The sequence below is a fragment of the Pistacia vera genome, unplaced genomic scaffold (assembly GCF_008641045.1).
Source record: "Pistacia vera cultivar Batoury unplaced genomic scaffold, PisVer_v2 Contig59, whole genome shotgun sequence".
Classification (NCBI taxonomy): Eukaryota; Viridiplantae; Streptophyta; class Magnoliopsida; order Sapindales; family Anacardiaceae; genus Pistacia; species Pistacia vera.
Genome location: NW_022196434.1, coordinates 323,946 through 468,124, shown reverse-complemented (window position 1 = coordinate 468,124; position 144,179 = coordinate 323,946). Strand labels below are relative to the sequence as shown.

The 144,179-nt window shown below is 35.9% G+C and overlaps 10 protein-coding genes, 4 non-coding genes and 11 pseudogenes across 18 annotated transcripts; 17 read left to right on the top strand and 8 right to left on the bottom strand.

The window, feature by feature from the left end:
• Positions 1-506: 506 nt before the first annotated feature.
• On the bottom strand, positions 507-5,608 carry LOC116109818 (serine/threonine-protein phosphatase 5-like). The gene is made up of 8 exons (XM_031396052.1): positions 5,376-5,608; positions 4,233-4,326; positions 4,100-4,150; positions 3,816-3,989; positions 3,336-3,515; positions 2,892-3,011; positions 1,762-1,895; positions 507-865 (listed from the first exon to the last, which is right to left on the bottom strand). Exons 1-8 carry the CDS (start codon positions 5,504-5,506, stop codon positions 790-792), a joined length of 960 nt encoding a protein of 319 aa, XP_031251912.1. The 5' UTR covers positions 5,507-5,608; the 3' UTR covers positions 507-789.
• Positions 5,609-12,036: 6,428 nt separating this feature from the next.
• On the bottom strand, positions 12,037-16,690 carry LOC116109856 (annotated as a pseudogene).
• Positions 16,691-20,499: 3,809 nt separating this feature from the next.
• On the top strand, positions 20,500-22,533 carry LOC116109744 (DNA-directed RNA polymerase III subunit RPC9-like). Its single transcript, XM_031395977.1, has 6 exons — positions 20,500-20,893; positions 21,107-21,195; positions 21,400-21,517; positions 21,620-21,772; positions 22,249-22,357; positions 22,391-22,533. The coding sequence occupies exons 2-6, from the start codon at positions 21,188-21,190 to the stop codon at positions 22,531-22,533; spliced, it is 531 nt and encodes a 176-aa protein (XP_031251837.1). The 5' UTR covers positions 20,500-20,893; positions 21,107-21,187.
• A 6,808-nt stretch (positions 22,534-29,341) lies between these two features.
• On the bottom strand, positions 29,342-29,757 carry LOC116109743 (EPIDERMAL PATTERNING FACTOR-like protein 4). The gene is made up of 2 exons (XM_031395976.1): positions 29,670-29,757; positions 29,342-29,574 (listed from the first exon to the last, which is right to left on the bottom strand). Exons 1-2 carry the CDS (start codon positions 29,755-29,757, stop codon positions 29,342-29,344), a joined length of 321 nt encoding a protein of 106 aa, XP_031251836.1.
• A 6,435-nt stretch (positions 29,758-36,192) lies between these two features.
• Positions 36,193-37,540, top strand: LOC116109742 (annotated as a pseudogene).
• Positions 37,541-42,251: 4,711 nt separating this feature from the next.
• LOC116109857 lies at positions 42,252-44,069 on the top strand (annotated as a pseudogene).
• A 5,358-nt stretch (positions 44,070-49,427) lies between these two features.
• Positions 49,428-51,048, bottom strand: LOC116109741 (EPIDERMAL PATTERNING FACTOR-like protein 4). The gene is made up of 2 exons (XM_031395974.1): positions 51,034-51,048; positions 49,428-50,156 (listed from the first exon to the last, which is right to left on the bottom strand). The coding sequence occupies exons 1-2, from the start codon at positions 51,046-51,048 to the stop codon at positions 49,893-49,895; spliced, it is 279 nt and encodes a 92-aa protein (XP_031251834.1). The 3' UTR covers positions 49,428-49,892.
• Positions 51,049-56,486: 5,438 nt separating this feature from the next.
• Positions 56,487-60,900, top strand: LOC116109811 (protein TIFY 4B). 3 transcript variants are annotated; one of them, XM_031396046.1, is made up of 9 exons: positions 56,492-56,819; positions 56,958-57,103; positions 57,187-57,317; positions 57,575-57,665; positions 57,751-57,913; positions 58,499-58,558; positions 59,676-59,739; positions 59,849-60,063; positions 60,401-60,900. In XM_031396046.1, exons 1-9 carry the CDS (start codon positions 56,702-56,704, stop codon positions 60,406-60,408), a joined length of 996 nt encoding a protein of 331 aa, XP_031251906.1. In that variant the 5' UTR covers positions 56,492-56,701; the 3' UTR covers positions 60,409-60,900. The 3 variants fall into 3 exon arrangements, with proteins under 3 accessions (XP_031251905.1, XP_031251904.1, XP_031251906.1); XM_031396045.1 differs by lacking the exon at positions 60,401-60,900 and having other exon boundaries at positions 56,487-56,819; positions 59,682-59,739; positions 59,849-60,394; XM_031396044.1 differs by lacking the exon at positions 60,401-60,900 and having other exon boundaries at positions 56,489-56,819; positions 59,849-60,394.
• Positions 60,901-63,396: 2,496 nt separating this feature from the next.
• On the top strand, positions 63,397-65,936 carry LOC116109821 (1,2-dihydroxy-3-keto-5-methylthiopentene dioxygenase 1-like). The gene is made up of 5 exons (XM_031396056.1): positions 63,397-63,543; positions 63,633-63,720; positions 63,804-63,898; positions 65,252-65,491; positions 65,577-65,936. The coding sequence occupies exons 1-5, from the start codon at positions 63,532-63,534 to the stop codon at positions 65,703-65,705; spliced, it is 564 nt and encodes a 187-aa protein (XP_031251916.1). The 5' UTR covers positions 63,397-63,531; the 3' UTR covers positions 65,706-65,936.
• Positions 64,299-64,369, top strand: TRNAG-GCC. The gene has a single exon. It is a non-coding gene; the product is annotated as a tRNA-Gly (tRNA).
• On the top strand, positions 64,378-64,457 carry LOC116109865 (annotated as a pseudogene).
• A 10,637-nt stretch (positions 65,937-76,573) lies between the features above and the next one.
• Positions 76,574-76,644, top strand: TRNAG-GCC. Its single transcript has one exon. It is a non-coding gene; the product is annotated as a tRNA-Gly (tRNA).
• Positions 76,645-76,657: 13 nt separating this feature from the next.
• On the top strand, positions 76,658-76,739 carry LOC116109867 (annotated as a pseudogene).
• Positions 76,740-79,924: 3,185 nt separating this feature from the next.
• LOC116109740 lies at positions 79,925-81,073 on the bottom strand (annotated as a pseudogene).
• Positions 81,074-93,352: 12,279 nt separating this feature from the next.
• LOC116109799 (1,2-dihydroxy-3-keto-5-methylthiopentene dioxygenase 2) lies at positions 93,353-112,574 on the top strand. Of its 2 annotated transcripts, none has more exons than XM_031396026.1 (7): positions 93,353-93,477; positions 110,449-110,560; positions 110,636-110,730; positions 111,021-111,135; positions 111,214-111,338; positions 112,062-112,132; positions 112,269-112,574. In XM_031396026.1, the coding sequence occupies exons 1-7, from the start codon at positions 93,460-93,462 to the stop codon at positions 112,333-112,335; spliced, it is 603 nt and encodes a 200-aa protein (XP_031251886.1). In that variant the 5' UTR covers positions 93,353-93,459; the 3' UTR covers positions 112,336-112,574. The 2 variants fall into 2 exon arrangements, with proteins under 2 accessions (XP_031251886.1, XP_031251885.1); XM_031396025.1 differs by lacking the exon at positions 93,353-93,477 and adding an exon at positions 108,727-108,808.
• LOC116109800 (1,2-dihydroxy-3-keto-5-methylthiopentene dioxygenase 1) lies at positions 95,597-97,494 on the top strand. The gene is made up of 5 exons (XM_031396027.1): positions 95,597-95,651; positions 95,740-95,827; positions 95,905-95,999; positions 96,810-97,049; positions 97,135-97,494. Exons 1-5 carry the CDS (start codon positions 95,640-95,642, stop codon positions 97,261-97,263), a joined length of 564 nt encoding a protein of 187 aa, XP_031251887.1. The 5' UTR covers positions 95,597-95,639; the 3' UTR covers positions 97,264-97,494.
• TRNAG-GCC lies at positions 96,397-96,467 on the top strand. The gene has a single exon. It is a non-coding gene; the product is annotated as a tRNA-Gly (tRNA).
• LOC116109868 lies at positions 96,476-96,555 on the top strand (annotated as a pseudogene).
• Positions 98,612-98,682, top strand: TRNAG-GCC. The gene has a single exon. It is a non-coding gene; the product is annotated as a tRNA-Gly (tRNA).
• Positions 98,691-98,771, top strand: LOC116109869 (annotated as a pseudogene).
• Positions 100,543-101,903, bottom strand: LOC116109823 (annotated as a pseudogene).
• A 3,193-nt stretch (positions 112,575-115,767) lies between the features above and the next one.
• Positions 115,768-117,854, top strand: LOC116109816 (heat stress transcription factor A-6b). Of its 2 annotated transcripts, XR_004124802.1 has the most exons (3): positions 115,768-116,296; positions 116,709-117,550; positions 117,637-117,854. XR_004124802.1 is itself a non-coding variant. In XM_031396050.1 (2 exons), exons 1-2 carry the CDS (start codon positions 116,060-116,062, stop codon positions 117,477-117,479), a joined length of 1,008 nt encoding a protein of 335 aa, XP_031251910.1. In that variant the 5' UTR covers positions 115,768-116,059; the 3' UTR covers positions 117,480-117,854. The 2 variants fall into 2 exon arrangements, 1 of the variants encoding a protein (XP_031251910.1); XM_031396050.1 differs by having other exon boundaries at positions 116,709-117,854.
• A 5,030-nt stretch (positions 117,855-122,884) lies between these two features.
• On the top strand, positions 122,885-129,437 carry LOC116109795 (dymeclin). The gene is made up of 17 exons (XM_031396021.1): positions 122,885-123,314; positions 124,522-124,761; positions 124,924-124,987; positions 125,070-125,199; positions 125,276-125,420; positions 125,595-125,843; positions 125,991-126,075; positions 126,461-126,563; positions 127,092-127,217; positions 127,294-127,407; positions 127,838-127,956; positions 128,110-128,182; positions 128,304-128,396; positions 128,530-128,619; positions 128,801-128,920; positions 129,025-129,116; positions 129,350-129,437. Exons 1-17 carry the CDS (start codon positions 123,125-123,127, stop codon positions 129,417-129,419), a joined length of 2,103 nt encoding a protein of 700 aa, XP_031251881.1. The 5' UTR covers positions 122,885-123,124; the 3' UTR covers positions 129,420-129,437.
• A 2,774-nt stretch (positions 129,438-132,211) lies between these two features.
• Positions 132,212-136,468, bottom strand: LOC116109739 (annotated as a pseudogene).
• Positions 136,469-137,474: 1,006 nt separating this feature from the next.
• Positions 137,475-142,310, bottom strand: LOC116109793 (annotated as a pseudogene).
• Positions 142,311-144,179: the final 1,869 nt, after the last annotated feature.

Sequence of the window (144,179 nt, the reverse complement as noted above, 5' to 3'; positions counted from 1 at the left end):
TCTGCCGTCTGCAGTGAAGAGGAGGTGCAGGCTATGGCTGAAGGGTCCCCCTCGTTGCCACACTTAGAAGTTACATCTCCAACCGTAAGAATTTACCCTGGCTTGGCTCATCCCCACATCGTCCCTAGAGCCCTTCAATTTGAATCAGTTTGCTACTGATTTCATATTACAAGTTTTATGACTTATCTACTAATGACAAAAACCCATAAGTTTGATTCCCAAGATCAGAGCAATAATACAATACTCATACAAGAATGGAAATCATGGAATCCGGTCATCGATCATATATTGCAAAAAACAGATAACACAAATGGAGGTCCAAAACAAAATGCCCAATCTTGAGCATTCTCTGCATAAAATTTCAAAACAGTATTGTCGAGTATTAATGTATATGCCAACAAGTAACCAAGCACTGCACACAAATATGAGCAATACAGACCAAGAGTTACAAACACTTTCATCAATTTAAAAAGGGACCAAGCTCCCTTGCTACAAAAAATAAAAATAAAAATACAGGAATCAACTTTACAGTAAAGTATGTTGGCAAAAAGCAATTACTCAACAAGCCCAGCAAAATCTCCAGAGTTCAGAAGTGAGTGCAGGAATGGTATGCTAAGAGACCACTTTTCATCAAAATTAACACATCCACTTGAGGCCTTGCATACCAACACAAGTCAAAAGCAGGCACCCCGATGTTTACCACCATGTTTCACGATATATGCTACTCTCCTAGTTAAGTCTGTGCCAACCTTTTTCCTTTGTTAAGTACCAAACTAATACAAATGGCTATTACGAACCGGAAAGCTTCTCTTTGAATATACGTGGAAGCACTTCATGGGCACTGATGTCCAAAACCTCCGGGTCCCTGAAAAAGGATCCGCCAATTTAGGTTTCATTAATTTCAATTGAAAATAATTTACCACAAAAAAGAGCTATAATTGCTATGATGAGACCACTATTCTAATAACACGGTTTTGTTTGATATAATATTCAAGTACTATGAAGGTGAATAGAACAAGCAGAAGCTGAAATACTAGGATTTTTAACATATATATACAAGGAGCCAATCTCCAACACTACTGAAATTGAAATCTAATCGTAGTAGGATTTTATTTCGGTTTCATTCAGTAGAAAATAAATTGCCACAAAAAAGGAGCTATAATTGTTATCATAAGACAACTATTCAAATAACACGGTTTTGTTTGGTATACTATTTAAGTACTATAAAGGTGAATGGAATCAGCAGAAGTTGACATACTAGGATTTTTTAACATATATACATAAGGAGTCAATCTCCATCACTACTGAAAATGAAATCTAATAGTAGCTTTCTACCACTATAATGTAAATTTTCCCTTCTATCAATGAGCCAAAGGGGTCATCACTTAGTTTGGGACCAACAGGAAAAAGGAACCTTCACAAGATGGGTCAAACTTTAAAATTTCAAGAAGATATAATAAAAGCAATAAACACTCAACAGGCCAGCCAATCCATCCAGTCTAATCCAATCACGTGGAAATTACAGAAGTGAAAGAAGTTTCTCAATTGTCTCCTGTAATAAAATATTATCAATGTAAGCAAAGTCATAATATATGATTGCATAAGGCAGGTTGGCAGGTAATGTACTACTTTTGAGATATTCACCTTCAGATTAACTGCAGCTAGCCAGAATACTTGAATTTAAAGTTAAATTTATTTAAAAAAAAAAAAAGAACTCATAGCGAAAAGGATTATGTGCATATGAAGGAGCAAGAAACAGACCTGCACAATACTTGCCCCTTTTCATTGGAACTAGGTATAAACCATAGTTTTCGCACGAGGGGTGACTCAAATTGAACAAAGAAACCATCATGTTGCCCATGTTTCCACTTTCTTGATCCTTGACCTTTCCAAACCTGCAAAGAAATTACATCAATGACGATACCTTGTCCTAGAATGACCTTCTATTTCTCAACTGGAAAGTGTATATAATCACATATTAAAAAATACAAGTTGGTTTTGGAGAATTCGAACACCAGCTAGAACAATTCAAAGTTGAAGTATCCAACCAGCAGACTTGGTTCCATTTAAAATTAACCAACTAATTAGATATATACATACCTGCGGTCATCTAGATATAATTCTTTAACAAAGTTTATATAAGCAAATTTAAGTTTTTCCTATGCTTTAGAAAATATTTGAGTATTTATACAAATTGGTAGTGGATTGCACCACACAATTTAAGGCTTGCATTCCAACCCTGATTATAAACGGATTAGTTCAAGCAAAATTAACAGACTGTTGGCACATGAGTGAGGATGGTAATCAGGGTAGTAGCTCCCACATTAATTGGCAGGAACTATAACAAACACTGCATATAAACAACTGAAATCAACACTTTGGCACACTAAGGAAGCATTTATATGCCTACAAATTAAAGCTCATGTTTCCTGAGACACATTCACATTGACAAGTATCCACATCTTGATTATCAATAGGTTGCATTGTCAGTGTGATGTATAAAGAATGTAAATCCTCTTCTGGTCAAGAAGACTCTTAGCACATCAAAAACTAATAAGATAAGATATGTCACCTGAGGGTAAGATATATTTTTTCCTTTTCAATAAGCAATTCTGAAATGTTTTTATTTTTTTTTCAATCATGCTATTACCTAAATGATATGTCGTTCGGTATTTGAGAACATCTATAATATCATTTAGCATGGCAACTAACGTGAATATGCAACATAAAGAAACTAACAAAGCTGATTAATCACAATTCCATAATAAAGCAAAATAAATTCTAACCGTAGAATGCTCAAACTTTCAAACAAGTAAATATAAAATAAATCCTCTTCTGGTCAAGAAGACTCTTAGCAGATCAAAAACTAATAAGAAGATAAGATATGTAACCTGAGGGTAAGATATAATGCTTTTTGGTGCCACTAGGCAAGCTGCGCTAGAGAAAGAATCCTCAGCATACTGCCTTAGAAATGAAAAACAACTGCTGTGTGTATGCGGTGACTCAAACGCCTGGTACAGCAGAAAAGGAATCAAGAAAAGTAGAAAATTATATATATATATATATATATATATTTGTTTCCAATCAATATTTCAAAAGAAAATACTAAATTGTACAAACTGAAATTGATGGACCAAAGAGTGCCATGTATACGTTTAAATTATATGCTCAATAACAAGCTAATAGTTCAGAAAAATTAATTAATGCATTTAAACACAACTACAATCAGAAAGAGCGAGAGAGGTTATGAAGCCACATAAAGTAATAAGGTCATATAAAAAATCAGAAAGGAGAAAGCTATCAGGAGAAACAAACGCACGCAGATAAGTTGGTACCTTATCAATATTGACAGCTGGAGCATACTTCTCAGTGTCTGTCTTTTCTTTATCAAGAAGGAAATAGACTCTAGCATCCACTTTAGACGTTTCATGCCAAGACTTCACAGCTGTCTCCATTGTCTCAACAAGAAAAGAAAAGGCGTCCTTCCAACATTCTTCAGATCCATACTTCTCAGACTGCAAAGAGGAAGACCAACTTAATCCTCCTTACTGGGAAATGCTCAAAACAATTCTCTGAGGGTAAACTGCATTATACAGTTCAGAGAATCAGCAGACTTTCTGCTTGTGAGAAGGAAATATGGCAAAATAGACGTCCAGAAATTAGTCTGATGAATTACTCTCAGGAAATATGTCTTACACAGACAGAGGAGGCTATATATATATAGATATGTGCATGAATGTGTGTGTGCAGACTAAGATGGGATGTAAATAAAATATATCACAACTATGACTCTTGGCTGTAGAAGCAACACCCACCATTTCTGATTTCAAGGCATCCAAATGCTTCGCCATATCAACATTTGATCTCATATTCTCAACTTCTTGGGCTCGTTGTTTGTCTTTTGCCAACTGGGAAATCCTCTTGATCTTTCTTAATACTTCTGCACTCTGTCGATTGTATTGCAAAGCTGTCTGGAAGGCACTTAAAGCCTACAACATGTGAAAAGAAAAGACATTAGCAACAGGAAACAAAAACTAGTGTCTTGAGCAGAAGGCTGTCAAATAAATCAAAGGAGGAAGGAGCAAATTTTAAAACATACATCATCGTATCGTTCCATGGCCTCCAATATGCATCCTTTTCTGAAATAACCCTGAAGGTGCATCAAAATAATACTTGTTATGAAAGAGCTTAGAAGAACCAAGTACAATGAATACAAATCAAGAAACAAACACCTTTTCCCACTGGGGGTTCAATGTGATAGTCATCTCTGCATCAGCAAGTGCTTTGCTAAGCTTAACCAGTTGTAGAAATGCTGCAGCACGGTTGCTGACCAACAATAAAACATCATAATGGAGGAGATGCATTAATTCAACAATAAGACATCCTGCACTATGTGGCTGAAGTGAAACTACTGAAGAACTTAATAAATGAAAAGCATATAACAGTTGATTCTAAGTTGACAAACCAAAGCAGTGCAAGCATCAAGTATAAATTTAAATAACACATGTAACAACCCATGAAGGGGGAATTGCTCAAATTAACATTGTACTAAGATATTTAGATATAATTGTTAACTCAAACTCAACCATATAATTAAATGAATCATGCCAAAAATCTAGATATGAACAAAATATATCTATTAAACAATTAAAAAACGAAGACTTGAATAGTTTGTTAAACAATTAAGTCATTTTTAGTCAACATATAATTGATCCAATTTTAACGCACACAAATAGTTAAGTCATTCCACCACTAATTTTCTGGCGGATTTGATTCATGTCTCAATTTATAAAAAAATTCTCTAAAACAAAAAAAGTGCACTTCGTATATAAAATATATACTATTTTCCTTTTCAATAAGCAATTCTGAAATTATAATTTTTTCATCATGCTATTACCTAAATGATATGTCGTTCGGTATTTGAGAACATCTATAATATCATTTAGCATGGCAACTAAGGTCAATATGCAACATGAAGAAACTAACGAAGCTGATTAATCACAATTCCATAATAAAGCAAAATAAATTCTAACCTTAGAACGCTCAAACTTTCAAATAAGTAAATATAGGCAGCTCATATTCGCATCGATGCTACCAGGAAAAATCATGTTGCAGTGTTTGATTCAATAATTACAAGGCAAAGCCACACACACTGTGGTACTCATAAATACGGATTATTTTGTCCTTCAAGACAGTTTAATTTTGCGTGTTTTAATGAAATGTCAAATTCTATTAGGGTTTAGGAATAAAATGTTGGCCTTACATACATATTTTATACAGTCTATTTCACATTCATTTCTGAAAAACCATAGAAAAGAGCTTGAAGGAGAAATGCAAGAGGGAACTGCAAAAAACAAAAAAAAAAAAAAAAAAACCTGTAAAGAGTGGGATTAGAAGGGTCTTGTTTGATGGCCTGAGTGTAAAGAGCAGCTGCTTTGAGGTAGTTGCCTGCTTTGAAGAACTCGTTACCTTTATCTTTCAATGACATCTCCTCTGCTTCAGCCATAGTGTACCTGTTTCGTTGCTAGGGTTTATGGGAGATCTTTGAACTTTGGACCGTTCGCAGGGACGGAGGCTGCCTTTGATCTACTTCCAAGTTTTGAGAGTGATAAAGTGATGAATTTTTTTTAAATAATTTCCAAACTTTACTTAAATATTTAATTAGTTTAATTAATATTAAAGTAAAATAATAATCAACAAGGGGCTGTTTGTATCGGCGTGTACAAGATAATACGGTAATCTTCGTTTATTTTGCAAGATTTCAGTGTTTGATTTACAAGTAATAAAATATTAAGACAATTTTTTAGTGTAAATAATGTTTGTTATTGGTAATATAGGGAGTAATCTTATTATCTTGTTAGGGGATGTTATTAAAACATTACTGAGGTGATCTGATTTTTCTACTTACTTTGCCCTTAATTAAAAACCATTTCTGGCACAACTGCCCTCAAATGTCTACCGAATAGCAATACCCAGCCACCGTACATTTGAGAAATTAGCTAAAACACCCTAGCTACAAAAAAGTTTAAAAGTTAACAAAATACCCCCAACCACCCAAGATCACTGTCGACCGTGACTCACCACTGCCGGTCGCGACTATAATGATGCACGACCGGGGGGATTTGGTTGGTCGTGCGCTGGTAAGGCCTTTTCCAGCCATGGATCTCCTTTTCTCGACCATGGATTTGTAATCCATGGCCATTTCCGGCTTTGCCGGCGTTAGGTCGCTCATATACGACTAGTCGTACATCATTCCATTGACTGCTAGCGGTGGTGCCTGGCTGCGGGCAGTGGCTTGGAGTGGGTACGGGCGATTTTGCTCCAAATTAAAGTTTTATATGGCTGTGATGTTTTAGCAAAATTTCAAATGTAGGGAGTTAAAAAAAAGATTCAAAAAAATAATAAAAAAATATTATTTTATTAATATTTAAAAAGGAAGGCAATTTAGTAATCTATATAACATACTCACACATTTATCCTCCCAACCAAACATATTATTCATCAATTTATTCGAACCAACCAAACAAAATTCCTAAATATTCTCTGTAATATTTAAGATGGTCTTTCTTTCTGTTAATATAATATATCCCTATAATAAAACATTATATGATCCAAACGCCTCCTAAAAGTTAAAATTATAAGTGAACCAGTGAAGTACTAACATGCTAAGGATGGGCATGAGAGAGTTCTAGCAAACAGAATACAAATAAGTGTGACAGTAAAATATAATTCTCTAAACCCCAAGCTGTCGGGTTGGCAAAAAGCAATTACTCAACAAGCCCAGCAAAATCTCCAGAGTCAGAAGTGAGTGCAGGAATGGTATGCTAAGAGACCACTTTTCATCAAAATTAACAATCCACTTGAGGCCTTGCATACCAACACAAGTCAAAAGCAGGCACTCCGATGTTACCACCATGTTTCACGATATATGTACTCTCCGTAGTTAACTGTGCCAACTTTTCCTTTGTTAAGTACAAACTAATACAAATGGCTATTACGAACCGGAAAGCTTCTCTTTGAATACGTTGGAAGCACTTCTGGGCACTGATGTCCAAAACCTCCGGGTCCCTGAAAAAGGATCGCCAATTTAGGTTTCATTAATTTCAATTGAAATAATTTACACAAAAAAGAGGTATAATCTATGATGAGACCACTATTCTAATAACACGGTTTTGTTTGATATAATATTCAATACTAAGAAGGTGAATGAACGAAGCAATGACTGAATATAGGATTTTTAACATATATATACAAGGAGCCAATCTCCAACACTACTAAATTGAAATCTAATCGTAGTAGGATTTATTTAGGTTTTATTCAGTGAAAATAATTGCCACAAAAAAGGAGCTATAATTGTTATCATAAGAAACCATCAAATAACAAGGTTTGTTGGTTTATCTATTTAAGTACTATAAAGGTGAATGGAACAGCAGAAGTTGACATACTAGGATTTTTTAACATATATACATAAGGAGTCAATCTCTCACTACTGAAAATGAAATCTAATGTAGCTTTCTACCACTATAATGTAATTTTCCCTTATACATGAGCAAAGGGGTATCACTTAGTTTGGGACCAACAGGAAAAAGGAACCTTCACAAGATGGGTCAAACTTTAAAATTTCAAGAATATAATAAAAGCAATAAAACATCAAAAGGCCAGCCAATCATCCAGTCAATCCAATCACGTGGAAATTACAGGAGTGAAAGAAGTTTTCAATTGTCTCCGTAATAAAATATTATCAATGTAAGCAAAGTCATAATATATGATTGCATAAGGCAGGTTGGCAGGTAATGTTACTTTTGATATTCACCTTCAGATTAACTGCAGCTAGCCAGAAACTTGAATTTAAAGTTAAATTTATTTAAAAAAAAAAAAAAAACTCATAGCGAAAGGATTATGTGCATATGAAGGAGCAAGAAAGCACTGCACAATACTTGCTTTTCATTGGAACTAGGTATAAACCATAGTTTTCGCACGAGGGGTGACTCAAATTGAACAAGAAACCATCATGTTGCCCATGTTTCCACTTCTTGATCCTTGACCTTTCCAAACCTGCAAAGAAATTACATCAATGACGATACCTTGTCCTAGAATGACTTCTATTTCTCAACTGGAAAGTGTATATAATCACATATTAAAAAATACAAGGTGTTTTGGAGAATTCGAACACCAGCTAGAACAATCAAAGTTGAAGTATCCAACCAGCAGACGTGTTCCATTTAAAATTAACCAACTAATTAGATATTACATACCTGCGGTCATCTAGATATAATTCTTTACAAAGTTTATATAACAAATTTAAGTTTTTCCTATGCTTTAGAAAATTTCGAGTATTTAACAAATTGGTAGTGATTGCACCACACAATTTAAGGCTGCATTCAACCCTGATTATAAACGGATTAGTTCAAGCAAAATTAACAGACTGTTGGGCATGAGTGAGGATGGTAATCAGGGTAGTAGCTCCCACATTAATTGGCCGGAACTATAACAAACACGCAATAAAAACTGAAATCAACACTTTGGCACAATAAGGAAGCATTTATATGCCTACAAAATAAAGCTCCTGTTTCCTGAGACACATTACATTGACAAGTATCACATCTTGATTATCAATAGGTTGCATTGTCAGTGTGATGTATAAAGAATGTAAATCCTCTTTGGTCAAGAAGACCTTAGCACACAAAAACTAATAAGATAAGATATGCACCTGAGGGTAAGATATATTTTTTCCTTTTCAATAAGCAATTCTGAAATGTTTTTATTTTTTTTTTCAATCATGCTATTACCTAAATGATATGTCGTTCGGTATTGAGAACATCTTATATATCATAGCATGGCAACTAACGTGAATATGCAACATAAAGGAACTAACAAGCTGATTAATCACAATTCCATAATAAAGCAAAATAAATTCTAACCGTATGAATGCTAAACTTTCAAAATAGAAATATAAAATAAATCCCTTCTGGTCAAGAAGACTTTAGCAATCAAAAACTAATAAGAAGATAAGATATGTAACTGAGGGTAAGATATATGCTTTTTGGTGCCACAGGCCAGCTGCGCTAGAGAAAAATCCTCAGCATACTGCCTTAGAAATGAAAAACAACTGCGTGTGTATGGGTGACTCAAACGCCTGGACAGCAGAAAAGGAATCGAATCAATATATATATATATATATATATATTTGTTTCAATCAATATTTCAAAAGAAAATACTAAATTGTACAAACTGAAATTGATGGACCAAAGAGTGCCATGTATATGTTTTAATTATATGCTCAAACAAGCTAATAGTTCAGAAAAATTAATTAATGCATTTAAACACAACAACAATCAGAAAGAGCAGAGAGAGGTTATGAAGCCACTAAAGTAATAAGGTCATATAAAAAATCAGAAAGGAGGCTATCAGAGAGAAACAAACGCACGCAGATAAGTTGGTACTTATCAATATTGACACTGGAGCATACTTCTCAGTGTCTGTCTTTTCTTTATCAAGAAGGAAATAGAACTCTAGCATCACTTTAGAGTTTCATGCCAAGACTTCACAGCTGTCTCCATTGTCTCAACAAGAAAAGAAAAGGCTCCTTCCAACATTCTTCAGATCCATACTTCTCAGACTGCAAAGAGGAAGAACATTAAACCTCCTACTGGGAAATGCTCAAAACAATTCTCTGAGGGTAAACTGCATTATACAGTTCAGAGAATCAGCAGACTTTCGCTTGTGAGAAGGAAATATGGCAAAATAGACGTCCAGAAATTAGTCTGATGAAACTCTCAGGAAATATGTCTTACACAGACAGAGGAGGCTATATATATATATATGATATGTGCATGAATGTGTGTGTGCAGACTAAAGATGGATGTAAATAAATATATCACAACTATGACTCTTGGCTGTAGAAGCAACACCCACCATTTCTGATTCAAGGCATCCAAATGCTTCGCCATATCAACATTTGATTCATATTCTCAACTTTTGGGCGTTGTTTGTCTTTTGCCAACTGGGAAATCCTCTTGATCTTTCTTAATACTTTGCACTCTGTGGATTGTATTGCAAAGCTGTCTGGAAGGCACTTAAAGCCTAAAACATGTGAAAAGAAAAGAATTAGCAACAGAAACAAAAACTAGTGTCTTGAGCAGAAGGCTGTCAAATAAATCAAAGGAGGCAGGAGCAAATTTTAAAACATACATCATCGATCGTTCCATGGCCTCCAATATGCATCCTTTTCTGAAATAACCCTGAAGGTGCATCAAAATAATACTTGTTATGAAGAGCTTAGAAGAACCAAGTACAATGAATACAAATCAAGAAACAAACACCTTTTCCCACTGGGGGTACAATTGATCAAGTCTCTCATTGATGGTCATACCCTGGCCATCTTGAATCTCACCCAGCATCTCCTCTAACCGCGTCAATCGTTCCCTCACAGCATCCATGTCAACCTTTTTTGGCATGAAACAACAGTAAGTAAATACAAGAACGAACCTGGTTAAAACCGAGCTCTGATACCACTGTCACAGGGCCTATTTTTGCCTCTAGGCACTGCGCGGCACAAGCACACCGAGCACTTGTAAGCCTACCTCAAGTTGTGTGTTTCCCCTGTTACAAATCACAAACACAAGACAACAGAGGCTAAAGAGAGTCAATGCACAATATATATGGGAAATTCCCAACCTTATATTATATTTCCGAATACAAGGACAACTCAAGCACACACACAACATTTCCCACTGTTTACAATCTGATCCTCACTCACAGATTCGCACTCAAGTTACAACAAGGCTTACAAACACATATAACCCTTGCCCTTTCACTCTCTATCACGAATGTGCAATCTGCCAGCCTTATATACAAATGGCACAGCAGTTACATAACAGTTTTACAATCTTATCAGCAGTTACATGACAGTTGGTTTACATACAAATGAACCTGGACACATATAACTGCCCCACAGCCTTGGTCCAGCAACCATGCAGCCTTGTCTGATTGTTTCCATCATCTAATGCACACTCCCATGCACCTCACGCACGTAACTTTCTGTCTCATGCATGAACTCAGCCACTCGTTGGTTGTCTTACATGCTTGCACACGTCCCAGCTCGTGTGCCACTGTCTAGCCTGCCCATGAGCACACACGCCCATGTTAAAACATGCCCACACGCCTATGTTACAACTTGCAAGTGCCCACACTCGCAAGCCATCTCATTAGTAAAGTGTTTGGCGTCCCAACACTCAAACACCCTACGCCTGATCTCAGCCATCCTTGTTCAGCACACACCCGTGTGTTGTCTTGGCAAGGCTGTGGCTAAGGATGAAAGCCACACGCCTGTCTTTGCCCTTTGTAAGGGTCTTACAGCTTGGCTCATCCCCACATCGTCCCTAGAGCCCATCAATTTGAATCAGTTTGCCACTCGTTTCATATTACAAGTTTTATGACTTATCTACTAATGACAAAAACCCATAAGTTTGATTCCCAAGATCAGAGCAATAATACAATACTCATACAAGAATGGAAATCATGGAATCCGGTCATCGATCATATATTGCCAAAAACAGATAACACAAATGGACGTCCAAAACAAACTGCCCAATCTTGAGCATTCTCTGCATAAAATTTCAAAACAGTATTGTCAAGTATTAATTTATATGCCAACAAGTAACCAAGCACTGCACACAAATATGAGCAATACAGACCAAGAGTTACAAACACTTTCATCAATTTAAAAAGGGGCCAACCTCCCTTGCTACAAAAATAAAAATACAGGAATCAACTTTACAGTAAAGTATGTTGCAAAAAGCAATTACTCAACAAGCCCAGCAAAATCTCCAGAGTTCAGAAGTGAGTGCAGGAATGGTATGCTAAGAGACCACTTTTCATCAAAATTAACACATCCACTTGAGGCCTTGCATACCAACACAAGTCAAAAGCAGGCACTCCGATGTTTACCACCATGTTTCACGATATATGCTACTCTCCTAGTTAAGTCTGTGCCAACCTTTTTCCTGTTAAGTACCAAACTAATACAAATGGCTATTACGAACCGGAAAGCTTCTCTTTGAATATACGTGGAAGCACTTCATGGGCACTGATGTCCAAACCTCCGGGTCCCTGAAAAAGGATCCGCCAATTAGGTTTCATTAATTTCAATTGAAAATAATTTACCACAAAAAAGAGCTATAATTGCTATGATGAGACCACTATTCTAATAACACGGTTTTGTTTGATATAATATTCAATTCTAAAGGTAATGGAACAAGCAGAAGCTGAAATACTAGGATTTTAACATATATACAAGGAGCCAATCTCCACACTACTGAAATTGAAATCTAATCGTAGTAGGATTTTATTTAGGTTTCATTCAGTAGAAAATAATTGCCACAAAAAGGAGCTATATGTTATCATAAGACAACTATTCAAATACACGTTTTTGTTTGGTATACTATTTAAGTACTATAAGGTGAATGGAATCAGCAGAAGTTGACATACTAGATTTTTTAACATATATACATAAGGAGTCAATCTCTCACTACTGAAATGAAATCTAATTGTAGCTTTCTACCACTATAATGTAAATTTTCCCTTCTATCAATGAGCCAAAGGGGTCATCCTTAGTTTGGGACCAACAGGAAAAAGGAACCTTCACAAGATGGGTCAAACTTTAAAATTTCAAGAAGATATAATAAAGCAATAAACACTCAACAGGCCAGCCAATCCATCCAGTCCAATCCAATCACGTGGAAATTACAGAAGTGAAAGAAGTTTCTCAATTGTCTCCCGTACTAAAATATCATCAATGTAAGCAAAGTCATAATATATTGCATAAGGCAGGTTGGCAGGTAATGTACTACTTTGAGATATTCACCTTCAGATTAACTGCAGCTAGCCAGAAAACTTAATTTAAAGTTAAATTTATTTAAAAAAAAAAAAAAAACTCATAGCGAAAGGATTATGTGCATATGAAGGAGCAAGAGACAGACCTGCCATACTTGCCCCTTTCATTGGAACTAGGTATATAACCATAGTTTTCGCACGAGGGGTGACTCAAATTGAACAAAGAAACCATCATGTTGCCCATGTTTCCACTTTCTTGATCCTTGACCTTTCCAAACCTGCAAAGAAATTCTCAATGACGATACCTTGTCCTAGAATGACCTTCTATTTCTCAACTGGAAAGTGTATATAATCACATATTAAAAAATACAAGTTGGTTTTGGAGAATTCGAACACCAGCTAGAACAATTCAAAGTTGAAGTATCCAACCAGCAACTTGGGTCCATTTAATTAACCACTAATTAGATATATACATACCTGCGGTCATCTAGATATAATTCTTTAACAAAGTTTATAAGCAATTTAAGTTTTTCCTATGCTTAGAAAATATTCGAGTATTTACACAATGGTAGTGGATTGCACCAACAATTTAAGGCTTGCATTCCAACCCTGATTATAAACGGATTAGTTCAAGCAAATTAACAGACTGTTGGCACATGATGAGGATGGTAATCAGGGTAGTAGCTCCCACATTAATGGGCAGGAACTATAACAAACACTGCATATAAACAACTGAAATCAACACTTTGGCACACTAGGAAGCATTTATATGCCTACAAATTAAAGCTCATGTTTCCTGAGACACATCCACATTGACAAGTATTCACATCTTGATTATCAATAGGTTGCATTGTCAGTGTGATGTATAAAGAATGTAAATCCTCTTCTGGTCAAGAAGACTCTAGCACATCAAAAACTAATAAGATAAGATATGTCACCTGAGGGTAAGATATATTTTTTCCTTTTCAATAAGCAATCTGAAATGTTTTTATTTTTTTTTCAATCATGCTATTACCTAAATGATATGTCGTTCGGTATTTGAGAACATCTATAATATCATTTAGCATGGCAACTAACGTGAATATGCAACATAAAGAACTAACGAAGCTGATTAATCACAATTCCATATAAAGCAAAATAAATTCTAACCGTAGAATGCTCAAGCTTTCAAATAAGTAAATATAAAATAAATCCTCTTCTGGTCAAGAAGACTCTTAGCACATCAAAAACTAATAAGAATAAGATATGTCACCTGAGGGTAAGATATATGCTTTTTGGTGCCACTAGGCAAGCTGCGCTAGAGAAAGAATCCTCAGCATACTGCCTTAGAAATGAAAAACAACTGCTGTTGTATGGGTGACCAAACGCCTGGAACAGCAGAAAAGGAATCATCAATTATATATATATATTATATTTGTTTCCAATCAATATTTCAAAAGAAAATACTAAATTGTACAAACTGAAATTATGGACCAAAGAGTGGCCATGTATACGTTAAATTATATGCTCAATAACAAGCTAATAGTTCAGAAAAATAATTAATGCATTTAAACACAACTACAATCAGAAAGAGCGAGAGAGGTTATGAAGCCACATAAAGTATAAGGTCATAAAAAATCAGAAAGGAGAAAGCTATCAGGAGAAACAAACGCACGCAGATAAGTGGTACCTTATCAATATTGACAGCTGGAGCATACTTCTCAGTGTCGCTTTTCTTTATCAAGAGGAAATAGACTCTAGCATCCACTTTAGACGTTTCATGCCAAGACTTCACAGCTTCTCCATTGTCTCAACAAGAAAAGAAAAGGCGTCCTTCAACATTCTCAGATCCATACTTCTCAGACTGCAAAGAGGAAGACCAACTTAATCCTCCTACTGGGAATGCTCAAAACACATTCTCTGAGGTAAACTGCATTATACAGTTCAGAGAATCAGCAGACTTTCTGCTTGTGAGAAGGAAATATGGCAAAATAGACGTCCAGAAATTAGTCTGATGATTACTCTCAGGAAATATGTCTTACACAGACAGAGGAGGCTATATATATATAGATATGTGCATGAATGTGTGTGTGCAGACTAAGATGGGATGTAAATAAAATATATCACAACTATGACTCTTGCTGTAGACCAACACCCACCATTTCTGACTTCAAGGCATCCAAATGCTTCGCCATATCAACATTTATCTCATATTCTCAACTTCTTGGGCTCGTTGTTTGTCTTTTGCCAACTGGGAAATCCTCTGATCTTTCTTAATACTTCTGCACTCTGTCGATTGTATTGCAAAGCTGTCTGGAAGGCACTTAGGCCTACAACATGTGAAAAGAAAAGACATTAGCAACAGTAAACAAAAACTAGTGTCTTGAGCAAGGCTGTCAAATAAATCAAAGGAGGAAGGAGCAAATTTTAAAACATACATCATCGTATCGTTCCATGGCCTCCAATATGCATCCTTTTCTGAAATAACCCTGAAGGTGCATCAAAATAATACTTGTTATGAAAGAGCTTAGAAGAACCAAGTACAATGAATACAAATCAAGAAACAAACACCTTTTCCCACTGGGGTTCAATGTGATAGTCACTCTGCATCAGCAAGTGCTTTGCTAAGCTTACCAGTTGTAGAAATGCTGCAGCACGGTTGCTGACCAACCTAACATCATAATGGAGGAGATGCATTAATTCAACAATAAGACATCCTGCACTATGTGGCTGAAGTGAAACTAATGAAGAACTTAATAAATGAAAAGCATAAACAGTTGATTCTAATTGACAAACCAAAGCAGTGCAAGCATCAAGTATAAATTTAAATAACACATGTAACAACCCATGAAGGGGGAATTGCTCAAATTAACATTGTACTAAGATATTTAGATATAATTGTTAACTCAAACTCAACCATATATTGATGAATCATGCCAAAAATCTAGATATGAACATATCTATTAAACAATTAAAAAATGAAGACTGAATAGTTTGTTAAACAATTAAGTCTTTTTAGTCAAAACATAATTGATCCATTTTACCCACACAAACAGTTAAGTCATTCCACCACTAATTTTCTGGCAGATTTGATTCATTTCTCAATTTATAAAAAAATTCTCTAAACAAAAAAGTGCACTTCGTATATAAAATATATGTATTTTTTCCTTTTCAATAAGCAATTCTGAAATTATAATTTTTTCATCATGCTATTACCTAAATGTTATGTCGTTCGGTATTTGAGAACATCTATAATATCATTTAGCATGGCAACTAAGGTCAATATGCAACATGAAGAAACTAACGAAGCTGATTAATCACAATTCCATAATAAAGCAAAATAAATTCTAACCTTAGAACGCTCAAACTTTCAAATAAGTAAATATAGGCAGCTCATATTCGCATCGATGCTGCCAGGAAAAATCATGTTGCAGTGTTTGATTCAATTATTACAAGGCAAAGCCACACACACTGTGGTACTCATAAATAAGGATTATTTTGTCCTTGAAGACAGTTTAATTTTGCGTGTTTTAATGAAATGTCAAATTCTATTAGGGTTTAGGAATAAAATGTTGGCCTTACATACATATTTTATACAGTCTATTTCACATTCATTTCTGAAAAACCATAGAAAAGAGCTTGAAGGAGAAATGCAAGAGGGAACTGCAAAAAACGAAAAAAAAAAAAAAAAACCTGTAAAGAGTGGGATTAGAAGGGTCTTGTTTGATGGCCTGAGTGTAAAGAGCAGCTGCTTTGAGGTAGTTGCCTGCTTTGAAGAACTCGTTACCTTTATCTTTCAATGACATCTCCTCTGCTTCAGCCATAGTGTACCTGTTTCGTTGCTAGGGTTTATGGGAGATCTTTGAACTTTGGACCATTCACAGGGACGGAGGCTGCCTTTGATCTACTTCCAAGTTTTGAGAGTGATATAGTGATGAATTTTTTTTAAATAATTTCCAAACTTTATTTAAATATTTAATTAGTTTAATTAATATTAAAGTAAAATAATAATCAACGAGGGGCTGTTTGTATCGCGGTATATAAGATAGAAAAATGTTATCCTAACAAAGATAATACAAGGAGGGTTACAAAGTGACATTAATAAGAAGGAAAAAACGAAAAAAGAGAAAAAGAGAAAGAGAGAGAAATCATAAAAATGAAGGGTGATAATTGTCTTTGTATGCCCTCTTTGTTTTTGTCTTTGTAAGACTAGTATTGCTCTACAAGATAATAGGGTAATCTTCATTTATTTTGCAAGATTTCGGTGTTTGATTTGTAGTTAATAAAATATTATGGTAATCTTTTAGTGCAAATAGTGTTTGTTATTGGTAATATAGGGAGTAATCTTATTACCTTATTAAGGGGTGTTATTAAAACATTACTGAGGTAATCTGATTTTTCCACCTATTTTGCCCTTAATTAAAAATCATTTCTGGCACAACTGTCCTCAAATGTCTACCGAATAGCAATACTCAGCCACCGTACATTTGAGAAATTAGCTAAAACACCCTAGCTATAAAAAAGTTTAAAAGTTAACAAAATACCCCCAGCCACCGAAGATCACTGCCAGCCGTGACTCACCACTGCCAGTCGCGGCTATAATGATGCACGATCTGGGGGATTTGGTTGGTCGTGCATCGGTAAGGCCTTTTCCAGCCATGGATCTCCTTTTTTCGACCATGGATTTGTGATCCATGGCCATTTCCGGCTTTGTCGGCGCAAGGTCGCTCATATACGACTAGTCGTACGTCATTCCATTGACTGCTGGCGATGGTGCCTGGCTATGGGGAGTGGGTTGGAGTGGGTAGAGGCGATTTTGCTCCAAATTAAAGTTTTATATGACTGAGATGTTTTAGCAAAATTTCAAATGTAGGGGGTTAAAAAAAATGATTCAAAAAATAATAATAATAAATACTATTATATTAATATTTAAAAAGGAGGGCAATTTAGTAATCTATATAACATACTCACCCATTTATCCTCCTAACCAAACATATTATTCATCAATTTATTCGAACCAACCAAACAAAATTCCTAAATATTCCCTGTAATATTTAAGGTGGTCTTTCTTTCTGTTAAAATATAATATACCTCTATAATAAAACATTATATGAACCAAACGCCTCCTAAAAGTTAAAATTATAAGTGAACCAGTGAAGTACTAACATGGTAAGGATGGGCATGAGAGAGTTCTAGCAAACAGAATACAAATAAGTGTGACAGTAAAATATAATTCTCTAAACCCCAAGCTGTCGGCCTAACAGTTAAGGAGGTTTGCTTCATTTCTTGAGTTCAAACATTGTGGTCATCTACCACAATAACATTGTTATTTGGTCATTTAGGCTTGCAGGGTGTTCAGTAGACCCCCAAGATTAGTTGAAGTACGCACAAGCTAGTCCAACCATCCTAGTTACCAAAAAAATATATATATATAATTCTCTATTTTTCTAAAACTCTTTTAATATGTTGACAACGTCAAATATACAGGTAAAACCTCTATACAGTCATACTGTTGGGATTAAATAAATTTATTATTGTGGAGAGATTATAACTTAATAGATATGTAGTTATAATAATTATTGTTTTGATTTCTTATTTTATAATTTATGTTTTAGTAGTATTATGATTTCTTATTTATTTTTTCATGATGTAGGAATATTACTTGATTTCTTATTGATTTCTTATTTTATAATTCATGTTTTAATAGTATTAGGATTTCAATCAATTGTTTTAGTAGCATTAGGATTTTATTTTTTATTTTTTTGTTCCTACCACGAGCTAGCACTTCAAAAATCCAACCATGTGATGTAGGCATCATTAGAAATTTCAAAGGTAATTATTGTCAGCACTTTAATTGCCTATTCTTGAAACGGATAGAAGATCGTGTTTTGGAACCATAAAAGATAAATGGCCTTGATAAAATTGTAAATACAGTTGTTGCATGGTCAATTGATGCATAGCCAATGACAATTGCCAATTGTTTTAAGCACTGCAAAATTAGGACTCCTGATGTTGATGAATTGCAAGTTACAAATGAAGTGGATTATGAGAATCAATGAGTCATTGCAGATTTGAGTGATAAAATTCGACAACTTCATTACACTAATCAAATGGATATTAATGTCTTCCTCAGTTATCCAAAATGAGCAACAAGTTGTGTATACTTTAACTGAAGAATAAATTATTACTGAAATTTTATAAGAAGAGGGAGGAGATAATCCGAAGGATGATAGTACGAAAATACTAAAAGTTGCATGCCAAGAAGCTCTAGACATGCTTGAGAAGCTATAAATATTTTGGCTTCAACAAAAAGGTGTCCATGTTGGCGACGTATTACTTATTCGCAAGATAAAAGATATAATAACAATTCTGAAGCATAAATAATTGTCTTAAACAACTTTAGATAAATATTTTATTTTATCTTAAATCTTTAATGTAAAATAACATATATTTTTTGCTATAAACATATAATTATTACTATGTAGAGGCAAGAACCTTAAGACGGGACCTAGAGAAATTATAACTTATTAAAATGTGAAATTATTCTTATTTATAATTGGCCCAAGTTGGGATCGGAATTTTTTATGACTATATGGGGATTATTCCTATATAGAGTATCATTATAGGAAAGTTTACTCTCTCTCTCTCTCTCTCTCTCTCTCTCAGACACCATCCTCCAAGACGTAGAAACAACACAAACGCAGCGCTTCATCGTTCTCTCCTCTCACCCTCCGTCATTCTCCCCCGTCTCTCCGCCCACCCACTCCCCCTCACCACCACACGACTCCTCCTCTCTCTTCTATCTATATTATATAATATATATATAATATATATTATATATATATATATATATATTATATATATTGTTATTACAAAAATCTGCAATAATTAGAAATACCCACTCGACCACGGTGAGATTGGATAAATGTGCGTGTGTTTAATTAAAACCACAAGTAAATAATAATAAACCAAATAATAACCACGTAATAAAATTTTTAAAGTAGTTTGGCAGGTTAAGACTAAGCTTACATCTACTGTTATATTATTGTTTTGAGTTGTGAATGAGGTGATTACAAGAGAAATATTACAGAGGAGATAATGCTTCAGCAAGTTGATAATACTTCATTAAGCATACTTTCTTTCATTCTTTGTATCAAGGGGCTGCCCTTTTTTGTCTCTATGGGGATCCTGCAATTGGAGGTGGCATCCCCCTTTTATAAAAGCATTTTGACAATGATTGAGAGTCGGTAGATTACAGGGTGAATTACACGCTTAATCCCTCGTAATTCAAATATGAGTAAGTTTTCTCTAATCCTTAAGTCATAACAACCATACTTAGAGACTAATAAACTCATTGGTTAAGCTATCCACTGATTGGGTGACACATGGGTGAATCTTGATCACTTGATTTTGGCATGGTCTCTGAACAACCGATGCAAATCGAAATCATATATATATATATACACTGGGGTGTCTAGACTAGTTTGCATGTATCTTAATTAATTTTTGAGACCAATTTGAACACCCTTCAAGCTCAATGTAAGCACAAATGTTGTAGATGACCCCAAGATAGCTTAAACCTAGGAATTTAATAAAGAGAATAAATCTTCTTAATCTCGAGGCCAAACCCTTGGGTGTATAAGATTATATTCACTAGCTCATTTAACATTAATAGTCAATAGAATTTCTAGTTACCTCCTCACATCCATGATTTACAAGGCCTTTCAATTACCATTCAAAAAATTTCATGGACGTATTCCAATTTTAGTACAAATTCTTGTTGATTCCCCTAATTACAAACATCACCAATCTTATCTGACTACGATGCCTCTATTTAATTATTTATTTCCCTATTCGCCGAAGCCCCAAAGCCACTTCACTGCCGATCTTCCGAATCTCCAGTAATCCCTTCAACACTTGAATCATTTGAAATTCGCGGGAAATTCACAAATACTTGGGTCTCCTAAGAATAATACCATCTGCTGCTGGCGGTGATCCGGACTCACCCGCGTTCGTTTTGAAGAACCACAACATATCTACTCGGATTTGCTTCAACCTTATTTTGGGAGTTTTTCTCTGTGTATGTGATTTTTTTTTTTTTTGGTTGCATATCTCTCTTTACCTGCAGTGTTTTTAATATATTTGTTAGTATTAGCAGTTCTTTCATGATAATGTCTACGACTCTATTCACATATAAGCATTGATATGATCCAGAACTTTTCATTTAGTTAAATGCAATGCACATGCTCGATGAAATTCTACACTGAAACTTTGTTTTCCATGTTAACGACAGAGCAAGTCATTTGACAACCGTTTGTATAGACTGAAGGAGCATAGTAATTGGGGTTAATTTAACGCTGTCTTTTTCAAGAGAATGAAGATGTAAGCACTTGTAATCTTATCCGGTCGTTCTTTAGTTACTGTTGCCTTTAGTTTTAGCTAGTGAGCTCCATTGTGTAAATGAATGGAGTCTCTATAATTACATTTTGTTTCTTCCTTTTATTTATTTTGGCTCAGATCAATAAATTTGTTCCTAATATATATATATATATATCATCTAGTTAAACTGTTTTGAGCGTTTTGCAGATTGGAAGGCAATGCCGGTGCACTTACAAATTTTGAAGTGCTTGATTTTCTACGATCCAGGGGTGCTTCGAAGGATCCGACACGAGTTCTTGTTCCAGTGGCACAATCTGAGTTCAAGGTGGTTGATTTTTCTTACTGATTATACTGGTTCTCATTTTTTTAATCAATATTATTTATCATTAGCATGCATTAATGGCTTATTTTCTTGCTTTTGCTATAGGTTTATGATTATTTGGTGGAGAGTGGTGCTTGCAATCAAACAAGAGAGAGTGTCAATGAATTTTTTGAGAAGTGTAAAAAATTCAAACTTGCAAAAGCTGAGATGCTGAATATTATCAACATTCGGCCTTCCTCTTTAGTTGAAATAGACTCGGTAATATTTATTTTCTTTCTGTATTAACTCCTATTCTGTTGGTAAACTAATAAAGTTCGCATTTCAGCATAATTTGTCTTACTGCTTCCTCTTATTGATAACGACACACTGTAGCTTTTGGATATAGAGTATATCTATCTCTCAGCGTTTTTCTTTTTAATTTATTATCTTCATGCTAGAGAGCAAGGATTTGTGTGCATCATTGACAACAGAAGGATGTTTCATGTTTCATGTAGTTTTTGATCATTTCTGTAGAAATTAGAATTTTTAAACTTTATAATTGTTGTCATATCAGTCTAGGCAAAGGTTTTGTATTTTGATGTTTGTTTGTAATGACCAAGGATGCCTTTAGGAAGACCCTTTTTGTTACTATTCTGAGACAGCTTATATCTTCTTTCACATTCATAGCCTTGTGTTTTGTCAAACAAATGCATTTTATGCTATAAATTATTTTAATTTTGTTTCACATTTTGCAGGTTATAGAGCAATCCGACACTCGTTTTGATGAAGAGCAACTAGAAGAGTTAGTAGACCTGGCTGTAACATTGCTCCCACCTCATCCAAACCAAACAATCATTGAAGAAGGGACTAATGAGAACGAACAAGGAACTGCAGAAGGGACTAATGAGAATGAAGGACCTGCAGAAGGGGCTAATGAAAATGAACAAGGAACTGCAGAAGGGGATCAGGTTGGTGAGGATCAAAAAGGGACATCAGACGGTGAAGAAATAGGAGATGTTGAAAAAATGGATGACAGTTGATGCCATATCTCCCTGATCGTTTAACAAGAAACTAATCACAGTCAACATTGTTGTGAATATCATGAGAACAGAGTTATGCTGGTAAACTAGCATTACCAACTTGGTAAATTTGGAAACTTGAGATTTCTCTAGCTGTTAGGTCTTATTTGAATATACTTTTAGTTTGTTGTTATTTCATGATATTCGGTTTAAATTGAAGTGATCAAATAGGAAGCGACTTTCTCTTTGGATTTTCAATCGGATTAATTCAAATAGCTAGGAATAATCACTTTCCAGATGTATTATTAAAACAAAACTATACAAAATTATTCCTTCGATTCCTGATATTCACAAAAAATTTATCTAAATCCTGTAGATTACAATTGGATGGCTTTAAATTATCACATTGATAAACTTGTTTGAAGAGATTCAAATTTTGCCAACCATGGGCTAAAATTTTGTACTTCTCTATAGGTTGAAACATGATTTTAAAGGATTGTGGATTTTTGTCCCCATAGAAAGTTGGGTCATGTCATGGACTGTTTTCGTTTGAATCTATGCTATTATGATACTGATAGCATACATCACACCATAATGTACCAATATCGGTGACCCTTTAAAATCTAATACGAATTTATTATATTATTAGAAAAAAAAAAAACTTTTAATAGTTGAGATTTAATCAAATACAAATATTAGAAATTATCAATGTTTAATAACCAACCCAGGGTGAAACTAGCTAAGTTGTTGGGTCTCAGCTTGACTGGTTTAACTAGTTTGATCAACCTTGATCAAACTGAGTGACAAAAAATTTAAAATTCAATAAATAAACCACTAAAAATTACAATTAAGTCCCTCCAGGGCCTTGCTAATGGTTGGCAAAAGTCGATTGTTGCTACCACCCTTTTTTTCGATTTTTAGTTGACTCACTCATCGAAATCAACTTTATTACCACCATTGCACTCATCGACACTTTCTCTTCAAAAGCTCTAATATTTCGATTTTTAATTATTTATCGATAATCATCATAATTTTTAGGGTTTTCGATAAATAGTAAAATGGATAATCTAACCCAATAAAAGCCTCGGGTTTTGATTGAACTGGTTCAATCGATTGGGTCAGATTAGGTTTTAAAACACTGAAAATTACCATATTTGTTGAAAACTTGTTAAAAATATTAGAAATAATGCAGTTTGAATTTATACATGGATAAACATGACACCATCATCTCCGTTAATTAATTATAAATTTTGTTTAAAAAAAATAAGATGGCGTCACACGTGTTGAGTGCATGAATTTGGTATACTTTTTTTTATAACTGCAGTATTGCTGTAGAAATATTGATAATAGATGATGAGCAATTGAGCATACATATAGACATATACCTTAGGAATAGAGATGAAATAATGAAGTGAAAGATTTGACATAAGCACTCCCAATCCCAAAAAGCTTGATCGAAAGGAAAGAGGGAAGAGAGGCTTTACATAAAGTCTATATAACCTACAACTGCCACCACCACTGTCAAATCCAATATCACTTCAATCTTTCTCTCTTCCCCAAACCTAAAGACCAAAGTTAGTGGATGGGCAAAACCTGACGGCACCACACCCCGCAACATCACCACCTTTCACATTTGAGTTCATCTTGGAGCCACCACACCCAACCCCTTTCTACCCTCTTGTCACCCTGCCTCACCCAATCCAGAAATAAATTATTACTCATCAATTTCATCCATTATTCAAATTCTGTAATGAAAAAATTATATATGTCAGCTGTCAGGTGGGTCTGCTCTGATTTTGAAGAGACACTTGAAGAAGACACCATATGGGAATTGGGCATTGGGGTTCCTGTTTTCTTATAATATCGTCCGCCCTCTTTGATTTTAAAGACAAAGTGGGGGCCCTTTTTAAAGTATTTTTGTGAAGCCTTTTCTTTTTTACAGTTACTTTTTTTGTTTTTTTTTTTTACTTTCCTCTTGTAATATTGAACATTTGCACGTGCAAACTATCAGAACGACAGAACCCAGAGTTCAACGTCAAATGTAAAGACGATAAAAATTCACCATTCCTTCGTGTGTACAGTCTACTCCTGTTTTTGTTTTTTTTTTTTTTACTCTTTTCTTTTTTCTCTGGATTTGGGACTATGCTCTGCCACTACAGAGTTGCAGATGAAAGCAATTTCGAAAAGGAGTATAATTTGTCAATAATTTATTTATTTATTTCTTGCAATTTAAGGCTGTATTTGTAAATGGAAGTACTTATTTTTCACACATTTTATAGTATTTGACTTAAATGGGTAAAAATATATATAATTTTAAGAACATACTGCGAAGTACTTTTTCATAAATACTTCCATTTTAAGCACTTCTTATGGAAGCACTTTTGCTATTTCGTATGTTGTCGTCTTAACTCTTAAGTGCTTTTCGAGCGTATCAGAATTATTGTGACACTCTTATTTCTTCTTATTTCCCGATGTTATAAAAACGTCAATAAGATTTGTAAGGTATGATAAATTATCTAATACAATTAAAGAAAATAAGTGTCAAAAACCCCAAGAGATTGACTTGACAGTTAAGAAGGTTTGCTCCCTTCACTGAGTTTTTGGGTTCAAACCTTGAGGTCACCTACCACATTGTGACTTACTTGATCCTTTGTACTTGTAGACAATGTTCTGAAAACCATATCAGACCGTCCGATCGGACTGGTTCGATCGATAGCCGGCGGCATATCCAATCCGTTATCCTCTAAAAACCGTTATTTTCAATCAAATCGGATTATGCCGCAGTTGGACCGTCGAAATAGTGTTGAATTGCGGTCCAATCGCAACTCAATCCCGACAGATTTCGACATCGTTCGATGGAGAAAACACCACCATTTGACTTGACGGCATCTCCACGACAAAACCGAGTCATTTTCAGTAGTCATCGTCCAGCCTTCGTCGCTCGCTATCCACCTAAAGTTCACGCAACCGTTGGACTTTTTCTTGATTCCGACGAGTTTTGGTGCCGATGGAACTCCCTAGTACCACCATCAGATTCGCCTGCACCTATACATCAAAAGCCCTATGATTCTAAGCTTTGATTGACCGTCGATCGTCGTTGCCGCCACCATCACCAGTCTCTTCGCACGATAGGGGTGTTTTAGATAGATTTCAAATCTTAAGGGAGTATTATAGGGGTGTTTTTTATGAATTTCAAACATTTACGGACTAAAATTTTTTTATAGAATACAGTCCAACCTACCGATCCAACCGGTTAAACCGAAAACCGGACCCTTGAACGAGTCATAGTTCGGTCCGGTTTTTGGAACATTGCTTGTAGGGTGTTCAAGGGATTCTAAAGATTAATTGAGGTGTGCGTAAACTGACCCGGACACTCTGGTTACCCCACAAAAACCTTTGGGGACTTCTTGTTATTTCTGTAAACCTTAAGAGAGGTTAGAGATAGTATTTATTTGTGTTGACTAGGATTGAGATAATGATGGTTTTAACTAAAATATACATCCAAAAATTGTACTTCATATCATGGTTGACAAATCATGTATCATATTGTGTATCAAAAACCTAATTTTTTGAATCGTGTATCGCATATTGTATCGTACTATATCGTACGATGCGTCTTTTTAAAAAAATAATAATTTTTTTTTTAAATTAGTATCATCCCCAAGATTAATTAACAAATTTTATGATATTATTGGCTTTAAATTATGATATTAGATAATCAAAATTAATCACAAAATTAGGCATCTATATCATTTCTTCTCAACCATTCATATCATTTCTAAGATTAATGTTAATAATTATATCTCCACTTGTGTAATTATTATCATGCAAAATGGGCAATAGATATTCCTCTTCACTTTCTCCATGCAAAATGGATAAATTTGAGCGGGTTTTAGTAACCGAATTGGGTGACTCGGATCCGACATGATCTATTTCAGTCCGAACCAAAAAAAATTTTGGACTGAAATTAATAAAGTCGTATCGATATTTTTAAAGATACGAACCGATACATGTGGTGTCGTAGTATACATATTAGCGTATCGAAAGATTTATGATACACTCTCTGATACGTATCGTTATCGACCCATATCGAATCATATCGTATAATACTTATCGTGTATCGTAGAATACTAATAATCATGCTTCATATTTTGCAATTTAAGTAATTAATATAACGTTACACATTGGGCAACATTTAATTACAAAATCAGTGTCGTATATAATTTAGGTTGAAAAAATTGTGTATTTATTATATATATATATACAGTAAAACCTCTCTATAGTCATAATGGTGGGACTAACTAATTTTATTACTATAAAGAAGTTATAACTTAATAGAGGTGTAGTTGCAAAAATTTCTTATTTTATAATTTATGTTTTTGTAGTACACTATTAGGATTTTAATTCAACACTTCAATTGCTTACTTTAGAAACAGATAGAAGATTGTTTCTTGGAACCAATAAAGATAAGTGTTCTTGATAGAATTGTAAATGCAATTGCTGCATGGTCAAATTAATGTGAAGTCATAGACAATTGTCAATTTTTTTAAGCATTACAAAATTAGAACCTCTGATGTCGATTAATTGCAAGTTACAAATAAAGTGGATAAGGAGAATTAAAGAATCATAATAGAATGGAGTGATCAGATTTGACAACTTCACAACACTAATCGAATAGATATTAATGTCTTTCTCAATTATCCAAATGAGTAACAAGTTATGTATACTTTAACTGAAGAAGAAATCATTGTTACAATTAGATAATAAAAGAAAGGAAATAATCATGAAAATGATAGTAGGGAAATACAAAAGGTTTCATGCCAATAAGGTCTAAACATGCTTGAGAAGTTAGAAATATTTTGGTTTCAACAAGAAGATGTTCATGCTAGCGGTTAATGCACTCGCAAGTTAAGAGATGTGGTAACAACTCTAAAATATAAATAATTCATCCAAACAACTTTAGATAAATATTTTATTTCATCTCAAACCTTTAATGTAAGGTAGCAAATTTTTTTTTTTTAATATACAGATAATTATTACTATGTGGAGGTAATTTTTCTTAAGACAGGAATTAAAAAAATTATAACTTATCACAATATGAAGTTTATTCTTATTTATAACTATCCTAAATTAAAATTTTTTTTTTTTATAACTATATAGAGTTTATTCTTATATAAAGTATTACCGTAAAGTGATTTTACTGTATTGTGTATGAGACTTATAAAGTTATTCATTTATTAAAATAAAATATAAAAAAAGAAAAAGGAAAAGAAAAAGGATAGTAGTATTATGATTCGACAATATTTATCGAAATGGTAAGTTTTTCGTACTTATATGATATGGGAAATGGAATCTCAATAATCAAGAAGCAACACTGCAAACAACAGCTATTCTCGTGCTTCAAAAACAACAATAATGTAGGTGTGGTTGTGGGGTCTTTTTAGTTTTTATTTTACACCCAATTTTATTCCAGAAAATATTTATTTAAAAGAAATATGAATTATTTAATTTCAAACTACATTGGAAATCAAATTGTAACCCAGAAACGAACATTCCACATGCCAATGAAGATTCCTTTTTTGCCCCTGCAGCATGGTTTTGCAGTTACATTACACCCCTTTTTGCGCCAAGTTATTACACAAAACGAGACCACCTCTCGGAAATCTACTACATCTAATCACAAGTACATTAGTTTAATTAACTTCATTAATCTAATCACAAACAAAGACAAAACTAATAATGATTCCTTAATCCCGACATCTATCACGTCCCCACATTGCGTTGTGTAATTTCATTGAATCAGTGAGGGTAACCTTGGAAACTAGAAATGGATACATACAATATATACGGAGAGAAAAAAGCAGGATCCGTATACAAATATATTCACTGCTTGATGTCGTATCTCTCAACAGAAAAAGAAGAATGGATCATATAATTAAACTGGCGAAATAAAAATCATCGAATAATATCCCAGACAATCCAGTTGCATATACACATGAAATGAAAGCAAACAAAACAAGTGTCCTCTCGTTTCTGCTTTCGTGTTCCCCTCAGTCGTTTCTATTTCACATGCACAATTGCCATTGTTGAAGACAAACAACCCATTAGGCCATTTTCCCTATCTGCAACTGCGACTCTCCACTGTTCATTACTTACTAGAATTAGACTATGGAGGGAAAGACAGAGAGGAAAAAATAAGGCATTGATAATCAATGCTTGTACCAGTACTACATAAATTAACCAAACCCTGAGCCTGAAACATTAAGATTACAAATTTGGGTACTCTTATAGCAGAATCTGTGTACGTGCTCCATGAATATATATATATATATATCCCTGACCTTTTGCTTAAAAGTATAGAGCTATTACTAGAGTGTGAGCAGAATTTAACAGAGCCAGAGATGGGAGAAAAGAGAAAGCACCAGGAAAAAAAAATATATATATAAATATAAAACAAGTTATAATAACTTGTGTTTTTAATAGAAAGGGCACATCTTAATTACAGCCTTTTTGTTCCAATCTGGCAATCTGTCTCTTAATTAACAAACTTGCGTTACTGCAAGTAAAAAAGAAAGAAAAAAGAGAGAAAGATATTGGAGTAGAGAGAGATCCCTCTTGGTAATCTAACTTTCAAGTGACTTACATTCCCAACGTTCCCTGTGTCCTCACAGAGAAGGCAAAATCATCGTCAATTCGTCATAATAATACTCTAATATTATAAACATGGAAAGAACAACCCATTAATGCAAGTTACAATTAAAAGAGTTAAATAACATTAATACTATATATTTATGAAAAGAAGTCTGTGTTTTTAATTATGTCTTGTCTTTTAGGGCATGAAGAGCTTGTTGCCACACTTGCAACGCCAAGCTTCAGGGTAGTACTCTAATGGCATACTCATACCAGGCTGAATAGGCACGTGAACCGGTTTACAAGGAGAACAATTTCCACACTTGGATCTACACGTGGGTGGTGAAGAACCTGGACCACTGAGTCGCTTCTGCGCCTGCACACCTCCCTCCAACGACTCTGAGTCTGAACCTCTCTCCAGTAACCCACAACCTGCAGATGAATGAAACGTAACACCAAGCCTCTAATGACAAGCATTAATGTTGTGTGAGTGTGATTGTGATTGTAAAGTGTGAAGAGGAGCTCACCCAGTGGAGTTAGTAAAAAGAAGAGAAATGTGAAGGCAGTGAGAGATGATAATAGACCGCGCTGGTGGTTGCGGTGGTGGCGCCGCATGGCCTGAGATGAAAGTGTAATGTCTTGACTCTTAAGTTGCAGAGTGTGGAGAGGATTGATTTTGGTGTGATGGTAAAAAAAAAGAAAAAAAAGAGTGAAGGAAGCAACAAAGAGAAGGAAAAGATTGAAAGAGAGAAGAGAGGTGAAGTGTGTTTTGATATAATTGTTGAAAGTAGAAGAGCATTAGCATTTGCGTGTGAGCATGTGAGAGAGTCTAAGTCAAAGAGACATCAGACATGTACACAAGATTAGACTATTAGAGAGAGGGTTTTTGTTTTATTGTTTGGCTAAAGGTTGGGGTGGGGTCTTGGCGTCTTGCTGGAGAGGGCTTCATGATTCTGATGGCTTCAATTTCAGTCCTTTATTATTGCTCTTACCGTTTACCGTTCTCTTTTTTTTTTTTTTTTTTTTTTATCGGGGTTAGTTTACATGTAATTTAATTAATTTTTTAAAATTTTAAAATTAATAACCGAATAAACCTTTAACAATTGTCTGTATTAATAATCAAAATATATAACTTCTTAAATAATACACCAAAAGTTTAATGGATCACCCTCTTATTTTTTATACTTAAATTCTTTTTCTTTGTATTGTCATTCATACCCCATACTTTATTATTGTTCTTATTTATCGTTTACCGTTCTTTTTTTTTACCAGAAATATTGGGATTAATTTACACATAATTTAATTAATTTTTTAAGATTTTAAAATTAATAATCAAATAAATCTTTAAAAATTATCTTTATTAATAATCAAAATAGATAACTTTTTAAATAATACTACTAAGAGTTTTAATGCACCATCCTCTCAAATTTTTTTACAATTAAATTCTTTTTCTTTGTACTGTGATTCATGTCCCATGTCCGTGACCGTGACTCTGATTTTATCCCATGCTTCATGTGTTTGGTCCCTTATAAGGAAATGTATAAAGCATAACCCAAAAGTCAAACTTTTTTATCTTTGACTCTGAAGACTGAAATCCTGTGCCTGCTGGATTCAAATCGAAATTGATTTTATGGGTGACTTCTTATAATTCGGCGATGTGATTAAATCAGATGGTCGACTCTTTCACATCATAATCATATCATCTCAAATTCTCATTTCCATCTTTCACTAGTTCATGTCACACGCTTCTGCTTGTAACATGATTCATATTATATGATTTTCTCCTCAAATTCAATCATCCTTTAAATCAACACCTGTAAATACTTCCTATTAAATCAATTTATTTATTCAATTAAATTATACGATGAATTCCTAAGACTGAAAAATTGAAGAGTTGTGGTTGGAGTGGCAAAGATGTAAAATAGTGAAAAGAGAGGGGTGTTGAGGTGGAAGGCAACAGCAGCCGTGTTGAGAGAATGGAGGTCATGTCTCCTACGGGACGAACATCTGATCGAGCCCTAGCACCAAGCCCACCATTATTCAATAGAGTAAAGGACTTTTTTCCGCCAAGGTTTGCCTTATTGACACTTTCTACCCAAAATATTGCAAAATATCACTTTCCCACTCAACATTTGTATTCCGTTAATATTTAAAATACATTTCACTTTTTCAATTAGGGTTTGACGAGTTGTAGGAGCTAGGATAAGAGAGTTTATGTAGAGTAGAGGTTAATAGACCAAATAGTGGTGATCGATTGAATATTCATCGTCGAAATTAGTTGAAAATCAACTAAGAATAAAAAACCTTAACTTTGTGATGACTGACAATCGAAGAGAAATTAAGTGTCAGAATGAGAGGAAATTTGTAAAAATGAGACTGAAGGTTTAAATGGTAATAACAGAAAAAATTTTTGCCATTAGAATCAGTTTTGGATAATAATAAAATATTAACTTTGACTTTGAAAATTTTTATATGGAAAGTGCCATTAAGACAAACCTCGGATGGGAAAAAGTCGTTTACTCTATTATTATTTAATATAAGAAAAATACTACACATACATCATTCCTATACAATATTTCTCATACAACATTATATGGCAAGATATGATTTGATGAAAGTTTAATTTTAACTTTAAATTAGCCAATCATATCTTGCCATATAATGTTGCATGCGAAATGTTGTATAAAAATGATGTATGTGTAGTATCACTCTTAACACAATTCCTCTTAGGGGGTGTTTATCTGAGCTTATGAAAATTAACAAGTGCTTATAAGCTAAGCATTTGAAATTTTAAGCAATTACGTGTTTGGTTAAGGTACTTATAAGTGACTAATAAATAGTTGACGTGTTTAATAAAATGTGGCTTATAAGTACATTTTATTATAAAATTACTAAAAATGGTACTACATTAAACAAGGGTATACTATAGAATTTTAAAATTAAATAAAGATAATGTGGTAATATATTTGGTCAAACTAGCTTATAAGCATAGTATTTATAAGCTCCCCAAAAAAAAAAAAATACCCCTCCCCAACTTATTTTTTGGGGTTTATAAACTCAAAAAAGTTATAAACAAATAAATAAACTTAATTTTAGAGCTTATAAACTAATTTAACCAGCTTATAAGCTTAGAAAAACACCCCTTAATTTCACCGGCCCACATTTTCCATACAAATTACTACTACAAAACGTTCCTTTCTTCACTTTTTTTTTTTTTTTTTAANGTAAGGTATGATAAATTATCTAATACAATTAAAGAAAATAAATATCGAAAACCTTAAAAGGTTGGTTTGACGTTTAAAAAGGTTTGCTCCTTCATTCCAAAAAATAAGGCCGAAAAGTGTCAAATTTTTTATAATTTTTTTTTAATATATTACAAAAACAAAAAAAAGAATATAATTTCTTATCTAGGCCAATCCAATGAGCCTAAAAAAAAAACCAAAAAGACCCAAATTTATTATTAACTTTTTACATATATTTCCACCCAAAGTTTGACGAAATAGCAAGTTTATACCTCTAGTTTTATATATTTTAATTTACACCCCTAAATTAACGCATTAAATTTCTTTTGACAATGAAAGGCTAAAATGGTCATTTACATGTCTCAAATTACTCACCCCTAATTCAATCCGAAAATTTAACATTCACATAAATCATCTCTACCCTTCTTCCATCGCCGATTGTTTGGAGTTGATTTCGGTTGATTTTTTTCACCAAATTCGATTGGAACCATCACTTTATCGTTTTCTAAGTGTTTTTTCAACCTTGATAGCCCTTGATTTAGTCATTTTTTACGAACTTGCAACCCAGCTCCACCACGTGCGACAGCCATTTTCGGCATTTTCAACATATACTTGGCATCATTGGCCTTCCCCAACACCACCATCTTCCTCCCCTTTGCCTTCTGACCAAAACCCCTATCATACCTATCCGTTTACTTTGCCAATCGTCGGCCACTGATACCTTTTAGGCCGTGACTTCTCAAGTTTTTTCTGGTCAATCCTGGCATTGGAAATCACCCATTTCACCATCCATCGCTTCTCCAGCATCTGCTCTCCAAAACCCCCCACCAACCTAACCCCGTTAGCCCGTTGGTCGTCATCCACCTCTCCTAGTGATTTTGCATCTCAAAAGGCAAGAAAAATAAATTTGAAATAATTTTTTTTAAATATATGCTTATATTATTAGAAGGCCCCCACAGTAACTTTTGTCTAGGGTCACAAATGTTCTTAAGACGACCCTGAGGTTACCTGACACATTGTGACTTACTTGATCATTTGGACTTATAAGGTATTCAATGAATTTTAAAGATTAGTTGAAGTATGCATAAACTGGTCCAGACACTCTGCTTACCCCAAAAAAACCTCTAGGGACTTCTTGTTATTTCTTTAAACCTTAAGGGAGGTTAGAGATAGTATTTATTTGTGTTGACTAGGATTGAGATAATGATGGTTTTAACTAAAATATACATAAAAAAATTGTACTTCATATTATGGTTGACAAATCGTATATCGTATCGTGTATCAAAAACCTAATTTTTTGAATCATGTATCGCGTATTGTATCGTACGATATGTCTTTTAATAAAATTAATAATAAAATAATAACATTTTTCTTAAAATTAGTATCATCCCCAAGATTAATTAACAAATTTTGTGATATTATTGGCTTTAAATTATGGTATTAGATAATCAAAATTAATCATAAAATTATGAATCTATATCATTTCCTCTCAACCATTAATATAATTTCTAAGATCAATTTTAATAATTATATCTCCACTTATGTTATTATTATCATGCAAAATGGGCAACAGATCTTTCTCTTCACTTTCTCCATGCAAAATGGGTAAATTTGAGCGGGTTTTAGTGAATCGAATTGGGTGACCTGGATCCAACATGATCTATTTCAGTCCGAATCAAAAAAAATTTGGGCTGAAATTAATAAAGTCGAATCGATGTGTATCAATATTTTTTAGAATACGTACCGATACATGTGGTATCTTAGTATACATATTAACGTATCGAAATGTTTATGATACACTCTCTGATATATATCATTGACGCCCGTATCGAATCGTCTAATATGATATTTATTGTGTATCGTAGGATACTAATAGTCATGTTTCATATTTTGTAATTTAAGTAATTAATATAACGTCACACATTGTGCAACATTTAATTACAAAATCAGTGTCGTATATAATTTTGGTTGAAAAAATTGTGTATTTGTGTATCGGGCATATAAAGTTATTCATTTATTAAAATAAAATATAAAAAGAAAAAGAAAAAGAGAAAGGAAATATAAGGGCGATTCAGTATGGGAAAGTTTACTCTCTCTCTCTTCTCTCTCTCTCTCTCTCTCTTCTCCTCTCTCCTCTCTCTCTCTCTTCTCTCTATTCTCTAATATATATATATTATATATATATATATATATATATATATATATATATATATATATATATATATTACAAAAATCTGCAATAATTAGGGATACCCACTCGACCACGATGAGACTGGTTAAAAATGTGGCGTGTGTTTAATTAAAATCAACAAGTAAATAATAATAAACCAAAAAATAACCACGTAATAAAATTTTTAAAGTAGTTTGGCAGGTTAAGACTAAGCTTACATCTACTGTTATATATTGTGTTTGAGTTGTGAATGAGGTGATTACAAGAGAAATATACAGAGGAGATAATGCTCAGCAAGTTGATAATACTTCATTAAGCATACTTTCTTTCATTTTTGTATCAAGGGGCTGCCTTTTTGTCTCTATGGGGATCCTGCAATTGGAGGTGGCATCCCCCTTTTATAAAAGCATTTGACAATGATTGAGAGTCGGTAGATTACAGGGTGAATTACACGCTTAATCCCTCGTAATTCAAATATGAGTAAGTTTTCTCTAATCCTTAAAGTCATACAACAAAACATACTTAGAGACTAATAAACTCATTGGTTAAGCTATCCACTGATTGGGTGACACATGGGTGAATCTTGATCACTTGATTTTGGCATGGCTCTGAACAACCGATGCAAATCGAAATCATATATATATATACACTGGGGGTGTCTAGACTAGTTTGCATGTATCTAATTAATTTTTGAGACCAATTTGAACACCCTTCAAGCTCAATGTAAGCACAAATGTTGTAGATGACCCCAAGATAGCTTAAACCTAGGAATTTAATAAAGAGAATAAATCTTCTAATATCGAGGCCAAACCCTTGGGTGTTATAAAGATTATATTCACTAGCTCATTTAACATTAATAGTCAATAGAATTTCTAGTTACCTCCTCACATCCATGATTTACAAGGCCTTTCAATTACCATTCAAAAAATTTCATGGGACGTATTCCAATTTTAGTACAAATTCTTGTAGATTTCCCTAATTAAAAACATCACCAATCTTATCTGATACGATGCCTCTATTTAATTATTATTTCCTATTCGCCGAAGGCCCAAAGCCACTTCACTGCCGATCTTCCGAATCTCCAGTAATCCCTTCAACACTTGAATCATTTGAAATTCGCGGGAAATTCACAAAAACTTGGGTCTCCTAAGAATAATACCATCTGCTGCTGGCGGTGATCCGGATCACCCGCGTTCGTTTTGAAGAACCACAAATATCTTACTCGGATTTGCTTCAACCTTATTTTGGGAGTTTTTCTGTGTATGTGATTTTTTTTTTTTTTGGTTGCATATCTCTCTTACCTGCAGTGTTTTAATATATTGTTAGTATTAGCAGTTCTTTCATGATAATGTCTACGACTCTATTCACATATAAGATTGAGGTCCAGAACTTTTCATTTAGTTTATGCAATGCCACATGCTCGATGAAATTCTACACTGAAACTTTGTTTTCCATGTTAACGACAGAGCAAGTCATTTGACAACCGTTTGTATAGACTGAAGGAGCATAGTAATTGGGGTTAATTTAACGCTGTCTTTTTCAAGAGAATGAAAGATGTAAGCACTTGCAATCTTATCCGGTCGTTCTTTAGTTACTGTTGCCTTTAGTTTTAGCTAGCGAGCTCCATTGTGTAAATGAATGGAGTCTCTATAATTACATTCTGTTCTTTTTTTATTTTTGGCTCAGATCAATAAATTTGTTCTAATATATATATATATATATCATCTAGTTAAAAGTTTTGAGCGTTTTGCAGATTGGAAGGCAATGCCGGTGCACTTACAAATTTTGAAGTGCTGATTTTCTACGATCCAGGGGTGCTTCGAAGGATCCGACACGAGTTCTTGTCCAGTGGCACAATCTGAGTTCAAGGTGGTTGATTTTCTTATGATATATGGTTCTCATTTTTTTAATCAATATTATTTATCATTAGCATGCATTAATGGCTTATTTTCTTGCTTTTTGCTATAGGTTTATGATTATTGGTGAGAGTGGTGCTTGCAATCAAACAAGAGAGGGAGTCAATGAATTTTTGAGAAGTGTAAAAAATTCAAACTTGCAAAAGCTGAGATGCTGAATATTATCAACATTCGGCCTTCCTCTTAGTTGAAATAGACTCGGTAATATTTATTTTCTTTCTGTATTAACTCCTATTCTGTTGGTAAATAATAAAGTTCGCATTTCAGCATGATTTGTCTTACTGCTCCTCTTATTGATAACGACACACTGTAGCTTTTGATATAGAGTATATCTATCTCTCAGCGTTTTCTTTTTAATTTATTATCTTCATGCTAGAGAGCAAGGATTTGTGTGCATCATTGACAACAGAAGGGTGTTTCAGTTTCATGTAGTTTTTGATCATTTCTGTAGAAATTAGAATTTTTAAATTTATAATTGTTGTCATATCAGTTAGGCAAAGGGTTTGTATTTTGATGTTTGTGTGTAATGACCAAGGATGCATTTAGGAAGACCCTTTTTGTTACTATTCTGAGACAGCTTATATCTCTTTCACCATATGCCTTGTGTTTTGTCAAACAAATGCATTTTATGCTATAAATTATTTTAATTTGTTTCACATTTTGTAGGTTATAGAGCAATCCGACACTCGTTTTGATGAAGAGCAACTAGAAGAGTTAGTAGACCTGGCTGTAACATTGCTCCCACCTCATCCAAACCAAACAAATCATTGAAGAAGGGACTAATGAGAATGAAGGACCTGCAGAAGGGGCTAATGAAAATGAACAAGGAACGCAGAAGGGGATCAGGTTGCTGAGGATCAAAAAAAAGGGACATCAGATGGTGAAAAAATGGATGACAGTGATGCCATATGTCCTGATCGTTTAACAAGAAACTAATCAGAGTCAACATTGTTGTGAATATCATGAGAACAGAGTTATGCTGGTAAACTAGCATTACCAACTTGGTAAATTTGGAAACTTGAGTTCTCCAGCTATTAGGTCTATTTGAATATATTTTTAGCTTCTTATTATTTCATATATTCGGTTTAAAATGAAAGTGATCAAATAGGAAGCGACTTTCTCTTTGGATTTTCAATCGGATTAATTCAAATAGCTAGGAATAATCACTTTCCAGATGTTTATTAAAAACAAAATATACAAAATTATTCCTTCGATTCTGATATTCACAAAAAATTTATCTAAATCCTGTAGATTACAATTGGATGGCTTTAAATTATCACATTGATAAACTTGTTTGAAGAGATTCAAATTTGCCAACCATGTGCTCAAATTTTGTACTCTCCATAAGTTTAAACATGATTTTAAAGGATTGTGGATTTTTGTCCCCATAGAAAGTGGGTCATGTCATGGACTGTTTTCGTTTGAATCTATGCTATATAACTGATAGCTTACATCACCCACAAATGTACCAATATCGGTGACCTTTAAAACTAATACGAATTTATTATATTATTAGAAGAAAAAAAAACTTTAATAGTTGAGATTTAATCAAATACAAATATTAGAAAATATCAATGATTAATAAACAGCCCAGGTGGTGACACCAGCTAAGTTGTTGGGTCTAACTTCACTAGTTAACTAGTTTGATCGGTTGGTCAAACTGAGTGATAAAAAGTTTAAAATCAATAAATAAAACCACTAAATTAACAATTAAGTCCCTCCAACGCCTTGCTAATTGTTGGCAAAAGTCGAGTTGTGCTATCACAATTTTTTTCGATTTTAGTCGATTCACTCACCGAAATCAACTTCATTCACTATTACACTCATGATACTTTCTCTTCAAAAGCTCTAATATTCTGATTTTTCAATTATTATCAATAATCATCATAATTTCTAAGGGTTTTTGATAAATAGTAAAATAGATAATCTAGCCCAATGAAAGCCTTGGGTTCTGATTAAATTGGTTCAATCGTTGGATTAGATCGGGTTTTAAAACATTGAAAAATTACTATATTTATTGAAAAACTTGTTAAAAATATGAAAAATGATAGACGTGATAACATCATGATCACGATTAATTTAAATTTTGTTTTAAAACAAACAAAAATAGCATGAATTGGATATATATATATAATATATTTTTTTTTATTTTTTTTTTTTTGAGAAACGGTAACATTGCTCTCAAAATATTGATAATAGATAATGAGCATACATATAGACAATTAGGACACATATCTCAGGAATAGAGATACGTGAGATGAAATAATGAAGTGAAAGATTTGACATAAGCACTCCCAATCCCAAAAAGCTTGATCGAAAGGAAAGAGGGAAGAGCGGCTTTACATAAAGTCTATTAAACTACAACTGCCACACCACCTGCAAATCAAATATCATTTCAATCTTTTCCCTCTTCCCAAACCTAAAGACCAAAGTTAGTGAATGGGCAACCTGACGGCACCACACCCCGCAACATCACCACCTTTCACATTTGAGTTCATCTTGGAGCCACCACACCCAACCCCTTTCTACCCTCTTGTCACCCTGCCTCACCCAATCCAGAAATAAATTATTACTCATCAATTTCATCCATTATTCAAATTCTGTAATGAAAAAATTATATATGTCAGCTGTCAGGTGGGTTGCTCTGATTTGAAGAGACACTTGAAGAAGACACCATATGGGAATTGGGCATTGGGGTTCCTGTTTTCTTATAATATCGTCGCCCTCTTTGATTTTAAAGACAAAGTGGGGGCTTTTTAAAGTATTTTTGTGAAGCCTTTTTCTTTTTACAGTTACTTTTTTTGTTTTTTTTTTTTACTTTCCTCTGTAATATTGAACATTGCACGTGCAAACTATCAGAACAACGACAAACCCAGAGTTCAACGTCAAATGTAAAGACGATAAAAAATTCAATTCCTTCGTGTGTACAGTCTACTCTGTTTTTGTTTTTTTTTTTTTTTTTTTACTCTTTTCTTTTTTCTCTGGATTTGGGGACTATGCTCTGTACTACAGAGTTGCAGATGAAAGCAATTTCGAAAAGGAGTATAATTTGTCAATAATTTTTATTATTTTCTTGCAATTTAAGGCTGTGATTTGTAAATGGAAGTACTTATTTTTCACACATATTTATAGTATTTGACTTAAATGGGTAAAAATATATATATACTTTTAAGAAAATACTGCGAAGTACTTTTTCATAAATACTTCCATTTTAAGCACTTCTTATGGAAGCACTTTTGCTATTTCGTATGTTGCGTCTTAACTTTAAGTGCTTTTCGAGCGTATCAGAATTATGTGACACTCTTTATTTCTTTTATTCCCGATGTTATAAAAACGTCAATTAAGGATTGTACTTTAATATGTCGACAATGTCAAATATACGGTAAAACCTCTATATAGTCATAATGTTGGGATTAAATAAATTTATTATTATGAGGAGTTATAACTTAATAGATGTGTAGTTATAATAATTATTGTTTTGATTTCTTATTTTATAATTTATGTTTTAGTAGTATTATGATTTCTTATTTATTTTTTCATGATGTAGGAATATTACTTGATTTCTTATTTTATAATTCATGTTTTAATAGTATTATGATTTCAATCAATTGTTTTAGTAGCATTAGGATTTTATTTTTTATTTTTTTGTTCCTACCACCAACTAGCACTTCCAAAATCCAACCATGTGATGCAGGCATCATTAGAAATTTTAAAGGTAATTATCGTCAGCACTTTAATTGCCTATTCTTGAAACGAATAGAAGATCGTGTTTTGGAACCATAAAAGATAAATGGTCTTGATAGAATTGTAAATACAGTTGTTGCATGGTTAATTGATGCACGGCCAATGACAATTGTCAATTGTTTTAAGCACTGCAAAATTAGGACTCCTGATGTCGATGAATTGCAAGTTACAAATGAAGTGGATTAGAATAATCAATGAGTCATTGCAGATTTGAGTGATAAAATTCGACAATTTCATTACACTAATTAAATTGATATTAATTAAATGTCTTCCTCGATCATCCAAATGAGTAACAAGTTGTGTATACTTTAACTGAAGAATAAATTATTACTGAAATTTTATAAGAAGAGGAATGAGATAATCCGGAGGATGATAGTATGAAAATACCAAAAGTTGCATGCCAAGAAGCTCTAAACATGCTTGAGAAGCTATAAATATTTTAGCTTCAACAAAAAGGTGTCCATGCTGGCGACGTATTACGTATTTGCAAGATAAAAGATATAATAACAATTCTGAAGCATAAATAATTGTCTTAAACAACTTTAGATAAATATTTTATTTTATCTTAAACCTTTAATGCAAAATAACATATATTTTTTGCTATAAACATATAATTATTACTATGTAGAGGCAAATTCCTTAAGACGTGACCTAGAGAAATTATAATTTATTAAAATGTGAAATTATTCTTATTTATAATTGGCCTAAGTTGAGATCGAAATTTTTTATGACTATATGGGGATTATTCCTATATAGAGTATCATTATGTGAAAGTTACTCTCTCTCTCTCTCTCTCTTCTCTCTCTCTCTCTCTCTCTCTCTCTCTCTCTCTCTCTCTTCTCTCTCTATATCTATATTATAATAATATAATATATATATATATATATATATATATATATATATTATATTACAAAAATCTGCAATAATTAGGGATACCCACTCGACCACGATGAGACTGGTTAAAATGTGCGTGTGTTTAATTAAAATCAACAAGTAAATAATAATAAACAAATAATAAACACGTAATAAAATTTTTAAAGTAGTTTGGCAGGTTAAGACTAAGCTTACATCTACTGTTATATTATTGTTTTGAGTTGTGAATGAGGTGATTACAAGAGAAATATTACAGAGGAGATAAGCTCAGCAAGTTGATATACTTCATTAAGCATACTTCTTTCATTTTTGTATCAAGGGGCTGCCCTTTTTGTCTCTATGGGGATCCTGCAATTGGGGTGGCATCCCCTTTTATAAAAGCATTTTGACAATGATTGAGAGTCGGTAGATTACAGGGTGAATTACACGCTTAATCCCTCGTAATTCAAATATGAGTAAGTTTTCTCTAATCCTTAAGTCATAACAACCATACTTAGAGACTAATAAAACTCATTGGTTAAGCTATCCATGATTGGGTGACACATGGGTGAATCTTGATCACTTGATTTTGGCATGGTCTCTGAACAAACCGATGCAAATCGAAATCATATATATATATACATGGGGTGTCTAGACTATTTGCATGTATCTTAATTAATTTTTGAGACCAATTTGAACACCCTTCAAGCTCAATGTAAGCACAAAATGTTGTAGATGACCCCAAGATAGCTTAAAACTAGGAATTTAATAAAGAGAATAAATCTTCTTAATCGAGGCCAAACCCTTGGGTGTATAAAGATTATATTCACTAGCTCATTTAACATTAATAGTCAATAGAATTTCTAGTTACCTCCTCACATCCATGATTTACAAGGCCTTCAATTACCATTCAAAAAATTTCATGGACGTATTCCAATTTTAGTACAAATTCTTGTAGATTCCCTAATTAAAAACATCACCAATCTTATCTGAACTACGATGCCTCTATTTAATTATTATTTCCCTATTCGCCGAAGCCCAAAGCCACTTCACTGCCGATCTTCCGAATCTCCAGTAATCCCTTCAACACTTGAATCATTTGAAATTCGCGGGAAATTCACAAATACTTGGGTCCTAAGAATAATACATCTGCTGCTGGCGGTGATCCGGACTCACCCGCGTTCGTTTGAAGAACCACAACATATCTACTCGGATTTGCTTCAACCTTATTTTGGGAGTTTTTCTCTGTGTATGTGATTTTTTTTTTTTTTGGTTGCATATCTCTTTACCTGCAGTGTTTTTAATATATTTGTTGTATTAGCAGTTCTTTCATGATAATGTCTACGACTCTATTCACATAGAAGTTGATGTGATCCAGAACTTTTCATTTAGTTTAATGCAATGCACATGCTCGATGAAAATTCTACACTGAAACTTTGTTTTCCATGTTAACGACAGAGCAAGTCATTTGACAACCGTTTGTATAGACTGAAGGAGCATAGTAATTGGGGTTAATTTAACGCTGTCTTTTTCAAGAGAATGAAGATGTAAGCACTTGCAATCTTATCCGGTCGTTCTTTAGTTACTGTTGCCTTTAGTTTTAGCTAGCGAGCTCCATTGTGTAAATGAATGAGTCTCTATAATTACATTCTGTTTTTCCTTTTATTTATTTTGGCTCAGATCAATAAATTGTTCCTATATATATATATATATATCATCTAGTTAAAACTGTTTGAGCGTTTTGCAGATTGGAAGGCAATGCCGGTGCACTTACAAATTTTGAAGTGCTGATTTTCTACGATCCAGGGGTGCTTCGAAGGATCCGACACGAGTTCTTGTTCCAGTGGCACAATCTGAGTTCAAGGTGGTTGATTTTTCTTATGATTAATGGTTCTCATTTTTTTAATCAATATTATTTATCATTAGCATGCATTAATGGCTTATTTTCTTGCTTTTGCTATAGGTTTATGATTATTTGGTGGAGAGTGGTGCTTGCAATCAAACAAGAGAGGGAGTCAATGAATTTTTGAGAAGTGTAAAAAATTCAAACTTGCAAAAGTGAGATGCTGAATATTATCAACATTCGGCCTTCTCTTTAGTTGAAATAGACTCGGTAATATTTATTTTCTTCTGTATTAACTCCTATTCTGTTGGTAAACTAATAAAGTTCGCATTTCAGCATGATTTGTCTTACTGCTTCTATTATGATACGACACACTGTAGCTTTTGGATATAGAGTATATCTATCTCTCAGCGTTTTTTTTTAATTTATTATCTCATGCTAGAGAGCAAGGATTTGTGTGCATCATTGACAACAGAAGGATGTTATGTTTCATGTAGTTTTTGATCATTTCTGTAGAAATTAGAATTTTTAAACTTATAATTGTTGTCATATCAGTCTAGGCAAAGGGTTTGTATTTTGATGTTTGTGTGTAATGACCAAGGATGCATTTAGGAAGACCCTTTTTGTTACTATTCTGAGACAGCTTATATCTCTTTCACTCATAGCCTTGTGTTTTGTCAAACAAATGCATTTTATGCTATAAATTATTTTAATTTGTTTCACATTTTGTAGGTTATAGAGCAATCCGACACTCGTTTTGATGAAGAGCAACTAGAAGAGTTAGTAGACCTGGCTGTAACATTGCTCCCACCTCATCCAAACCAAACAATCATTGAAGAAGGGACTAATGAGAATGAAGGAACTGGCAGAAGGGGCTAATGAAAATGAACAAGGAACTGCAGAAGGGGATCAGGTTGCTGAGGATCAAAAAGGGACATCAGATGGTGAAAAAATGGATGACAGTTGCGCATATGTCCTGATCGTTTAACAAAAAACTAATCAGAGTCAACATTGTTGTGAATATCATGAGAACAGAGTTATGCTGGTAAACTGGCATTACCAACTTGGTAAATTTGGAAACTTGAGATTTCTCAGCTATTAGGTCTTATTTGAATATATTTTAGCTTCTTATTATTTCATGATATTCGGTTTAAATTGAAGTGATCAAATAGGAAGCGACTTTCTCTTGGATTTTCAATCGGATTAATTCAAATAGCTAGGAATAATCACTTTCCAGATGTATTATTAAAACAAAACTATACAAAATTATTCCTTCGATTCTGATATTCACAAAAAATTATCTAAATCCTGTAGATTACAATTGGATGGCTTTAAATTATCACATTGATAAACTTGTTTGAAGAGATTCAAATTTTGCCAACATGTGCTCAAATTTTGTACTTCTCATAAGTTTAAACATGATTTTAAAGGATTGTGGATTTTTGTCCCCATAGAAAGTTGGGTCATGTCATGGACTGTTTCGTTTGAATCTATGCTATTATGATACTGATAGCTTACATCACACCATAATGTACCAATATCGGTGACCCTTTAAAATCTAATACGAATTTATTATATTATTAGAAGAAAAAAAAACTTTTAATAGTTGAGATTTAATCAAATACAAATATTAGAAATATCAATGATTAATAACCAGCCAGGTGACACCAGCTAAGTTGTTGGGTTCAACTTCACTAGTTTAACTAGTTGTGACGGTTGGTCAAACTGAGTGATAAAAAGTTTAAAATTCAATAAATAAACCACTAAATATAACAATTAAGTCCCTCCAACGCCTTGCAATTGTTGGCAAAAGTCGATTGTTGCTATCACATTTTTTTCGATTTTAGTCGATTCACATCACGAAATCAACTTCATTGCACTATTACACTCATGATACTTTCTCTTCAAAAGCTCTAATATTCTGATTTTCAATTATTTATCAATAATCATCATAATTTCTAAGGGTTTTTGATAAATAGTAAAATAGATAATCTAGCCCAATGAAAGCCTTGGGTTCTGATTAAATTGGTTCAATCGTTGGATTAGATCGGGTTTTTAAAACATTGAAAATTACTATTTATTGAAAAACTTGTTAAAAATATGAAAAATGATAGACGTGATAACATCATGATCACGATTAATTATAATTTTGTTTTAAAACAAAACAAATAGCATGAATTGGATATATATATATAATTATTTTTTTTTATTTTTTTTTTTTGATAACGGTAACATTGCTCTCAAAATATTGATAATAGATAATGAGCATACATATAGACAATTAGGACAACATATTCAGGAATAGAGATACCGTGAGATGAAATAATGAAGTGAAAGATTTGACATAAGCACTCCCAATCCCAAAAAGCTTGATCGAAAGGAAAGAGGGGAAGAGCGGCTTTACAATAAAGTCTATATAACCTACAACTGCCACCACCACTGTCAAATCAAATATCATTTCAATCTTTCCCTCTTCCCCAAACCTAAAGACCAAAGTTAGTGAATGGGCAACCTGACGGCACCACACCCCGCAACATCACCACCTTTCACATTTGAGTTCATCTTGGAGCCACCACACCAACCCTTTCTACCTCTTGTCACCCTGCCTCACCAATCCAAGAAATAAATTATTACTCATCAATTTCATCCATTATTCAAATTCTGTAATGAAAAAATTATATATGTCAGCTGTCAGGTGGGTCTGCTCTGATTTGGAGAGAGACACTTGAAGAAGACACCATATGGGAATTGGGCATGGGGTTCCTGTTTTCTATAATATCGTCGCCCTCTTTGATTTTAAAGACAAAGTGGGGGCCCTTTTAAAGTATTTTTGTGAAGCCTTTTCTTTTTACAGTTACTTTTTTTGTTTTTTTTTTTTACTTTCCTCTGTAATATTGAACATTTGCACGTGCAAACTATCAGAACGACAGAACCCAGAGGTCAACGTCAAATGTAAAGACGATAAAAATCACCATTCCTCGTGGTACAGTCTACTCTGTTTTTGTTTTTTTTTTTTTTTTTTTTACTCTTTTCTTTTTTCTCTGGATTTGGGACTATGCTCTGCTACTACAGAGTTGCAGATGAAAGCAATTTCGAAAAGGAGTATAATTTGTCAATATTTATTATATTTCTGCAATTTAAGGCTGTTTTGTAAATGGAAGTACTTATTTTTCACACATTTTATAGTATTTGACTTAAATGGGTAAAAAAATATATACTTTTAAGAACATACTGCGAAGTACTTTTTCATAAATACTTCCATTTTAAGCACTTCTTATGGAAGCACTTTTGCTATTTCGTATGTTGTGTCTTAACTCTTAAGTGCTTTTCGAGCGTATCAGAATTATTGTGACACTCTTATTTCTTCTTTTCCCGATGTTATAAAAACGTCAATAAGATTGTAAGGTATGATAAATTATCTAATACAATTAAAGAAAATAAATATCGAAAACCTTAAAAGGTTGGTTTGACGTTTAAAAAGGTTTGCTCCTTCATTCCAAAAAATAAGGCCGAAAAGTGTCAAATTTTTTATAATTTTTTTTTAATATATTACAAAAAACAAAAAAAAGAATATAATTTATTAGCTAGGCAATCCAATGAGCCTAAAAAAAAAAACCAAAAAGACCACCCAATTTATTATAACTTTTACATATATTTCCACCCAAAGTTTGACGAAATAGCAAGTTTATACCTCTAGTTTTATATATTTAATTTACACCCCTAAATTAACGCATTAAATTTCTTTTGACAATGAAAGGCTAAAATGGTCATTTACATGTCTCAAATTACTCACCCCTAATTCAATCCGAAAATTTAACATTCACATAAATCATCTCTACCTTCTTCCATCGCCGATTGTTTGGAGTTGATTTCGGTTGATTTTTTTCACCAATTCGATTGGAACCATCACTTTATCGTTTTCTAAGTGTTTTTTCAACCTGATAGCCCTTGATTTAGTCATTTTTTACGAACTTGCAACCAGCTCCACCACGTGCGACAGCCATTTTCGGCATTTTCAACATATACTTGGCATCATTGGCCTTCCCCAACACCACATCTTCCCCCCTTTGCCTTCTGACCAAAACCCCTATCATACCTATCCGTTTACTTGCCAAATCGTCGGCCACTGATACTTTAGGCCGTGACTTCTCAAGTTTTTTGGTCAATCCTGGCATTGGAAATCACCCATTTCACCATCCATCGTCCAGCATCTGCTCTCCAAAAACCCCCCACCAACCTAACCCGTTAGCCGTTGGTCGTCATCCACCTCTCTAGTGATTTTGCATCTCAAAAGGCAAGAAAAAAAAATTTGAAATAATTTTTTTTAAATATGCTTATATTATTAGAAGGCCCCCACAGTAACTTTTGTCTAGGGTCACAAATGTTCTTAAGACGACCCTGAGGTTAACTGGACACATTGTGACTTACTTGATCATTTGGACTTTAAGGTATTCAATGAATTTTAAAGATTAGTTGAAGTATGCATAAACTGGGCCAGACACTCTGCTTACCCCAAAAAAAACCTCAGGGACTTTTGTTATTCTTTAAACCTAAGGGAGGTTAGAGATAGTATTTATTTGTGTGACTAGGATTGAGATAATGATGGTTTTAACTAAAATATACATAAAAAAAATTGTACTTCATATTATGGTTGACAAATGTATATCGTATCTGTGTATCAAAAACCTAATTTTTTGAATCATGTATCGCGTTGTATCGTACGATATGTTTTATAAAATTAATAATAAATAATAACATTTTCTTAAATTAGTATCATCCCCAAGATTAATTAAAAAATTTGTGATATTATTGGCTTTAAATTATGGTATTAGATAATCAAAAATAATCATAAAATTATGAATTATATCATTTCCTCTCAACCATTAATATAATTTCTAAGATCATTTTAATAATATATCTCCACTTATGTTATTATTATCATGCAAAATGGGCAACAGATCTTTCTTTCACTTTCCCATGCAAAATGGGTAAATTTGAGCGGGTTTTAGTGAATCGAATTGGTGGGACCTGGATCCAACATGATCTATTTCAGTCCGAATCAAAAAAAATTTGGGCTGAAATTAATAAAGGCGAATCGATGTGTATCAATATTTTTTAGAATACGTACCGATACATGTGGTATCTAGTATACATATTAACGTATCGAAATGTTATGATACACTCTTCTGATATATTCATTGACGCCCGTATCGAATCGTCTAATATGATATTTAGGATCGTAGGATACTAATAGCATGTTTCATATTTTGTAATTTAAGTAATTAATATAACGTCACACATTGTGCAAACATTTAATTACAAAATCAGTGTCGTATATAATTTTGGTTGAAAAAATTGTGTATGTGTTGTGTATCGGGCATATAAAGTGATTTTCATTATTAAAATAAAATATAAAAAGAAAAAGAAAAGAGAAAGAGAAAGGAAAGTAGTATATGATTCGACAATATTATCGAAATGGTAAGTTTTTCGTACTTATATGATATGGGAAATGGAATCTCAATAATCAAGAAGCAACACTACAAACAACAGCTATCTCGTGCTTCAAAAAACAACAATAATGTAGGTGTGTTGTGGGGTCTTTCTAGTTTTTTTTATTCTACACCCAATTTTATTCCAGAAAATATTTATTTAAAAGAAATATCAATTATTAATTTCAAACTACATTCGAAATCAAATTGGTACCCAGAAAGAACATTCCACATGCCAATATAAGATTCCTTTTGCCCCTGCAGCATGGTTTTGCAGTTACATTACACCCCTTTTGTGCCAAGTTATTACACAAAACGAGACCATCGCTTGGAAATTTACTACATCTAATCACAAGACATTAGTTTAATTAACTTCATTAATCTAATCACAAAACAAAGACAAAACTAATAGATTCCTTAATCCCGACATCTATCACGTCCCCACATTGCGTTGTGTAATTTCATTGAATCAGTGAGGGTAACCTTGGAAACTAGAAATGGATACATACAATATATACGGAGAGAAAAAAGCAGGATCCGTATACAAATATATTCACTGCTTGATGTCGTATCTCCAACAGCAAAAGAAGAATGGATCATATAATTAAACTGGCGAAGGAAAAATCATCGAATAATATCCCAGACAATCCAGTTGCATATACACATGAAATGAAAGCAAACAAAAACAAGTGTCCTTCGTTTCTGCTTTCGGTTCCTCAGTCGTTTCTATTCACATGCACCATTGCCATTGTTGAAGACAAACAACCCATTAGAGCCATTTCCTATCTGCAACTGCGACTCTCCACTGTTCATTACTTACTAGAATTAGACTATGGGAGGAAAGACAGAGAGGAAAAAATAAGGCATTGATAATCAATGCTTGTACCAGTACTACATAAATTAACCAACCTGAGCCTGAAACATTAAGATTACAACTTTGGGTACTCTTATAGCAGAATCTGTGTACGTGCTCCATGAATATATATATATATATATCCCTGACCTTTTGCTTAAAAGTATAGAGCTATTACTAGAGTGTGAGTAGAATTTAACAGAGCCAGAGATGGGAGAAAAGAGAAAGAACCAGGAAAAAAAAATATATATATAAATATAAAACAAGTTATAATAACTTTGTGTTTTTAATAGAAAGGGCACATCTTAGTTACAGCCTTTTTGTTCCAATCTGGCAATCTGTCTCTTAATTAACAAACTTGCGTTACTGCAAGTAAAAAAGAAAGAAAAAAGAGAGAGAAAGACATTGGAGTAGAGAGAGATCCCTCTTGGTAATCTAACTTTCAAGTGACTTACATTCCCAACGTTCCCTGTGTCCTCACAGAGAAGGCAAAATCATCGTCAATTCGTCATAATAATACTCTAATATTATAAACATGGAAAGAACAACCCATTCATGCAAGTCACAATTAAAAGAGTTAAATAACATTAATACTATATATTTATGAAAAGAAGTCTGTGTTTTTAATTATGTCTTGTCTTTTAGGGCATGAAGAGCTTGTTGCCACACTTGCAACGCCAAGCTTCAGGGTAGTACTCTAATGGCATACTCATACCAGGCTGAATAGGCACGTGAACCGGTTTACAAGGAGAACAATTTCCACACTTGGATCTACACGTGGGTGGTGAAGAACCTGGACCACTGAGTCGCTTCTGCGCCTGCACACCTCCCTCCAACGACTCTGAGTCTGAACCTCTCTCCAGTAACCCACAACCTGCAGATGAATGAAACGTAACACCAAGCCTCTAATGACAAGCATTAATGTTGTGTGAGTGTGATTGTGATTGTAAAGTGTGAAGAGAAGCTCACCCAGTGGAGTTAGTAAAAAGAAGAGAAATGTGAAGGCAGTGAGAGATGACAATAGACCGCGCTGGTGGTTGCGGTGGTGGCGCCGCATGGCCTGAGATGAAAGTGTAATGTCTTAACTCTTAAGTTGCAGAGTGTGGAGAGGATTGATTTTGGTGTGATGGTAAAAAAAAAGAAAAAAAAGAGTGAAGGAAGCAACAAAGAGAAGGAAAAAGATTGAAAGAGAGAAGAGAGGTGAAGTGTGTTTTGATATAATTGTTGAAAGTAGAAAAGTATTAGCGTGTGAGAGAGTCTAAGTCAAAGAGACATCAGACATGTACACAAGATTAGACTATTAGAGAGAGGGTTTTTGTTTTATTGTTTGGCTAAAGGTTGGGGTGGGGTCTTGGCGTCTTGCTGGAGAGGGCTTCATGATTGTGATCGCTTCAATTTCAGTCCTTTATTATTGCTCTTATTTACCGTTTACCATTCTTTTTTTTTTTTTTTTTTTTACCGGAAATATTGAGATTAATTTACACGTAATTTAATTAATTTTCCAGGTTTTTGAAATTGACATCAAATAAATTTATCGCTGTTATGCTTGAAACAGTTGTGCTGATATCAAGCTTTGTTAGGTAGGTTTTGCAGCCGTTCAGACGCAGTCACATTGTATGCTGACATAAGCAGCATGCTCCTACTAGTATAGTGGGTATGCACCAAAGTGGCGTAAAACTGAAAACGTTCTACGTATCAAATCCTTGCATAAGTCGAGGAAACCACTTAACCAGGTGAGCAACGGGACGCAGAAGGATTTGCATGGTAATCTAACCTACTTACAGATTTAGTAATCATTACCTCAATTCATCCAACTATGAATAGGGGGCTCCTCTCTCGTTTGTGAGATTAGCTAATTTTTCTCTAAAATAGCATATACTCTCTCTCTCGTGTATTCACTTGTGTTCTCTAAGTTATAAATCAGTTCGCTAAACGCGATCTGATCTCATATATTAATACAATACCAGTGGACGTAGGATTTGCTTATTTAAGCATTCGAACCACTTTAAACATTGTTCTTCTTCTCTTAATCAATTCAATACCCCCATATACACGTGTGTCTTTTGAATCAACTCAACATTTTTCACGTATGATTAGTTGGTGTCAAAATCAAACATCAATAATAGTGATTATCTTTATTAACAATCAAGATAAATAACTTCTTAAATAATACTCCTAAAAGTATGGACCGTCCTCTCATTTTTTTACGCTTAAATTCTTTTTCTTTGTATTGTGATTTATGTCCCATGTCCGTGACTGTGACTCTGATTTTATCCCATGTTACGTGTGTTTGGTCCCCTATAAGGAAATGTATAAAGGTTAACCCAAAAGTCAAACTTTTTTATCTTTGACTCTGAAGACTGAAATCCTGTGCCTGCTGGATTCAAATCGAAATTGATTTTATGGGTGACTTCTTATAATTCGGCGATGTGATCAAATCCGATGGTCGACTCTTTCACATCATATCATCTCAAATTCTCATTTCCATCTTTCACTAGTTCATGTCACACGCTTCTGCTTGTAACATGATTCATATTATATGATTTTCTCCTCAAATTCAAACATCCTTTAAATCAACACCTGTAAATACTTCCTATTATATCAATTTATTTATTCAAATATAAATTTCCTAAGACTGAAAAATTGAAGAGTTGTGGTTGGGGTGGCAAAGATGTAAAATAGTGAAAAGAGAGGGGTGTTGAGGTGGAAGGCAACAGCTGCCGTGTTGAGAGAATGGAGGTTATGTCTTCTACGGGGCGAACATCTGATCGAGCCCTAGCACCAAGCCCACCATTATTCAATACAGTAAAGGACTTTTTCCCGCCCAAGTTTGTCTTATCGACACTTTTCCACCCAAAATATTGCAAAATATCATTTTCCCAAAATACACTTCGTTTTCTCAATTAGGGTTTGACGAGTTATCAGGAGTCAAGATAAGAGAGTTTGCATAGAGTGGATGCTAATGGACTGAATGATGGTGATCAATTGAATATTCATCGTTGGAATCAATTAAAAATCAACTAAGAACAAAAAACTTTAATTTTGTGATAATCGATAATCGAAAAGAAATTAATTGTCAGAGTGAGAGAGATTTTGTAAAGAAAAAATTGGAGGTTCAAATGATGATAACAGAGAGAATTTTTGTCATCAGAATCAGTTTTGGGTAGTAATAGAATATTAACTTTGAACAAGAAAATAGTATTTTGAAACTTTTTAAATGGAAAGTGTCATTAAGAGTTAAGACAAACCTTGGTTGGGAAAAAGTTGGTTTACTCAATTATTATTTAATACAAGAGAAATGCTAGATCTTTGTATAAAGAGTCTTTGTATAAAGTGATGTAACAGCTACCATACCACTCATTTGTAAAAATAAAGAAAATATTGAGTTTCAAAGAGTCTTTGTATAAAGTGATGTGACAACTATCATACCACTCGTTTTATGAAAATAAAGAAAAGATTGATGTGAAACTAATGGTATAACAGCTATCATATCACTTTGTACAACGACGATTTGTACTCTGGCATTTTTACTTAATACAATCCCTCTTAATTTCACCGGACCCACATTTTCCATACAAACAACTACTACAAAACGTTCCTTCTTCACTTTTTTGTTTCATTTTAATTCCGTTAATCAAATGAAATTTTATTTTTTCTTGCTCAATTAAGTGTTCATGTTGAGGTTAAAAATGTAAGGGCAAAAGGACAGATCGTAAGGTCAGTAAATTAAATGAGGCTTCATGACTTTTCCTTTTTTTTCTTTTTTGGTGTTAAGCGCAGGACCAATCCTGAAAGTGGGGTTTGGTAGCATTTAAGGCAAAGTGACTAGGGCAGGAATTGAGGTCAGCTCCTATAAGAAGGTAGTTGGCGTAACTCGTACGTTCCATATGGCAACCAACAACGCCATGAAAGAGAAAGACTTATCATATCCAGGAAAATAAATATCTTACTTAACTTCACTGATTCTAACACTGTTTTTCTCTGTACACACTGCCAACTTTGGCTTCTTTTATATGTGCTCATTCGGCATTCCTCTTTAATGCTTTTTCTTCAAAAAATACTGGAGTAAAACAAACAGTAAACATACAGTAATCACGTATCTGAAGCCTAACCATAGGAGACTGTTTATAATAACTGGGCCTAATGTTGGATTGAAATAAGTCCAGAAGGCCAGGCCATGAGGCTTAGAAGTGACCCCTTTAAGGCCCTTTGATTCGAACAGTGGGGGATACTAGAAGACAACTAGGGCAGAATCAAGAAGCAACCATTGCTTTTAGGTCATCGGGTTCGGAAACTAGAAAGGGACATTTCAATTTTAGGGCACCTTCAATGTTACTGCTTCACAAGGTAATGGAAATATACAGATTCTTTTTTTTTTTTTTTTTTTGGACTGAGTTTCAGCTCTCAAATGTTTTGGTTTCTACGTCGTTTGGGCCTGGCGACAATGGGATAGCCGACCTTGGCGTTGTTTGGTATGATTGGACCCGGATGATACGTTAGCATCGTATTAATAATGCGAAAGTAATTACTGTGATATTGACTCATCATTAATTACGTCACTTAAGATAATTTTATATATGTAGTATTTTTGTTATCAATTATGTTACACAATACACAATCTAACTATATTTTAAAATTATTATTTCTCCTGATATATATTTTTATATGGTATTGATTTGTAAATAAGACGTTAATGTAACAATCAATTTATTAATAGTACATGAAATATATATATATATAATTTTGAAGCCCTTATCCCATCCCACCCAGAAAGGCTGCGCAATGGAAGAGACTCGAGCGGTCGAACCTAAGACATTACCAAGGCTAAATGAACTCCTTTCTATTAGACAAATTTTAGGAGTAAATGAAGCCTTATTTGAAGTAATAAATTTTAGATGAATAATACTACATCAATAACCCTCTTGCACAAACTTTCTTACAACCTTGACGTGGCAGTTCGTAATTAGTCAGTTCACAACGAGTCTCACATGTAAGGGTGTTCAAAAGAACCGGTTGGAACCAAAACCGGTGGGTACCCGAGGTTTGGTTTCGGTTGCTACTTGGAACCGACTGTCTACGGGTTGGTTCTGGTTCCAAATTTTTGGAACCGTTATTGTGCGGTTTCAGTTCTGGTTCTTATAGTTAGGAACCGGAACCGAGACTAATATAAAATAAAAATAAGATTAGGGGGTTAATAAAAACTTTTGTAGAAAAAGTAACGTGAATACATTTATATTTATATTTCATAACATTTAAAGTAAGTTGGTTTGACTTTTGAGAATCTACCTTTACAAAGTAATGGAGTTTGTAATTTTGAATTTTGAATTTTGAATTTTGAATTTTGAATTTTGAATTTTGAATTTTGAATTTTGAATTTATAATTTGTAATTTTATTTTTGTTAACAAGTGCCAGTTGGGAGGGTATTTGTAAGTTTTTAAGGGTTTTTTTGCCATTTAAAAACTTTTTGGGGGTCATGTAATTTTACAAGGTACCCAGATCTGGAACCGTTGTTACAGGTTTCGGTTCTGGGTACCTAGGAACCAGAACCGTCGGTTCCGGTTCTGGTTCCAAATTTCAAGGAACCGTCAATTCTGGTTCCTTCAAAACATACAGGGTACCTGGAACCGAACACCCCTAGCCACATGGGTCCTGCATGAGTCCCATTGATTAATTGCGAGCTTACCAATTGTGAGTTGTCACGTCAGGATTGTGAGAGAAAATTTATGAGAGAGGGTTGTTGGTATAATTTTACTCATTTTAGATCTGGTTAATGATGGTAAAATTACTATTGTATGTGGAAACTTGGCCAAATTTCACAAAGAATTTAATTACAGTCAATTTGTACTTGACAAAATATATAAGAATCAATGTCTTTGCATGAGAACTGAAGGGGTTGGTGGCGGTCAAAGAGGTTTGCTCTATTTCTTGAGTTCATGGATCAAAACCTTGGATCCAACTATCATAATAATATTAGGACTTATTTAGTCTTTTGGGTTTGTAGGGTATTCAATAAACTACAAAGATTAGTAGAATGCATATAAACGGACTGAGAACACTCTAGTTACAAACAAAAAAAAAAAATGTCTTTTCATGAGTAAAGTTTGTAGGTGTATACCTTAAAACGAACTGGTATGGTGGATTTTCCTAATATCTTAGTTTGAAATATATATATAGTCCAAACTAAGGGTCAATTGCTATAGAAATCATGGTTATTAGTATCCTACGATACGTGATACGTATCCTATAATACGATTCGATATGAGTCGCCAACGATACGTATCAGAGAGTGTATCCTAAACCTGTTGATACGTTGATATGTATCCTACGATCGATACGTATCCGTTTATATCCTTAAAAATATTGATATGATTTTATTTATTTAGACCAAAGTCCAAAATTTTTTTCAAGTCGAATCCGGGTCATCCAACCCGATTCACTAAAACCTGCTCAAATTTACCCATTTTGCATAGAGAAAGTAAAAAGGAAGATGTGTTGCCCATTTTTCATGATAATAATAACACAAGTAGAGTTATAAATATTAACATTGATCTTGGAAATGATATATATGATCGAGAGGAAATGATATAGATTCTTAATTTTGTAATTAATTTTGATTATGTAATATCATAATTTAAAACCAATAATATTATAAAATATGTTAATTAATCACGGGGATCATATTAATTTTTAGAAAAAAAATTATTATTTTATTAATTTTTTTTGAAAAAAGTGTATCCTGTAATACGATTAGATACACGATTCAAAAAATTAGGTTTTGATACATGATACCAATGATTTAATAACCATGACAGAAATAGATTCATAAATATGTAATTATAAATTATAAATGAAAAATATTTCAAATTCTGTGCGACAAATAAAGTGATTTATTGATTTTTATTATCATGCAGTTTTAAATAAAAAGAAATAAATTTTAAAATAATAATAGTGACCTATATTTACTTTTGTGTGTAAAATTATAAAATATCCGTAAAAAAGGGTATGAAAAGCATCAAGTCAAGTTATAACTCGTGTAACCTAAATTTCTGCTAAATGAGATTACAGGAAATTCCTAATCTAAAAGCCAATGGTGAGAGATATTTTCAAACCCCACTACCAACCACAACCTCAGGCTATTTAAATGGCACGAAAAGCAATTAAAAAAAATAATTAAGTCCACTATGGTCCGATAATAATAATTACTTGTCTAAGACAACACAGACAGGTTATTACGTGGCAGCCTAGGGTGCACCGCAGCTCCTAAAAGGCTCCCCAAAGAAAGCAAGGCACAGACGCCGCGGCCACTCTCTCTCTCACCACACACACTCACTCACTCATTCACTCTTCCTCTTCTCATTTTAAACCTTATAATCCTCTGATAATTACCATACTGTCGAAATCACTGCCACTGACCCTTAACGGACCAATTTGTCGACGGAATCTGACGGCATGGACGGCGGTATGACGTCATGCCGGTCAATTCTTGACAAACCCTACAGTCAACTCACCGAGGAAGACATTTCACAGCTCACCCGTGAAGATTGCCGCAAATTTCTCAAAGAAAAAGGTTTTAATTCTTCTTTCTTTCTTTCTTTTCTTTTTTTTTCTTCTTTCCATTTTTGCCCTTTTTACTTTCTCCTTATTTTCCGGTACCTGAGCTGAAACCTTAACCCATTAAATAATGTTTCGACACGTGGAGCAACAGGAATGCGCAGACCTTCTTGGAACAAATCTCAAGCGATCCAGCAAGTGATTTCCCTCAAAGCTTTGCTCGAAAATGGCGATGATTCCGGTGCCGGCTCCGGGGCTTTAAGGAAAGTCTTAGTCTCGCAGCCTGAAAATGCGCGGCGCGTGAGTAGACTCTGGCCTTCCTCTGTACTTTTGTTTCATGAATTATATGTTTGTTGTTCAAATAATTAATGTTGTATTTGTAGGCAACTTCCAATTTAGCCGATTCGGTGAAGGAACAGAGCACTCCGGTCTTGGGAGACGAAAACAGTGCGTATAGGCGGAAGGATCCTCCCAAATGTGCTGCTAACACTGATAACAAGTCATCTCCTTCCAGGTCTATTTCGTTACTCCTTTGCTTTCCTCCCACCCGCTCCCTTTTTTTGACCTTTTTTAAAATTTAAAAAGAAAAAATGGAACAAGTTAGTGAAGTAGTAATTTTCATTGTGATAATTGAGCCTGTTTACGATTAGCAAGTTTGAAAATTCAGTTTGTTGTAATTGATGATGCTGCATAACATTTGAGTTTAGATTAAATGTTACGAGATTTCATGTATGATTTAATTTAGTGGAAGTATTGTAACTGTGACAGCAGAAATCCGGGTGAAGCAAATGGGTTGGCTGGACAAATGACGATTTTCTATTGTGGCAAGGTGAATGTGTATGATGGAGTGCCAACTGATAAGGTAATGAAGCTTCTTTCCGTGGATTCCTGAAGATATAACAATGCTAGCATGTTGGCTTCCAATGCATCCAAATATGGGTTTGCAGGCACGGGCAATTATGCACCTGGCAGCAACTCCGATTGATTTTCCTCAAGATGGTCCATTTAGTGGAGTTGCGTCGTTTAGGTCCATTCCATGCCATTTACAGGCGGCTAATGACAGACATGGAATTTTTCCCCCTGCTATGATCTCTCATCCCATGCAAGCAGGTAGGATTTGGCATAGACAGGTCCACTGTCTTTTTGTGATCTATAGATTTCATTGACTTGAATTGTCTATGATGTTTGAACACCATGCTGAGGCTGTATTTTAGTGGATTAAATAGTACCCTGGAAATATGTCTAGACTGCTCCATCTTTTCATCCTATAGCAGGACATTTCTTTTTGGAAAACACATCTTTCAATCGTTGAAATTGAATGAAAAGACATTATTAATATTTGTTGGTATTCTATTTCCATAACAACAACGGGTTGTACCTTCTATGTTTTGCATATGTTGCTACCATGCACCACTTTAATGGAAGCTGCTGAACAAAATAAGAGCACTAACAATTATTTGGATTGCATTCCTGAACCTTCCTTTCTAAGTGTCACATGCAGTCTAAATCTTAAGTATATGCAGTCTAAATCTTAAGTATAATGTCCGTGTGTAGTAACCGTTTTTGCTGGATTGCACAAGAGTGAACTTTTTAAGTTTCTTACATCAAGATAGTTCCAATGATATTGCTAAATTTACTATACAAGCATTTTATTTGAATAGTTAACTAATTGATAATTATGATTGACTTTCACAGAGAAGATGGCAGAATATCCTCAGGAATATAGAGAGAAAGGGAATGTTACTCGCGACTCTGGTAATATTATTTTGTTTGCTAAATTTTAGAATTTGCAACTTGCATAATACTGTCTCAGCTGTCTTTTGGAGCGTGATGACTACATATGCTAGTTACTTAACTGCAAAACTATTATTATCATGGTGACCTTGAGGTCGCCAAAAATTCAACCTTTAATATTCTTTCTGTGGTCAAATACTGAGATGCATATGAATTTTCAGTCATTAAACATATGTTCTACTCTACACCCCTGCCAATAGGAAGAGCTACATACTTTTTGATGGCCTAAACTGGTCTCCTCACCACATGCCCAGTGCTTGCACGCCACTCATGGGTATGACACCACAGGCTCAGGGAGAGACTGTTTGATTCTCAACACGGATAGAAACTAATCTTACTAATATCAAACTAGGCACTCTTACAGAGTATTTTGAAAATGCTATGCTTTGATAGAAATAAAGTGAAATAAAACAATAATATCATTTGGTGATTCACCTCAGTCGTTCATCTGGAAAATAAATTTTTCTCTTAGCAGAAGCCAAGTGTTATTTGCTTGAGAACTATAATTTCCAAGTTTATTTGTTCTCAGTTCTATTTTATCTCGTAGAACTTACATACTTCATTGCCAAATGCCATCACACCATCTGTACTATTGAAATACGACTCCGCTGCCGTCACCCTTTCACCTCTGTTGCAAATATCAAACACAAGTGATATAGCTTCATGCTGTACAAAATCACACTTCTACCTTTAGTTTAGTGCTTATCATCTTCAAAACTTCCTCCTTTTCTCCAATCACCATTTTCCCCGCTAGTCAGCACCTTTTCCTTCCTGTCCTGCAGTCAGTGCATGCATCTTTCCTGCTTTTTGGTAAAACAACTCTTTTAGCAATGTAGTTTTGTAACACAATTTTCTTTTGTCTGTGCTGTACAAAAGCATGCCTAAACATGATTATTTTATTTACCAAACCTTTTTGAGAAGCTTATCCAAATAGTGACATGACAAAACAACCTGGGCCATGGGATGGTTACTATCATACATGGGGAGGCCTAGGCATTTTAATAAGTTTTCCTACCAGACAATATATGAGAATTATTAACCATTATTATGTCCTTTTTGACATTTAGCCTTTCTTAAGATGTAGATGGTCAGATGAACCGAAAAGTTTCATTGCAGAGGTATCTCGAAAAGCGGAAAGACAGGTGCCTACAGTAACTATCATATAATTCGCTGGATAGTGCTGATAACCTTAAGTTTCGTGTTCCTATATTAATGATCTTGATTTTTATTTTTTGCTCATATTCCTTTCAGGGGAAGATTTTTCAAAGGCAAGAAAAATGCCGGACCAACTCCTTCCAATTTGGAGATGTATTTGAACCATCAAGTGAGGACACAGGCCTCAAATGGACAACCAAGCCATAGCAATACAAGTTCTCCTCCCCAGCCTGGATTGCCAAATAATTTATCTAGCTCAGCTGACAACCAGGCTAAAGTTGCCACTCGTTCTGTTGATCTCAACAATGAAGGTAGTCTGGAAAAATTCTTTGCTTGGTTGCTTATGACTTAGATTTGCTCAACTTGATGTGATTTACAATTTTAATGCTTACTGATCTACTGATAATTGCATAGGATAAATGGATGTTGGTCTCCTTTGATTACTGTTAGCCCTTTGAACGTAGTGATATTTTCCTTATTTATAAAGGTATCCTATTGTGTGCTTAATTGGCTGTTTGGAGTGCCATAGTATCAATGAGCTGGATTCAGCATATTTATCTCTAAATCAATTCCAACGTATTGATTGTGGATGTTGTTTATAGTTGATAAAAGCTTATACTTATATTTTCTTTTATGGCTGCTCTACAGATGTTTAAGAATGTGCAATTGAAGATGCTTTATAGGTCAGGTGAATCCGGGAATGAGTAAATACCCATTCTTCACGGGCAATCACAATGCTAACCCTAAAAGAAAGGGAAAGCTAGAAAATTATATTAAAATCATTCAACACGCATTCCTGTTTCCATGATTTAGGCTGGTATGGTATGAATTGAGTTTTTACTAGTTGCTGGAGATTTGTGAGGAAATCATGATTTTCTAATGGTAATAGTTTGAGCACTAATCTGATCAATTTTGTAACTTATGAAGTGTAGCGCCATCCTCGGGAATTTCTTGTTTCTGATGTTTAAAGGTCTCTCATCTGAGAAATGAAAGCTAGATGTAGCCTTATTCTATGGATAATTATGTATGTAAATGTTGGCCAGCTTTGGCCATTCCAATAGCCCTCTATGCAAGTTAATCAGTTGAAGTCTTTTTATTTGACTCAAGCTATCTTAGTGATCTCTAAAATTTTGTATAAGCTTGTGTTTCGAGACTCATCTACTATTGTATGTTCAATTGCCAGTAATGGAATAATATACAAAAAATTTAATACAATAACCAAAACGATTGAGAATTCAAATCCTATAGCCTATAACAATTCTTGGGTTGTACTGAAACAGTAAAAAAAATTATCTGGTAAAATATTTACTTTCATCTAATCAGTAATATATGATCCGGGCCCTGGATGCTTTTATAATCGTTATAGATTTCAACTGTCGTAGATACGTAGCATAGCTTAACTCTGTAATGCAAATATGTTGAGGTGTGATTCATCTTGTTATGAGGTAAATTCATGAAAGAATGAATTTGCGCCGCTGTGTCCCATGACTATGCAAATGGAGCATGAATTCTTGCCATGTGTCCCACGACTATGCCATTGGCCAAGTTGCATGTCACACTATGAAATGATTATTTTATTTATAAGTCAACCATAAGTTGTTTCAATAGTAAAGTTTATGATATAGTAAAGTTTATGATTGAGATGTCGACTACATTGTGTGTTATCTTATAAGAGAATTACTTCGCTATTAAGGCTCCGAGAATGGCGGTATGTTAGGCCACAATGTCATATGATAAGAGGGTTATTTCATGAGCAAGTTCATCAATATAACAGTAGAAATAAGGGTCTCTCACCCCAAAGAAATTATCCTTGAATTTTAATAGCAAAAAAGTAATTGCCTCATTTGAGAGCAAACAACATTTGTATACACACAAAAGTATGCAAGAAAAACAATAAGATAATAATAGATTTAGGATTTGCCCTTTGCATCCAAATCAATTTGAAAATCCCTTTTGTCTACTCTTTACTAAACTTGGCAAAAGAGGGCCCAGACCCGCAGGTAAACGGGTACCCATACCTAACGGACGGGTATGGGTATCCCTCTAAAATACCCATTTCAAAGCTACCTGTACTCGGCCCGCCCGTGAAATTTGTAGGTGGGTCGGGTAATACCCGCGGGTACCCGTAATTTATTTTTTAAAAAAAAAAATGAATTTAAAATACAATTTATTAACAAACCTTAAAGTCTAAACGCAACTCAGTCAGACTACAACTTTGTTTTCAAAACTGGACCGGGACCTGGTAGCTTCTCCGGTCCGGTTCAGGTCTTAGGGGGTTTTTATAATATTTCAAAATTATAAGGGTTAATTTGTTATTTTATAGGGGTGTTTTGGATATATGTCAAAAGTTTGTGATTATTTGGTAATTTTTGGGGTATTTTTGAAATAAATAAAAATTTTAGGGACTAATTTGAACTTTTAAGAGGAATTTTTGTAATATATTAAAATTTGAGGGATTAATATGTAATTTTTTAAAAATAAAATTGTCGCTGATGTCATCGATCCAACCGATCGGTCCAACTGGTTGGATTGGTTGACCCATGACCCGGGCAGCAAAACGGGTTGCCCTTCGATCCGGGTTTTAAAACAATGGACTACACACTCAACTCTCTCATGCAGCACACCACTCACAGCTCACTCACGCAGCCACGGTCACAACTCACTCTCGTCGACGAACAACAACTCCCAAACCCAGGCCGCCATCGACGAAACAGCAGCAGCTACAACTCTCCTCTCACTGTCATTCTACTTCGACGCGATTCTCAGCTTAATCTCAACTCTCTCACGCTCACTCATGCCGACGAACGGCATCTCCCAAACCCAGGCCGTCGTCAACGAAACAGCAGCAGCTGCAGTTCTCCTCTCACTATCATTCTGCTTCGACGCGACTCTCACCTCAGTCTCAACTCTCTCGCGCTCACTCATGCCAACGAACGACAGCTCCCAAACCCAGGTTGTCACTGACGAAACAGCAGCAGTAGCACTCTCATTCTACTTCGACGCGACTCTCAGTCAGTCTGAACTCTCTCACCCTATCACGCCGACGAACGGCAACTCCCAAACCTAGGTCGACAACGAAACAACTTTTGCTCTCCTCTCACTCTCATTCTCTCTCACTCCGACATCGCCTAACTCTCAACAGCATTAGTCACTCTCAAAGGTAAACGCTTTCACCAAGTTGGCAAACGCTTTGGGCAAATAAAACAATATATTTAACTACCATTATTTGTACTGTGAGCATTGAGTTTTGATGCATTATTTGCATTGTGAGCATTATATGCGGGTGACCCGCAGGTCAACATGTACCTGCACGGGTGGTTATGGGTCATACATATATCGACCTATGGACTCTTATCTGTTTTACTTGTGACTCGTGTCTACCCGGCCTGCCGTTTGCCAGGTCTACTCTCTACTCATTGATTTGCATTATTATTATTAATTCCCATATTGGTTTTCCAAAGGTCTGCGTACTTCTCATTGGAGCGAAAACTAGCAACATCACATCTTACACTAGTTCAGAAGTTTTTATGTGTCACATTATTTTATTAGAAAAAAAAATCGTAGCAAAGTACAAGGATGTGGTGGGCGACAAAAGTGATATTTATTTCACAACAAATGCAAACACCACAAATAAACAAGCGGAGATGGAGCCGTACACGTGGCAAATAGTAGCAACAGAAATAAACACCTTAAAACGGAATACTCGAGAAGGGAAGGTGTGAATCGTGATTACCATCCAACAATGTTTTTATTTTGAGTTGAAACAGACAGAGTTACCAATGGCTCTGGAGGTGAGTTGGCTCTTCTACTTGGTCGTTTTAACCGAGACTCGGATAATGAATTACGTTTCTAACCTCAATTCTGATTTGAGTTTGATCAGGCATGGTTCATGGATGAGAGTCATGAAGATCAACAACTCCCTCATCACCGTAACCCCAAACAGTTCGTGTCATTGGACCACTTGGCAGGCATTTTTTCTCTCTTGTTATCGCTTATTTATTTATTTATGTTTAATTAATTGTTACAGCATTAACAATTGAGGAATTTGCAGAATTAGGAGTGCTATACTGGCGCTTGAATCCAGATGATTACGAGAACGATGAGGAATTGCAGAAGATCAGAGAAGCTAGAGGATACAATTACATGGTACATGCTTATTTATTTATTTATTTTTTTCGTTTATTATGTTCCATTTACTAATTATAATGTTAACAATTAAATTAATCTAGTTCAGACTCAGGAAATTAAGCTAAATATTGAGCTTTAGATAAATTATTAAAATGCAAATACTCAGTAAATGAATATTTTTATCATGTGTTTTTGAAGCTATTGAGTTGAATTTTTCTATGTTCTAGCTGCCTAAACTGGCTTCAAAATCAATATTTGTTTCCTCATACTTTTTATTAATTGTGTTTTATAAGTTTAAATAAATAATATTTTTTATTATACCCATGCTTAACCCAATTTGATGTTCCACGGTGGTGAATTATAACTAGCTGAAAATTTACCAGTTATTTAAAGAATATATTTCCAGTTTAGACATCCAGCACCAGTGGTCTAGTGGTAGAATAGTACCCTGCCACGGTACAGACCCGGGTTCGATTCCCGGCTGGTGCAATCCTGTAGAGCTGTGATGATGAACTACATGTGATGGTTGGGTCCATCACCCCCTCATCTCTGGATGACAGCAAGCATGTCTGAGCTCTATGTATTTTTTTTTTTTTTAATTTATAAAAGAGTTTTTATGAATAAATTACATATTTGTTGTAAATAAAATTTATTTATTTTACATGAGCTCTATATATTTGTTTCTTTATAAAACGAAAGTTTTATTATACCCCCTCATCTCTGGATGACCCCCTCATCTCTGGATGACAGCAAGCATGTCTGAGCTCTATATATATATATTTTTTTAAATTTTATATAAAAGAGTTTTTATTTACCCACTGTTAGCCTGTTGGGTGCTAATGAATATATTACTTATTTGTTGTAAATAAAATTTATTTATTTTTATGTATTTTACATGAGCTCTATATATTTGTTTCTTTATAAAACGAAATTTTTATTATACCCACTGTTAACCAGTTGGTTACTAATGATTATATTATCTTTTTGTAGGAAAAAATGTATTGTTTATGTAATTTACATGTGCAGCTATATCCTATGTATTGTCTTTCATTATAAACAATATATATTTTTTTCTGCATTTTAAATGCGGAGTTATAAGCTGTTAGATCCTAAAAGTATTATATGACTGCAACTCTGTTCATGCCTCAACTGGGGTTCACTTGGTTAAGGAATATGGTCTATGATTTAGTAAAGTAAAAATTTATATAACATGTTTCATTGCATTATGCCGTTATTATATAAATGAATACATGAAAAAAAAGGTGGCAATATGATTTGTGATCCTTAATCAAAGATCACCAGTAGAGCTTTTTTTTCTTTGGCTACTTAAACTAATTATTTGACTAAATCATCATGCTGTCACTTTTGCAGGATTTGCTTGATTTGTGCCCAGAAAAAGTTGCTAACTATGAGGAGAAGCTGAAGAACTTTTACACGGAGCACATACATGCTGATGAGGAGATACGCTACTGCTTAGAAGGAAGTGGATATTTCGATGTTAGAGACAAAGATGACCAGTGGATTCGAATCTGGATTAAAGCTGGTGATCTTATAATTTTGCCGGCTGGAATATACCATCGGTTTACTCTTGACACCAGCAATTATGTTAAGGTAACCATGATTTGCTTAGACAAATTGATTAATGAATGTCAGTTCGTTAGAGCCATTGTTGATTTATGTTTTGTGTGATGTGCAGTTGATGAGGTTGTTTGTGGGAGAACCAGTATGGACAGCATACAATCGGCCACAGGAAAATCATCCTGCAAGAAAGGAGTACATCAAGGGTTTGACGGGGAAACTTGGAGTGCCACTAGAAGCTCATTAGGATTTTAATGGCTGAATATTTCTGTCTTCTTATGCACCTTATTTATGTTATGTATATGCATTTGGGACATTGATGAACTTGGAACTTATAACATAGCATGTAATGGTAATAATTAGTCTATAATGATGATATATTGTCGTATCATCTGTATTACTTTGAAATCTTTAATGGTACAGGCATATTATGTGCTAATTATGAGATCCACAATAATATATCTGTTGATGGGGAAGTGCTGTTACTTTGTTGATTCGTCCTAATTACTTTTGTGTTACATTTTTTCTTTTTTTTTTAAAGATTCTGATTGCAATAAAGTAGGATTCTGGTAAGAATTAGGAATGGTGCTCATTCTGTTTCTTCATCATGTTTTGAAGACTTTGGCTGAACATAGTAATCATCTCTTTGTTAAAATGTGGATTTTACCTAGACAAGTTTGTTATACCCGGGAAAGCAAAGGGCTGACGTGGGAAGAGTCACGTTACGGGTGACCTGCTCCCGTCAGGCCAACATGCACACGTCAGATCTGCAAAGTAATGTGGAGCTCACACGCGTCCATTCCTCTGCAGCAAGTCGTGCGAAATCAGCTTGGAAAAAGGAAAATGGGACGTAAAGCCGGATTACATCCTGACAATCACACCAACCCATGGATTTAATGATGATTACACGCCTCAATTTGTTATAAAATGAAGAAGACCCCTCCATTAAGGGGATTCGGCCATTCTTTCCAGAAAATAACTCTCTCTCTTGTAAAAGAAAACACTTGTTTTTCATAACTTTTCGGTACGTCAGTCCGCTTTGCGACCTGACCCACACTAAAATCAATACAACTCATGGATGTAGGACTTCTACCTTAGCATCCAACCACTTTAAAAGTTTTTCCGTGCATTTATTTCATTTCATATATCCATTATCACGTGCAATAATTCGTCAAAGAACAAAACCCACGTGACAATTGGTTGGTGCCAAAACAAAGCATCACCAGTTTGGCGCTAGAAGGAGGGCCTGATTTAGCGTCTACCCTTCATCAGAAATCTTTGACCTACTGGTCTTACAGTTACAATGGCCCGCCAATCTGAGCCTGAGCAGGGGAACCAACATGTTGAAGTCCCCGCGACCTAAGGGACACCCCTTCCAGCGTACCTCCAGTATCGCAAAATGCTGTTGGGATATCCCGGCAGCTCCGCAACTGACCCTGCCATCCGAAGTTACCTGAGAGGATCGACATACTCTCCAGACGGTCACAGCGTTTGGACCGTCTGGACCAAGGCATGTCATCCGCGACAGCGGAGCGGTACAACCGCCAAAAACGCCCGCAGGTCGCGCGAAAGCGCGGCAAAGGGCGATAGCCCGTGCCGCGACACTGCAGCCGTAAACGCAAGGGTAAGCAAGTGGCAAAAAGTAAGCCTACGGGCTCCCAAGGGCCAGCGAACACAAAGGGCGCCCCGAGCAGGTGTCACAAAGCTGAGACTCGTTGAAAGTAGATCCCGAGCAGGGTGTCAGCAAAGCTGAGACCGGTGAAAAAGTAGATCCTCGAGCTGTCCCATGCCACGTCGCAGGCAAACCCAAGCGAAAATGCTGGACGCTTGATTCCTATCACCACCAGCAGAACGACCCCGATCGTTCCCATGCGGTGCCCCCCCCACCTCGCGGGGCGTTTCGTACCACCGCGAGGGTCGTGAAAATGCCCCGCACAATACATCGCCTTCACACACCTCTAGTCAGCGTGTGTCGAGCGCGGCTGGAATACCGCCGAGGCGAGGAGGCATCCGACCTCCGAACTCTCCTGAACCGCAACAGGAGGCCGGGCCCGCATGGTGAAACAACCCAGGTATGGCACCTTTACCGCAAATTGAGGAGCTCTAGCGAGCTCTAGATAGGCTAAGAGAGCAGCAAAACAGAGCAGGCGCAGGTCGCCTCTACATCCCCATTTCTCTTGAAGTGCTAGTGCTCCGCTTCCACCAGGGGTTCAGAATGCCAGACATGCGGCCGTTTGGAAACTATGATCCGCAGGATCATTTATATGATTTTCAACACCTGATGGAGCTCCACCAGGTTTCGGACCTTGCGAAGTGCCGCTGTTTGGCCGTGACGCTGACCTCTCACGCCAAACGATGGTTCAGGTCGCTCCCACGGGATCCATCATTTCGTGGCCTCAGATGAGCACGGCGTTCTGCGGCATTTCCAAGCCAACCGGAAATTTTCAATGCCTTTGAGCTACCTCAGCAATATAAGGCAAGAGAGAGACGAATCCTGCAGTCCTACATTGATCGCTTCCACAGGGAACTCAACAAAGTCGCTCACGCACCAGAGGAGTCCATCCGAACCCTTATAATAGCTGGAGTTCGCCCGCAAAACCGAACTGTGGAAAGAACTGCAGGCTGAGGATGATACTCTCTCACCAATTTCATAACCTGGCAGAAAAGTATCTTCGAAGAGCTCGCGTGGCGGCGCTCCGCCGTCGCGATCACGGCACTTCCAGTAGTGTGTCAGGTCGGGGAGACGACAGGCGACTGATCGCAAAGGAGATATTGACAGTCGCGAAAAGGGAAGAAACCCCGCCACGAGCAGAAAAAGTCCTATGCTCCTGTCCCCTGTCGCGACCGCACGGGATCCAATACACTCCTCCGTTGAATGCCCATATCCGCGATCCTCCCAAATCCGAGGAAGCAGCCTGCTCGCGAGCCTGAACCAATGAAACCCCCCGCTACGGCTAGAAACAACAAGAAGTACTGCCGTTACCATCGGGAAAATGGCATCTCACCGATGAGTGCCGAGCTCTAAAGCAGCTATCGAAGAGCTCATCAAGAAGGGGCACTTCAAAGAGTACATTGATGACTCCCCAAAGAAAAACCGAGGGGAGCGAAGAAAAAGCGCCGTGATCGCACGGGTACGACAGTGTTAATATAATCTTGGAGGTCCGCACCTCCGGGAAACACGCGAGGAGCGCAGAAAAGATATGCTCGCGAAGCTCGCCACGACCTGATTAGGTAATGAATACATCGCAACGACCTCCAAGCCCGAAAGAGGAACCGATCACCTTCTGCGAGAAAGAGGCAGCTCGCTTTGCACCATCCTCACGAGGATGCTCTGGTGATCACACCCCTGATAGGTGGTCATAATGTCTGCAGAATGCTTGTAGACAACGGAAGCGCCGGTGAACATCCTTTCAAATCCGCTTTCGACAGAATGAACCTGGTCGAGGCCGACTTGAAACCAGCCTCGATGCCTCTGTATGGTTTTACGGGGATCACCTGATCCCCATGGGATAATCCAGCTCCCGGTCACGCTCGGCGACTACGACGAATGACCAGGGTTACCGAATTCTTGGTCGTGGACTGTCCGTCGCCTTCAACGGCATTCTGGCCATTTATCATCTCAGATGAATTCCCCACTCCATCGGGGATAGGGGAGGTAAGCGGGTCGCAAAGCGCATCTCGCGAATGCATGTAAAATCAGTCCAAATGGCCGACAAGGAAAAGGCATTTCGCGTTGTGCACCCCGCCATGCTATGGCGATCAGCCGATCGAGCCACAGCCTGGTCCGGCGGAGTAACAAGATCCGCGAGTTCAAGAAATCCCCCCGAGCGGCCCGGTTGAGGATCGTCCGAAGTTTCGGTTGATCCAAAGAGCCGAGCCGAATGCTAAGATCGGAAGCTGTCTTAACCCTCACTCCTCGCCTCCGAGCTGGTGAGCTTCTTGAAGGAACATAGATGTGTTCGCCTGGTCGCATGCGGATATGGTCGGGATCAGCCCCGAGTTATAGCCATTCATTAAACGTCAACAGTGAAGCTAAGCCAGTTCGCCAAAAGAGAAGGCAATGGATCCGGAGCGGTACCCGCATTAAAATCAGAAGTGGAGAGCCTTCTCCGCAATGGATCTATTCGCGAGGCTCCTACCCGACCTGGCTGCTAACCCGGTCTTGGTCAAGAAGCCAAATGGCAAGTGGCGGACCTGCGTAGACTTCAGCGACCTGAATAAAGCTTGCCCGAAAGACAGCTTCCCCTCCCAAGGATCGACAAGCTCGTTGACGGCACCTCGGGCACGAGCTATTAAGCTTCATGGATGCATACTCGGGATACACCAAATCCCGTGTATAAGCCAGATGAGGAGCATACGACCTTCATTACGGATCGGGGCTATACTGCTACAAAGTCATGCCCTTGGCCTCAAGAACGCAGGTGCACCTCCAGAGGTTGGTCAACCGAATGTTCTCCGACCAGATTGGGAGGACAATGGGGTCTACGTAGACGACATGCTGGTCAAATCCAGGTCGCCGCAGATCTATTTCGTATCTCGCTGAGATGTTTGACATACTCCGACTCTACAGAATGAAGCTGAACCCCTCTCAAATGTTCGTTCGAGTATCGTCAGGAAAGTTTCCGGATATATGGTCAATCAGGGGGGCATAGAGGTAAACCCCGAAAAGTTCAAGCTCTGCTCGATATGGAAAGTCCGACCACAAGAAGCAGGTCATGAGTCTGAACGGGCGAATAGCGGCACTTAGTCGCTTCATATCGAGGCTAACGGACCGCTGTTTACCGTTCTTCATGTTCTGAAAGCAAATAAGAAATTCGAATGGACTTCCGAATGCGACAGCCATTCCAAGTATAAAAGAGCATCTTGGGAAGCCACCACTCCTCTCTAAGCCTCTTCACAAGAAATCCTGCTCATCTACCTGTCCGTGTCTCAGTTCGCGGTCAGTGCGGCTTTATACGAGAAGAAACAATTCAATGGCCAGTATATTATGCAAGTAAGCGTCTATCGGATGCCGAGATGCGGTACCGCGAAATGGAGCGGCTAGCTTTTGCCCTGCTGGTCGCGTCCAGAAAGCTGCGACCTTACTCCACGCCCATACAATCAATGTGATGACGAGTTACCCTCTCAGGCAGGTCCTCCAGAAACCGGAGGCCTCGGGTAATTGCTCAAATGGGCCATGGAGCTGAGCCGTTCGATTTAAGGTACACGCCCAGGTCGACTATCAAAGGGCAGGCTGTTGCAACTTCATTTCGGAATTTTCCTATCTCCCAAGCGAGCAACAGTCTAGCGAAGTCGGGCAAGAAACTATCCGAACCTACATGGAACCTCTACGTCGACGGGTCATCGAACAGGAAAAGAGCCGTGCGGGTCTTCTCCTGGTAAGCCCCGAGGGGATCCGAATTCAGGTATTCTCCGTTTCGGTTAAGCGACCAACAATGAGTCCGAATACGAGCTCTGCTCGCCGGGTTGCGACTCGCCCAAAGAAATGGGTGCAACCGCGATCAGCATTTATAGCGACTCTATGCTGGTCGTCAACCAGATCCTAGGGAATACCAAGCCAAGGAAGAGAACATGGCCCGCTACCTAAAAGAAGCTAAGATCTCTCTGGGGTCGTTTAAGCACTTTGAGATCGCTCAATCCCCAGGGAACAACTCAATAGCAGACGCCTTGGCAAAGATGCTCTCTCACTAGATTCAGAGGCTCCTGATAGCATTCCTGTTCGCTTTGTCAACGCTCCAACTATCAGCTCGACCGAACAGGCCGTGAACGAGGTTCAGCCAGATTCCTGGATGACTCCCATTGTCCAGTACCTCAGGTGGGACTTTTGCCCAGCGACAAGGTCGAGGCAGGGTCCTACAAGTAGGTCTGCTCGTTTCACACTCATTGGGGATCAGCTGTACAGGAGAGGATTCAGTGCCCCATCCTCCGATGTGTGACCAGCGAAGAAGCAGACTACATCATGAGGAGAATTCACGAGGGGATCTGCGGTAACCACACAGCAGCTTGGTCTCTGCGCACAGATTGTTCGCCAGGGATACTACTGGCCCCGAATCCAAGAAGATGCGAACAATTTCGTCAAGAAATGCGACAAATGCCAACGGTTCACGAACATTCCGCGAGCCCCTTCTCACGAGCTGATCCACTATGTCTAGCCCCTGGCCTTTTTCCATGTGGGGATCGACCTCCGCCCCATGCCGGTTGGAAGGGAGGGGTCAAGTATGCCGTGGTCGCGGTAGACTACTCACGAAATGGGTCGAAGCCGAGCCGCTAGCCGCGATCACGACCAGAAAGCTGAAGGACTTCGTTTTCAAGAATATAGTGTGCCGCTACGGAATTCCTCACACCCTCATCTCATAATAATGGAAAGCAGTTCGACAATGAGAGTTCAGGCAGTTCTGCGACGAGCTGGGCATCCACAAAAATTTGCCTCAGTCGCCAGGCCCCAGCGCGATGGCCAAGTCGAAGCAGTCAACAAGACCATCAAGCACACTCTGAAAGCCAAGCTGCGGGCGCCAAAGGAAATTGGGCTGACGACCTCCCCGAGGTCTTGTGGGCGTACAGGACAACTCCAAGGACCTCCACCTCGGAAACTCCATTTTCGCTAGCTATGGCTGTGAAGCAATGACCCCTGTAGATCGGAACCGGGTCTCTTCGGAGGGACTTGTACAATGAGAACGAAAACGAAGCACACTAATGAGAGTAAGTTTGGATCTGGTCGAAGAGCACCGCAACAAGGCCTCACTAAGGATAGCGGCCTACCAACAGCGAGCAAAAAGATTCTTCGACTCAAAAGTCAAACGAAGAGACTTCCAGTCGGAGACCTTGTGCTAAAGGAGGTTCTCCTCGGGACCAAGAACCGAGTGCGGGGGTACTAGACAAACTGGGAAGGTCCGTATCGGTCGACAAAGTAATCAGACCGGGGACCTACCATCTCAAAAGGTTGAACGGTTCCAAGTACCCCGAGCTTGGAATGCTGAGCACCTCCCCGTACTATCAGTAATCCTGAGCTCAACTCACTATTTTTGTAAATTTCCTTTTAAGTGTTACCTTGTTCGCTTAAACAGTTCGTATGTTTTTGTTCGCATTTGTAGACAATTATGTAAATCGCAAATTGTAAATTGTACACACAATATATGAAAAGAGCGAACTGTGAATTGAAAAGATAACTTCATTTACAAGGAAAATTCAAAAAAAAACCCGATTACAACAAAGCAGTTCACTACGCCAAGGTTGGTCGGAAATCCTTCGAGCCAGAGCCACCCGCCTGATCGGGTCCCTGGGCGGCCGCGGCACCTGGTCGTCCTCTTCGCCAAATCCGCAAGGTCGCCTGCAACCCTCCGGGAGGGCGGACATGTCCAAATCCGGGTTCCTTGCTCGCAGGGTGTAGATACACCCAATCGCCCAGTCCGCGGCCTTCTCCTCCAGCTCCTGCCACTGATTCTGCATTTCATCATCAGAGAAGCGACCCTCCTCGACTTTCCTGAGCTCGGCCTCAAGAGCTAGCCTTTCCTGCTCGGAGACCTGTCTATCCTCTTCAGCTCGCTGAGCCCGTGCGAATCGGCTTGAAGCTCCTGTGTCCTTTTCTCCGACTTCTCTAGAGAGCCGGGCGGTCGTCCTTTGGAGTTCTCTGCCTTCCTCAGCACGCCGATCAAGCTCTGCCCTCTGGAAGTCCACTGTTCGCTGAGCAGCGTCCTTTTGGTTCAGGTACCTATTCGCTGCCTCGAACGCTTGGGTTCTTTCCGCCTCAACGGACTCCAAGTTCTGCTTCAGTTTCGCGACCTCCCCTCCGTCGCTCGTTCCCTTGGCGGCCCCTAGCCGCGTCTTCTCCATGGACATCCTCATCGCAACAACCCTCGACAGTATACTTAGAAATAAAATCAAAATGGAATTCAAGGCACAGCTGGTTTACCTTGCTCAGATGCTGAAACGAGGTGGCCATCAGGTTCGTCGCCCGCGTCTGCAAATTCGCTGTACGACCCCGATAGCTCCTCTCGAGCAAGCCATATACAATTGGCTGCAGGTACTCGGCAGACTCCCGAACGAGTCCAGAACAGCGCGTCCTTCGCCTTGTCGCCAGTCACCGCCCCGCTCGCGGGTTCCTTTCCCCGACCTCCTGGATTCTTGGCGCGTTCTGAGGGGCTCCTCTCGGATTCGGTCTCGATTCTTCGACCTGGACCTGTTTCCTTTTCTTGGACCTTTGGCCGAGCCTCTCCCCTGGGCGAGCAGGAGGTGCTGGAGCGCCTGTTCTGTTCTGGTCGCTTCTTGTCAGGACGAGGCTGCGAAGCGCAGAAGTTCGCAGCGTTGTGGTGCGGGAATGCGCGACAGCTTCGCTTCGCCTCCCTTCCCTCTCCCTCTCCCTCCTTGATCGAGGAAAACAAATGGCGCTCGGGACTGCCCGGACTCCTTGGGGGCATGGTCTCTGCATTTAAACGTTCAGTAAGGGAATTTATATCACGACCAGAAAGCTACCAGCATAAGTTACCGTCCAGGGTTCTAACGATGCCTTGTCGGTGAAAAAACCGTACTTCCGCAGGTTCGCGGTCGTCACAAGCTTCCTCGCGTCCCGTCTTTCCTCGTCTAGTACCCCGAAAGATACGAGCCTGTTCGGGTCGGCGAGTAATTCTTGGCTGGTCGTTCTATTAACTGCATAAGAAAACAGGTCGTTGCTACATCGTGCGAGCAGATAACAAATCCAGCAAAGAAAACATACTTGGATCCTGAAAGTGGCGGTGACCGTCATAAATGAAAAAGAAAAACTTTGTCTCGTAGGCCCCCGCATTGCTGGGATAGCTATGTATCCCCGCAGTAATGGTAGGTCGCCGAGACATAGTAAGAATCCTTGTCCCTACTCTTCTCAGGTAGTAGGCGACACCGAGTCCACCGCGACGGCTCCCCCAAGCTTTCTCGCAGCACGCAATGTACATCGCGACGGCGATGACATCGCGTTTGGCGTCAGCTGCATTGGTGCGATCCCGAAATGATCCAGGACCGACCTGATAGGATGGAAGGGAATCCTCCCCCACCCTTGAGATCTCCTCAGAGTCGCGGCAAGGCCGTCGGTGTGCGCCGTGACGGCCTAGTGTGGTCGAGGAACCCCTCCTTACGATATCGAACTGCCGCTTTATTCTAGCATATTCCTCGGAGGTAAGGACAGAATAGACGTCGAGAGCTGCGTCCTCGGGAGCTCCCCGCGAGGACGAGCTGGCTCCTCCCCGGTCCTGGATGTTGACGGTTCCATTCCCTGCAACTCGACAACACTTCATTTGGCCTTCGTGTTTGTCCGTACGGCAGCAAGGGACAATAGTTAACCTAGTGGTGATTCAGCCGCATCATGCGCATGCGTACGACGCCTGAACATCTGTGACACGCGCTCCCGTACTGCGTTCTTGCCGTAGAAAGATTCACGATTAATAGAGAATCCATAACGGCGTCGCGACTCCGGTGAAACCGAAGACCCAACGCCGTGGTTCACACATCCAAAAAAAAAGAGAGAGAAAGAAGAGAGATAACCTTACTCTTGATATAGGAGCTAGGGCCGAGACTCGTTCCGGTTGCCTGAAAAGCTCGACCGAGAAAATGACTCTTGGTTTGCCAAAGTTTGTCACTCAAAGTGAAAGAAATTTCGGTGACCTCGTCTGAAAAATACAAAGTTTTTATATGGTAGCGAAACGACGGTTACCACCCCTCGGAGTCGAAACGGCAGTTCCCTCTCCCTCCGCATTAAATGCGCCCCCACGTCACATTAAATGCCGTAAAAGGGGCGCCATTTTAAACTCACGTCGCATTAAATGCAATGATATGGGCTGTCGGTTTCAACCGCGTTAAACGGTCAATACTGTCAAAACGGCGTCGGGTCATCAACCGCGCATTAAATGTTTCTGACAAGCGCTGTAACGCATGCAGAGCGCCTGATAGCGCAGGACAGATTCTTGAACCACTAAGGTGCAAAGGAGCGTCAGTCAAGTCCAGGTCGCTGAGATAAAGATTGTCAGGTCGCTTAGGCAAGGGATCGCGCGAGATGTGTTCGCTGCGAGTCTTGAGGCAGCTCACCCCACCAGGTCGGAGCGACCAAAGTCTCCAGTGTGACTTGTTTCCAAGGCTCTTTCCTCGAACCTTAAAACTAGGGGGCTTCTGTTATACCCGGAAGCAAAGGGCTGACGTGGGAAGAGTCACGTTACGGGTGACCTGCTCCCGTCAGGGCAACATGCACACGTCAGATCTGCAAAGTAATGTGGAGCTCACACGCGTCCATTCCTCTGCAGCAAGTCGTGCGAAATCAGCTTGGAAAAAGGAAAATGGGACGTAAAGCCGGATTACATCCTGACAATCACACCAACCCATGGATTTAATGATGATTACACGCCTCAATTTGTGATAAAATGAAGAAGACCCCTCCATTAAGGGGATTCGGCCATTCTTTACAGAAAAATAACTCTCTCTCTTGTAAAAGAAAACACTTGTTTTTCATAACTTTTCGGTACGTCAGTCCGCTTTGCGACCTGACCCACACTAAAATCAATACAACTCAGTGGATGTAGGACTTGCTACCTTAGCATCCGAACCACTTTAAAAGTTTTTCCGTGCATTTATTTCATTTCATATATCCATTATCACGTGCAATAATTCGTCAAAGAACAAAACCCACGTGACAATTGGTTGGTGCCAAAACAAAGCATCAACAAAGTTCATTAGGCTTCACGTGCCGACAGATTTCTGAAACCTTTAGTCTATTTCTTATCCCAGAAATTCTGGAGACCCCGTGAGACAACATTCATATAATATCATTATTAAAGATTTAATAAAAAAGGGACTTAATAATAAAAGGTATAAAAATTTGTAATTTATGAAATAAAATTAAGATAGAGAATGAGATTTGACTCTTTAGATGTAGAGAGTCAAACTCATTCTTTTTTAATTTATATTTAAAGAATAAAGAGTCAATTAGATTTTTTTTTTATGAAAAAACTCTTTATAATAAAGAATTTGGATTATATAAAGAATCATTTAGAGATGCTCCTAACCAGTTGGGTCATGGGTGCTCGAAAAAGAGATTATTATTACAAACTGAACATTGGTAACGTCTTTAATAATTATGCTTCAACTTCTTTGCATCTAGCACCAGTGGTCTAGTGGTAGAATAGTACCCTGCCACGGTACAGACCCGGGTTCGATTCCCGGCTTGTGCATTTATTTCTGGTAGAGCTGTGATGAACACATCTTGTGATGGCTAGGGTCCATCACCATTGTCTGATTCTGGATGATAACCAATGAGTCTGAGCTCTCTATTTTTTTTTTCTTTTTTTTCTTTTTGGTTAATTTGCATGTTATCTTATAGACTGTTTGAAAAGTCTTATTATATCGTTGCAGCTCTGCCCTTGCCTCTAGTGCTGAACATTTGGTAAAGAATAATGCTCCTTGATCGCTTAGTTTAAACATCATTTATTATATGGGGATGCAGTAAAAAATTTAAATAACATGCTTAATGCATCATGCCATTAGTATATAATATTGAACCTGATGCTAAAACTTTGTTCCCACGGTGTCAGAAGGTCTTTTTTTTTTTTTTTTTTTTTTTGCAGCTCAATCTCAATCCGTTTGCAAGTGATTTTCCTTATAAAAGACTACTTCCGATTTAGAAGTGTTAAAAAGATAAAAATACATCGAATATGAATATGGATGAGCAATGGCGATTTGATTTGCAATTTTTTTATATCAAATATCAATGTAATTGTTTTTTTTTTTTTTTTTTTAATCAAATATCAATGTAATTGCAGTGCAGTAATTCCAATGAGCTATATGTCACTCTTACAGGTATAATAATTGTCACCAAATTTTACTACTTCAGGGGCAGCAGCCCAAGTGGAGATAGAGGAGGAGGAGGAGCAGGAGGACCGGGACTGCGTAGAATGCTCATCAACAATGTAATGGTGCTCATAGATAGAGCCCACAAAGGCAAGCATAATATGACGATGTGCATATTTGATGAAGATGTGTCCAACCTGAATGTCTTTATGAAGCAAGCCCTGTTTATGGAGATAAATTAGAGCTTTAAGAGTTTCTCTGAGTGCAATTTCAATGCAGTCTTCTGCCAAACCAAATTTGTGTAAAAAAGGACACGATAGATTCAAGAGAACAATTCATAAAAGACATTTCAGCATAAAACTTTTCTGCATAAATTAATGTTATATAAATTGGAAGAATGTTTTCATGGCTCAAATTCTTGTACCTATAAATTATTGGAATTGTCAATTACTTCAGTATTAATAGATTACGTAGACGCATTCGAGGGTCTCACTGCCCGATTAGCGAGCTGGGGCCCTGCTCCTCGGTGAGCAGATGGGGGTCGAGCCCGTAGGTAGTTTGAGCCTTTTCTATGTATAAATGTTGTAAGATTTTTTTAAGTTATTAATTCCTTATTGGGCTGGACTTAGGAATATGAATCTTTGTAAAATTAGGTTTTGTCATTTAAACCTAGTATATAAATATATTTTTCTCTTGTTATGAGTGTAATAGCAAATCATAGAGCAATTCATTCATTATAAATGAGAGAGAGGTGAGGAAATATTATAATAATATTGACTCGGTTGGACGTAACCCATATTGGGTGAACCAGGGTAAATTGCGCGTGTTATTTTCTTTATGTTTATTATCTGTGATTTGTTTTATTGTTGTTTTGTTCTCACTACTATCTCTATTTCGTTCATAAATGTCTAGTGCCAGCTTTGTATATTCTTCCCTTTGATTTTTATCAATAACCTTCAAACCAACAAAAACTGGAACTAGGGATGGGCATGGGCCGAGGACCCCATCCCCGTTACCCACTCCCATGACCGTCCTTGGCCCGTCCCTATGGGCGGAGATTTTTCTCATGACCGTCCTCGGCCTGTGGGGATGGAATCACTCCCATTCTCGTCCCAGCCTAGCCCGATGAACTGGGCTTCGCGGGGAATTCCCCCCCTCCCCGCGGGGATTTATCCCCCGAATTGAGATTTTTTGTGCGGGGATTTTTGCCTCGTGCAGATCAAAACTTTCCATATGTTCTCACGACAATAATATTAAATTATTTTAATTGTGAGAAAATATCACGTTAATAGGTATTATGTTTGATTGCTTAATTTCAGTAGTTAATTCATTAAAAAGGTTGAATTTAAGGTAAGAAAATATAAAATCAATAATTTCTTATAAAATTTAAATTAAGATTTAAAAAGCAATACATGACTACCACCATAAACTAATTTAATTGTTACTAAGTTAGTGACCCATTTTCTATATAGTATTAAATAGAGGAATTTAGATTCCACATTCTGATGTTTTATGTTACTAAGGCATTGTAATGTTCCACTGAAATAGTCTTATCTATTAAAATTCATAAAATAAATACCTGAAAAAAAATTTCGCTGAGAATTGATATGAACATGGTGAATAACAACAATTTCTTGGCAAAAATTAGAACATGCTCATGGATTTCAAAGCAATAAAATATAAACATCCTTTAGGCTGCGATATAAACTTCATAATATACTCAAATCATCCATTGCGACATAAACCTCATAATATATTGGTTTGGTAAATTATAATAATCTAATCAAATTTATTTTTGGGTCGTGTATTATTATTTTGTGAAATTCACAATGTAATAATACATATATTTAATTATTAGACTCCCTCGTTTAAATTATTTTTTTATAAATTTATTACAAACATTAGGAAGTATTATAAAAGTAAATATCATAAATTTAGATACATTACTTAAAACTATGATTTAAACTCTAATTTTATATACAATCTTGCAAAGGGAACAAAAAAAAAAAACATAAAATTTAAAAAAAAAACGAGTTGGGTCGGGTCGGGCCGGGGATTGCACTATCCCCTCTCCTGGCCTATCCCCGGGTGTAGAGATTTTTCTGAGGACCATCCTTGGCCCTATCCCCAAATTTTTCGGGGATTCCCCACCCTATTCGGGCTGGATCCCCGCAGGCCGGGGCAAACGCCCATCTCTAACTGAAACCGGGACCGAAATGTCATGTACGAATTCAGGATAACTAGGAACGGACACTGCTCTGTAGACAGTAGCCCCAGAAGCAGAAGCACTGCCAAGTGCCAACTTCATACAGAATGACTTTTTTTTTTCTTGTAACTTTTAAGAATCCACTGTTTTATTTTATTACAACCTAATCATGTTAATTTTTTCAGAAAAACAATCGCTGCAGGAATTACTATTTTATCTCTTAATGCTCTAGTGTCACACCATTCGTACTGGCTTAATTTCTTATGCACGAACAACGTAGTTGAGCATGAAACCTTATTGGATCAGAATGGACATATATCGATCCATCTGCGTTAATGAAGTCTGGAACTTTGAAACAGCTATCCTCCAACCAATTTTAAATGTTAAGTACTATCGGTCTATGACATTCAAGAAAGCAAAAGATCTTGATATCCAGTAAAATCAGATCTCGCTTAATCCTAATAGCTACTTGTGGGTGGAACAGCTGCATATTCTCTATCCATAACCTCAATGATCTTATTGGCTATCACACCAGCATAAACAGAAGAAACTTCATATATATATCTGCAAAATTAGAACAAACATAAATCTCTCAGAAAGCATTCCATGGAGAAGATGGGTTTGGTAAAGAAGAGTAATCCATATCCGCCTTTGTGCTGAACAGAAAGCTGCAGTAATCGCCAATGTGGCCACCGGCAACACGGTGGAGATCTAACTGAAGCTCGTCAAGAATTTTGGAGACAAACAAGCAGCCGATCTTCTTTCGCCGAACGAGTTTGATGGTTACTTCGTCATCAATGATACGAACATCAACCTCGGTATCCTTGGATAATCTCTGAAGCTAGGAACTCCGTAAACAACCATTATAGGACTGCTCGGGATCACCAAGAGGCTTTATGCTACAGCTCTCAACATCCCCTGTAGCAGCTATTATGATATAATATAAACATTACCATGAAATTAAAGAGAAGCAGAAACGTGTACCTTGGTAGGGTTAGGAATTACCAAATTCCTCAAGGCCGTGAACTTATCGTTCCAGTGTTCCCTCCTTTGTCGCTCCGTAGTAAAGGGCTTTTTCTGCTTGCCAGTTTCACTCCCTCTAACAATACAAGCCATGTTCCTTGTGAATTCCAACATCCCTCCATCCCCGTCTGGGTAAGCCGTTACTCCGCTTGAATTTCACCTCTTGAGGTTGACAAGCTGCAACCATGGGGTATAGATTGGAATAATTCCCTGAACAAAGGAGGTTGTAGGGGCAGAATGAGATGAAATAATGGATCATACAAAACGGATGTGCTATTTGAGGCTGGGAGGTCTCCGATAAAGCCTAAAGGAATAGTGTCATGGTTTGAGTTTGCAAAGGAGACGGATGAATTTTGAAGCAAAGAGGATATGGGCAAGTGAAAGAGATTGAGAAGGTTATTGAAGCTTCTATGGCCATTTTGTTATGGGTCATCTTGATTAAAATCTATATCACCGTTGTTCCAGTTAGACTGATCATATGAAAGAAGCTGATTTGGGTCGCCAACCACTTGTTGCATCATATAGGTATCGTTATCGAAGTTTTCCACATTGAAGGACAGATGCTTTTGCAGCTCCAGTTCCATAGCGGAAACAGCTGCATCTTCTTGGTAATTGTGGTGATGTTAAGAGAGTTCCTCAGTAGAGAGTTTCAGATTCTCCTCAAACTGCTTCTGGTTGTTTGCTAAACTTTGAGGAAACCTAGAATCTGCACCCTCTGCCATGGTTTTTTTTACTCCAAGTTGAAATCATTAATATGTTACTTTGGCAAGCTTCTTTAAAGAGTTTTACCACATATTATGAAATTTTTTATCAATGCATGCCGCCAATACTCCGGTGGTTTCTACAGAATCTACCATGCATGATAATAGTGACGGGATAACAACTATCAGATTTAAGTCTCCAGCAACTCCCAGTGCTCCACCTTTGAGTTTTAGACAAACTCAATTCATGATTACTCCGGTCATGCCCACTACTGTAGGACGGGAACCTGGACTTTCCATTCATTCTTTTCAACAATCTGGTGATCCTGCCTATCATCAATATGATACAGTACTCACTGGTCACACTCCCTTTGATCTTGAATGCCAATGCTCGGAATGTCATGATGATCCTATTTGGGAGATCGATGAGCATTATCTTCCAAGACGAAACTATTCCAACCAGAAAAAGAAGAAAGCTCGCTTCAGTCAGACAGATCTTCATTCCCGATTTGAAGAACATGATCCTGAAGTTGGTCTTCTTGGTCAACCGTCTAGTAAATTTGACTATTATGTCAAATATTCTCCACCAGCCAGAAAAGATTCACCATCTAGTAATCCCTCATGGGACATCCCTCCGAAACCTCAACCCAAATCACCTTTAAAACTATCCAAACCTGCCAAATCACCTTACTTCAAACAGCCTTTACCATGTTATCAACAGTCTCTGCGGTGGATTGCCAAAGAAAATAAACCAACCCATTCACCCCTTGCTCATACTCCACCTGTTCAGTCCGTCATGATGATCCAATCCCCTGAGCCCACAAAGACAGGACACTTTACATTATGACACAGATTTTCCTTCCCTTCAAAAACTGCCACTCACAATCAAGAGTGGTTCCTCCAAGTATACACCTGATGGATCCACACCCAAACTCTCCAAGCTGAAGCTTCTCAATTGTAGACTGAAAATGCTTTAGCCCAAAACAAAACCTGACTGACTTGACACAAACTGGATTTAGTACTCATTAGGTGGACTCCATTCTCAGAACCAAACTCTACTGATTTCTCGGCTACAAAGCAAATTGATCATCTCCAAACCGATTGATCAGCCCATCAGGAATTAATGCGCATTGTCAGCAGCTCTCATGGCTATTTAGCTCATTTTCTTCAGAAGGAAGCAGAAATGAAGTCATTAAAACCCAAATGGCATCGCTTCAGCAGGAATATCTTAAGCAAAAACTCAGACAACCACAGACTTTCCCTGAAATGTCATTGGTACCAAACCCTTTTGATTCCACAACAGCATGGCCACAACCCTCTTTTTCCCCTTTCCCAAAAATTAGCCAACCGCCACTACAAGAATTTCGGCTTATCGCAACAAAATATTTTGTCACTAAAATATCAAAATTGTGACTATTTCGCTAATGTGATGAATATATGGTCACCAAGTTGATCACATTAAGCTCGTACTCTTAAGTGTATAGTGACGAAAGAGCGTTTGGTCACCATAGGCTAAATATTTATTGTGACAATAATAATTTGCCACTTTAACCAGTTTATTGTGATAAATTATTTGTAACAATAGAAGACACTTTTTATCACTACTATATTTTGTCACAATTGATTTATATTTAAGACTAAATAAACTTTATGGTAAGAAAATAACATATTATGACAAAATTGATTTTGTCAAAATTGTAAATACTACTAATTATTTGCTCATAATTTTAATAGCGACAAAAATTTATTTGTCATTAACTTTATTGTGGCAACATTTAGTTTGTCACATATTTATTTATATGACAATATTATTTATCAATTTTGTACAGTGACGGAAACAATTTTGTAAAAATTTTAATACATGACAAATACTTTTACATGACAAATTTATTTTGTCAAAATAATATAGCATGACAATATTGTTTGTCATCTCAATAATGATAAACTATTCATATCTATATTTACAATCTATAATACTGAACAGAACAAAATAAAAAACAAAAACCAAAAAAAAAAAAAAAACAAAACAAAAGATGAAGGGCTAGTAAAGGAAGCAGAATGGAGGTAATTGCACCATAATTCTTTACATCATATATAATGCCACTTTACGTCATATACAATACCCATGATTGGAAAATTAACTATGAACTATTAATATTTCCAATCATTCAAAAAAGAAATCTACCAACAAAAATCATCTTCAATTCCCATATGTACATAGGCCATCAGATCATTCTCCCTTAAAAATGCATCAGAGGGAAACACAACCTTTAATATAAACAACTTTGTTGGACACCCCCCCATCCATGAAACAGTTGCTAATTTGCTCTCAAGGTGACGCATGCTAGTGCCGACCAGTCTTGGAAACAGCCTTGTCCTTCAACACCCCTTCATGGTGATTGGAAGTCTCAGGTATCTTAAGACCATCAGGCACAACCCTTCCATTAAATATCTTTTAGACAGGAAATTGCAAAATAATCCAGTTTAGATGACTATATAGGTATAACAATAGAGAAATTGGGTGGCAGAAATGAGCAAGTATAAATGTATATTGGCTTCAATTGGTGTACATCAATAAGTTAGTACATGCAAAATATCAAGTTCATATCAGGGATTTTGTTACCTCTAATGGCGCTGCATATAAAACCTTGTTGTTGTATAGTCTCCATAGTATATATATATGGCTAATCCCCAGTTAAGCCCGTGGTCTATCTTAATGTTAGAAGAACATCCCAGTCTGTGAAACCGCTCTTACAAATGCCATATTCGCAGTCAAAGTTGGACCATAAGCCACTGGCCACACAATAAAAAAGTAAAACTACATTAATTAATTACATTGAAACTTGAAAAAGTGTTGAACCCATACTAGTCAACAAGTAAAAGGAAAGGCATCCTTGCTCTATTGATCAACATGGCAACCATCAAGATTTCCAAAGAACTAATTCATTCAAAGAAAAAAACACTAAAGATGCTTAGGGGGAAGAGATCAAAAGGGTCCTATACTATTTTTGCTCAAGTTCAAGCTAATGAAATATGCCTCAGAAGATTAAATCTTCCCCTTTCCATTTACATTTGCAACTAACACACATAAACACACTATATAACAATTTACCAAACACCAAATTAGAAGTAAAAACAGAAAATTTTAAATTAAAAATATAGAAAAAGAATAAGAAATACTGAAAATATATCATGTTTAGAAATTCAATTTCATTAAAAGTTTTACATTTAATTTTATAAATTTGGCATTCAGCAAACAGTCCGAGTTACCAAAACAATAATGACTTGTAAGGTGTAGATCATATGTGCATATAATTTCCTTTACCATGTTCTTTACAGTACTACAAGATTAATAAGACAACAAATATCAAAAACTCTCAAAAAAAATAAACACAACCCAATACCCATCAGGAATGTCTAATAAGCACTTTATAATGATAATACTAACAAAGCACACAAAATGAAACAAGTCCGCAAGGGTTTTGGTTAAAACAAGACATGAAGTAGTCACGTGGAAAGAATTAATCAAACTATAATATCAAATTCAAAAGAATGAAGACAACCATTAAGGCATTTCTCTAAAAAGAACAACTTATATAATACCAAACAAAGCTTACAAATGAACGAAACTAGCAGTTTTTTGCTTCAAAACAGATGAAGTGGTCAAGTGCAGTGAATTAATCAAACAACAAACAAAAACTTTCAACAAATGAACAAGCCCGTCAAGAAATTTTCCAAATACAAAGACTTTAATACTAAACACATAAGCTCACAAATGAAAGGAACCCAACAAGCGTTTTGCTTCGGATAAGACATAAAGTGATGAATGCAGTAGTAAACAAAAAGAATATAAAATTCAACATATGAAGACAACCCTCAAGAGAATTCTCTAAAGATAATAACTTTAATACTAAATCAACAACGCACGAATTGAAAGGAACCAAGCAAGGGTTTTGCTTCAAAGAAGCCACAAAGAGGTAAAGTGAATGAATTAAACAACAAGTAAATAAAAAAATATAAAAAAATGAATGCAAACCTAATTCCCTAAAAAGATAGCTTTAATTATAACACCAAACAAAGCGTAAGGATTTTGTTTCAACCGAGACATAAACTGATCAATTGTAACGAATTATCAAACAATTTCCCAAAAAAAGAAAAACAACCCATCAAGAGAATTATCTTAAACACAACTTAACTCTAAAACATACAAAGCTCAAGGATTTTGCTTCAAACAACAATAAGTGATAAAATGTGTCGAATAATCAAACAATAATCAAACAATTCAAACGAAGCACCACAACCCATCAAGAATTCTCTAAAAATCCAACTTTAATGGTTAAACAAACAAAGCTCACTAATTCAAAAGAATCCATCAAGGGTTGTTTTATTTTGCTCGTTTGTGTACCTCCAACAACCAACACTAACACCAATGCTGCAGCCAATGCCGCCGCAGAAAGAACCCATTTTGGTGAGGTCCCTGAGCTTAATTTGAGTGTTCATCTTTTTCATCTTCTTCAAGATAAGCAAGAGAGGAACTTGATGTTGATATGGGTCTTTCTCCTCGATTTCTCAAAACAAAAACAAACCACCTATACAAATAAAACTACACCATCATTCAAATATAGGCCCCAAACAACATTACTTGAAGCCAAAACAAAACTCAAACCCAGATATATAAATTTCTACAGAAAAACCAAGCCTTATCGTTCACAACAGTAAAAATCCAATTTTTAACCCATACAACAAACCCTTATATAATAACCATTATTATGAAAATCCTGAAGCAAAGGTACAAAATAATGAACTGATAGAACAAAAAACACAATAAAAACAAACCCTAAATAACGATTTGTTTTGAAATTAAAGCCATTTTTTTCCCAAAAAAAAAAAAGGAAAAAAAAAAAAGGAAACCTGGCCTTTGACTTTGAGGTTTATGTGAGCCGATTGATTGTTGGGCTTCTTGTCTTCCTCTTGCGGTGATTGCTAACGCCTGACATCTTCTGTCCTTTTGCGTTTCTACACAACCTTCCCACTTCCTTTAACACTAGTTTTGGAAAATTTATTGCTCCCTACTTGAATAAAGTAACAAGGTAAACCCCAAATAATATAACATTTGACCCCTAAGCAATGTAAAGAAACAAAATCAACCCATTTTGTGTTGCGGGAATGAAATGTTTTCTTAAATAATTGGGTATATGATAATATTTTTAAAATGTTATTTTATTTTGATTAATGATACATTATAAAAAAGCTATTTTATATTAGGCTATTGTAACACTTAAAAATGCTATTGTAATATATATTAATGACATTTAAAAAAAAGAGTTACCTTAATATATAAAGTGTTATAAAAAGTTGAAGAAAATTTTTACCATACTATTTTAACATCAAGTGTTACCATAAATAGTCTACAATACACTTTCGAAAGTGCAATTTTTTTTTTAATTTTTAAAAATAAAAGTAATATTTTAACAACGATTGAATTAAAATTTGGGGACAATATTTACAATAATTGAAATGTGTTGCTACGATTTTACAAACAGATTTTTTTTAATTACGATCTGTTGGTAATTTGTTTTAGACCAGATTTCTTGATTCTAGCTAGATATAGCAAAACCTGACCCGCCTCTAATCACCCCCCAATCCCGACCAAATTACCTAGCCCTTGACCTCGTACCCAATCCTATGCATTAATGAGTTTTTTTTTTTTAATGACATATATGTTATTACTAAAACTTGAAAGGAATGACAAATACTTGTACGTGTATTATTATGTTTTTTACAAATTTTTGTCACAATATATCACGTTTAATTTGACTCAAATATTTTGTCATTAATACCTCTATTTTAACATTTTCAAATGAATTTTTTTTTTTTTTTTTTGCAATGATAAATAATTCTTTTGTGACAAATTAATTTGTAATTATAGCATGTTACTATATACTGATTAAAGTTTTTATGACAAATATGTTTGTCACGATAACAATTTATCTCGTGTTTAAATTTTGACAAAAACATTTTGTCATTAATCCTCTATTTTAGCATATTTATGGCATTTTTTTTTTTTTGTAATAATAAATAAATTCTTTTGTGACAAAATAATTTGTATTTATACATGTATACAATATAGTGATTAAATATTTGATGACAAAATATGTCTGTCACAATAAACAATTTACCTAGACGCAAATTTGGCGCCAAAATTTGTGACGAATATTATTTAAATGTTTTTCTTCATTACATTTATTATGGGTTTCTTTATTGTTAAAATATTATGACCTATTAGTTTTAGTCACTATTATTCTCTTTGTCATCTTAATGTGATGTTTTTTTTTTTGTCATAATACCTATATTACTCGTGACAAATACATTTGACAAAATTAATTTTGTCACAATATAATATATTTCTTGTAGTGCGTTGGTCCCACCTCATTACCTTCTGGTGCTGTTCAGCTTTTGGCAACACTGAACAGTTATATGCCAAGCTCCGCAAAGAACGTGATAAAAATCAAGCTGGAACGAGAACAAAGAAGCGAGAAAAGTATTCTGCTAGACCGCGGACCCCATCCGTTGATATTCCTGACTCTTTCTCTTCCTTACTCAGACCTCCATCTCCTAAGCCTCAGCGTCCTTTATCTAAGGATAAGGCTCCAAGCACATAATGATGATGGAAGACCCCAACCTTCTGCTAATCCTGACTCTTCCGAAAATCCCGTCTCTTCCAATTTATGAGCTCTTTTTTGCGATACATGGCAGAAAGGCAACGTCTTGCCGCCTCGGGTCTTTCTCAGGACTCTCTATCTACCTTCCAACAGAATCAGAAGCCGATATACCTTCGACTGATGAATCTTTCGAAAGTGACTTTAACCTGACAGTGATACTTCTATCAACATCCTCATTTTTATCCCCAACTAATGACCCATCAGCCTGAATCGTCCAACACACCTGTTGTTTCTGAGGTCGATGATGAGATGCCTGAAGGTGATGATTCCATTCCAGACTCTCCGCCTATGTATCGACAATCTCATCATACTCCGGCTGAACGTGACTCTTTTACAGCCTCAGCAAAGCTCCATACTTTACCGTCGATCTTCCTCCACAAATGGAGAATTATTATGGTTCTTTTGGTTATGTTACACCAATACCGCATTGCCATTCAATTCCCCATCTCTATTTTGCAAATAATTTCCCAATACCAGTCAACCTCAACCCCTGAATTGCACTCTTTGATGACTTTTCTCCGATGGTTCAAAACCCTCGACAAATGGAAATCTGTGTTTGCTCACCAACTTGCCCGATACAAAGGTCCGATCTCTACCAAAATGGCATGGTCTATATTGTTTTTTCATAGACATCACTCTATCAGATCTGACGACCTATATTTTTCACAGCATCAAGTCACATTTCATCGGTCCTATCCATATGACCTCGTCCATAATATGTTTGATCATCCTGTTGAGACTAGATCAATTCAAAAAATCCTTTTTGAAAAAAATCAAATCATTCAAGATGCAATATAACCATCCTTTCATGATGATGCTCCGTGGGAACTCTTTCCTCCAGACTACACTGAGAAATTACTCCGAGCCAAACAGACATGCATACGTTCCATCAATGCTCAATTCGATGACAATTCATCTTATCCAGAATGGTGGTACCCGGACTCACAGCCAGATACGGTGCAGGAAGAAGAGCTTCAGCAGTCTCATGATTACTATCTCCATAAATCCAGACGACAACAATACGTGAATGCACCACGTACATCTGCAGCGCCAACATCTCAGATTCCAGACATTTCTTCGGATACTCATCTAGATACATCTCCCCGACAAATTCCTGCTGACTGGATTCAATCAATGGGTATAAAATATGAAAGAGTTATTATATAAATAATATCGTTCTCTTTCTCCTTGTGAGGTTTTTGAATTCTATAATTAGAATTTGCAATAAAATAAATAATAATTGCACAAGATCGATCTTCGCATTACGGCGAGGACCATTTGATTTTGCTGAACAACATGTCTGCATTGCATGTAAGAACTGGAGCAACAGTATACAGTTGGACTATTTGACTTCGTCTGCAATGAATCATTCAGCTATTGATTTGTATGTCTAAAAGGAGCAAAGCTGAAAATCCACAACTACCAAGTACTATTTAATCAAACCAGGACATTAGTCTGTATCCATACCAAGTCTTTTTTCATTTTGACTAGTGTTTAAGGCTTCAATTTATTCCAAGTGACTGTAATCCTGTTAGTTCTTTCAAGCATAAACTATACTTATGGCACTGACCAACGACATACTGAAAAGAAAATTGAAAAAGCCAGAAAAATGAAAGAGGCAAGCAGTGTAGTATTCATGCCAGATGACCATAACAAGCTTAATGCATCATGCCATTAGTATATAATGGTGAACCTAATGCTAAAACTTTGTTCCCACGGTGTCAAAGGGCCCTTTGATTTTTTGTTGCAAATTGAGACCAAAATCAAAACCTAAACAGTACAATAATCCAAGCAGCAGGAAAAACACAAGTAATATGAACAATAAGTAAAGCAGAATAATAAAGAGAGATACACGGATTTATAGTGGTTCGGTAATCACACATATTACCTACATCCACTCTTCAGGACAATAAGGAACCATTTACTATGAGAATATAGAAACCTTACAGAGATTTATGCTCACTCCTTTACACAAGGCAAAACCCGAGTAAAACCCCTTTGCACAACACTCGTAAAACCCAGATGTACTCACCTCTCATACACGATACAAAATAACCAGAATCAGTGACAGATTTATACTCAAAGAGAAGGCAAAACAGAAAATACAGCTAAGACCTACTACCACCGTTTGATTCCATCAACGATCTTCAAGTTTCCAGCATATCCAGATTCGTGACAACTTTCTCTCTCTGTAACCAAGAGAGAAAGCTCGAGAATGAGAATTGAGCAAAACCTAATTTACATTAGGTTTATTTAAAAATAGAAAAGACAGAATTAACCCTTAGTCTTTAATAAATAACTTTGACCATCCAAGTTATAAGTTGACTTCCACGTTGGCATAGGTCAATTGACACATCACAAATTTTTTTTTTTTTTTTTTTTCCAGCTCAATCTCAATCCCTTTGCAAGTGATTTTCCTTTTAAAAGACTACTTCCGATTTAGAAGAGTTAAAAAGACACAAATACATCGAATATGAATATGGATGAGCAATGGCGATTTGATTTGCAATTTTTTTTTTTGTTATCAAATATCAACTTAGGGGCCTTTTTCTTTTCTTTTACTTTTTTGTCACTACACTTTTAATTAGCTAAGCGATAATGTTGTCACTTTTGCAGGATTTGCTTGATTTTTGCCCAGCAAAAAAGTGGCTGACTATGAGAAACTGAAGAACTTTTACACAGCATATACATGCTGATGAGGAGATACGCTACTGCTTAAGAGGAAGTGGATATTTTGATGTTACAGACAACTGACAAGGATGAACAATGGATTCGAAGCTGGTGATCTTATAATTATGCCAGCCGGAATTTACCATCGGTTCACTCTTGACACCAGTTATATGTTAAGGTAAGTAAAACTTAACATAGGATGTCTTTTACCATGATTAGCTTGGACAAATCAAACACTGAATGCCAGAGTTCCTTAGAGATATTATTTGATTTATGTATGCGCAAGTGCAGTTGATAACTTGATATGGTTGCTTGCGGGATAACCAGTATAGACAGCATATAATCCGCAGAAAGATCATCCTGTAAGAAAGGAGTATATCAAGGATTTGACAGGGAAACCTGGAGTACCACTTGAATCCCATTCGGATTTACGGGTACTCATGCGCCCACTTCTATGTATGCATATCTATTGTTTATCTACTGTATATTTATACTTTAATGGCGAATGTATTCTGTCTTCTGATATCCTGTATTTAGCTAAATCTATGTATATGCATTTGAAAATTGGTACTCATCCTGATTCGTCATCATGTTTTGAAAATTGGGTAAACAGGGTTGATCTTGTCTTTGTAAAACCGTGGATTTTGACAAGACAAATTCAAGTAGCTTCCCGTGTGCTTTGTACAAGAATAATGAAACACTTACGGCTCACAGAACTCTGAAACCACAACACCTTTTCTTAACTTAAACCCAGAAATTCTGAAGACCCATTGACCATGAGACAACGTTTATATAATAAGGCTTTCATTTCATATTTGATATGTTTATGAGGTTCATGTGAGGTGATGCGTGGATTGGAGTGGGCATGCTTCATGCCTGAATGTGGATGGGATATTAAATTACAATATTTATCAAAAATATTCCGAACATCATAAAAAATATTCCAAACATCGCTATTCAACTGACAAATCCTTACCATATGAATAATATAAGAGTTAACAGCTTTTTCTCACCCAAATAATGGTTTAGTGACACTTTCTCACCCACGGACTTTTAAGATACCATTTAACTATCCAAATTTATATTTTCGCAACAAAAAAAAACAAACTCTGTTCAAGCTGTTGGGTTTTTGAAGAAGGGAGATTGATGAGTTTTTTGATGGTGGAATGTTGGATTTTGATGGTTGGGATTGATCAGAATTTGATAATTGCTCGATTGTCGGTGATCGATAGGGTCGGTAGAAGTAGGGTTTAAGGGGTTTTGGTGAGTGATGATCGGGGAAGAGAATAGTGGTGCTGTAAGGTCATAATGATGCTGGAATCGGAAATTGAATATAGATTTAGATAATAAAGTGGTATTTTAAAAGATTATGAGTAAAAAAATGTCATTAAGCCATTATTTTGGTGGAAAAAAAGTCATTTACTCATAATATAATGACAATGCAAATATTGTAATCATATGATAATTAATACGGTGATCTTGTATCATATTATTAACTTTGAAAATTATATATTACTTTTGTATTGTATTAGGTGTTTAATTGTATATGATTTGAATGTTGTGCGGTAAAACAAATTGAAGCCCTGCCATTATCTTTTACGGGGGATGGACTTTCGCAATTCAATATTCAACCCATCAACAAAGAATTTTCAATTTTGTATATTAACCTTCTTACACGCTAATGCGAAATAATCATAATGATATATTTCAATTTATTTTCGTATAAATATTTATTTATCAAATTTTGATTATGTGGCAACTATTTTATGCTGCTGAATGAAGAGAGATTTGATAGGGCGTAGTGTGACGCCTCTCAAGCATTTCATCAAAGGCGTGCGTTACCCCGACATTCTAGAACCTTTTGGAATAGTCTTGTATATGTTAGAATCTTGTAATTAATATGGTAGTTGATAGATGGTAGTTTGGAGTTAGCTAATCTCCATCGTTGATTTCGGGAGATCTAGACCGTCCATTATAAGCTCCAACTACTATAAAAGGGAGAGACCTTCATTTGACTAAACTATCCAAGAATTGTAAAGTTCTCTTATTAGTAAAGAGTTTTCTTCTAGCATCTCTTGTGAGTGAGTTTGTGTGAGTGTTTTCTTACTTGCAGGGTTAGAAGCGTGAGCAAGTAAGACTGACATAGGGTAATCGTCAGGAGATTGACACCTAGGGCTGCACGAGTTTGAAGGGAAGCAATCGAGTCGTGACAGTAGGAAGGCTTCTTTTGTTTAATGATATATTATAAAAATGACAAAAATGCTTCCAGAAAGTTGGTGCTTGGTTTTGAAAAATGGGGTGACTTTGTGTATTTCTCAAACTTGAGGGAAAAGTTTTTATCTCCATTGATTAAGGGGGCAAAGATCAATATTACATTTATAAACCCTTCTCACTAACTTTCTCTCATAAATATGTGATGTGTCAACTCATAATTAGTCAGTTTACAACAAATCTCGATTGCTCGAGTCTGGGTCTGCTGGCCAAATATGAGCTAGACTAATTGTCCCTGAACCATCTTTATTTTTTTGAAAACAGTTACCACCCTACGACTCCACGAGTCACAGCTGTGATAAGCAATGATGGTATGATACAAACGTCTTCGAACTGAAAAGACCCTTATATCCATATGCCGCCAAAACCTACATACATTCATTTAATCGAGACGGGTACTGAAAGTCCACGGCCAAAACCTACATAGTACATACATTCGTTTAATCTAGACGGGTACTGAAAGTTCCACGGCCAAAACATGACTACAAGGAAGGGCATTGTAGTCTTTTTATTTCGAATTACCAAGTTTAAAGCCCACCGTCTTCGGTTCGTTCTTTCAGTCGTCTCTTTTCTCGTTCATTCAAAGCGTAGAAGAATCTTAAAACCATGGGTGCCTCCGACAAGGTACTTCAATTAGTTTCTATTTCGTTTTTCTCATTAATTAATGCATCAATCTTTATCTCCTTTTTTAGCAATCAGGTGTGGTTCCTGATAGTTTTGAATAGAATCAGAGATTTTTTTTCTAAAAATAATTTTTAGTGTATTAGTTCTAATTAATTTCTGTAAGCTAATATCAAGAGATTGAAATAATGGTTTCATCATAGTATTTCATCTTTGTGGTGGTATTGAACAATATGTTTCAGCTTAATTTTCCGTTTTGTTGTGCTCTAANTGTAAAAAATTAAAACTGCAGGAATTTTGGGGGTGTAATTGTCATAATTGAAAACTGTTAGGGGTGAAACTGTCAAAACCGAAAGCTGGAGAGAGAAAAAACGGTCCACCCGCGGGTCCACCCGTACCCGTATAGGGTAGGGCACGGGACCAAAAAAATAGACCCGTATATATCCACCCGTTTTGGACCCGTACCCGTTTTACCCGTACCCGTTTTACCCGGCCCGTACCCGGCCCACCCACCCGTTTTGCCAGGTCTACCCGTGAGTACCCGCAATTTATTTTTTTTAAAAAAATTTAATTTAAAATACAATTTATTAACAAACCCTAAAGTCTAAACGCAACTCAATCATACTACACCTCTGTTTTAAAAACCGGACCGGGACCTGGCAGCTTTTCCGGTTCGATTCAGGTCTTAGGGGTTTTTTTATAATATTTCAAAATTATAAGGGTTAATTTGTAATTTTATAGGGGTGTTTTGGATATATGTCAAAAGTTTTGGGATTAAATGGTAATTTTTGGGGTATTTTTGAAATAAATAAAAATTTTAGGGATTAATTTGAACTTTTAAGGGGAATTTTTGTAATATATTAAAATTTGAGCGATTAATATGTAAATTTTTAAAAATAAAATTGTCGTTGATATCATCGATCCAACTGGTTGGACCGGTTGACCTGTGACCCGGGCAGCAAAACGGGTTGCCCTCTGATCCGGGTTTTAAAACAATGGACTATACACTCAACTCTCTCATGCAGCACACCACTCACAACTCACTCACGCAGCCACGGTCACAACTCACTCTCGTCGACGAATGACAACTCCCAAACCCAGGCCGCCACCGACGAAACAGCAGAACTACATCTCTCCTCTCACTGTCATTCTACTCCGACGCGATTCTTAGCTCAATCTCAACTCTCTTGCGCTCACTCATGCTGACGAACGACATCTCCCAAACCCAGGCCGTCGCCGACGAAACAATAGCAGTTGCAGTTCTCCTCTCACTGTCATTCTGCTCCGAAGCGACTCTCAGCTCAGTCTCAACTCTCTCGCGGTCACTCATGTCGACGAACGGCAGCTCCCAAACCCAGGTCGTTGCCGACGAAACAGCAGCAGCAACACTCTCATTCTACTTCGACGCGACTCTCAGCTCAGTCTGAACTCTCTCACCCTATCACGCCGACGAACGGCGAAGAAACAGCTTTTGCTCTCCTCTCACTCTCATTCTCTCTCACTTCGACATCGCCTAACTCTCAATAGCATTAGTCACTCTTAGAGGTAAACACTTTCACCAAGTTGGCAAACGCTTTGGGCAAATAAGACAATATATTTAACTACCATTATTTGTACTGTGAGCATTAAGTTTTGATGCATTATTTGCATTGTTAGCATCATATGCGGGTGACCCGTAGGTCAATATGTACCTGCACGGACGGGTATAGGTCATGCATGTATCAACCCATGGACTCGTATCTATTTTACTTGTGACTCATGTCTACCTGGCCCGCCCGTTTGCCAGGTCTACTCTCTACTCATTGATTTGCATTATTATTATTAATTCCCATATTGGTTTCCCAAAGGTCTGCGTACTTCTCATTGGAGCGAAAACTAGCAACATCACATCTTACACTAGTTCATAAGTTTTTATGTGTCACATTATTTTATTAGAAAAAAAATCGTAGCAAAATACAAGGATATGGTGGGCGACAAAAGTGATATTTATTTCACAACAAATGCAAACACCACAAATAAACAAGCGGAGATGGAGCCGTACACGTGGCAAATAGTAGCAACAGAAATAAACACCTTAAAACGGAATAGTCGAGAAGGGAAGGTGTGAATCGTGATTACCATCCAACAGTATTTTTATTTTGAGTTGAAACAGACAAGAGTTACCAATGGCTCTGGAGGTGAGTTGGCTCTTCTACTTGGTCGTTTTAACTGAGACTCGGATGGTGAATTACGTTCTAACCTCAATTCCGATTTGAGTTTGATCAGGCATGGTTCATGGATGAGAGTCATGAAGATCAACAACTCCCTCATCACCGTAACCCCAAACAGTTCGTGTCATTGGACCACTTGGCAGGCATTTTTTCTCTCTTGTTATCGCTTATTTATTTATTTAATTAATTGTTACAGCATTAAAAATTGAGGAATTTGCAGAATTAGGAGTGCTATACTGGCGCTTGAATCCAGATGATTACGAGAACGATGAGGAATTGCAGAAGATCAGAGAAGCTAGAGGATACAATTACATGGTACATGCTTAGTTATTTATTTTTTTCGTTTATTATGTTCCATTTACTAATTATAATGTTAACAATTAAATTAATCTAGTTCAGACTCAGGAAATTAAGCTAAATATTGAGCTTTAGATAAATTATTAAAATGCAAATACTCAGTAAATGAATATCTTTATCATGTGTTTTTGAAGCTATTGAGTTGAATTTTGCTATGTTCTAGCTGCCTAAACTGGCTTCAAAATCAATATTTGTTTTCCTCATACTTTTTATTAATTGTGTTTTATAAGGTTAAATAAATAATATTTTTGATTATACCCATGCTTAACCCAATTTGATGTTCCACAGTGGTGAATTATAACTAGCTGAAAATTTACCAGTTATTTAAAAAATATATTTCAAGTTTAGACATCTAGCACCAGTGGTCTAGTGGTAGAATAGTACCCTGCCACGGTACAGACCCGGGTTCGATTCCCGGCTGGTGCAATCCTGTAGAGCTGTGATGATGAACTAAATGTGATGGTTGGGTCCATCACCCCCTCATCTCTGGATGACAGCAAGCATGTCTGAGCTCTATGTTTTTTTTTTTTAATTTTTTATAAAAGAGTTTTTATTATAGCTGTTGGGTGCTAATGAATAAATTACTTATTTGCCGTAAATAAAATTTATTTATTTTTATGTATTTTACATGAGCTCTATATATTTGTTTCTTTATAAAACGAAAGTTTTATTATACCCACTGTTAACCAAAGATCATCAGTAGAGCTTTTTTTTCGTTGGCCACTTAAACTTTTATTTGACTAAATCATCATGCTGTCAATTTTGCAGGATTTGCTTGATTTGTGTCCAGAAAAAGTTGCTAACTATGAGGAGAAGCTGAAGAACTTTTACACGGAGCACATACATGGTGATGAGGAGATACGCTACTGCTTAGAAGGAAGTGGATATTTCGATGTTAGAGACAAAGATGACCAGTGGATTCGAATCTGGATTAAAGCTGGTGATCTTATAATTTTGCCGGCTGGAATATACCATCGGTTTACTCTTGACACCAGCAATTATGTTAAGGTAACCATGATTTGCTTAGACAAATTGATTAATGAATGTCAGTTCGTTAGAGCCATTGTTGATTTATGTTTTGTGTGATGTGCAGTTGATGAGGTTGTTTGTGGGAGAACCAGTATGGACAGCATACAATCGGCCACAGGAAAATCATCCTGCAAGAAAGGAGTACATCAAGGGTTTGACGGGGAAACTTGGAGTGCCACTAGAAGCTCATTAGGATTTTAATGGCTGAATATTTCTGTCTTCTTATGCACCTTATTTATGTTATGTATATGCATTGGGGACATTGATGAACATCGAACCTATAACATAGCATGTAATGGTAATAATTAGTCTATAATGATGATATATTGTCGTATCATCTGTATTACTTTGAAATCTTTAATGGTACAGGCATATTATGTGCTAATTTATGAGATCGACAATAATATATCTGTTGATGGGGAAGTGCTGTGACTTTGTTGATTCGTCCTAATTACTTTTGTGTAACATTTTCTTCTTTTTTAAAGATTCTGATTGCACTAAAGCAGGATTCTGGTAAGAATTAGGAATGGTGCTCATTCTGTTTCTTCATCATGTTTTGAAGACTTGGCTGAACATAGTAATCATCTCTTTGTTAAAATGTGGATTTTACCTAGACAAGTTCATTAGGCTTCACGTGCCTGGTACAATAATAGTGGAACACTTGCAGCCGACAGATTTCTGAAACCTTTAGTCTATTTCTTATCCCAGAAATTCTGGAGACCCTTTTGACCGTGAGATAACATTCATATAAAATTTTACCAAGAACATGCAGTGTATAATGCTAGTAAATCGGTTTATTTTCTGCTGATTACGTGAAGGCAAAGTTATAAAATTCTAGTTCAGACTCAGGAAATTAGCTCATGATATCTGTATCGAGGTCTGTTTCTAGCTATTGAGTTGAATTCTGCAATGTTTTAGCTGAAACTTGATACCTAAACTGGCTTCAAAATCAATATCTAGACCTTTTCATTAATGAACGAATTGAGTTGAGGCGAGGTGAGCTTGAACAGTTAGATAAAAGTTAGTTTGTAGATAATTTTTCAACTTGGGGGGCACTGTATTAGTGAGTGCCAATTCTCTGATTACTGTGTGCCTATGGGATTAAGAAAAGAAGTTGATTACACTCATGTTTAGAGGTTCTATAGTACTCTTTATTTTAAAGAATATATTTCACAAAAATAAAGAGTATTTTTATTAATTTCTAAATATAAAAAGCAAAATCTCTATTAAAATCTAATGGACTATTTAAATTAGACTTAATAAATAGAAAAAAGACTTAATAGGAGAGATAATTAATAATAAAATACATAAAAACTTATAATTTATGAAATAAAATTAAATAGAGAATGAGATTTCACTCTTTAAATGTAGAGAGTCAAACTTACACTTTAATTTATATTTACAGAATAAAGACTCTAACTGGACTCTTGTTTTTATGGAAAAAATTATTATAATAAAGAATTTGGGCCATGGTGGTTGAAAAAGTTAAACTGAACATTGGTAACGTCTTTAATAATTATGCTTCAACTACTTAACATCTAGCACCAGTGGTCTAGTGGTAGAATAGTACCCTGCCACGGTACAGACCCGGGTTCGATTCCCGGCTGGTGCATTCTGGTAGAGCTGTGATGAACACATCTTGTGATGGTAGGGTCCATCACCACTGTCTGATTCTGGATGATAACCAAATAGTCTGAGCTCTATATTTTTCTTGTTTTTACAGTTAAGCTATTTTTTTTTTTTTTTTCCTTCTGTGTGTATGTAATTTGCATGTTATCTTATAAACTGTTTGAAAAGTCTTATTATATCGTTGCAGCTCTGCTCTTGCCTCTAGTGCTGAACATTTGGTTAAGAATAATGCTCCTTGATCGCTTAGTTTAAACATCATTTATTATATGGGGATGCAGTAAAAAAATTAAATAACATGCTTAATGCATCATGCCATTAGTATATAATATTGAACCTGATGCTAAAACTTTGTTCCCACGGTGTCAGAAGGTCTTTTTTTTTTTTTTTTTTTTTTTGCAGCTCAATCTCAATCCGTTTGCAAGTGATTTTCCTTATAAAAGACTACTTCCGATTTAGAAGAGTTAAAAAGATAAAAATACATCGAATATGAATATGGATGAGCAATGGCGATTTGATTTGCAATTTTTTTATATCAAATATCAATGTAATTGCAGTGCAGTAATTCCAATGATCTATATGTCGCTCTTACAGGTATAATAATTGTCACCAAAATTTACTACTTCAGGGGCAGCAGCCCAAGTGGAGATAGAGGAGAAGGAGAGTTGGACCGGGACTGTGTAGAATGCTCATCAACAATGTAATGGTGTTCATAGATAGAGCCCGCAAAGGCAAGCATAATATGACGATGTGCATATTTGATGAAGATGTGTCCAACATGAATATCTTTATGAAGCAAGCCCTGTTTATGGAGATAAATTAGAGCTTTAAGAGTTTCTCTGAGTGCAATTGTAATGCAGTCTTCTGCCAGACCAAATTTGTGTTAAAAGGGTCACGATAGATTCAAGAGAACAATTCATAAAAGGCATTTCAGCATAAAACTTTTTTGCATAAATTAATGTTATATAAATTGGAAGAATGTTTTCATGGCTCAAATTCTTGTACTTGTAAATTGTTTGAGTTGTCCACTATTTCAGCATTAATGGGTTATACAGATGCATTCGGGAGTCTCGTTATGCGGTCAGTGGGCGGGGGCCCCGCTCCTTAGTGAGCAGACGGGAGTCGCAGGGGCAGTGCCCCCTAGGCAATTCATTCATTATAAACGAGAGAGAGGTGAAGAAATATTGTAATAATATTGACTTAACTGGATGACATTGCCCATATTAGATGAATCAAGATAAACCGCGCATATTATTTTCTCAATGTTTATTACTTGTGATTTGCTTTATTATTGTTTTGTTCTCACTGCTGACTCTATTTGTTCATAAATGTCTAGTGCCAGCTTTGTATATTCTTCCCTTTGATTTATATCAATCACCTTCAAACCAACAAAAACTGGAACCGAAATGTCATGTACGAATTCAGGAAAACTAGGAACGGACACTGCTCTGTAGACAGTAGCTCCAGAAGCAGAAGCACTGCCAACTTCATACAGATTGACTTTTTATTTTTTTCTTGTAACTTTTAAGAATCCACTGTTCTATTTTATTACAACCTAATCATGTTAATTTTTTCAGAAAAACAATCGCTGCAGGAATTACTATTTTATCTCTTAATGCTCTAGTTTCACACCATTCGTACTGGCTTAATTTCTTATGCACGAACAACTTAGTTGAGCATGAAACCTTATTGGATCAGAATGGACATCGATCTATCTGCGCTAATGAAGTCTGGAACTTTGAAATAGCTATCCTCCAGCCAATTTTAAATGTTAAGTACTATCGGCCTATGACATTCAAGAAAGCAAAAGATCTTGATATTCAGTAAAATCAGATCTCGCTTAATCCTAATAGCTACTTGTGGGTGGAACAGCTGTATATTCTCTATCCATAACCTCAATGATCTTATGGCTATCACACCAGCATAAACAGAAGAACCTTCATATATATATATCTGCAAAATTAGAATAAACATAAATCTCTCAGAAAGCATTCCATGGAGAAGATGGGTTTGGTAAAGAAGAGTAATCCATATATATCCGCCTTTGTGCTGAACAGAAAGCTGCAGTAATCGCCAATGTGGCCACCGGCAACACGGTGGAGATCTAACTGAAGCTCGTCAAGAATTTTGGAGACAAACAAGCAGCCGATCTTCTTTCGCCGAACGAGTTTGATGGTTACTTCGCATCAATGATACGAACATCAACCTCGGTATCCTTGGATAATCTCTGAAGCCAGGAACTCCGTAAACAACCATCATAGGACTGCTCGGGATCACCAAGAGGCTTTATGTTACAGCTAGTATGATATAATATAAACATTACCATGAAATTAAAGAGAAGCAGAGACGTGTACCTTGGTAGGGTTAGGCATTACCAAATTCCTCAAGGCCGTGAACTTATCGTTCCAGTGTTCTCTCCTTTGTCGCTCCGTAGTAAAGGGCTTTTTCTGCTTGCCAGTTTCACTCCCTCTAACAATACAAGCCATGTTCCTTGTGAATTCCAACATCCCTCCATCCCCATCTTGGTAAGCCGTTACTCCGCTTGAATCTCTCTCATCGCCAAACAAAGAATTAGCACCACCTCTTGAGGTTGGCAAGCTGTAACCATGGGGTATAGATTGGAATAATTCCCTGAAGAAAGGAGGTTGTAGGGGCAGAATTAGATGAAATAATGGATCATACAAAACGGATGTGCTATTTGAGGTTGGGAGGTCTCCGATAAAGCCTAAAGGAATAGTGTCATGGTTTGAGTTTGCAAAGGAGATGGATGAATTTTGAAGCAAAGAGGATATGGGCAAGTGAAAGAGATTGAGAAGGTCTGGTGTTTGGGGTAATGAATTGATATTGAAGCTTCTATGGCCATTTTGTTGTGGGTCATCTTGATTAAAATCTATATCACCGTTGTTCCAGTTAGACTGATCATATGAAAGAAAGCTGATTTGGGTCGCCAACCACTTGTTGCATCATATAGGTATCGTTATCGTAGTTTTCCACATTGAAGGATAGATGCTTTTGAAGCTCCAGTTCCATAGCGGAAACAGCTGCACCTTCTTGGTGATTGTGGTGATGTTCAGAGATTTCCTCAGTAGAGAGTTTCAGATTCTCTTCAAACTGCTTCTGGTTGTTTGCCAAACTTTGAGGAAACCTAGAATCTGCACCCTCTGCCATGGAGTTATTGGGATCGAAGCAACCCGATTCCTCATACATTTTAGAATGTTTAATCTCTTCATCATTCAACATGAGAAAAACAATAGATGTAAGTAGAATATATTCCACAAAAAGAGAGACAGAGAGAGCTACAAGTTATGGAATATAACTTTAACCATTGAAAATTGCAATAACTACTAGTATTGGACGCACAAAATTGTAGGAGATCCTCCAATCAAAATGAAATGTTGCAAGCGCTAGTCTTAAAAGGAAAGACTGAATGTCTTTTCTCTCACTGTTATAGAGAGGAGTGTTTGGAATAATGCAGACGTATAAACAGAATTACATATAAGAAAAGTGGAAGGGATGGAGGCATTGGGAAGTAGAATTTTCATCTTTTCTCTTTTCTTATTCCATTTATCCGATGGACTTTCTTTCTTTCTTTCTTTTTGTAGAGTTTGTTACCGAGATTCCTAGCTCTGGCCTGTAATTTGAGTATTCACAACATTTGTGGAACTATTATAACCGTTTAGGCTTTAACAACCACGAAGATGTCATTTCTTATCCAAACTAAATAACTCCATGATCATAGGTGCTGACCATTTTTTTTATTTTTATTTTTTTTACTCCAAGTTGAAATCATTAATATGTTACTTTGGCAAGCTTCTTTAAAGAGTTTTACCACATATTATGAAATTTTTTATCAATGCATGCCGCCCATATAATGATATCCTTTGGAACTTGGAAGCAATACTCCTTTTTTAAGTCTCATAACATATTTTAATATTAATATTAAAGTAGGCATGTATATAATATGAAAGAGTTATTATATAAATAATATCGTTCTCTTTCTCCTTGTGAGGTTTTGAATTCTATAATTAGAATTTGCAATAAAATAAATAATAATTGCACAAGATAGATCTTCGCATTACGGCGAGGACCATTTGATTTTGCCGAACAACATGTCTGCATTGCATGTAAGAACTGGAGCAACAGTGTACTGTTGGACTGTTTGACTTCGTCTGCAATGAATCATTCAGCTATTGATTTGTATGTCTAAAAGGAGCAAAGCTGAAAATCCACAACTACCAAGTACTATTTAATCAAACCAGGACATTAGTCTGTATCCATACCAAGTCTTTTTTCATTTTGACTGGTGTTTAAGGCTTCAATTTATTCAAAGTGACTGTAATCCTGTTAGTTCTTTCAAGCATAATACTTATGGCACTGACCAACGACATACTGAAAAGAAAATTGAAAAAGCCAGAAAAATGAAAAAGGCATGCATTGTAGTATTCACGCCACATGACCATAACAAGCTTAATGCATCATGCCATTAGTATATAATGGTGAACCTAATGCTAAAACTTTGTTCCCACAGTGTCAGAGGGCCCTTCTTTTTTTTTTTTTTTTTTTGCAGCTCAATGTCAATCCCTTTGCAAGTGAATTTCCTTTTAAAAGACTACTTCCGATTTGGAAGAGTTCAAAAAACACAAATACATCAAATATGAATATGGATGAGCAATGGCGATTTGATTTGCAATTTATTTTTTATCAAATATCAACTTGGGGGCCTTTTTCTTTTCTTTTACTTTTTTGTCACCACACTTTTAATTAACTAAGCGATAATGTTGTCACTTTTGCAGGATTTGCTTGATTTTTGCCTAGCAAAAAAGTGGCTGACTATGAGAAACTGAAGAACTTTTACACACAGCACATACATGCTGATGAGGAGATACGCTACTGCTTAAGAGGAAGTGGATATTTTGATGTTAGAGACACCTAACAAGGATGAACAATGGATTCGAAGCTGGTGATTGTAGACGTAAAAATCTACCTGTACGGCAAAGGGGTTTGATCCCGTGAGGCTGAGGCCACTAGCGATCCGCTGCACCTGCACACATAGAGAAATAAACGCGTGAAGCGAACGGGAAACACTGGGGTGGTGTTTGCTGTAGGCACTCCGATACTCAAGTCAGCAAGGCTGAAAGAGGCTAGTATAGTGAGGGCTAGGGAGTAGAGAGGTTACCGGAAGTCTAGTCGGAGACTGTGACTACGGCAGTGATGTGAAGCTCTCAAGTAGGAGCTTCGGGTGTGAAGGTGTAGTGTAATGTGTCCTTTGTGAGAGGGCTGGCCTCTGTTTATATAGCGACTGTCTGGTTTCCCAATCCTGGTGGGAGTAGAAGTCCTAGTGTAATTCTGATGCAAACCCCAGAAAAGTTAGGGCGGTGGTGAGCTGTATTACCTGCATCTGAATAGGAATGTGATCTGAACAGGAAAGTCACTTTGAGTAGGAAAGTGATCAGGAACAGGAAAGTGACTTCGAATAGGAGATTGAACAGGAACAGGAAAGTGATCAATGGGGGCCGTGGGCTCGCCTATCGGCCCAGGAAGTGAGCTGGAACAGGGAGGCCTGTGCCCAGATGGTTCGGACAGGCCATACCTCGTATCAAATGGGACTAATCGGGCTTGGGCCTCTTTGGGATTGGGCTTGGTCTCTTCCTCATCGGTGGTCCTGTTTTCCTATTTGGGTCAAGGACGATTTTTGGCCCTAACAGTGATCTTATAATTATGCCAGCTGGAATTTACCATCGGTTCACTTTTGACACCAGTTATATGTTAAGGCAAGTAAAATGTTGAAGTGAATGCTTGAAACGACGTTGTACTGGATATTAGTGGAACGGTGTCATTTTGGACAGCTTCAAGATGAATCCTGATCATTGATTCAATGACAATCCAACGGATGAGAATTCACCACAAGTCAACAATATAAAAGAGAAAGTTTTTCGTTCGAAGACCAAGGGTTTTTTCTCACATCGAATTGTTCTGTATTTGTTGTACAAAAGTTTGGGTTCTTCTTATTCTGGTTCTGATTCTTTGTGTAATCTATGTAATCTTGAGTGGTTTTTTGGTGTAATCATTTGAGGAAACAACATCTGTGTTCTTGTTCTAGGGATTCCAAGGTTAGAGTATTCCTAGGGTCAGGTTGCAGGTTGAATAAGAGGCGTGTGAGTTGGGTTTCTGGGCATATTTGAGTCTAGGACTGTAAGTGATTGATTCTATTAATCGTAGTGCAGCGAACTCCCCTTTTTCAGAGTTCAACGTGGATGTAGCTTGCTCAAGATAGGGCAAGTGAACCACAATAAAAATCTGATTGTTGATTATGTGTGTGTGCTTTCTTGATTCTGTTTGGTTGGTTGTGATTTGTTTCTTGGTTAGTTGCATAACATAAAACTTAACATAGGATGTCTTTTACCATGATTAGCTTGGACAAATCAAACACTGAATGCCAGAGTTCCTTAGAGCTATTATTTGATTTATGTATGCACTAGTGCAGTTGATAACTTGATATGGTTGCTTGCGGGACAACCAGTATAGACAGCATATAATCTGCAGAAAGATCATCCTGTAAGATAGGAGTATATCAAGGATTTGACAGGGAAACCTGGAGTACCACTAGAATCCCATTCGGATTTACGGATACTCATGCGCCCACTTCTATGTATGCATATCTAGGGGTGTTCAAAAGAATCGGTTGGAACCGGAACCGGCAGGTACCCTGGGTTTGGTTCCGGTTCCTACCCAGAACCAGTTGTCAATGGGTAGGTTCCGGTTCCAAATTTTTGGAACCAGAACCGGAACCAGGAACCAGGAACCAAGACTAATATAAAATAAAATTAAAGATTAGGGAAGTTAATAAAAACTTTTGTAGAAAAAGTAATGTGAATACATTTATATTTATATTTCATAACATTTAAAGTAAGTTGGTTTGACTTTTGAGAATCTACCTTTATAAAGTAACGGAGTTTGTAATTTTGAATTTATAATTTGTAATTTTATTTTTGTTAACAAGTGCCAGGTGGGGGGGTATTTGTAAGTTTTTAAGGGTTTTTTTACCGTTTTAAAAACTTTTGGGGGGTCATGTAATTTTACAGGATACCCAAAACCGGAACCAGAACCGTTGTTACAGGTTTTGGTTATGGGTACCTAGGAACCAGAACCGTCGATTCTGGTTCTAGTTCCAAATTTTAAGGAACCGTCGGTTCCGGTTTCTTCAAAAAGTGCAGGGTACCCGGAACCAAACACCCCTATACATATCTATTGTTTATCTACTGTATATTTATACTTTAATGGCGAATGTATTCTATCTTCCGATATACTGTATTTCGCTAAATCTATGTATATGCATTTGGCAAATTGATGAACATCTGACTTATAACATATCTTGTAATGGTAATAGTTAGTCTTGACGGTTCCGGTTCTGGTTCCAAATTTCAAGGAACCGTCGGTTCCGATTCCGGTTCCTTAAAAAAGTGCAGGGTACCCGGAACCGAACACCCCTATGTATATCTATTGTTTATCTACTGTATATTTATACTTTAATGGCGAATGTATTATGTCTTCTGATATATTGTATTTCGCTAAATCTATGTATATGCATTTGGCAAATTGATGAACATCTTACATATAACATATCTTGTAATGGTAATAGTTAGTCTTTAATGACGGTATATTGTCGTATCATCTGAATTTGGCAATGGACGGTAATATATTTGCTGATAGGGAAAGTGCTGTTATATTTTGTTGATTTCATCCTAATTGCTGGTCTTTAACATCTTTTTTTTTTTTTTTTTGTTCTTTAAGATTCCTATTGTAGTCAAGTAGGATGCTGCCAAGTGTTAGGAATGGTGCTCATCCTGATTCATCATCATGTTTTGAAAATTGAGTAAACAGGGTTGATCTTGTCTTTGTAAAACCGTGGATTTTGATAAGACAAATTCAAGTAGCTTCCCGTGTGCTTTGTACAAGAATAATGAAACACTTACGGCTCACAGAATTCTGAAAGCACAACACCTTTTCTTAACTTAAACCCAGAAATTCTGAAGACCCATTGACCATGAGACAACGTTTATATAATAAGGCTTTCATTTCATATTTGATATGTTTATGTGAGGTGATGCGTGGATTGGAGTGGGCATGCTTCATGCCTGAATGTGGATGGGAGTTTAAATTACAATATTTATCAAAAATACTCCAAACATCTCTATTCAACTGACAAATCCTTACCATATGAATAATATAAGAGTTAGTGGCTTTTTCCCACCCAAATAATGGTTTAATGACACCTTTTCACCCACAAACTTTTAAAATACCATTTAATTACCCAAATTTATATTCCGAGAGCGAACAAAAAGCAAACTCGGTTCAAGTTGTTGGACTTTTTAAGAAGGGAGGCTAATGAGTCTTTTGATGGTAGAATGTTGAATTTTGGTGGTTGAGATTGATCGGAATTTAATAATCACTCAATTGTTGGTGATTGATGGGGTCGGTGGAAGTAGGGTTTAAGGGGTTTTGGTGAGTTATGATCGAGAAAGAGAATGGTAGTGCTGTGGGGTCATAATGATGCCGAAATCAGAAATATAATATAAATTTAGATAGTAAAATGATATTTTAAAAGATTAAGAGTAGAAAAGTGTCATTAAATTATTATTTGGATAGAAAAAAGTCATTTACTCATAATATAATGCCAATGCAAATATTGTAATCACGCGATAATTAATACCGTGATCTTATATCAGATTATTAATTTTGAAAATTATATGTTACTTCTTATTATATTAGGTGTTTAATTGTATATGATTTGAATGGTGTGCGGTCAAACAAATTGAAGTCCTGCCATTATCTTTTACTGGGGATGGACTTTCACAATTCAATATTCAACCCATCAACAAAGAATTTTCAATTTTGTATATTAACCTTCTCACACGCTAATGCGAAATAATCATAATGATATATTTCAATTTATTTTCATATAAATGTTTATTTATCAAATTTTGATTATGTGGTGTTGATGCTTGATTTTGGCACCAACTATTCGTACGTGTGAAATGCTAAGCGGACTTAAAAATCACACGTGATATGGAAATACAAAGAAAGAGATGGAGCGAATAATAATTTTTAAAGTGGTTCAGATGTTTTAAGACGAATCCTACATCCATTGTGATTATATTAATAGCGGGTTATAATCAAGCGAGCTGAATTACAATAGAGAAAATGAATGGGTAGAGAGGGAGAGAGCGAGAGAGTTTAGATGGTGAATGAGCCCCTCCTGTAAAATGGAGGAGAGCCCTCTATTTATAGTGGGAGGATCCAAGATGGCAATCATGATTCTGTGTGTGGGCAGGTGTGGTACAATTCTTAATCCGCTTCCCCTTGGTTGCTTATACGAGAGATATCCTTAAATCGTGTACAAGTTCAGGAGGTGGACAATTCCCAACAACTCATAGGCCTGACGTTCACTTGCCTTATTGACGATGACCTTACCCCTTTGGTCCTTGCAGGATGTGGCTGCATCCTGGCGTCAGAAAACCTTCTCGAATTCTAATTGGTTCTTACTGACGCATGCTTACGCTAGCCCTGGCTCTTGGGCATAACATGTGGCAACTATTTTATGCTGCTGATGAGGAGAGATTTTGTTAGGGCTTAGGAAGGTTTCTTTTGTTTAATGATATGTATATTTTATGAAAATGACAAAAATGCTCCCGAAAGTTAGTGCTAGATTTTGAAAAATGGGGTGACTTTGTGTAGTTCTCAAACTTGAGGGAACAGTTTTATCTCCATTGATTGAGGGGCAAAGAGTGATTCAGATTATTTTCTATTTTAGAAAATTACCACCCCACGAGCCACGCACAGATGAGATAAGCGATGATGGTATAATACAAACGTCTTCGCACAGGAAAGACCCCTATATCCATATGCCGCCAAAACCTACATACATTCATTTAATCTAGACGGGTACTGAAAGTTCCACGGCCAAAACATGACTACAAGGAAGGGCATTGTAGTCTTTTTATTTCGAATTACCAAGTTTAAAACCCACCGTCTTCGATTCGTCCTTTCAATCATCTCTTTCTCGTTCATTCAAAGCGTAGAAGAATCTTAAAACCATGGGTGCCTCCGACAAGGTACTTCAATTAGTTTCTATTTCGTTTTTCTCATTTATTAATATATCAATCTTTATCTCCTTTTTTAGCAATCAGGTGTGGTTCCTGATAGTTTTGAATAGAATCAGAGATTTTTTTTCTAAAAATAATTTTTAGTGTATTAGTTCTAATTAATTTCTGTAAGCTAATATCAAGAGATTAAAATAATGGTTTCATCATAGTATTTCATCTTTGTGGTGGTATTGAACAATATGTTTCAGCTTAATTTTCCGTTTTGTTGTGCTCTAATTTATTTATTTTTAATTGAATAAGTAGTTTAAAATTTGTAGAATTGGGTGCTTAAATATGATCATTTGTGTGTTAAAGATTGAAATCGAACATTTCAAATTGTCAATTAAAAAGAGGGAGTATATGATTTCAAGAGCGATCGGTTGTGAATCTAATCATGTTTGATTTTCATGAGTCTTGAAGATATTCTACATCTTACGCCTTTCTGCAATAGTTGTCTCATTTAAAAATTTTCACCTTATAGTGAAGAATTTTATTTTGTTTTAAGGCTTGTGCTTCAATGTGACATTTGGACAGAGAGAGTGGCTTTAATTAGTTTTGTAATGTGTCAGTGAAGATAATCGATTGGGTTTTCCCTGTTGTACCAATAATACCATAGTGTTTCTATCATCTTTAATTTTAGAAGAATTTCATGAGATGGTGGTGGTTCAAGCACAACGACTTTTTAAGTCATATGGTAATTTGTATGTGGCAGGGATTTAAGATTCTTGTATGATAGATCTTTATGTCGTGTATACTATATATTATTCAGGCACTTATAATTCTCATATACAATTTTGTTGCATGGGTTATGACTAGTTGGTGTCTGTATCAGAAAAATAATTTGTTTGGCACTATATCGTCTTAGCATAATAGATATTATTAGAAGCTCTAGATCTAAGGCAGATTCAACACTTGTAAACTCTGTATGCTAATTTTCAGGTTGCATACAAATAACCTTAAGATTTTCTTGTTCCCAGCGAGTGACAGTCTATTGTATGTGTAACTTGTTTTTCTTGTTAGAATTTATAGCATTCCTCCAGCTTAAATCTTAAGAATCTTTTATAGGTAATATATAGGAGATGATTAGGATCACCGACTAGTAAACTTTTTTGTCTGATATGCAAAGACATTCCAGTGTTAAAGCTGCTAAAATTGTTAGAGTGAAGTGGACCAGTTTCTGTTGCGGTGCAGCAGCATAGCAAATTTTGGACAGTCTACTAGTGTTTATGGCCTTTTAATATGGATCTGACCCTTGACAAAACCGCTAGGGTTTCTGAGTACTTAATTTTTTCCTGATGTGAGAAAAGGAAGCCTTTTTTTTTTTTTTGGTTGAACAGCTGTTTCAGTGTTTTTTTTGCCACCACTTTCTTTTCTTTTCTTTTTTTGTAGAAATTATTTATGTCTCATGCTGGTGTGAGGATTGATAAACGTGCATCGATCGTGGAAACTTCCAATTTTTCTTGAGTTTAATTTCTTGATCATTGGGACTCTATACTTATTAATCTCCACTAGCATCAGAGACTTCGGGTCTTCTCAGTTGTATCCTTTTTTTTTCACTTAGGATAATTTAGTGTGTTGATGAGTTGTTTGTGATCATATAATTTCTGCAGGATACTAGAGAGGAAGTTCTTCAGGCATGGTACATGGATGATAGCGATGAAGACCAAAGACTCCCCCATCACAAGGATCCTAAGGAATTTGTGTCCCTGGATCAACTTTCTGGTAAGCATTTTTGCAAACATGTGGGTTTGATGAGAACACCAAATGTTTAGTCTTTAACTGCTTGTGAACCTGTAGAACTTGGAGTACTCAGCTGGCGATTAGATGCCGATAACTATGAAACTGACGAGGAATTGAAGAAGATTCGTGAAGATCGTGGATATTCTTACATGGTTTGTCAGACTAACTTGCTGGATTATGTATTCATTTTTTACTGTTTCATGAGCATAAGAATATGGCTTTTGACCTTATCTTGATATCTTGGGTGTTCTGAAATAAGGATTTCATTCAATTTGTTTTGGGATAAACCTATTCAGTACTGTGGAATATACATTAGTAAATTCTAAAGAAAGAAAAGTCAGTTAATTTTAATTATGAATTTGATGAGTTCTTAACTATGTTTGCCATCTGACAATGAGTGTGCAAATGTGTTGTACTTTTAACCAGATAAGTTTTTCTGCAGGACTTTTGTGAGGTTTCCCCAGAAAAGCTGCCAAATTATGAAGAGAAGATAAAAAATTTCTTTGAAGAACATCTTCACACTGATGAAGAGATACGCTACTGTGTGGCAGGAAGTGGTAGGATTACTTTGGTGCTTGGTTTGCTGTCAGTACTTACCTTAATTTAAGTTCTTAGTGGTCTTTTTTCTGGTGAAGGTTACTTTGATATCAGGGACCGTAATGACAAATGGATTCGTGTATGGTTAAAGAAGGGTGGAATGATTGTTTTACCTGCTGGCTGTTATCACCGCTTTACATTGGATACAGACAACTATATTAAGGTACTGGTATTGTACGTCTCTATGCAATTTCTGTTTGTAGCTTGTGTGCCTGCTGACTCAACAACATTTTACTTCAACACCAGCCCCTTAATAAGGAAAATATTGTCTACCTTGGGAATTTGAGTTTTGTTTTATTAAAGTTGGCAATGAAGATACACTTGTATTTTTTCTTCATGTTTGCATAATGATTGAAGATGTCGTTTGAGACATTAGGTTAGATGGCTGCTACCGCTGCCATAAATTGCTACGAGGACATCTAAATTAATTAATTTGAAGCAGTTTTCTTCTAGGCAGGTTTTGATGTTTGATGAATAGCTATATCCCTTGAATTGGTATTAATTAAATTCTCAGAGGCATCTAATAGGAATCTGCACAGACTCTTCCATAGAGGAGTTACTTCAATTTTATTTGCTAGGAAATGATGTTATCGCCCTGATATTATAAAAACTTTCCTGACTATAAGGCTTGTTTTATTATAGTTGGATGATTTGTACTTTATTGTTAAGTTTCTCATCTTTGTGTTTGATTCTTATTCGACCTTGGTGTCTGATAGACATTTCTGGAGTTTTTAACACTAATAGATTAATTGGTGGTAGTGTACTTGATGTGTACACATATGCACACATCAGTCCGGCTGTTGAGACTTATTTACTAGCTTTTAATTTAGTTCTCCGAACCACACAATGCAAAGAGTTGTTTCTTAATATGTATGTTAATGTGCAGGCAATGCGTTTGTTTGTGGGTGATCCTGTTTGGACCCCATTCAATCGTCCCCATGATCATCTACCTGCAAGGTATGTTTCTGCCATTACTGTGTATATTGACATCGTTTTATCTGTTTTTTTTTTTTTTTTTTTTTGGGGGAGTAAACATCTGACCATTAGAATTTCAAGAGGCTTTGTTAGTCTTACCAAGGGAATTATGTTGCAGGAAAGAATATGTTCAAGGTTTCTTGCAGAAAGAAGCTGGCAATCGTCCTATTGATGCCACCGCATGATTTTCCATTTACTGCTAAATTGGAGTAAAAGTAATATTACTAGTAAATAAAGAGCCAATTCTTGTATGTTGTGCACTTTGTATGGCTCCCTTGGTTTGCTTGTGTACGTACCTTACTCTTGCTTGGCCGCCACCAGTATAAAATTGACACAAATGTCTTGTTAGTACGTGGATGACATCTAATATGATAGTAGATTGACATATTGAATATAAATAGTACTTCTTGTGAGGTGTGTTATATCTTTGCACATGTGCTCATGATGTTTTTCATTCTTATGTTATTTTTACTTTCTGGGTTTCTTTTTGCATATTTCCTGATACATCTCTGGTATTCTAACCTGGAAATTATTTTGATCAAATTCATCAAATCATTATCTAGCTATTAGTGAATATGTCCCCGAAATAAATGTGATGAGCACCATGCGCAGATCGAGCAGTCCAGGTTTTCATTTGAATATATATGAATGTGAAAAGTCTGAATTTGGTGGTCATCCAGGTTGTAGAAAAACGTTCTTCTGTGCCCATTGTGCGTATGTGCTGTATGAGCCCTGTTAAACACGGCAAAATATATGAACGTTCATCTACAGGAAGATATGAAATATCTGGTACGGGAATTAACTTATTCAACATATAATAAGCACAAGGTAACTCAATAATGCAGACCGGGTAAAGGGTTCTTATTTCTTGAAAAGATTAAAAAAAAAACACAAAAAATGTTTCAAAAATTTCGTCTTATAGCATATAAAATTTTTGGATACCAATCTTACGGGTTAGTTTGGTAGTTAATGAGGTTTATTTATTTATTAATTTTTAGGTTTATATTTTAAGGTTATTTATTATAATAACATTATAATTTATTAAACCATTTAGATTTGTATAGTGTTTAGATTATTTGAGAGTCTCGACACTCCCATTGTAAAAAAAAAAATTCTGGGTACTTCTAGTATTGGTTACTGTTAAGTTAACTGTGGCTGAGCTTCCTGATTATTCCTACTTTTAAAACAATGATTTATATTATTTTTAATATCTTTTGGACAAAATAATGAATAGTCTTGAGTTAAAGTTAGACCTGAAGCCATGAACTCGTGCTTTTGTAAAATTGAATTGTTCCCCTTGATAAGTTGATATGGGTGATATTCTACACTCATCCTCTACCTCCCTGTACTTTTATTTTAATCCCAAGCATTGATGGGTAATCACAGGCTGTACTGTCACAACATGGTTCTTTTGCCTTCTGATGCGTACACGTGTCCATAAGTAATTTGCCACTTGTCCGGCATTCCTGAATTAGAGTCTGATGCCACGGTACTTTTAGATGACCTTTTCAGCTTTGGTCAAAATTTTTGAGCCGAAATACATAAATATCTTATTTAAGATATATAAATAAAAGGTACCCGTGGCTAGCCACGTCGCCCGTTTAGGTCACGGGTCGTAGCTTAGCCCGAACCAAAAGAAAGAAATAATAAGAAATATAAAATAAAGTACACTTGGTATGCTCCTTTCTTATTCGGNTTCCTGAATTAGAGTCTGATGCCACGGTACTTTTAGATGACCTTTTCAGCTTTGGTCAAATTTTTTGAACCGAAGTACATAAATATCTTATTTAAGATATATAAATAAAAGGTACCCGTGGCTAGCCACGTCGCCCGTTTAGGTCACGGGTCGTAGCTTAGCCCGAACCAAAAGAAAGAAATAATAAGAAATATAAAATAAAGTACACTTGGTATGCTCCTTTCTTATTCGGTTTTCCAAATTTTTGGTACAAATTATATATGCAATTTGTCATAATTAATGCTCTTTTTGTGGGTTTAACCATACAAATATTAGACATGGTATTTCATCTTCTTAAATTATTTGTAATTATTAAAATAAACTGAAAAGTATCTAAATATTTTTTAAATTATATAGATTTATAATAATGTTTCATTTGTTTAACAACATCTTTTTATGTAATAAATATGAAGGTAATTAAGTGATAAAATCTGTGAATAATATTAACATGTGAATACAGGCAAGCAATGTTTTAAAACCCGACTCAATCAGATTAACTGGGACTCAAAGCTTTCATCGGGTTGGATACCCAATTTTAACTATTCACTTGAACCCCAGATTGATAATTGGTGATCGGCGAGCATACAATGGAGAGGATGTTGGTGGTTTTGAAAAGGAAGTGTCAGTGAGTTGAAAGGTGGCGATAAAGGTGATTTTCGATAAGTGAAACGACCAGAAAAGGCAACAATTTTGCCGGGGGGGGGGGGGGGGGGGGGGGGGGGGGGGGGGGGAAGGGGATGGGCTTTGGTCAAGAGGATGAGGGGAGTATTTTTATGGTGATGGAGAGGGTTGTTGACGTAAAAACATGTCTATTTGGCCTGGATTGTCGACGTCGACGATGGTGAGACCTACCCGAAATTGAATCGATTGCAGTCAGATCTTGGGCAAATTTTCTAGGGAATGACATAAAGGATTAGTGAGATTGTATTTGGTGTGTCTCTGTTGCCAACCAGTTGACCGCCGATTTATATTTGGGGCGTGTATGTTGGATTTCAAACATGTAAGGACTTGAAAAAATTTTAAGAGTGTATTTGTTGATTTTAAAACTTTTAGACACATGCATATCACCTATTTGACCCCTCAATCAAACCGGTTAAATTAATCAACCTGGGACTCGACTACTTTACCGGGTTTCACCCTTTATTAAAACACTGCAGGCAAGACAATTTGATTATTAGAAGAGTGATTGTTATTAAACCAAAACCAGAACCAACGAATGAAAGACACAGTAGCAGGTTCAACTTACCGACATCAAACAAAAGCGATAAGAATCAAATGCCAATAAAATTTGATATGACCAATAAAATTGCATTATTTCCAACTCCAAGATAAAAAGCTATTATCAGAATTCACCGCAAATTAAACCATTAAATAAAATTGTGGGGTCCAATAAAGAAGGAAATCTTTAACTCTATGACATTATCCCACATTAAAATAACATTTTGCAACCAAGATATTTATTAGACACACCCAGCCTCTTCCTTCTAGCTCCTCCCACCCACCAAACAAAAGGGCTCCCTATGAACATCCAAAATTTGCCTCTCTACAGTTTATACCTTATAAAACAACCATGGGTATCAAAGCAGAAACAGTTAATACACAAATTCCTCTTCTTTTTTTTTTTCTGTTAATATTATATTATTTATTTAATTTATCAGAAGGGCTACAGTGAGTGCAATATGACAGAGCAAGACAAGAGCACAGGCAGTGGCCAATGGACTTCCCAAAGGAGAAAGAACATGAGGAGGGAGAAAAATATCTCATTGCTATTTTGGTTACTTTCCATTATTCTCATCTCAGCTATTCGTGTCTAGCGAAATAAGATATATAAAAATAATTTCAACTATTGTTATATAAATTACTGATACCCAGTTCACATCTGTCTCTTATTTCTCACTTTTTTTGGTCCCAATACCAAGCACCTCACTTTTCTCTTCACCGTCACTCTCCCTTTTCTTCTTACCAGAGATCTTTTATCTTTCAGTCTTTTTCTGTTATTTATCTTCCATTTCTGGAAACTATTTGTATTCAACTACATTCATTGTCGTATATTAAAGAAGCTTGCTTCTCGATCAGGCCGCCACATCTTTCCCTTTTTTCTTCTTGTTGATTGAAGGGTTTTTGTTGTTTCAGTTTATATTCATCACATAGATTGTTAGATTCTTGTAACTGGCATGGCGGCTGCGGCAACTCCTCAACCAATGGAGGGACTTCATGATGCAGGTCCTCCTCCATTTCTCACAAAAACTTATGACATAGTTGAAGACTCCAACACCAATCATATTATTTCTTGGAGCAGCGGCAACAGCAGCTTTGTTGTATGGGATCCCCAGACCTTTTCCACGAGTCTTCTCCCTAGACACTTCAAGCACAACAATTTCTCCAGCTTTGTTAGACAACTCAACACTTATGTAAGTACACTTCATCCATTTCTTAATTTCATTTCCAAATATGAAAGCAGTCATGAATCAAAGTGAAGATATTTGTTTTGTTTTTTGTCATTCTTATGAATCAAAGTGAAGATATTTGTTTTGTTTTTTGTCATTCTTATGAATCAAATTGAAGATATTTGTTTTGTTTTTTGTCATTCTTGATCATGGAATTAAGAGGTAGAATGTTCCTTTATCTTTTCTTATTATTTTGGAGAGGTTTGATTCGTCCTCTTGTCCATATTTCTATTACCGGTTATCATTAAAAATTGCTTGATATGTACGTGGATCAATATTTATCATCTATTGTAACCAGCTCTTGAAGGTTCTTAATTAGGGTAGTTGTGAATTTGAATTTGATCATATGCACAAATTAAGATTGTAATTGATGCAGGGATTTAGGAAGGTTGATCCTGATAGATGGGAGTTTGCAAATGAAGGGTTTCTGAGAGGGCAAAGGCATCTTTTAAAGAACATTAGGAGAAGAAAAACACTTCAACCTCAGGCTTCACAGCAGGCTCTAGACGCTTGTGTTGAAGTAGGAAGGTTTGGTTTAGATGGTGAAGTTAATAGACTAAGGCGTGACAAGCAAGTTCTAATGGTGGAATTGGTGAAGCTGAGACAGCAACAACAGACTACTAGAGATTATCTTCATGTAATGGAACAAAAGCTGAGAAAGACTGAGATGAAACAACAACAAATGATGAGTTTCTTGGCAAGAGCAATGCAAAATCCAAACTTTGTACAGCAATTAGTCCAACAAAAAGATAGCAGAAAAGAATTTGAAGAAGTGATTACCAGAAAGAAAAGACGGCATATTGATCAAGGGCCTAGTAATATTGAAGTTGGTGAATTAGGACAAGGAGAATGTGAAGTACTTCCTAATTTTGTTAAGATGGAACCTGAAGAATACGGTGACATTTCTGATTTTGAAGTGTCAGAACTAGACATACTGGCTGTGGACATGCAAGGACTAAGTGATAGCCAAAACATTAACCCGCAAGAGAAATTTATAGAAAAAGGAGGTCATGAACATAGAAGTACAGATAATGTGAAGTTCTGGGAAGATTTCTTGAATGAAGAAATTGAGGAAGAAGGTGAAGGAGCAGAAGATGTAGATATGCTTGTCGAGCATCTTGGTTTCATGGGTTCTAGTCCAAAGTAGAGAGAGGAGGAGCTTGCATAATTTACTTCTTTACCTGCTGTTTTCTTCAATGAGCTCGAGCTGGGTTAGAGGTACTTCTCTAGTTATATATCTGCCTAATTTCTTGTTTCTTCAGCTGTTGATTTCTTTGATGCCAAAAGCCAAGTGAAATTTCCAGATGGAATGTCTTGGCGTTGGCTGGACAATGCATGCCAATTTTCCAAACATGTGACAATGGAAGAATGTACTCCAAAGTGAGTAAATTAATTAAACAAGTTAAGTTTCCTTGGAAAAAGTAGTTCAGAATTTATTAATGCTCCTTGAACATTCCAGTATGTCTATATATTGCTTTCCCAATCCCCATTAATTTGGTATCATATGCAACTTGATCATCTTGAAGAGTGTAGAACAATCAGTTGTTCATATTAAGTTAGTTAATCTCTTTATTTGTGTCATGTCTATCCAACTTATACATTGATTGATAAAAACAATTATAAATTAAAAAGATTGAGCATATGATATGAAAAGACTTGACAAGAATTGTAGGGATTGAGCTAGTTTTCAATTTTTGAAAGTACTTCTCCTTGATTTAAACATGATTCTTGTCAATTCAATCCATTAGTTTCTATTAAACACAAAAAAGTTTCTACACTTTACTTTCTTCCTGATATATATAATATTTATATGGGTATAAAATCTGAATGCCTAACTTTAAAAAGAAGCAGATAAAGTATGGTTCTTTGTTAGCCAATGTTTCTAGTTTGTCTCAACACTCTTCTTATTGATATAATCCATTTCTATTTGAACATATATCATGTAGTTCTTTAATATGCATGAAATGAAATAATTAATTAATTAGTAGATTCATCTGAACTTACTGTTTTGTGAGCTTCAAAAGCTCAAAGCTATTAGCAGACACGACACATTCAAGATGATGTTACTGTTTGTCTCTGACTGTTTTGTCCATAATATAAAACCCTAGCACTGTAGATTTACATTAAAAGTGTTAGGCCAAAATGATTAAAAGCTTGAAGTCGTAGTTGCAGTTTGGAGAAGTTTGGAGAAGGGCATCATGTTTAGGTATCTTTATTGATTAAAATATTGTTATATTTAAAGATTATTTTGTCCCTTTATAATCTAGCACATTCCAGTATAACCTATACAAAACCCTTTCTCAAACCAAGTGTCACGCGCTGGTAGGTGAAATTATGTTCCCTCTCTCATCACCACTGTGTCCCCACCCCACTTATCATGGAGTAAAGTTTATGGTGGATTTCTTATGCGTTAGGGTTTGTTATATGGGCATAAAGAAGGTGAAAGCAGGATCATAAACTTCCTGTTTTAGACTGTTTTTGGCGCCACGGCCACCACAAGAATTGAGTTGTATCACATTAAACCCTTCGCCTTTGTCTTTTCAAGGGATAGAATTCCACGTGCTCCGCATGCCCATCTACTATAGGCTCTTTATATCTCATTATAAAAAATCAATTACCGAAAATATATAGAACAATGCTACAGTTACTGAATGATGCATACCGAATTCATGCACCAAATGACGTGGCGTCATCTTGTTTTCTTAAAAAATGAAATTTATAATTAATCGACGGTCAGGATGGTGTCAAGTTATTCGGTACATGAATTCGATGCTTATTCTTCGGTAACTTTATTATTTTCTAAATATATAATACATGGGAGATGTCTAATTTGGCCATATCACCACTTTTTTTACTTCTTTTTTAGGGTTCAATTTAGACAAAAACCCATTTCCATTTTCATTTATAATCTAAATATCAATTTTCCTTGGCTAGGAATGTTCACGAAAAACACCTTTTTTTTTTTTTTTTTAAATAACCGTGATGTCCGGGTCAACTTGCACTTTATTACTGTTTACACTGAAAAGTCAAAAGGGTAATTTGGTTTGTTAGGTAAAGGTTTGGTTACTTTAGTCCTGTTTTAAAACTTAATCTCTCCGATCTCCATCAATGGTGGCATCTTTGTGGTAGTGAATGGACAATGGGTGAGTTATGGGCTGTGGAAATGTCAGACTCAGAGATCTGATTTACTGCATAATACTTTGAGCCTCATAATAGTAGGGCCGTTTTTCAGTTCCAACTTGGCCCATCTCAGCCTTCAACCGAACTTCGTAGGCGTTTTCTTTTTCAATTTGTCAGCTGCTTCCCTCTATTTTATTTAATTCAATCAATACAAGTTTTTTAAAATATTGGCTTTGGCTTTGGCTTTTCCAACTGAAGCTACTGAAAATGACACAGGGCACGTATATAATACGGCGTCACTTTCTTGAGTAGGTGATGTTTGTTTTATTTACAGGGGTTTTGTGGGATTCACTACTTTTAACGGTCCTGATCAGTTGACAACCATATATGATTGTAATTTTGAATTGAAAACATTTTTGCCCAAAAAATCAAAAGAGAGCTAGACATTAATTACAAAATGTTACCTTTCTGTTAATTACACAAGCCCAATGCTTTTCAAACTTTTTTTATATAAAAACATTATAAATGATTATAATAGGAGAAACCCACTTATTGGATTATTCACTTTGTAAGAAGTCTCAACTGATTATTAATCCTTTGAATTTAGAAGCATTGCATGTTACTGATATTGCCAAATTTTCAAAGCTTTGTCTCTCATTTATCATATTGTATTATATTGAATATTGTTATCACTGAGGACCCCAGCCTTATTCACGCTCCATCGGTCTATTCCAAGGTTGTTGAAATTTGAATTGACGAACCAAATTGATTACACCACAATTTTGTCTACTTTTTTTTAATTATTATTATGGTCAATACTACACTTACAACTAATCTCACAAATTTTTTCTCATAATCTTGATGTGACAGTTCAAAATTAATCAACTCGTAAATGGGTCTCGAAGTTATGAGAAAAAATTTATAAGATTGAGTTGTAAATCAATTATTTTATTATTGTAATTACTATTTTTTGTCTTAAAATTATTGAACATCTTAATATTTCACTAATTTTATCGATCAATCAAAAAATGCTTCGTCTTTTTTAATTAGAAAGTGTTCATAATACATATTTAAAGGACTTGAAATAACATAAAAGCGTTAAAAAAATCACCTTTGGATGATTAAGTGGTTCGATAAGGACTGTTGAGTATATTACTTAAAGAGGTTTTTAGTTCGAGTTCCTTTTCGGTTGCTAATAGGAGTAGTTAATAGAGCTCTTACTAGATTAATAATTATATAGTTTCGAAAGATCATTTAAAGTGCGCGTAAACTGACCCAAACAACCCTGTTCATAAAAATAAAAAAAAAAAATCGTTAAAAAACTTTGTTTATACTTGAAAATGCATCTTTGTACACTAAAGATTGTATTAGATTATTTAATACCATTTCGTGCTTTTATACAATACATTTTATTGAAATATTAGATGCCATACCAGGATTATGTTTAACGTGTAATTTGCATTCCTTCAACAAATAAAAACAATGGAAACTTCACATCACTCAAAAGAAGAAGCTTTGATGTGTATAGACGAACAGCCATAAATAAAAAACAGTGGGTTCACCTTCATATGTTTGAGTCTGACTAGTTTTCGTATATGGACCAAGGTGTAATTTGGGGTTGTGTCGGTGGGCGTAGCCAATGGTTAATGCCTGCTTGTTTATCTTTCCTACTGTCTTTTAAATTTTAGCCATCTCAGTTTGAAATAATCAACAAACACATAGAACACCAAATCATGTAATAATATTATAAAGTAGCGCAGAATTAATATATGCTTATATATATAATTTCAGTTTGGAAATTTAGTTTATATATTTAATACAACTCAAAAAAAATGAACGAGAATTGGAATTTGTGCATATTTAAAAAATTTGCACTTGTCTACGTGTCCGATACTGAATTTAAAAGATTCGTCAAATAGATACTTAAATCTTCAAGTCAACGGTGATGAAATCCATGGGTGCACATTTATTTGGTAGCACGTCGAACACAGGATCCAGTTTAGGGTATCAGCACTGAGGTTTCAAGTACACGCTTGAATCTTGATTGATTTAAATGATGCGTTTGATTAGAGAAAGTCACCTGGGTAACCTATGAACATTAAACACGTGTTGAGACAGGATTTTTCATTGAATGGTGATGCTTAATTAAGCTAAAAATGGCGTGACACAAACTGACATTTGAACAGAAAGTGTTTTTTTTTTTTTTTGCTAAAATAGAAAAAGTTTTTATTTATTAATAAAAAGAAAAGTCTTTATTTACAGATGGCATGGCATGGCATCTCCTCTTGCCGACGAAGCAAAAAACAGTTGCAAGTGACAACAGATCTGCAATTAATAGAGAAACCTTACCCTCCATCACCTTCAATCACTATAATGCCCCTGTTGTCTTAACTATGATATTAATTTTAATTAAATGTCGTTTCTTTATTAAAAAACATTATAAGAGAAGGTCAAAGAGCAGATAATATTTGATTCAGTGAATGAAAATCTAATAGCGAAGCTAATAACACTAGTTAAATAAAAAATCAAGGCTAAGATTGGTTTATTATTTTGAATAGGATTTTGAAGATAGTATTAGATAGTTGAATAAGGTAATTATTACGGGATAAAGTTTAAAAATTTATAAAAAATCCCTTAAGTTTACTAATTTAACTAAACACCTTAATATATAAATTTTTTATAAAATGATAAAAACACCCCCACCCATCCACAATGCCAAATTCCGACTACCATCGTCGGAATCTGGTCAGAATCTAGCGACACGACGTAGATTACATGGATCTGGCCAGACGTGTATCAATTTGGCGGTCAATAGCCGCAAAAGGCAAAAAGATATAATCGTTGTTGTCGGTCAACGACGGCCATTTTTTTGACCGTCATTGTCGGTCAATGAAAACCATTTCTTTGGCCGCCGCTGATGGCCAGATCTGGCCTTGTCCTGCCAGATCCACTGTGGATATGGTCGAAAAAGGCCAGATCGGTGAAATACTGATCATTTTCGGTTGTTTTTAGGCCGTTGTAACAGATTCTGACTACCACCGATGGTGGTTGTCAAAATCTGGCAACTATGGGTGGGTGAGGGTATTTTTGTTAATTTTTAAACTTTTTTCTTAGGGTATTTATGAAATTAATAAACTTAAGGGGTCTAAAAGAAATTAAAAAATATAATAATATTTTCTAAATAGTTAAACAAACAAATAATTTGGGAATAGGATCGGGAATATGGATAGAAATATTAAACCAAAAGCACTCTAAGATTTTAACAGAAAAACAAAAAATGGAGGACAAAATCGTCCAATAAAAGAAAAAATGAAGTTAATGACGGCATCATCATCCAAAACCAAATGTGAAATGTCCCTATCTCGCAGAAAAATTAAAAAATTATATTTAAAAATAAAAATTAAAGTCCTCGATTTAGCCCCGTGTCTGAAAACTCTTCAAAAACTTCGTTTGCAAGCTCGCCCTCCTTCGCTTCATCTCTCTACCTCAACCGAAAATGGAACCCTAATTCCAATTTCATTTTCAGTTTTAATTTTGAAAAGCCAGACAGATCCACCTCTCCCTCTGTCTTTCTGTGTAATGCCGTTGATCTCGGAACTCGGTCTCCAATTATAGTTGACCCAGTGACTTAGTACTACCGTCTCAAACCACCACAGGCCTCGAGCAATACCAATGGGCGGAGTCCCTTCAACGCCGCGTTTTAGCGACGCTCGTCCACAGGATACAGCCGAGTACTTAATCGCCACATTCGTTGGTGAGAAATCCTTCCCTTTGGACTCTGATTTCTGGCAGAAGCTTCTCGAACTCCCTCTCAGTCTTCGCTGGCCCTCCCATCGAGTCCATCAAGCTTGCCAAGTTTTTGGTGAGTTTTGTTTCTCTTAATTCATGTTAATTTACTGTCACGAGTCATTGTTGTTATTTTATTGGGCATTGAGCTGTTAAATTTCTAATTTGATGACTTGAGTTTCCGATCGTAGAATTGTACGGATCAATGTGACGCGGCATGCTTTGTGAGTCTAATTTTAAATGCTGGGTTGGTGATCTTGAATTGATCTTAATCTTGCTAAACACTAATCCATTTTGAAGCGAATAAAGTAAGGCGTAAACCTTGAACATTCGAAAATGGTGAAAAATAAAAATCAAGGAAATATACGTAACTTAATATTTCATACATTTCGAGGTTGCATTTGTGCGATCACTCGATTGGAATATGTTGTATTTCACCATGTAGGATGTGCACAGGGTCATCTTCTTTAATAAAATTTTGTATGAGCTTGAGAAGTAAATGATGGAAATGTTTGGCCGTTTTAAATGAGGATACTGATTTGTGTGTATAGCTTTAAATTTAAAATTTAAGTCATTGTAAAACATTATTCTGCTTCATATGTTAATACCTCATGCGGCAGAATGTGCGTTTATAATATTTAAGCAAGTAGACCTACTGTGTGCAGCAGAAAGACTGCAAAATGGTTGAAAAGGAAATTTGTTTCCTTTTATCTTGTCGAATATTGTCCTTATGCAGCGTCACTTTAGTTTAATCGTCATCGAATGCACTCACTAGTTTTAGAATCCTGTGTAGAACACATAGATTGTAATGAGAGAAATTTTCAGTCACAATGAAGCACATGATGCACAGCCCTTGTGCAAGGATTCCAGGACCAGTCTTTTATTAGCTGCTTTATGGGCCTAATGAATTGATTTTGAGCTGACTGGAGAGGAATAAATGAAAAAGAAAAAGAAAAAGAAATAGAGACAGTGGTAGTAGCATCTATGTGTATTGAGAGAATGAAATCTAGAAAAAATACTTCATCAAAAATTGTTGATTCATGCTCTTAAAAGCATTCAGAAGACATAAATGTGTGAAAATGTGTGTTATTCATGCCCCTTTTCTTCTCTTCAATTTATATGATAAGGCATATTTAGAAAATATTCTGATGTAAAGTATTTCTGACCTTTATATCTTCTAATCCTTTCTTGCAACTATGCAGTAATTCACTTTTTTCTCCATTTTTCGTTTCTAATGTGTTTTAACATATTTAGATGTGATTTCTTTATTTATGTTTTTGCAGCACAAAACAACTGTAATACCAGGCATCTTGCAAAGATTTCGATTCACTTAGCACAGTGTTTGCAAGAGTCTATTTCATCTTCTGGTACTCAGTCGACAGCTTATACCAAGGCTATTAATGCAGTGTACATTTCGTCAGTTTTCCTGAAGTACCTAATAGAAAATGCTCAAAGTGACAACTTTGATGAGTTACATCTATCTCTTGCTGAAAGTGAACCAATTCCAAAGGAATTTACGATAGGTATTTAACTTGTATTTATGATAGTTAGCAAAAAGTTCTGTTTTATGTACCTTACATATTTTTGTTTGCAAGATTTGTTTTTTCTTTTGGTAATATTAGAGTGCTGATTGATCGTGCTTTGTGAAAAGCATCATGCACCTAAAGCTTGGTTTACATGTGCAGATCAAAACATCAAAAAGCTTGTCATGCATAGTGTGCTGAGCTTTATTGTCTCAGTAGATGTAAGGTATGTTATCAATGCTCTACTTGTTCTTATGGTTGATATACATCTCTATTGTTTTTGTAATTATGAAGGTTTTTGTTGCTAGCCCCCAAACATACCTCCTACATCAGGAGCTGCTTAACTTCATGCTCATCGCGATGTCAACTCAGCTTCTTTCTGGGCCATCTCCTGGACCAAAAGATGTGCACCCATTCATTGATGCTGCAATGGCTGAGGTTAGAATATGAAGTTTTGATTTTATGTGCTATAATCTCCAAATCTCTGAACTTACTGCAATTGCTTCTATTGTAGGAAAGTTCTTTGGTAAATTCAGTTGTTCACCGATTGCTACTCAACTACATAATGCGACCTCGTATCCCCTTGAATAGTGCATCTTACTCTATATTTTCAGAGATGAGCGAGCCTGGTGTTCTGCAGAGAGTGGGTTCTGCAGCTGGTATGTTTTTTAGCTTTGAGGCATATTTTCTATAATGTAATTTGTTTTTATCTTACTTCTATCTGCCTTTCTTGGCCGCCGCCTTGTTAATGGAGTACAGACTTTCTTATCATATGATTCTCAATGCTTGTATTTCTTTGACACTTTGTTTGATATCATGTATTTCACTTGCAGCAACTTTTGTGTTGTTGCCATTCAATTATCTGGTCAGTTCAAGTGGTGAAAGCTCAAGAAATCAACTGGCAGACTGCAGCCTCCTTGTGCTACTTGTTCTCATTCATTATCGTAAATGTGTTGAGAGTGATGAATCTGTAACAGATAGAAGTGATGACAGTGCCGCCTCAGATTCTCTTTCCAAGTCAAATACACATTTCTCTGACAATCCTTACTGCAAAGCATTAGAAAATGCAAGGGATATTGAATGTGAGATCAGCTTTCTTGTATGCTTGTTTTATAATTGCAATGATATTTTATGTGGTTGATAAATAGTGATTTTTGCTTTTTATTACTTTGTTTATTTTATTGTTGTGTTGACATGCTATATGTTTGTAAATTATTGTCTGCTTGCAGTTGGTCATGTAGATATTGAAGGGAATGCACACAATGGTTTAGTTGTGAAGTTACCTTTTGCTGCTCTATTTGATACTCTTGGATTGTGAGTTCCCTTTTCTTCTTCTTCCCAAGTTTAGAATTTATATGTTATGTAAGTTATGTAGTTTCTTTTTGTGCTTCTAAACAGTAAGATTGATCACTGGGTTAAATTTAATGTGGCCATGTGAATTAAGATTGGTTTTTTCCTTATTCTTAAATAAAAAATAGTTTATCTTGTTAAGTGTGCAAATCATTGCTTCATTCTTTATGTGGTTTACTAAGATCTTTTAACGGCTTGGACACAATATTCTAATCTGAGCTATAATTGTTTGTCAAAACTTTAAATCAACAACATGCAACTAATTACTTTATCTCATTATCATCATAATATTGTTATTTCTTTCTCTTTCACTATTTCATGACCTGCCATACATATTGTGCTACTGCAGGTGCTTGGCTGATGAGACCGCAGTTTTATTGCTTTACTCATTGGTGGAAGGGAACTCTGGCTTCTTGGAGTATGTTCTTGTGCGAACTGATTTGGATACATTGGTATGAATCAACAGCTTAAAAATTTCGTAACTTGATGTTAATTTTACTTGATGCCAAACTTTAAGGATGCCCTTGGGCAAGACACCTCAACTTCATAAGGGAAGGGGAGTTCTATATTACCAGGCTTTAGTAGTTGGCATGTTAAAAATTCAAATCCACATATGCCTAGTGAGATTGAAACTTGCTATTTCCTCCTTGCATGTTAAAGATTTGACCAAGTGCTGCCTGTTGTTTTTGATTTAGTTCTCTATTGAACTTCCTAGTTTAATTAAGTGGTATACATCATAGGATAATCTTGACCTTACTTTATCAATATTAGGGCCATGTCAAAATATTATGAATATTATGCTGCATTAAAGGTGCTAACTAGTAATGGGGGATTTTCTTAGACTTCCTCTTATAGGAATTTTGAGATTAAATAATTTCGTAATTTTTACCAATTATATCATTGGCATATCTCATTTGTTGTTATTGTGGCATAGCTGCAGCACATCCTAATACCATTCTGTTTTACAATGAAATCAACAGTTGATGCCCATTTTGGAAACCTTATATAATGCTTCAAAGAGGACACCTAATCAGATATACATGTTGCTGATTATCCTTCTTATACTTAGTCAAGATTCTTCTTTCAATGCGAGCATCCACAAAATGGTAAGAATTACTTCTAGTGGCTAATCTTTGACTTTTTTTATTCGAGGATTGGGTTGATATATTATATATTCCACAGATTCTCCCTAGTGTTCCTTGGTACAAAGAACACCTTCTTCACCAGACATCTCTCGGATCCTTGATGGTGATCATTTTGATAAGGACTGTGAAGTATAACCTATCTAAGCTACGGGTATGACTTGAAGTATCTGATTTTTTAAGTTTTCTTGAAAATGATTTTTGAGAATGCTGTAGCAGGCCACTTGATTAATCTTAATCCCATTCATATAAAATGCCTCCTATAAAGATGTTACCTAATGTTAAGAGGTAATATGCATATATTGATATATGCATATATGTTGGTCTTTGTGCTCCTTGGAAGTAGTTATGTATGATTATGCTGCCAAAAGAGCCACAAGTTAGCAGAAGTGGTATATTTCATTTTTAAAGTTCATTTGAAAGTTGGTTTTCTCCTATACATTATGATGACAACATTTTTGTTAATGTTTTATTGTCAATTTACATTTTAGCAGTTTTGTAAGTTTTTAATTGATGGATATTTGACATATGGTGGATGATATAACTCTGCCCTTTGCTAATTTCTACATGTTAAATTATAATAGGATGTCTACCTCCATACAACTTGTCTGGCAACTTTGGCAAACATGGCACCTCATGTCCACCGTTTGAGTGCATATGCATCACAGAGACTAGTCAGCCTTTTCTATATGCTTTCACGGAAGTACGTTACGCCTGTTCTCTTGTTTTTTCTGACTTTTTTTTTTGGTGTTATCTTGGATAATTTGATCAGCTTGATGCAGACTTTCATCTATTAAGAATTATGATATCTTTTTTTTTTTTAATTGTTTTCTTTATTGTAATAATATTGATTTAGGTACAACAAACTAGCGGATCTAAGAGATGACAAGAAAGGCTCATTAGAACAAGACAGCCTTGCAGAAGATATGGTAATAATTGATCTTTGTTGATATGGCATAATTAAGTTATGAACTTTTTGCTGTTTGGATGGTATCTTATCTTATCTTATGATTTCTTTTCTTTTGCTAAACTAGATTATTTTTGCTGCAGTCAGCAGAGTTGCATATTTATACCGACTTCCTGAGAATTGTCCTTGAAATATTAAATGCAATTTTGACTTATGCACTGCCTCGGAATCCTGAGGTATCATTTTTTTCTTTTAAATTAAAATTTTAAGACATTAGTTGATACTTGATAATGTTTCATCATTTTTTTAGCATCACATGTTATTGAGCATGTCCATGCTTTCAGTTCTTAACTATATGCTCTGTGATAGGTTGTGTATGCAATACTACACAGGCAGGAGGTTTTCCAGCCATTCAAGAGCCATCCTCGCTTTAATGAGCTGCTAGAGAATATATACACGGTATACTTATGGTTTTTGTAGAAAACTTCTTGGTTATTATTCTTGTAATAAATTCTAGAATTTGGCAAATTACAAGTCAGTGGTAGGTACAATGCTTGTATATAAGCATTCTAAAGGTAACGGCTACTTTTCAATTTTTTGTGGGCGCATCTGAATTGTACGACTCCTTTGTCTTTTATAGGTATTAGATTTTTTTAATAGTCGGCTTGATTCCCAAAGAGTGGATGGTGAATGGTCAGTGGACAAAGTTCTCCAGTTCATAATTATTAATTGCCGATCTTGGCGGGGTGATGGATTGAAGGTAATTGTAGAATTTGTTTTTAAACTTGGGACAGTTGTCCATATATATACACACGCTTTATTTTCCTTCCATTGTTACAAACTCTGGACCCTTTTTTCTGACAGATGTTTACTCAATTACATTTCTCATACGAACAAGAGAGTCATCCAGAGGAGTTCTTTATTCCATATGTGTGGCAACTGGTTCTATCGCGCTGGTATTTTTCGTACTCCCTCTCCTTATTTCAAGGAAATTTTTAAATATGACAAATTGTCTGTAAGAAAGGGAAATCAAACTCCAGATTTGGGTGTCATGAGTCGAGACTTTTTTTTTTTTTTTTTTTAAATGAGATTTAGGACTTTACACTGCATTGATTTAATGCAGCCCTTTCATTTTAATTACTTTTTCATCTCACTGATATATGTATTCTGCCATTTTCCTTTTACTCAGTGAATTCAGTTTTGATCCCAGTTCTATAAGTTTGTTTCCAGTCGATCTTCCTGTAAAAGTAAGTATCTGAATCTCCTTTAAATTTGTATAGAAATTATATTGGATTCATATATCTTTAAAATGATTACTTTTGTGTACTCATGAAGTTAAGCTGTGATTTTTTTTCCCTAGTCCTGTTGATTCTGCCCTGTCTTTTGACCCACACACTATGGCATATCCTCCGTCAGTAAAGATCTGTGTTCTGAAGGTGGATATAAACCCTGCTTGGATGATTAGGGTTAGTTTGGGAGTTTCATGATACGGTTATGAGGTAAATCACTGTGCGGTTTTAAGGGTAAACCATCATAGCGGTTTTGAGGGGTTTTTAGTACGGTTTTTAAAACACTCAATCTGTGCTTGGGAGTTTATTTTCACGGTTCAACAGTTTTTTCAAATGATATTTACATATATACCCAAAAAATACCCCAACTCTAACTAGTATTTAGAGTTTTGTTTTTTCAATTATAAGAGCATCTCCAAATGACTCTTTATTTGACTCAAACTCTTTATTATAAAGAGTCTATCCATAAAAAAGAGTCCAATAGTCTTTATCTTTAAATATAAATTAGAGAGTGAGTTTGAGTCTTTACATTTAGAGAGTCAAATTTCACTCTCAATCCTAATTTTAATTAATAAACTACAATTCCTATGCATTTTATTATTAATTTTCTTCTCGTTAAGTCTCTTTCTTAAAATAAAGAGCATCTTCATAAATTTAAAGAGTCATTGGATTTGAATAAAAATTGTGTTCTTTATATATTAAAATTAATGAAGATGTTCTTTATTCATATGAAAGATGTCTTCAAATAAAGACACCATTGAGATGCTCTAAGGTAAGAGTTCTTTATTTGTTTTCTATTTTTAGTACTTTATCTCAAATGTGATAAAGTCTTTTATCCTTCTTCGTCATTCTTTACAGCATCTGGAATGATTGAAAAATTTTAACTCCACTTCTCTAAGAAAGCATCTAGAAATGAGATTTTAATAATTTATTTTCATTATTTTTTTTTATTTTTATGATTACTTAAAATTATTTTATATTAATATGGTTAAGACTGTATATATAGTTAATTTTTTTTTTTTTTTTTTTTATAATTGGGATAGTTTTATTGTGGTAGGGTATTTGTGAATAAAATTTTAAAACCAACCAAAACACTCGATTTGTGTTTATAACTATTCAAAAATACACTACATGGTTCTGAGGGGTTTTTAGCTAATCAAAACCAGTGCATAAAAAAAACTGTAAATAATGTTTTAAAACATCTCAAAACTAATCTAATTAAAACCCCTTAAAACTAATGGAAAAAAAGCCCAAGCAGACCTTAGGGAATTAGCTGTTTATGATGGCACTCCATTGAAGTACATTGCCTTTATATTATGGGTAGGAATAGCATCCCGTCCTGTGATGCTTAGACAACTTTTAGGCTGTGGAAATTATGTATTTTTTGGACACTAGAAAGTTTCCAAACATGATATTTAGCATATTGTTGGGAGATGATTGTGGTGGGCTGCTTGGAGATTGTACATCCTCAGTTTTTGAAGCATTAACTGAAGTCAAATATTACATTACGCAATTATCATTGTGCTGCCCGTCGGCACATTTTCTTGATTTTTATTGCATTGACATTGTTTTCACTTTGCTGCAGCAAGAGAACACCCGATAGGAACTCAATAAGATAAAAGTATGGAGTTGAATGAGCATAGTATCTCCTGAGCCATAGTGTGTACAGGTGTTGAAAGAACTTTGGTGAATATGTAATATATGATATGGTAAAAAAATGTATTCTTCTCATTCTTTTCTGTTAATATGTTTTGTCATTTTCTCGTAGATATGATTGAGATAACAATGTAATGAATAAGAGGACTGTCAATGCCATCTTCGTAATAAAAAACAGAGGAGAATTGCTTCACTTTGTTCTTGTTAAGTGCTTGCGCCGTCTTGTATAGGAACATCTCTACAATGGTGCTATTAATAGAGTTGAATTTTATCTATGTACTACCAAATTCTCGAAAGTTCATTTTAGGTACAAAGCGTTTCCTCATTATTATGTCATGAAGTGTTTGTGAATTATCACATGGATTGATTAGTGGTTGAAAGGTTTAATTTCAACCATTTTGACGTTACATTTATCTAGAGATTAGATAAAGTGTGGTGTAGTAAATTGGCTTCGAACTGGATTTTCTAGGCAGTTACTATATAAACCAAAAATATTAATGTTTATTATTTCCATAAATTTTTTTTAATTTGACTTTATCATAACTTCGTTAATACAACAGGTTATAAACAATATTCTTCACCATAAATTAGTGCTATATAATTTTCAAAAAAAAGCAAACGTATACAGTGCAATTGTTCTTCTTCATTTTTCTACTGTCTAAAAATAGTCTTCACATAGGTATCAACTACAAAGACTGTTACATAGCCTGACAAATAAGGCCTACAAAAGAGCACCACCCTTCACAGATAACAGTGCAATTTGTTCTTCATTTTGACAATCAGAAATATACAGTCTTCACCGGTATCAACTACAAGACTAGTATATATGCCTTTACAAATCAGCCTACACAAGAGCACCACCCTTAACATACTCCGGGAGGCCAAAGCAATCAGACCCACATTGCGAACCTCCCGTTCCACAGCTCAGCATCCGCGTCATCAACCCTTCTGACACCGACTCCACGCTCACTCCTTTGAATAGAGGAACTAGAGATGCCATGATAGTACAACGCTTGTCCCTTGAACCATGTAACCCCGCCGTCTGATATTTGTGCAAACACATCCTGACCCTTGGCTAGCTCTACTGCCATTGCAGCACAAGCCGATCATGGCAGCCTGCCGTTGATCCTCTCCGGGCTGGCCCACTGAATGCCAACACGTCTGAGAACTTCGTGCTCACCTTTGCCTTCGGTGCTGTTGGCATCGGCTGTGGTTGTTCTTGTTCCTTCTGTTCTTCTGCATGTCGAGAATACGCTCATATCACTCACAACAAACAAGATCTATACTAAGAGTCAAAAAAAATAAAACATGGTTATCAATCATCATCACTAACCTCAGCCATGCACGCACTGGTAAGCCGCATTTCTTCCTAGACGAGGCACGTACTGACCGGGAAAAACTGGCTTGCTCCCATGATCTGTAGAAACACGAGCACTGGGCTTCCAAAAATAGATTGACAGCAAATGAAAATGATGCAGCCATCTCAAACGCGATGACAAAAGAAGGAGCACTCTTAGTCTTAAAGAATCGAGTAAGAGCTTGAATCTGTTTAGAAGTTTAAACTATGAAGTTTGGTAGGGGTGGTGGGTGATATTTAGTCGAGAGGTGTAAAGAGTGGTGGATATTTTGGTATCCACGTCTTCTGGATATTTTTCTGCAAAGTGAGTGGTTCGTGGCTTCGGTTGTCCACACATGATGGAGTTGGCTGACGTGGCTACCATATTTACCAGAACTCGTTTAATTTGAATTGTGAGGCCACTGGTGTTCTAGGTTTCCAGTAAGCACTACGGCCTTCTGGTGAGTAGCAGTGTGCCGTCACATCAACCACGTTTCTGTATTTTCTCTTTCCAATAAAAAATAGATACTGTTTATTCACCGAACCTGTTTTTTTCTAGTGGATCTTTGGTAAGTAGCATACGCACCTGCGTTTAAGCCACGGAAATTTGTTTATCGTGCCGTTGTCCAGGATAGATTTATACCCTTTCCAAACCCAAATTGAAACCAGTTTTTCCTCTAAGGTCTTTTTTATTTGTTTAGTTTAATAATACTCTATAAACTCAATGAATCAAACTATTATCAAAATATGATAGATCTTCTATTGACTCAACCAAGACTCCCTAAGTATAGTTTACTACTTGACTCAATAAACTAAGATATTATACAATATAGTAAGTACTCTAAACTCAAACATAATACCTCTTAGGATATTGTTATTGCAGTTCAGACACAAGATCTCCTGACATACTAACCTAGTTACTAAAAGGTTTATCATCGCGGAGAGAACCTAATAATCATTTTACCATAATTGAATCAGCAAAATAAGCAAGCAACCATCATAGGTGGAACTTTTTTCTACTGTCTGCCAGTCTGGTATTCAATTAATAAATCATAAATAATAAAAGCTCATATTGGAGGGACAATTATCATTATACAGAAGATGCACACTTAATTTTGTACTATTTTTTGATAGAATAACCCAGAGACAAAGAAAAACGGTTTACTGGCAGATTTCGTGCATTTTGGTTTATCTATTTCAATTATTTTGTTGGGTGTTTGCATATTTATTCTATTTTGACAATAACTGTAATTACTGTGGCCACCACTTCCTCAATGGGTACGGCGTCACAAATTCTTTCAAATTCTCCTCTGTAAGCTTTAGAGCCAAGAACCATGTTATCATCAAGGTTTTTAATCTTGGTTTCCCTGTAAATATGAAAGTGAAAAGTAAAAACTCATCCAAGTATGAAAATCACACATCATCCAAAATATCAATCAAGAAGAATATGATGAAGTAGGGTTTTTTTTTTCTTTATCCTAATAATTACCAGGATTGGGATTATGTCATCTCCTTGATGGAGAAGCCATGCCAAAGCTAATTGAGAGGGAGCAGGAATTCTTAGCAGCAACATTCGCGAAACGAAATATACAAGTTTGTTCTTCTCTAGATTGTCCCCAGTGACCTTGGATGTGTAGTCTGTGACAGGAATATCATTTATGAGTTTTGGAGCAATTCAGACCAAGATAAAAAATTATGAAAACTGATGCATATTACAGAATCAAAGAAACGCAGAGAAACAAACTTTGGTGTATATATGTTTAGGTATATGATCTTCTTTTTTTATCACCTACCAATATACTCTCAGAAGGCAACTCTCAAAACTGCCTTGCCACCAAAGAAACCTCGACCAAGAGGGCTATATGCACTATCCCAATACCAAGCTCTCTGAGGAAGAAGGTCAGAAATATTAAGAATTCACAATTAAATATAAACCCTGAACTATTTACTTACGATATAAGCCATGTGCCTCACTTGAAGCAAAAATTTTATGCAGAAGAAAACTCAAAGTTATGGTGAAAATATGAAATAACCTGCAGACTGGAATTATATCATCTTCGATATCACGGGTCCATAGAGAGTACTCCATTTCTAAGGCTGTTATAGGATGAATTGCATGGGCTCTTCTTACTGTGTCTACACTGGGTTCAGATAACCCAATATATTTTATCTTTCCCTCCTCTACTACTTCTTGACTCTCCCATCATTTCACAAGTCAAAATATAAAATCATACCTTAATGAGTTCCTGTATTTATTCATAAAAAGAAAAGAGCGCAGGTATACAATCAATAGAAAGGAAATGCCAATAACATTGTAACACCTACAGTATCCTCTATTGCACAGAGGTGTCCACACATCTGATAGTACAGATCATTAGTCCACATCAAGCCGCTTTAAACTGGCTTCACAGCATTGCCGCACATATTCAGGTGTACCTTTGACTCCTAGACCCCCCTGGGTCTTGAACAGCCAATTTCGTAGCCAACTGAATTTTATCACGTGGAGCTGCTTTAAAGCCTAAAAATATTACATAAACGTATTTAAATCAATGTAAGAAATTGCATGTATTATCACTCCGTATATATCTCTACAAGAGATCACACAACAAACAAACCTACAAAAGCACTGCTACTAAATCTGTTGCACACATATTCATACTATAGTCAATTAGCATAATATAGTGGATTGGTGCTCTTTAGCTATATATCATAACTCTATAAGCCTTGTATGCAATTGATGTTAATTGACTGAACTGCCCACTTTGGTTTCTTTCATATTGGTTTGTCTGACAATTTGAAGTTGAAACCAAGAAAATACCTTCCCACCAGGATCTCATTGTCATGATAAACTCCATAGATATCTGCTGTATCAAAAAGGGTGATACCCTTAGAAAAGCTTCCTTTATGACTGAACACCCACTTCATGAGTGAGAGGTGCATTGTATATTCCGAGAGTCCCCCACACCCGAAACCCAATCTAGAGACCTGCATATCAATATACACACCATTAGAAGAAGCTGTTGCACTTTCTCTGATGATTTAATTATGCATGACTTTTAATTGGAGTCATAACTCTATAATCTCTTTAAGTGTACCCAGGTCGCTAAAGCAACACTATTGATTTGTCTTTTGACTTCATGAAACATGCATATTTTCACATCATATCCATCTAAACACATTGTAAACTCTAATCCTATGAGGTTGATTTATGTCAAATTGATTTTCAAATACAAAAAAGATAGAATAAATCCCTATTTGAGAGTTTCAGTCTAGTTTCTGCGAACTAGTTTTCAGGCTGCAAACCAACCATACTAGGTGGTCTTCGATCTTATACAGCTCCTAAAGTGGAAATTTAGCCCTTAACCATATGAGGTGTGCTTGAGTATGCACTTATCTTAAATTTCAATCTATAACAGTAGATCTCAACACTCTAATTCAATCCTAAACTGCGTACTTAAGATTTCGAAATAAATTTTCAGCTTCCACATCTAAGTTTTCAGCTTTATCAGTCATCTCTAGTTACTACTCACTCAGCAAAGAAATGCGTTTGACCATCTTCATAAGGTAACCATTTGTTTCTTTGTCCAATAGCTTCAAGCCTTCAATATAACAGATGTTTAATAAGGTAATCATAACCAGTTGTGTTTGCAGAAGTACAAAAAGAAATTCGGTTGTTTCTTTTTTCCGCTTCTTTTTCCACTTAATGCACAAGATAACACACAGAAAGTAATCAATATATACGTTAATTTGTCAGCCCAACCACCACATTAAAGAAAATCCAGAAGGTCATTTGATTAAACAAAAAGGACAAATTTGGGGTATATTTCAACGATTTACTCAAGAAACTGGATATTGATTGATAAAAGTTGGAATGTTGCAACGATATTTATATATTTTTTGTTTAGATTTTTAAAAAAAAAAAAAAAAAAAAAAAAAAAACCCATCTAAAAGAAGACTAAAAGCTACCTCTAAACCTTGACTACCCAATTCACTCTTGGGATATGATTTGAGGTTTCTCCTCCATTTTTAGTCAGAGAACCTCGAACTTCGTCGCAGATGCCTTCGTAATAAAGAACATAAAGTGAAATCGACTATTCACCTTTCACTTATAGCGAGGGATAACCTTCTCAAGTTGACTCGCCAACGACAAAGCATTAGTTGGTAAAGAGGCATCTTGACATCAGCAAATGTACAATACAGCCCATGCATGATAATCTTCGTTTCTTACTCAGCAATCTCCAATCCCTCTCAATCTTCCATAGACAAGGTATATAAACATTCAGCAGTGCTAGCCTTACAAAAGCTTGCAAAGGAGCCATACAAAGACAACCTCCCCTTCTTCATCTTCATAATTTTTCTCTCTCCTCCTCTATTTCCGTTTTTTTTTTTTTTAATTTTTTTCTTCACTTTAAAAGCTTATGTGAGAGGATAGATTTATTCATAAACATTTGGTCTCTTTGTTTTTTTACTGTATTGATAAGACTCCACTTACTTAATGCAACTATGCAAGTATTTACTCCATTTCCTTTACATTATTTTCATAATTTAGGACCTTTTGGACTATTAGAACGTGAGATAAATGACCCAAAACAGTGATAGACTGGGGTTTGGATTGGCTCTGCTGATGCTCGACTTCAATCCAATTATATGGATTGAATTGTCAAAGCTGTGATCCAATTGAATTTTTTGGAGCACAAAAATTGTACGGAACATTTTTTCTTTTTTTTTTTTTTTAATGACGTTGTGCAGCTTTTTCTATTGTGTGAAGCTCTCTCCCCTGTCGTCAAAAAAGATATTTCATTTGTTAGAGCATAATACCCTAGCCAACTTAGAGCAACTCGATTAATCTTCGAAAGAAACTAATGCAACAACCCTGCACCACAACTCCAACCGTTATGCAACTTAAATCGGGAAATGCTAAGATAGAGAATCGAACCTGAAACCATATGCCTATCTACACTATCCCCAATTCACATTAATCATGTGGGCTACTACTATGGGTGAAAATACCAATGCTCTTTACATAAGATTACTACTTCTATCAAATCGACATTTTCATCAGGGAAAAAAAATTAAAATTCGGTAAGAGTGGGAACACTGCTACTTTATTTTCTGAGAACAAACAAACTTAAAAACAGATAGATTTTAGAATTCACAAGTTCACACTATGGTATCTATATAGAGTCGTAAATCTGATACTCTGAGTATTATAATTGATTTCACTTTGATGGGGTATCAGCAAACTTCCAGGAATAATTAGCCATAACATCCATATCCCTTTGGCCACTCACTTTATCAATGGGAACAGCATCACTAATTTCTTTCAAATCTTCTTCTGTAAGTTTCACTGCCAAAGCTCCAATGTTGCTATCAAGGTTCTTCAATTTAGTTGTCCCTGCAATTTCAACAAAAAAAGTCTATAAAATCAAGATTCTTAACTTTAGCTGTCCCTGCAATTTCAACAAATAAGTTTATATTATGCTCATGTAAAAAGGTTTGTTTGCTTTCGAAATTTTGTTTTGCAATATCCGAAGTTTGACAACTGTGACCCCTTCATTCAACAGAAGAAAAAGGCAATACCAACAGAGATGGTGTTTTAAGAAGAAAGAGTATAAGATACCAGGAATGGGTACTATATCATCTCCCTGGTGGAAGAGCCATGCCAGAGCCAGTTGCGCAGGAGTGCAGGCATGCTTTGCAGCAAGATTGGCAAAATGGGAATATAGAAGCTTGTTCTTCTCCAAATTCTCCCCCATGAACCTAGGATGTGCAGCCTGTACCAGGAACATCTAAATGTAAATAACAACTACACTGTAAAAGATTGCTGGGTGGCCCAGTTGGATAAATCAGGAGTAAATTCTGTCCCAGAAAAGAATTTTCTGTGTTCATGTATATGAAGAAACAACCTTACAGATAAATAGTGACCCCGTTAATATATTATCTATTTGAGGTACATACCAACAGACTCTCAGTCGGCAAACTCTCCACAACTGCCTTTCCACCAAAGAACCCGTGACCAAGAGGACTATATGCCACCAGTCCAATACCAAGGTCTCTGTGATGAAGACATCAGGAAAAGGAAGATTCAAAAAATGATGAGAAAAATAATAATTCACAAGTGAGACTGTCAAATTTCATGAATGCATCTGATCCTTAGTTAGGTCCAAAACTGAGAGGACAACAATCCTAATTAAAGCTATTTTACAAATTTGGAGTGAATATACAACCATCATAGTAAGATATCAACAGACCGGCAAAGAGGAATTATTTCATCTTCAATTTCACGGGTCCATAGAGAATACTCCATCTGTAAAGCAGTGATGGGATGAACTGCATGTGCTCTTCTTATTGTGTCGATGCTGGCTTCAGACAACCCAATATACTTTATTTTTCCTTCCAACACCAGTTTCTTGAGCTCCCCCATCTACCTTAACAACAGTGAACCAAAGCAAGCAACCAAGACATTTAAATGCCTTCTGGTACGTTGAATGTAAATTATTGAATAGAAAACATTTACAAAGATAAAATGTCCATCACAGCTTACAGTATCCTCTATTGGCACTGAAGTGTCCACACGATGCTGATAGTAGAGATCAATATAGTCCACATCAAGCCGTTCAAGACTAGCTTCACAGGATTCCCGAACATATTCAGGGTTACCTTTGGCTCCAAACTGAAACCCCTCTGATACAGTAATTCCAAATTTGGTTGCTAACTGAATTTTCTCCCGAGGAAGTTGCTTCAAGGCCTACAAGAAAATAACTCCGTTGATCAATGTTGGGGTATAATGCTTCTCAGGACAATTCTGTGAAAGAGACATCTTAGATTGACCACAGTGAACAGAGTGCACATCAACAGTCAGATTCTTGGTATGCAAATGAGTGCATCTTAATTAACTTTTGATGATTCGATCACAATATTACCATGTGCTTTGATGCATTTCTTCCTGATTTATAGAGATCATTTTTTTTTCCAGCAAGAACCTTTCATTTTCTCTTTCCTGTATCCTTTTGGGGACATGAGTCATGGTTGGGGTGGGATTGCTACAGATTCTAAATCTATTCATTATATCTGGGACCTTCTGATTTAAAGCAATAAGAGTTTGTCCAATATTTGATACATATTTTCATTAATTTGCTCAACTAAGGTTTGAACTTGAAATTTGAAAAGCATACCTTTCCAACCATGTATTCATTGTCGTGATTTTCTCCATAAACATCAGCTGTATCAAAGAAGGTGATACCCCTAGAAAATGCTTCTCTTATAATTGAACGTCCGGCTTCATGGGAAAGAGGAGCATTGAGAATTCCAGAAAGTCCACCACACCCAAAGCCCAACTTGGATACCTGTAAGCCACAAAAGGATATCATGAGAAAATAATACTCAAAAAGGTTTGTCCCACTGGCCAATTCCCTGGTTCTAAGAGATATAGTTGCTATTAAGAAGATGTTTTCTACTTTGTAGTAACCATTTTCGGATCAGGAATGGAGATCCTAAAATCCATTCATTATATCTGGGGCCTTCTGATTTTATTGAATTCAAAGTATGAAGTTTAGCTGGAGATAACCACCATATTTATTCCTTATCAAATATGATATGCTTAATGAAGCTGTGGAAAGCTTATCTGAAATAAACTACTAGAAACATAAATTCATGTAAAAGTTAAAGACAGTTTAAATTAACAACTCTGAGATTAAAGGCTATGTTCAATCACTTCCATTTCCTTCTTCCAGATCAAAATTTTCAAATGGATCAAGATGAAGAGTTAGGAACATAATCATCCAACCACAAGATTTATAATCCTAGAAAATCCAATTAGTTGGCAGAATGACGCATGCGGCTAGTTAGTTCAGTTACCTAAACCTCGCCCAGAATTTATTTTAAAAAAGAGAAATCTCCTAAAAGAGCTGTAAGTACTACAGTCTGTGAAATGATCACAGCATCTGCATGAAAGCTTTACTTCCTGAACATTTCAGGACTCAGGTCCTAAAAGCTCTTCAATGATTAAAAGAAGGATTTTAGTTGCATGGTTTCCGTTAAATCTTTTCGGCTCAGAGGTTAGTTGTCTCAAAGACTCTTTGTCTCTCTTAGTGTGAGGAGAGACCCTCCTTGAATCAAGTTTGAGCGAAGGTCTATAATTTCCTTAAAGAAGAAAAGGATCAAAGTTAGAGAACTCTACTATTTACAAGATAATTGACTTTCCTGTAAAATACAAGGTTGAAGGCATCATACTGATAATAGGAAAACCAGAAATTGAGATTTTAGCGACATAGAACAGCAAAAAAAAAAAAAAAAAAAAAATATGGAAGACAGACCAACAGTAAGTGCACAGTAGTTGCTGATTTAGAATAAACGAATTCTTGATTCAACTAGAAACTAAAATCCGTATGCTTCACATCAGTAAATTGGAATTGAATAAGAGATAATGAATATAACAGAATACACAACGGTACTTGATACTACCTCCAATCCCTGAGTGCCCAATTTAACCCTAGCGACACAGGCTAATACTAGTGGATTGGTGCTCTTTAGCTATATATCATAACTCTACATAAGCCTTGTATGCAATTGATGTTAATTGACTGAACTGCCCACTTTGGTTTCTTTCATATTGGTTTGTCTGACAATTTGAAGTTGAAACCAAGAAAATACCTTCCCACCAGATCTCATTGTCATGATAAACTCCATAGATATCTGCTGTATCAAAAAGGGTGATACCCTAGAAAAGCTTCCTTTATGACTGAACACCCACTTCATGAGTGAGAGGTGCATTGTATATTCCGAGAGTCCCCCACACCCGAAACCCAATCTAGAGACCTGCATATCAATATACACACCATTAGAAGAAGCTGTTGCACTTTCTCTGATGATTTAATTATGCATGACTTTTAATTGGAGTCATAACTCTATAATCTCTTTAAGTGTACCCAGGTCGCTAAAGCAACACTATTGATTTGTCTTTTGACTTCATGAAACATGCATATTTTCACTCATATCCATCTAAACACATTGTAAACTCTAATCCTATGAGGTGATTTTATGTCAAATTGATTTTCAAATACAAAAAAATTAGAATAAATCCCTATTTGGAGAGTTTAGTCTAGTTTCTGCGACTAGTTTTCAGGCTGCAAACCAACCATACTAGGTGGTCTTCGATCTTATACAGCTCCTAAAAGTGGAAATTTAGCCCTTAACCATATGAGGTGTGCTTGAGTATGCACTTATCTTAAATTTCAATCTATAACAGTAGATCTCAACACTCTAATTCAATCCTAAACTGCGTACTTAAGATTTCGAAATAAATTTTCAGCTTCCACATCTAAGTTTTCAGCTTTATCAGTCAATCTCTAGTTACTACTCACTCAGCAAAGAAATGCGTTTGACCATCTTCATAAGGTAACCATTTGTTTCTTTGTCCAATAGCTTCAAGCCTTCAATATAACAGATGTTTAATAAGGTAATCATAACCAGTTGTGTTTGCAGAAGTACAAAAAGAAATTCGGTTGTTTCTTTTTTCCGTTCTTTTTCCACTTAATGCACAAGATAACCACAGAAAGTAATCAATATATACGTTAATTTGTCAGCCCAACCACCACATTAAAGAAAATCCAGAAGGTCATTTGATTAAACAAAAAGGACAAATTTGGGGTATATTCAACGATTTACTCAAGAAACTGGATATTGATTGATAAAAGTTGGAATGTTGCAACGATATTTATATATTTTTTGTTTAGATTTTTAAAAAAAAAAAAAAAAAAAAAAAAAAAACCCATCTAAAAGAAGACTAAAAGCTACCTCTAAACCTTGACTACCCAATTCACTCTTGGGATATGGATTTGAGGTTTCTCCTCCATTTTTGTCAGAGAAGCCCGAACTTCGTCGCAGATGCTTTCGTAATAAAGAACATAAAGTGAAATCGACTATTCACCTTTCACTTATAGCGAGGGATAACTTCTCAAGTTGACTCGCCAACGACAAGCATTAGTTGGTAAGGGCATCTTGACATCAGCAAATGTACAATACAGCCCATGCGATAATCTTCGTTTCTTACTCAGCAATCTCCAATCCATCTCAATCTTCCATACCAGGTATATGAACATTTGGTCTCTTTGTTTTTCTATTGTATTGATAAGACCCACTTTCTGAATGCAACTATGCAAGTATTTATCCATTTCCTTTACATATTTTCATATTTTAGGACCTTTTGGACTATTAGATATAGATAAATGACCCAAAACATGATAGACCGGGGTTTGGATTGGCTCTGTTGATGCTCGACTTCAATCCAATTATATGGATTGAATTGTCAAAGCTGTGATCCAATTGAATTTTTTGGAGCACAAAAATTGTACGGAACATTTTTTTCTTTTTTTTTTTTTTTTAATGACGTTGTGCAGCTTTTTTCTATTGTGTGAAGCTCTCTCCCCTGTCGTCAAAAAAGATATTTCATTTGTTAAGCATAATACCCTAGCCAACTTAGAGCAACTCGATTAATCTTCGAAAGAAACTAATGCAACAACCCTGCACCACAACTCCAACCGTTATGCAACTTAAATCGGAAATGCTAAGATAGAGAATCGAACCTGAAACCATATGCCTATCTACACTATCCCCAATTCACATATATCATGTGGGCTACTACATGGGTGAAAATACCAATGCCTTTACATAAGATTACTACTCTATCAAATCGACATTTTCATCAAGGGAAAAAAAAAATAAAATTCAGTAGAGTGGGAACACTGCTACTTTATTTTCTGAGAACAAACAACTTAAAAAACAGATAGATTTAGATTCACAAGTTCACACTATGGTATCTATATGAGTCGTAAATCGATACTCTGTGAGTATTATAATTGATTTCACTTTGATGGGTTCAGCAAACTCCAGGAATAATTAGCCATAACATCCATATCCCTTTGGCCACTCACTTTATCAATGGGAACAGCATCACTATTTCTTCAAATCTTCTTCTGTAAGTTTCACTGCCAAGCTCCAATGTTGCGATCAAGGTTCTTCAATTTAGTTGTCCCTGCAATTTCAACAAAAAAAGTCTATAAAATCAAGATTCTTACTTTAGCTGTCCCTGCAATTTCAACAAATAAGTTTATATTATGCTCATGTAAAAGGTTTGTTTGCTTTCGAAATTTTGTTTTGCAATATCCGGTTTGACAACTGTGACCCCTTCATTCAACAGAAGAAAAAGGCAATACAACAGAGATGGTGTTTTAAGAAGAAAGAGTATAAGATACCAGGGATGGGTACTATACATCTCCCTGGTGGAAGAGCCATGCCAGAGCCCGTTGCGCAGGAGTGCAGGCATGCTTTGCAGCAAGATTGGCAAAACGGAATATAGAAGCTTGTTCTTCTCCAAATTCTCCCCATGAACCTAGGATGTGCAGCCTGTACCGGAACATCTAAATGTAAATAACAACTACACTGTAAAAGATTGCTGGGTGGCCCAGTTGGATAAATCAGAGTAAATTCTGTCCCAGAAAGAATTTTCTGTGTTCATGTATACGAAACAATCTACAGATAAATGTGACCCCGTTAATATATTATCTATTTGAGGTACATACCAACAGACTCTCAGTCGGCAAACTCTCCAAAACTGCCTTTCCACCAAAGAACCCGTGACCAAGAGGACTATATGCCATGATGGAGTTGGCTGACGTGGCTACCATATTTACCAGAACTCGTTTAATTTGAATTGTGAGGCCACTGGTGTTCTAGGCCAC

What these genes read in the sequence shown, in the direction of transcription:
- LOC116109818 (XM_031396052.1), bottom strand. Translation starts at nt 5,506, where the DNA reads ATGGCTGAAGCAGAGGAGATGTCATTGAAAGATAAAGGTAACGAGTTC. An exon ending in CAGCTGTCAATATTGATAAG is followed by an intron (nt 3,012 to 3,335) that starts GTACCAACTTAT and finishes CTGCTGTACCAG; the next exon opens with GCGTTTGAGTCACCGCATAC. An exon ending in GCATTATATCTTACCCTCAG is followed by an intron (nt 1,896 to 2,891) that starts GTTACATATCTT and finishes ATTTCTTTGCAG; the next exon opens with GTTTGGAAAGGTCAAGGATC.
- LOC116109744 (XM_031395977.1), top strand. An exon ending in TGGCACAATCTGAGTTCAAG is followed by an intron (nt 21,518 to 21,619) that starts GTGGTTGATTTT and finishes CTTTTGCTATAG; the next exon opens with GTTTATGATTATTTGGTGGA. An exon ending in CTTTAGTTGAAATAGACTCG is followed by an intron (nt 21,773 to 22,248) that starts GTAATATTTATT and finishes CACATTTTGCAG; the next exon opens with GTTATAGAGCAATCCGACAC.
- LOC116109743 (XM_031395976.1), bottom strand. Translation starts at nt 29,757, where the DNA reads ATGCGGCGCCACCACCGCAACCACCAGCGCGGTCTATTATCATCTCTC. An exon ending in CTTTTTACTAACTCCACTGG is followed by an intron (nt 29,575 to 29,669) that starts GTGAGCTCCTCT and finishes ATTCATCTGCAG; the next exon opens with GTTGTGGGTTACTGGAGAGA.
- LOC116109811 (XM_031396044.1), top strand. Translation starts at nt 56,702, where the DNA reads ATGGACGGCGGTATGACGTCATGCCGGTCAATTCTTGACAAACCCTAC. An exon ending in AGCCTGAAAATGCGCGGCGC is followed by an intron (nt 57,104 to 57,186) that starts GTGAGTAGACTC and finishes TTGTATTTGTAG; the next exon opens with GCAACTTCCAATTTAGCCGA. An exon ending in CTCGAAAAGCGGAAAGACAG is followed by an intron (nt 59,740 to 59,848) that starts GTGCCTACAGTA and finishes TATTCCTTTCAG; the next exon opens with GGGAAGATTTTTCAAAGGCA.
- LOC116109821 (XM_031396056.1), top strand. An exon ending in CTAGAGGATACAATTACATG is followed by an intron (nt 63,899 to 65,251) that starts GTACATGCTTAT and finishes TCACTTTTGCAG; the next exon opens with GATTTGCTTGATTTGTGCCC. An exon ending in ACACCAGCAATTATGTTAAG is followed by an intron (nt 65,492 to 65,576) that starts GTAACCATGATT and finishes TGTGATGTGCAG; the next exon opens with TTGATGAGGTTGTTTGTGGG.
- LOC116109799 (XM_031396026.1), top strand. An exon ending in ATACAGACAACTATATTAAG is followed by an intron (nt 111,339 to 112,061) that starts GTACTGGTATTG and finishes GTTAATGTGCAG; the next exon opens with GCAATGCGTTTGTTTGTGGG. An exon ending in CATGATCATCTACCTGCAAG is followed by an intron (nt 112,133 to 112,268) that starts GTATGTTTCTGC and finishes ATTATGTTGCAG; the next exon opens with GAAAGAATATGTTCAAGGTT.
- LOC116109800 (XM_031396027.1), top strand. An exon ending in CTAGAGGATACAATTACATG is followed by an intron (nt 96,000 to 96,809) that starts GTACATGCTTAG and finishes TCAATTTTGCAG; the next exon opens with GATTTGCTTGATTTGTGTCC. An exon ending in ACACCAGCAATTATGTTAAG is followed by an intron (nt 97,050 to 97,134) that starts GTAACCATGATT and finishes TGTGATGTGCAG; the next exon opens with TTGATGAGGTTGTTTGTGGG.
- LOC116109816 (XM_031396050.1), top strand. Translation starts at nt 116,060, where the DNA reads ATGGCGGCTGCGGCAACTCCTCAACCAATGGAGGGACTTCATGATGCA. An exon ending in TTAGACAACTCAACACTTAT is followed by an intron (nt 116,297 to 116,708) that starts GTAAGTACACTT and finishes TAATTGATGCAG; the next exon opens with GGATTTAGGAAGGTTGATCC.
- LOC116109795 (XM_031396021.1), top strand. Translation starts at nt 123,125, where the DNA reads ATGGGCGGAGTCCCTTCAACGCCGCGTTTTAGCGACGCTCGTCCACAG. An exon ending in ATGCGAGCATCCACAAAATG is followed by an intron (nt 127,218 to 127,293) that starts GTAAGAATTACT and finishes TATATTCCACAG; the next exon opens with ATTCTCCCTAGTGTTCCTTG. An exon ending in ACAGCCTTGCAGAAGATATG is followed by an intron (nt 128,183 to 128,303) that starts GTAATAATTGAT and finishes TTTTTGCTGCAG; the next exon opens with TCAGCAGAGTTGCATATTTA.